Source organism: Salmo salar, chromosome ssa02, assembly GCF_905237065.1.
Source record: "Salmo salar chromosome ssa02, Ssal_v3.1, whole genome shotgun sequence".
NCBI lineage: Eukaryota > Metazoa > Chordata > Actinopteri > Salmoniformes > Salmonidae > Salmo > Salmo salar.
Genome location: NC_059443.1, coordinates 70,951,841 through 71,095,325, shown reverse-complemented (window position 1 = coordinate 71,095,325; position 143,485 = coordinate 70,951,841). Strand labels below are relative to the sequence as shown.

The 143,485-nt window shown below is 44.4% G+C and overlaps 7 protein-coding genes and 2 pseudogenes across 17 annotated transcripts in view; 4 read left to right on the top strand and 5 right to left on the bottom strand.

Moving 5' to 3' along the window:
- LOC106591705 (sodium-independent sulfate anion transporter-like) overlaps positions 1 to 4,566 on the bottom strand; it is a 12,288-nt pseudogene extending 7,722 nt beyond the window's left edge.
- A 1,487-nt stretch (positions 4,567 to 6,053) lies between these two features.
- LOC123730896 (N-sulphoglucosamine sulphohydrolase) lies at positions 6,054 to 17,316 on the top strand. 2 transcript variants are annotated; one of them, XR_006762328.1, is made up of 11 exons: positions 6,054 to 6,431; positions 6,647 to 6,807; positions 7,119 to 7,224; positions 7,446 to 7,531; positions 9,683 to 9,916; positions 10,063 to 10,144; positions 11,370 to 11,638; positions 12,596 to 12,752; positions 13,171 to 13,377; positions 16,215 to 16,316; positions 16,609 to 17,316. XR_006762328.1 is itself a non-coding variant. In XM_045709217.1 (11 exons), exons 1-11 carry the CDS (start codon positions 6,341 to 6,343, stop codon positions 16,715 to 16,717), a joined length of 1,539 nt encoding a protein of 512 aa, XP_045565173.1. In that variant the 5' UTR covers positions 6,056 to 6,340; the 3' UTR covers positions 16,718 to 17,316. The 2 variants fall into 2 exon arrangements, 1 of the variants encoding a protein (XP_045565173.1); XM_045709217.1 differs by having other exon boundaries at positions 6,056 to 6,431; positions 11,370 to 11,573.
- A 1,247-nt stretch (positions 17,317 to 18,563) lies between these two features.
- On the top strand, positions 18,564 to 20,691 carry LOC106591890 (neuropeptide B). The gene is made up of 2 exons (XM_014183163.2): positions 18,564 to 19,430; positions 20,112 to 20,691. The coding sequence occupies exons 1-2, from the start codon at positions 19,161 to 19,163 to the stop codon at positions 20,238 to 20,240; spliced, it is 399 nt and encodes a 132-aa protein (XP_014038638.1). The 5' UTR covers positions 18,564 to 19,160; the 3' UTR covers positions 20,241 to 20,691.
- Positions 20,692 to 21,645: 954 nt separating this feature from the next.
- LOC106591843 (guanine nucleotide-binding protein G(o) subunit alpha) lies at positions 21,646 to 55,276 on the bottom strand. 2 transcript variants are annotated; one of them, XM_045709236.1, is made up of 9 exons: positions 54,190 to 55,276; positions 51,159 to 51,250; positions 40,852 to 40,944; positions 39,724 to 39,884; positions 36,439 to 36,567; positions 25,651 to 25,780; positions 25,465 to 25,536; positions 23,563 to 23,650; positions 21,646 to 23,244 (listed from the first exon to the last, which is right to left on the bottom strand). In XM_045709236.1, the coding sequence occupies exons 1-9, from the start codon at positions 54,323 to 54,325 to the stop codon at positions 23,054 to 23,056; spliced, it is 1,092 nt and encodes a 363-aa protein (XP_045565192.1). In that variant the 5' UTR covers positions 54,326 to 55,276; the 3' UTR covers positions 21,646 to 23,053. The 2 variants fall into 2 exon arrangements, with proteins under 2 accessions (XP_045565192.1, XP_045565193.1); XM_045709237.1 differs by having other exon boundaries at positions 54,905 to 55,276.
- A 1,493-nt stretch (positions 55,277 to 56,769) lies between these two features.
- Positions 56,770 to 75,711, bottom strand: LOC123723798 (ethanolamine-phosphate cytidylyltransferase). Its single transcript, XM_045709233.1, has 13 exons — positions 75,406 to 75,711; positions 68,901 to 68,989; positions 68,651 to 68,699; positions 68,349 to 68,461; positions 67,664 to 67,815; positions 67,380 to 67,421; positions 66,784 to 66,922; positions 66,236 to 66,318; positions 63,131 to 63,208; positions 62,138 to 62,203; positions 59,950 to 60,015; positions 59,743 to 59,831; positions 56,770 to 59,503 (listed from the first exon to the last, which is right to left on the bottom strand). The coding sequence occupies exons 1-13, from the start codon at positions 75,525 to 75,527 to the stop codon at positions 59,386 to 59,388; spliced, it is 1,206 nt and encodes a 401-aa protein (XP_045565189.1). The 5' UTR covers positions 75,528 to 75,711; the 3' UTR covers positions 56,770 to 59,385.
- Positions 75,712 to 83,361: 7,650 nt separating this feature from the next.
- LOC123730899 (zinc finger protein 501-like) lies at positions 83,362 to 95,187 on the top strand. 3 transcript variants are annotated; one of them, XM_045709227.1, is made up of 4 exons: positions 83,362 to 83,647; positions 90,202 to 90,373; positions 91,572 to 91,705; positions 91,790 to 95,187. In XM_045709227.1, the coding sequence occupies exons 1-4, from the start codon at positions 83,639 to 83,641 to the stop codon at positions 92,876 to 92,878; spliced, it is 1,404 nt and encodes a 467-aa protein (XP_045565183.1). In that variant the 5' UTR covers positions 83,362 to 83,638; the 3' UTR covers positions 92,879 to 95,187. The 3 variants fall into 3 exon arrangements, with proteins under 3 accessions (XP_045565183.1, XP_045565182.1, XP_045565179.1); XM_045709226.1 differs by having other exon boundaries at positions 90,202 to 90,361; positions 91,572 to 95,187; XM_045709223.1 differs by having other exon boundaries at positions 91,572 to 95,186.
- Positions 95,188 to 102,701: 7,514 nt separating this feature from the next.
- LOC106591734 (zinc finger protein 2 homolog) lies at positions 102,702 to 128,214 on the top strand (annotated as a pseudogene). Its single transcript, XR_006762325.1, has 3 exons — positions 102,702 to 102,851; positions 115,059 to 115,230; positions 116,429 to 128,214. The product of XR_006762325.1 is annotated as a zinc finger protein 2 homolog (transcript).
- A 3,888-nt stretch (positions 128,215 to 132,102) lies between these two features.
- On the bottom strand, positions 132,103 to 138,196 carry LOC106571917 (NAD-dependent protein deacetylase sirtuin-7). 2 transcript variants are annotated; one of them, XM_014145474.2, is made up of 10 exons: positions 138,031 to 138,196; positions 137,433 to 137,570; positions 137,037 to 137,141; positions 136,437 to 136,507; positions 135,733 to 135,805; positions 135,521 to 135,619; positions 135,189 to 135,425; positions 134,474 to 134,554; positions 134,070 to 134,176; positions 132,103 to 133,347 (listed from the first exon to the last, which is right to left on the bottom strand). In XM_014145474.2, the coding sequence occupies exons 1-10, from the start codon at positions 138,133 to 138,135 to the stop codon at positions 133,143 to 133,145; spliced, it is 1,221 nt and encodes a 406-aa protein (XP_014000949.1). In that variant the 5' UTR covers positions 138,136 to 138,196; the 3' UTR covers positions 132,103 to 133,142. The 2 variants fall into 2 exon arrangements, with proteins under 2 accessions (XP_014000949.1, XP_045565149.1); XM_045709193.1 differs by having other exon boundaries at positions 137,800 to 138,181.
- Positions 138,197 to 138,993: 797 nt separating this feature from the next.
- Positions 138,994 to 143,485, bottom strand: part of LOC106592221 (uncharacterized) — a 16,160-nt gene continuing 11,668 nt past the window's right edge. For all 5 annotated transcript variants that reach the window (XR_006762323.1, XM_045709180.1, XM_045709179.1 and 2 more), the window contains 2 exons: positions 140,199 to 140,284; positions 138,994 to 139,905 (listed from right to left, as the gene is read on the bottom strand). Coding sequence is in view for 4 of the 5 variants with exons in the window: in XM_045709180.1 (XP_045565136.1) it covers positions 139,764 to 139,905; positions 140,199 to 140,284 (228 nt within the window). In the remaining variant the exon portion in view is untranslated. The remainder of the gene's footprint in view (positions 139,906 to 140,198; positions 140,285 to 143,485) is intronic.

Sequence of the window (143,485 nt, the reverse complement as noted above, 5' to 3'; positions counted from 1 at the left end):
CCCTGGTGAGGGGGGTGTCTTGTTCTGACGGGGGTTCTAGGGTACTCTTCATCCACTGCAACATCACCAGCAGATACAGACACAGCAGACCTAGAACCACATCTCCTATCCTACACACACACACACACACTACGATATCACACACACTCTACAACGATATTACACACACCTACGTTACAACGCTGTTACACACACACACGTTACAACGATGTTACACAAACACACGTTACAACGATATTACACACATCTACGTTACAACGCTGTTACACACACACACGTTACAACGATGTTACACAAACACACGTTACAACGCTGTTACACACATCTACGTTACAACGCTGTTACACACACACACATTACAACGATGTTACACAAACACACGTTACAACATTACACACACACACACACACACACACACACACACACACACACACACACACACACACACTACAACAATATTACACACACACACACGTTACAACGATGTTACACAAACAGACAACTGTACAACATTACACACACACGTTACAACAATATTACACACACACAAAAGTGTAGCCTACTGTAGGCCTACTCTACCTGGTCTCCGGTTTCCTGTAGAAGGTGTAGACCAGTCCTCTACTCTACCTGGTCTCAGGTTTCCTGTAGAAGGTGTAGACCAGTCCTCTACTCTACCTGGTCTCAGGTTTCCTGTAGAAGGTGTAGACCTGTCCTCTACTCTACCTGGTCTCAGGTTTCCTGTAGAAGGTGTAGACCAGTCCTCTACTCTACCTGGTCTCAGGTTTCCTGTAGAAGGTGTAGACCTGTCCTCTACTCTACCTGGTCTCAGGTTTCCTGTAGAAGGTGTAGACCAGTCCTCTACTCTACCTGGTCTCAGGTTTCCTGTAGAAGGTGTAGACCTGTCCTCTACTCTACCTGGTCTCAGGTTTCCTGTAGAAGGTGTAGACCTGTCCTCTACTCTACCTGGTCTCAGGTTTCCTGTAGAAGGTGTAGACCTGTCCTCTACTCTACCTGGTCTCAGGTATCCTGTAGAAGGTGTAGACCTGTCCTCTACTCTACCTGGTCTCAGGTTGATCTAGAACCAGAACTATGAGGGTGATCTAGAACCAGAACTATGAGGGTGATCTAGAACCAGAACTATGAGGGTGATCTAGAAGCAGAAGTGATCTAGAACCAGAACTATGAAGACATTCTCCCCTACCCAGACGCAGTAGAGCCATGGCGGTCTGTATGGTTCCACAGAGCAGGGTGAGGAGGACGGCTCGGACCGGGTCTCCCCCCACGTAGGAGGCACACAGCAGGGACATGATGGCAGTAGGACCCAGGGTTACATCCTTGGAGGTCCCCAGAAACGTATAGCTGAACCCACCCATGAAGGCTGAGTACAAGCCATACTGTAGAGAGGGGGATAATTTGACTTAAAGGAAGTAGAGAGAGTGAGCACTTCCTAACCTCCTGCCAAATGTATAACCATATGAGAGACACATATTTCCTTCAGATTACACAGACCCACAAAGAATGTGAAAACAAATCCAATTTTGATTAACTCCCATATCTATTGGGTGAAATACCACAGTGGGCCATCACAGCAGCAAGATTTGATTCTTTGATTCCACAAGAAAAGGGCAACCAGTGAAGAACAAACATCATTGTAAATACAACCCATATTTATTTATTTTCGATTTTGTACTTGAACTATTTGCACATCGCTTCAACACTGAAAATAGACATAACATGACATTTGAAATGTCTTTATTATTTTGGAAAATGTGTGAGTGTAATGTTTACTGTTAGTTTTTAGTGTTTATTTCACGTATGTTTATCCATTTCACTTGCTTCGGCAATGTAAACATATGATTCCCATGCCAATAAAACCAATTGAATTGAGACAGAGAGACAGAGAGAGTGAGAGACAGAGAGAGACAGAGGGAGACAGAGAGAGAGCTGGGTAGGAAACAAAAAGAAAGAGTAGAGGAGAAGTGAGGGGGATTGTAGGAGAAAATGGAGGGAGAAGAGTGCCATGTCAGGTAACAGGTAAAAGAATCCCCAAGGTAAAGCTGTTCTGTGCTAAAACATGAGAGGACTTGATGACTATGGTCTATAGACACTCAGGCCTATGAACTATGTCCCAACTGTGTCCCTATTCATTCCCCCATAGGGCTCCGGTCAAAAGTAGTGCACTATATAGGGAATAGGGTGCCATTTGGGATGCAAACTGAGGTCTATAAAGCTATATGATCCAATAACATGTTCAACATTACACTCAACTATGCTTACAGTGAGGGGTTGGAAAATGTAACAACACAGGTGTGCCAAACGTTTAGCAATACAACACTAGAAACAGCATGTGATCCTTCTGGCGTGAGAGGCCTTGTCCCAGAGATATAGCAAGTACTTCTACTACCACTCACCAGTACAGGTAGGCCTAACTATTTAACCCTGGCTCCTCCCTCTCACCTGTACAGATAAACCCTGCCCCTGGCTCCTCCCTCTCACCTGTACAGATAAACCCTGCCCCCAGCCCCTCCCTCTCACCTGTACAGATAAACCCTGCCCCCAGCCCCTCCCTCTCACCTGTACAGATAAACCCTGCCCCCAGCCCCTCCCTCTCACCTGTACAGATAAACCCTGCCCCCAGCCCCTCCCTCTCAACTGTACAGATAAACCCTGCCCCCAGCCCCTCCCTCTCACCTGTACAGATAAACCCTGCCACCAGCCCCTCCCTCTCAACTGTACAGATAAATCCCGCCCCTGGCCCCTCCCTCTCAAATGTACAGATAAACCCCGCCCCTGGCCCCTCCCTCTCAACTGTATAGACTATGGTCTATAGACACTCAGGCCTATGAACTGTGATTTATCGGATCTCTCACCTGTACAGGTAGGCCGGCCACCTCAGCATAAGCCAGGGCCTGTGGTACGGTGGTTACACCCACGGTGAGACCTGCTATCAGGTCCATCTGGAGCCAGCTCAGCCTGTACCTGGAAGTGGAGAAAACACAGAAAGACTTGTGTTAGCATCCCAAGGATTTAGATTGAAAGAGAGAGAGAGACAGAGACCAAGACATATTTGAAAGTAAATAACGTTCGGAGAACATGCTTCAATAAGACTTTTAATAACCCTGCTAGCTTAGTTTGGGTTAACTGTTCTGAACTCCCAGCACAGATAAGCATATGAATTTCCATGTGTCCTAAGTATCAATTATGCAAATACATTTATTTTTTATGGTGGCAAGGCGTCAGTGAGATTCAAATCTATGATCTTCTGTTCTCTATCCATGGAATTAGTCCACTGCACCACCAGGATGCAGCTAGCATGCCATGTTTTATTAACCCTTACAAAGCTGTTCATTTAGACCCCATATCAAAGTAATCAACCACTCATTAAGATCAGGTTTGGCCAATTAGTGGGCGTGGCCAACAACTGAACATACGTAAAAAGATAAAGGAGAGAGTTTTGTTGACGCTGAGAACGGAATGTATATGTTTTTAAAAAACATTCTTAAAAGGTTCTTGGAACTTTACTAATGTTTTCTTGTGGTTTTTATGGAAGGTTTTCTTAATGTTCTGAGAACATGACTTTAAATAGAACCATGAGGAAACCTGTAGAAAACGTAATGCTGAAGTACTGACGTTTCCACCTAAGAAACACATGGTTCTCAGAACATTATGTGCTAGCTGGGCAGCCTTTGTCTCTCATCGCCAGAGAAAGAGATGAGGGTGGGACACCTACTTGGGTAACCAGGTGAGGATGGGGAGCCAGGCCTGGAGGGTTCTGTAGGAGCAGCAGGAAGCCATTCTCTCCCCCAGAGAGGACCTTCCAATCTGAGGCCCGGGCCGGTCCACCAGGGGCTCCATCATGTTGCCTGGAACCAGAACGGAACAGGACAGAGGAGGGTCTGTAGTTGGTGAAGCGGCGAACATGAGATGGAGAGGAGGCGGAGAGATGTTAATGCAGACAGAGAGCAGAGTCACAGACAGGCAGACACACACAAAGTGCTGACAAGCAGACTTTGAGACTACAGTACACACACACACACACACACACACACACACACACACACACACACACACACACACACACACACACACACACGAAAACCAATCCAATGTCACCATTCCATAGACACACAAACAGGCAAAACCAGGAAGGTACTGTAGGTGGCAGCAGTAGGCCAGGTAGGTTGTGTTTGCTTACCTCAGTCCTCAGGGTGGGTGAGGTTCAAACTAGACTATAATATGACATCCACGTCTTCACACTCCAACTAGGCAGGTAAAAGACAAAACACCAAGAGAGCAGAGAATCACCAACGTTCCCAGAACCGTCAGATCTCAAATCATTCTAGGATCCAGAAAGGCAAGATCCTCCCAGTGTGTCTTCCATTCCATTTTTGGAATTACTGGTGTACTCACTGTGATTAAAGAACAGAAAGAAAGTAGAAAAGTGGTCAATTAAATCCAGCAATAAAAGCCCATAAAGAACGAAGACAAAGATGGTAAAATAGAGGACATACTGTAGACTTTAATCTCCTGACAGACTTAAAGGAAAATGGTTTTGCTTGTCAGCAATCGAGTTTTCAAGATAAGCAACTTTCAAAATACAGAAATCATCCCCATATGACGTATTCGGCATCATATGGTGATGTCTGTATTTTGAAAGTTGCTTATCTTAAAAATTGGATTGCTGACTAGCAAAACATGTTGGGACTACGTCAACAATGGACTAATGAAACAAATACTGTGCCAAAGGGTAGTTTTTGGGTGGAGTTTTCCTTTAACTATTAAAATCCTACCCACAAGTGTGAGATTTATATCAGGGCGCCAACCAAGATGAACTAGACTGTAGGCTACGTGCATTTATCAGTCAGTATACTGTACTCTACTTTCATGAGTTCTACTGTACTGCCAACAGAGCATGAGCAAAATATTTTTGGCTCACTTATTTATTGAATATATAGTTTCTAAATTCAGTGGAGGCAAAAGAACATACACAGCCTAACATACGCAGATTGATTTAACTATCACCATGCCAACCAACTCCATTTAAAATCTATGGCTATGGTATCACCAACCCACCCCATCCCATTTAGAATATATGGCTATGGTATCACCATGCCAACCCACCCCATCCCATTTAGAATATATGGCTATGCCAACCCACCCCATCCCATTTAGAATATATGGCTATGGTATCACCATGCCAACCCACCCCATCCCATTTAGAATATATGGTTATGGTATCACCATGCCAACCCACCCCATCCCATTTATAATATATGGTTATGGTATCACCATGCCAACCCACCCCATCCCATTTAGAATATATGGCTATGGTATCACCATGCCAACCCACCCCATTTAGAATATATGGCTATGGTATCACCATGCCAACCCACCCCATTTAGAATATATGGTTATGTTATCACCATGCCAGCCCACCACATCCCATTTAGAATGTATGGCTATGGCGCTGGCTGGCAAATTTAACTTGACACTGGCTAGCCACAATCACATGACAATTTGGTTGATCTACTTTACAATTTGCATTCTGGTTTCATACAGTTTAAAATTTTTCACTGGGTCCACAGTCATTTTCATAGCTGCTCAGGCCTCAGGCACACACACACACACACACACACACACACACACACAAAATGGTATGTACGGCCTGCACCAGGAAGTCCATCACTTCAACTCGTTTGACAGAGTACAAAGCCTACCTCTACTGCTGGGCCAAGCTAACATACGCACAGGTAGGTAACACACATTCACCCTTCACACTCATCATCATATGCACACACACATACCCTTAGCATTGCCAAGACCTTACACACACACACACACACACACACACACACACACACACACACACACACACACACACACACACACACACACACACAGACTGGACAGGCAAATACTGACTGGCAATAAAATTATCCAGTGGAATGGACACAGAATGAATGAGCAAGAAAAAAAAGCGACTTCTGTTGCGTCCACTCTTCTCCGGCAAAACTTAAACACTCCGCCTCATGTGACCACGATCATGTGACCAAAGTGGGCGGGGTTTGAAAAGCTGTGTTCCGGGAGAAGATCAAATTGATTTTCATACTGCAGTTTCTTTGATCAAGAGAAAACAAAATATAGATTTTTGCGAGAGTAATCAGTATGTAGAGGATAGGCTTACTTCAATGTAGAATATGTCAATAATGTCAAACAAACACTTTGACAGGAGTGTGAGATAAGCTTTATAGAGCTGATGCTATATTTTCTTAAAAAGTGGACTGCAATTTACTGCAACTGAAAAGATTGTGTTTATGATTTGGAACTTTATGAGACGGATATGGCCGTTGGTCATAAGGTGTTAGTTTTGTTACTGACGGTAATATGCTGTGTTGGAGAGTGCAAGAAGAGAAATGTTCTTCTTATTATCGGTAAGTCTCTTTATGCTTTGGGTTATATTAACTGCAGTTGCTTTCATCAAATATCCGTGTTGTCACTGCGTGTCACTTATCAATGAGTTCGATCAGATATATTTGTGAGTTTTTGACTTCAGTTGATCTACTTAGCTACTAGGTCTACACACTTCATCTCTCCCCCCTTCACTCTCTCTCCACTCCCCCACTCCCTTCCTCCCTCGCTCTCTCAGCGGACGACGCAGGCTTCGAGACGTCGGTCTATAACAACACCGTGGTCCGTACGCCTCACCTAGCCGCCCTGGGTCGACGTAGCCTGGTGTTCCAGAATGCCTTCACCTCCGTTAGTAGCTGTTCTCCCAGCCGATCCACCATACTGACAGGCCTGCCGCAGGTAGGTGTGTGTGTGTTTCCTGTGTGTGTATAGAGAGAGAACGCAAGAGCGAGAGTGGTGTGTGTTCACCTCCTCCTTATGGGTCCTGGTCAAAAGTAGTGTACTAAATAACAGGGTGCCCTTTGGTACACACTCCTATTGTAATTTTTCTTCATGATGCATACAGCAACATAAAGTGCGTACATCCCAGATGGAACACTATACCCTATACAGTGCACTACTTTTGACCAGAGCCATATAGGGAATAGGTTGCCTTCCAGGGCAGGTCTAATATTCATCCATTTTGTTTTCCCGTGTTCCTCTGTCCTCAGCATCAGAATGGTATGTACGGCCTGCACCAGGGAGTCCATCACTTCAACTCGTTTGACGGAGTACAAAGCCTACCTCTACTGCTGGGCCAAGCTAACATACGCACAGGTAGGTAACACACATTCACCCGTCACACTCATCATCACACGAACACACACATACCCTTAGCATTGTCAAGACCTTACACACACACACACACACACACACAGGTAGATAACACATACTCATCATCACACGTACGCACACACACGCATGACACGTGCGTGCGTACATGTGTGTTTTGATGGAGTGTACCAGAGTAGCAGTTTCTCTATTCCTCCTCCATACAGGGATAATTGGGAAGAAACACGTAGGCCCTGGCCCTGTCTATCCCTTTGACTTCGCCTACACAGAGGAAAACAACTCTGTACTTCAGGTAGAATTATTAAAGCATTATTTTATATATTGTTTGTTTAGCGTTATTATGCTATTTTAGGATCTTATTATTTTATGACAATCTATGATTGTAAATTGGTGTATAATTAATAAACAGTTAATCAGCTAAAACAAATTGTACTACTGCTACTTCTACTACTACTGCTGCTACTACTACTACTATTACTACTACTAATACTGCTACTACTGCTGCTACTACTACTATTACTACTACTGCTACTACTACTACTACTGCTGCTACTACTACTACTATTACTACTACTAATACTTCTACTACTACTGCTGCTACTACTACTACTATTACTACCACCAATACTCCACCACTACCGCCGCTACCACTACCACCATTACCACTACTAACACCGCTACCACTGCTGCCACTACCACCATTACTACCACCGCTACCACCACTACCACCGCTGCTACCACTACCACCATTACTACCACTGCCACTTCACTACCACTGCCGCCACCACTACCACTATTACTACCACTAACACCGCTACCACCGCCGCCACTACCACTATTACTACCACCGCCACTACCACTACTACCGCCGCTACTACCACTATTACTACTACTAATACCGCTACCACCACCATTACCACTACCGCCACTTCACCACCACCGCCGCCACTACACTACTATTACCACTACCAATACCGCTACCACCACTATTACCACTACCGCTACTCTACCACCACTGCCGCCACTACCACCACTACTACCACCACTACCGCTGCCACTACCACCACTACCACCACTACCACTTCTACTACCACTGCTGCCACCACCACCACCACCACCCGCCGCACCACCACCACCACCGCCGCCACCACCCACCACCACCACCACCACTGCTACTCCACCACCACCGCTGCCACCACCACCACCACTACCACCACTGCTACTCACTACCACCGCCGCCACCACCACCACTACCACTACCACCACACCACCGCCGCCACCACCACCACCACCACCACCACGCACCACCACCACCGCCGCCACCACACCACCACCACCACCGCTACTCACCACCACTGCCGCTACCACTACCATTACTACCAATAATACCGCTACCACCGCCGCCGCTACCACTACTACCATTACTACCACTAATACCGCTACCACTGCCGCTGCTACTACCACTACCATTACTACTACTAATACTGCTACCACCGCTGCTGCTACCACTACCACTATTACTACCACTAATACCGCTACTACCGCTGCCGCTACCACTACTACCATTACCACCGCTACTCCACCACCACTGCTGCTACCACTACCATTACTACTACTAATACCGCTACTACCACTGCCGCCACTACCACTATTACCACTACTAATACCGCTACCACCGCCGCCGCTACTACCACCATTACTACTACTGCTACTGCCGCCACCACCACCACTATTACTACCACCAATACTGCTACCACTGCTGCTGCCACCACTACTACCATTACTACTACTAATACCGCTACCACTGCTGCCGCCACTACTACTACCATTACTACTGCCACTCTCACCACTACTGCTGCTACCACTACTACTATTACTACCACTAATACCGCTACTACCGCCGCTGCTACTACTACCACCATTACTACTACCAATACTGCTACCACCGCTGCTGCTACTACTACCACCATTACCACTGCCACTTCACTACTACTGCTGCTACTACCACCACCATTACTACTACTAATACCGCTACCACCGCTGCTGCTACCACTACTACTATTACCACTACCAACACTGCTACCACCGCTGCTGCCACTACCACTACCATTACTACTGCTACTTCTACTACTACTGCTGCTACTACTACTACTATTACTACTACTAATACTGCTACTACTGCTGCTGCTACTACTACTACTATTACTACTACTAATACTGCTACTACTGCTGCTGCTACTACTACTACTATTACTACTACTAATACTGCTACTACTGCTGCTGCTACTACTACTACTATTACTACTACTAATACTGCTACTACTGCTGCTGCTACTACTACTATTACTACTACTGCTACTACTACTACTACTACTACTACTATTACTACTACTGCTGCTACTACTACTACTACTACTGCTGATACTACTACTACTACTACTAGGTGGGTCGGAATATCACCCGGATCAAACTACTGGTCAGGAAGTTCTTCCAGACCCAGAGAAAGGAAGAGGAAGAGAGACCGTTCTTCTTGTATGTAGCGTTCCATGACACCCACCGCTGTGGACATTCCCAACCGCAGTACGGATCATTCTGTGAGAAGTTTGGGAACGGCCAGAGTGGAATGGGGAGGATTCCAGATTGGAAGCCAGAATACTACACCCCAGACCAAGTCAAGGTAAGGATTTGGTGCTGGTTCTGTTGTACTCTGTTCTACTCAAATCTATTCTAAGACAGTATATCACTTTCCACCTGCTATTTGAGAGTACTATCATTAATTATTTCATTGAATATAATATCATATGTAATATAACACTTACCCAGGTGCCCCACTTCATCCCAGACACCCCTGTAGCGAGAGCTGATTTGGCTGCCCAGTACACTACAGTTAGCAGACTGGACCAGGGTAAGAGGAGGAAGAACACACACACCGACATGAATAGAGAGAGGAACACACACACACACACACACACACACACACACCGATATGAATAGAGAGAGGAACACACACCGACATGAATAGAGAGAGGAACACACACACACACACACACACACCGATATGAATAGAGAGAGGAACACACACACACACACACACCGACATGAATAGAGAGAGGAACACACACACACACACACACCGATATGAATAGAGAGAGGAACACACACACACACACACACCGATATGAATAGAGAGATGAAACACACACACACACACACACACACACACACACACCGATATGAATAGAGAGAGGACACACACACACACACACACACACACCGATATGAATAGAGAGAGGAACACACACACACACACACACACCGATATGAATAGAGAGAGGAACACACACCGACACACACATGCATGCAAGAACACACACACACACCGACATGAATAGAGAGGAACAAACACACACACCGACATGAATAGAGAGAGGAACACACACATGCATGCTAGAACACACACAGACGTATATTAGATATCTATTTATTACATAGCTAATACATGACAAGTAAACTTCTCCGCTGTAGGTATTAGTCTGGTTCTACACCATTAATCCATCCATGGCTATGTCCGAATACCCACACTAGCGTACTACATACTTAAACTGCATACTCATTTCGGCGTTTGATCTAGTAGAATTCACTCGTCTTTTCCCGACTCACGTGTTTGACAACAGCTGATAATCAGATAAATTGACACACTGTACCAAAATGATCTAATGGCGGGAGTCAACGCAATCGCTCATCACATGACCCATTCAGAGTTCTGTTTTCTACATTTCACAAACTATACTGAACAAATGATATAAACGCAACATGCAACAATTTCAACGATTTTGTCTGAGTTACAGTTCATATAAGGAAACCAGTCGGTTGATATAAATTCATTAGGCCCTAATCTATGGAATACACATGACTGGGAATACAGATATGCATCTGTTGGTCACATTACCTTAAAAAAATGGGCCTCACAATGGGCCTCAGGATCTTGTCACAGTATCTCTGTGCATTCAAATTGCCATCGATAAAATACAATTGTGTTCGCTGTCCGTAGCTTATCCCTGCCCATACCATAACCCCACCGCCACCATGGGGCACTCTGTTCACCACATATCCTCTACTGTCTTCCATAGGTATTGGTCTGGTGCTGGCTGAGTTGAGGGAGGCTGGTTATGAGAACGACACCTTGGTGATCTACAGCTCTGATAACGGTATCCCTTTCCCCAACGGACGCACCAACCTGTACGGATCAGGCACCGCAGAACCCATGTTGGTGTCATCACCTGAACACAGGGAGAGATGGGGAGGGACCAGCCAGGCCTACGTCAGTCTACTGGGTGAGAGGGAGGGAGAGAGGGGGAGCAAGAGGGAGGGACCAGCCAGGCCTACGTCAGTCTACTGGGTGAGAGGGAGGGAGAGAGAATGATGGTTGGAGGGAGGAAGGGAGAGAGAATGATGGTTGGAGGGAGGGAGAGAGAGAGAATGATGGTTGGAGGGAGGGAGAGAGAGAATGATGGTTGGAGGGAGGGAGAGAGAGAATGATGGTTGGAGGGAGGGAGAGAGAGAGAATGATGGTTGGAGGGAGAGAGAGAGAATGATGGTTGGAGGGAGGGAGAGAGAGAATGATGGTTGGAGGGAGGGAGAGAGAGAATGATGGTTGGAGGGAGGGAGAGAGAGAATGATGGTTGGAGGGAGGGAGAGAGAGAGAATGATGGTTGGAGGGAGGGAGAGAGAGAGAATGATGGTTGGAGGGAGGGAGAGAGAGAATGATGGTTGGAGGGAGGGAGAGAGAGAGAGAATGATGGTTGGAGGGAGGGAGAGAGAGAATGATGGTTGGAGGGAGGGAGAGAGAGAATGATGGTTGGAGGGAGGGAGAGAGAGAATGATGGTTGGAGGGAGGGAGAGAGAGAATGATGGTTGGAGGGAGGGAGAGAGAAGAAAAGGGAGGAGGGAAGGAGGTATTGGTGGATTGACTGATAATAGCTGGGGAGAATGAATTAATGGATGTGTGGATGTATTTCTTGATGCATGTGTGTAATTCCACTATGTTACCATTAAGGGGAGACATAACTACCCTTCTACAGTATATGTTAGGGAGTCACCAAGGAAAGGAGGAAGGAAGGATTTTAAAAGTAATTTAACCACTATGTTTAAATCTCAATTTGCCTTTCCACGATTCCTCACATCCTCTCTCTCCTCGCCTCTTTCTCAAAGCCCATTGGTGGAGAAGGTCAGAGGGGGAAAATCTTGGATGTTCTCCTCCAATGTGCTTTAAGGAGGCAAGGATATTGGATATGAGGAGTTACAGGAAGACAAATTGTGATAGAACCTAACCATCGCTCTCCCTCCCTCCCTCCAGACATCACCCCCACCTTACTGGACTGGTTCTCCATACCGTACCCCTCATACTGCCTCCCGGGCACCCCTACCACCCCTGTCAGCCTCACAGGCCGCTCCCTCCTCCCTGCCCTCATCGCTGAACCCTCACCCGCCGCCTGGCACACCGTCTACGCCAGGTAAAACCCACCCCCTCCGCCAAGCACACCGTCTACGCCAGGTACAAAGGAAGGAAGGCACGGTGTGTTAGATGTTGGTGTTATAACCAGTAAACCACTGAGACTATATATTGGGTGGTTTCCCAGACACTGTGATTATACCTACTGTTGTCCTGGACTGAACAGCATGTTCCATGCAGATTCTCCATTGAGAATGATTTTTAGTTCAGGACTAGTTAGAATCTGTGTCTGGGAAACTGGCCCATAGTGTGACTTTCTTTATTTGTGTGTATTAGGTAACACTTTACATTACAGGGTCCTTATTACTGTTTAATTATTATTTCAGTCTAACAAGTATTGTAATTACTCATTACTACACTGTACTTTGGATTATTGCTTTATTTATGTCTTCTTTGTTCTTCCACACTGTCTACGGCAGCCAGTCCCTCCATGAGGTGACCATGTACTACCCTATCCGCTCCATCCACCAGGGAGCGTACCGCCTGCTCCACAACCTCCACTACCGCATGCCCTTCCCCATAGACCAGGACTTCTATGTCTCTCCCACCTTCCAGGACCTGCTGAATAACACCCTGGCCGGACGGCCCACAGGCTGGTTCAAGACCCTGCAACAATACTACTACAGGTACTGTTATAATACACTATTATATACTATATTATACACTATTATATTATACACTATTATACGCTATTATATTATACACTATTATACGCTATTATATTATACACTATTACACGCTATATTATACACTATTACACACTATTATATTATACACTATTATACGCTATTATATTATACACTATTACGCACTATTATATTATACGCTATTATATTATACACTATTATACGCTATTATATTATACACTATTACACACTATTATATTATACACTATTACACACTATTATATTATACACTATTATACGCTATTATATTATACACTATTATATTATACACTATACGCTATTATATTATACACTATTACACACTATTATACGCTATTATATTATACACTATTACACACTATTATATTATACACTATTATACGCTATTATATTATACACTATTACACACTATTATATTATACACTATTACACACTATTATATTATACACTATTATACGCTATTATATTATACACTATTATACGCTATTATATTATACACTATTATACTATACACTATTATATTATACACTATTATATTATATTTTACACTATTATATTATACACTATTATACTATATTTTACACTAGTATATATCTGATTAACACCCTGGCCGGGCGGCCCTCACGCTGGTTTAAGGCTCTGCGACAATACTACTACAGGTACTGTTATAATACTATTATATACACTATTATACACTACTACACACTTATATTATACACTATTATACACTATTACACACTTATATTACACACTAGTATACTATATTATATTATACACTTATATTACACTATATTATACACTATTATATTATACACTATTATACTATATTATTCACTATTACATTAAACACTATTATACTATATTATACACTATTTTACTATATTACACACTTGTTTTTTTATTATTTTTAACCTTTATTTAACTAGGCAAGTCAGTTAATAACAAATTCTTATTTACAATGACGGCCTACCAAAAGGCTTCCTGCGGGGACGGGTGCCTGTGATTACAAGAGAGACAACACTACTACATAAAGAGAGACCTAAGACAACAACATAACAAGGCAGCAACTCATGACAACACAGCATGATAGTTATATTATACATTAGTATATATCTGAATAACACCCTGGCCAGGCGGCCCACAGGCTGGTTCAAGACCCTGCAACAATACTACTACAGGTACTGTTATAATATTATTATATACACTATTATACTATATATCTGAATAACACCCTGGCCAGGCGGCCCACAGGCTGGTTCAAGACCCTGCAACAATACTACTACAGGTACTTTTTGAAGGAGATCCCTTTATGTATCTGAGTTGAGAGGACAGATGTAATTACAGATAGGGAGATAGACATAGAGAGGTGTGTAGAAACCCCAGAGAACCCCCGTCGCTGAGGTGGCGTGTGTGGTTCGGAGTCAGGAGCTTAGACCGATACAACGAACACTATAATACTAGACTAGAAACCAGGAACTTTGGGTCCTGGATGCTGATTGGCTGAAACAACATTTCAGCCGTATGTAGTGCATTTGGAAAGTATTCAGATCCCTTGACTTTTTCCACATTTTGTTACGTTACAGCCTTATTCTAACATTTATGAAATTGTTGTTTTTTTCTCATCAATCTACACACAATATCATAATGATAAAGCAAAAACAGGTTTTTAGAAATGTTTGTGAATAAAAAAAACTGAAATATTACATATATAGAAGTATTCAGACCTTTTACTCATAAAGGCCTGATTGGTGGAGTGCTGCAGAGATGGTTGTCCTTCTGGAAGTTTCTCCCATCTCCACAGAGGAACTCTGAAGCTCTGTCAGAGTGACCATTGGGTTCTTGGTCACCTCCCTAACTTAGCTCTAGGAAGAGTCTTGGTGGTTCCAAACTTCTTCCATTTAAGAATGATGGATGCCACTGTTCTTGGGGACCATCAATGCTGAAAAAATGTTTTGGTACCCTTCCCCAGATCTGTGCCCTGACACAATCCTGTCTTGAAACTCTACGGACAATTCCTTCAACCTCATGGCTTGGTTTTTGCTATGACATGCACTGTCAACTGTTGGACCTTATATAGACAGGGGTGTGTGTGCCTTTCCAAATCATGTCCAATCAATTTAATTTACCACAGGTGGACACCAATCAAGTTGTAGAAACATCTCAAGGATGATCAATGGAAACAGAATGGACTGGAGCTCAATTTTGAGTCTCATAGCAAAGGTTCTGAATAATTATGTAAGTAAGGTGTCTGTTTTTTATTTGTAATAAATTTGCAAACATTTCTAAAAACCTGTTTTTGCTTTGTCATTACGGGTATTGTGTGTAGATTGATGATTTTTATTTATGCGTCGTGCATAAGAACAGCCGTTAGCCGTGGTATATTGGCCATATACCACACCTCCTCGTGCCTTATTGCTTAAATATACCACGGTTGGGCAAAAATACTTGTTTACTTTTCTATTTATGTTGGTAACCAGTTTATAATAGCAATAAGGCACCTCAAGGGGGTTGTGGGATATGTCAATAGACAACACACCTTTGGGCCTTTTATAGTATTTGCTTAATTATTCTCTTATGTAGCGGTACTACTGTTGTTATACTATCTTCATTACCATAGAAATTAAACTATACAATATAAAAACTATACAATATAAAGCATCGGAGTCTATAAACAATATAAAAGCTATACAATATAAAATAAAGGGTTCTATATCTATGATACTACCATAGATATATAATTGATAGAATAGGCTTGGAACCTCTAACCCTGGGAAAACATCTTTCTATGACTACTACAGGGACCGCTGGGAGCTTTTTGACTTGCGGTCGGACCCAGAGGAGACTGTGAACCTGGCTGGGGACCCGGCTCTCGCCCCGGTCCTGGAGAGCCTCAGACACAGGTTAGTATTACTGTTCTTTATATTATGGATCGATTATTGTATATCGATATGGATATTATGCAGGGTTGCAAAATTCCGGTAACTTTCCCAAAATTCCCAGGTTTTCCAGAAATCGGGGTTGGAAGATTCCCAAAATCAGGATGGAATAAGCAAGAAATATGGAATCCTTCAAACATTTCAGGAAAACCTGGGAATTTCGAGAAAGCCAAACCATTTTCCCCTTGGGGGAATTTCTTATGTTATATCTTATGTTATTTGTTATCTTATTTATTTCCTAATGTTATGTTGGCAGGCTGCTGAAGTGGCAGTGGGAAACTGGGGATCCTTGGGTCTGTGGACCAGACGCTGTGCTGGAGGACAAACTGGAACCACACTGTCGACCACTCTACAACGGAGTCTGACCGCAACTAGACCACAACTGGACCATGATTGATCCACAATCAATCATATTTATTTTATAAAGCCCTTTTAACATCAGCAGTAGTCACAATGTGCTTCACAGTTAGCTGGCCTGAACCTCCACAGAGCAATCAATGCAGAAGAAGAATCACAGTGTCCAGGAACATCTCCCTAGAAAGAAGGAATCTAGGAAGTAAGATGGAGAGGAATCCGGCTCCTGCGATGGCCCATCCTTTTGTGGCTGTAACAGGTAGAGGTTAAGAGTACATGTGGCCATTAAGAGTACATGTGGCCATTAAAGAGGTACTTGGGGATTTTGTGTAGCCACAACTGTCTTTATTTTAATGTGAGTTATAACCCATGAGTTATGACTATAGGGCCAGGAGTTTTGACCAGAAACCACCTCGTGACCTGAACAGGAAGAACTATGGGTTATGATTATGATGACCATTTATGGCTGAAAAACAAAAAACAAATGTGGTATAGCTTCAGTGCAAATGTACTGGGTTTCATACAATGTATGTTTTGTATGATTTCAGTTTGACAACATCTAGATGTTGAGATTTTATGTATTTTGTAAAATAAAGTATTTTCTTGCTTCTCCTGTTTATAATTTTTTTCATAATAATGTCATCAGTATTTAAGTTCTTAAAAGCTGATATAGTTATATGAACTAGTTGGAGCATCACAGTTTAAAGTCTATTTCTCTTTGGTGTCAAACTTATATTTGGGGATGGGATGAACGGAAATGTAAGAAGGAAACAGAAATGTTCTGTTTTATTTACAGACCTTTTTATTCCAAGCAGCTGGCTTGCTAGGATTGTTTCTAGACTATATTATATCAGCCTGTTGCATGTAGAGCACACAACAAGTCGACTACCATCAGATCTGGCTGAATCACAAGAACCACAGACAATTTGATTCATCGATTCGTTTTAAATCATAGACTACTCAGTTCCATTAGCGTTATATAGTCAGATTATTGATGATCTGCTCTCCGATATTGGAGATGGCCTTTGATCAGCACTTTTAAGTTAACTTTTTTTATCTAGGTTAATGGAGCCTATGCGTAATTATTATTTTCCCATTTGGTCATGTATGGGCGGGCGACAAGGTGATATTTGGTATTTTATTAGGATCCCCATTAGCTGTTGCGATAGCTTCAGCTACTCTTCCTGGGGTCCACACAGAACATGAAACATGACATAATACAGAACAGTAATAGACAAGAACAGAACTACATCAATTAAAAAGAAAATGGCACATGTAGCCTACATATCAATACATACACCCAAACTATCAAATAGGGGAGAGGCGTTGTGCCTTGTGTTGCTTTATCTGGTTTTTGAAACCAGGTTTACTGTTCATTTAAGCAATAAGAGATGGGAGTTCCATTCAATAATGGCTCTATATAATACTGAACGCTTTCTTGAATTTGTTCTGGATTTGGGGACTGTAAAACCAAAGACCCCTGGTGACATGTCTAGTGGGTTAAGTGTGTGTGTAAATTGAGGCCCCCTGATTACAATGAAGAGCAAGACCTGCCGCTCTGTTCTGGGCCAGCTGCAGCTTGACCACAGGACTGGGCAATAATCAAGACTAAACTAGAGCCTACACTTGCTTTTTGAGTGAGGTGTCATAAAAGCAGAGCATTCTTTATTACGGCCAGACCTCTCCCCATCTTTACAACCATTGAATCTATATGTTTTGACCATGACAGTTTAGAATCAAAGGTAACACCAAGTCATTTAGTCTCCTCAACTTGTTCAGCAGCCACACCATTCATTGGTTATATAGGCTGTTATCTAAACATGGGGATCTTATTTACACTGTTGTGGAGGTATGGAGTTCTACCGAAGGATAAACTAACAAGCTAACTGAAAACGTGTGCTTTTTAGGATAGCCTATAATTTACGAGCATTTGAACACATTCACTAATCCACTCAGTGGACTGTCTCTCTCTTTCTCTCCCAGTTCTGTAAAGTTAAAGCATCTGAAGTTGGACCATTTATGACGAAATTCCAGCCATATGCCAATAAACGTAATTTACTTTGTAGTTTTCTCAAGAAACAGATTATGAGGATCGGTGTGATGTCACTATGTCAACCTCCCCCTACCTCACCAAACACAGGGGGAAAGAGAAAACGCATAAATCCGGATTGGATTGTTCATCTGCGTGCGTAAAGATGAATCATTCAATCTTTCTGATCCAGTCGACAGGTCACGATCGTGCCGCGCGCCTATATAAACGGCCACAACATTCGAGAACACACAACCAACGGAAGAACCTGCCAACAAGAACGTCAGTTGATATTGGTAACCTAGGCTACAGCTCACCAGAGAAGAAGACAAGAACAGAAGAACCAAAAACATCCCGACGAAAACCGAACCACAACCAACCGTCAAACCAACATTCCATCCAGCTGCGTAAAAAAGCGTCCCGAGATGGATAGGTCTGTTAGATTCGCCGTGGTGTGCGTCGGTATCTCCATGCTTATCTCGTGCCATCCTATCGAGGCGTGGTACAAGCAGTCCACCGGACCGAGCTACCACTCGGTCGGCCGAGCCTCGGGTCTGCTGTCCGGGATCCGGAGGTCCCCGTACATCCGGAGGTCTGAGTCAGAAGAAACGGTGATGGACAGCGGGGAGAACACCGGCACCGAGAACAACTTGGTGACTGACGGTAACCGACAGACCCCCGTGCTCAAAAACATGGTAAGTGTGATTTGGGAGGTAAAATCGTTGAATTAAAAAGTCTAAGGTAGATGGTACCCAAAGAGAATATGTTAGGCCCATATATGGTAAAATACAGTACATTTCTTCCTAGATTCTACCTGCACGCAAATTAATGAAGTGAATTGATTGCCATTGTCAAATTTTGCCATTGTTATAATGTATATATTTTTTTTGGGGGGGGGGAGTGCCGTAGTCACATTTAAAAGTTTAAACATCTTTTAAAAGTGAGATTATATAAATTGGAATCGACTAGGAAGTAGCGCGCCAGATAGACTACTGCGTAAAAGGCGCTGTCCTTTTAGCATCAAAGAGACGCGCAACTTGCCTACTGTCACAAAGAAATTAAAACGTTTTAGCAGTATTTATGCACGATAAAAATACATTGTAGACTATAGGCTAGACCTACTTGAATAATAGCCTATAAATAGCAACCTGGATGTGACAAAAACAAAACTGAACTAAAACCAACCTTTGACAAGACAACATGTCTCAGTAGTCGGTCTATATTTCAATGTGACAATAAGCATAAATTATTTTCATTTCTTGAAAATTTGTATCCATTTTTCTACATTTCAGCACATTTCCCCCAAACAGGCCTACTTTAATTTGCCACAATTAATGACTGAACATCATTTAACTCGCCGTTTCTCTCGCTCTCAGGCCATCTGTGTGACAGACATCTCTCCCAACCTGAAGAGCTGCGAGCTGCTGCGGGACGGGACGAGTACGTTCCAGTGCAAGGCTGACGTGTTCCTCTCGCTCGACTCGCTGGACTGCCTGGCCGCGTGAGACCAACAAATCTCCCGCCGGCGCCAACAACAACAGTTGACTTTCCGCGAGGCAGATGGGCAAGGACGCAGGCAGCGTGAGCGAAAAAGAAGGACCGTTGATTGATGATGACATTGAATGTTTTCTCATCATTTATATATATACAAAAACGGATATGAATAATGTTTGTTTAATACTAGCGGTGTAAAACAAAACAAAAAAGACAAAACGAAAAACCCAAAGTGCAATGTGTGTTTGTGTGTGAGAGAAAGTTGTTACTAGGCTACAAAGCTATCTTTTGTCAACCCCCCCACACTCCCCTATATTCCTATGCCAACCCTCACCCTTGTAGGTTACCTGCGTTGCCTAATGTAGGCCATTATTAAATGTTCATAAATCGTTGCCTGCTGAGCAGAACCTGTCAAAGTACTTTTATTTATTTTATTAAAATGAACAAATATTGCTAATTTGATTGGTGTACATTTGTATTTATGCTTGACTGATAGTAGCCTAGGCTACATATTCATTGTGGAAACAAATGAAGATGTTCTTTTGTGCAGTAGCACCTAGCCTATTTCGATGCCTCAGCAACAGAAATCACTTATATTTAAGTATTTTCATCCTGACAGTGTTTTTCATTGAAGCTAATTTTTCTGGTCAGTTGCACTATATAGCCTATTCTAAACTGGGTAGTTAGAGCCCTGAATGCTGATTGGCTGAAAGCCATGGTATATCAGACCATATACCATGAGTATGACAAAAAGTACAATTCTAATTGCGTTGGTAACCAGTTTATAATAGCAATAAGGCACCTCAGGGGTTTGTGGCCAATATACTATGTCTAAGGGCTGTATCAAGACACTCCGCAGTGCGTCGTGATTAAGAACAGCCCTTAGCCGTGGTATATTGCACATATACCACACCGCCCTCTGGCCTTATTGGTCCCGTGTGGCTCAGTTGGTAGAGCATGGTGTTTGCAACGCCAGGTTTGTGGGTTCGATTCCCACGGGGGACCAGTACGAAATTATGAAAACGTATGCATTCACTACTGTAAGTCGCTCTGGATAAGAGCGTCTGCTAAATGACTACAGTGAAAATGTTATTGCTTAAATCTGATTTATTTTCTTTCTAAAAATGAAAACACGGCCAGTAAACAAACGACTCCGAAACATTCAAATAATTATTCAATTGGCATAGACAACTGATCTGAAGACACCAAGGTCAAGTTATTTCACAAGATGGACTGAATTATAATCCAATTCTGTGTCCAAATCTCAACCCAAAAACTCAAGATTAAAATGTTAATAGATGACAGAAATCATATAAAACAGAATTTAAATACTACATAGGTCTACATAAAAAGGCATCCCCCCCCCCCCAAGACCCCCATAAATGGGCACAATTAGGAATGATTCTTATAAATACATAATGGTAAGAAGATTTTATTTCTCATAAATGCTTAGAAAATAGTTTGATAGCAATAGTCAGATACTTGTCTGTTGGGCAACTTAGACAAAAATCCCCAAACATGTAAATTAAGAAAAAGAGGAGAGAGAAAGGAAGAGGTGTTTGAGAGAGGAAGAGAGAGCAAGAGGGAGGAAAAGAGAGAGAGCAGGACACAAAAGAGTGATGAGATTTACTGCAGTTAAATAAAGCCAGTTGTTTTCTGTGATCTCTGTCCCATTAAGGAGTGATCGGCATTGATGAATGGGAGGAAAACACACACAGTCTATATGCATAACACACACACACACAGTCTGTATGCATGAGTTAACCCCTTAACACACACACAATTTGGATGAGTGAACCCCTTACCTCACACACACACACACAGTCTGTATGGATGAGTGACCCATAACTCCACACCTCAACACGCAGTACCACACTGCCCGCGCATCTAACGGACAAACGGTAAATCCTCACGCCTGCCTGCCCACACACACACTAAGACATGCACTAAGCTGAGTGAGCATTTAGCCGGATGACTGTAACCGAGCAACCAAAGCTGAGAGGAAGCCTATCATTACCATCTACAGGGTGCCTCCAATGAGCTGCTGAGGGAGCTCTGGTATGAATAAGAAATATAACAAGTATGTTAAGAATTAAAATGTTGTTGTATTATTCATATTCTGATTAGGGTTGCATAACAACAACACAAATAAATATTACCATAGTCCATGATTGTTCACAAAAACAAGGAGAGGGAAGTGAAATGTTCTCCAATGGACCTTCTCCTCGTTCCAAAAAGTTACGTACAGAGGGGTCTTTCACTATGAAGTCCACTTAAAAATGCTTTTCTTCCGGAACCGGAAAACAGAGTAGGGTGACGTAGCCCCTAGTCACTGATCTTGGGTCGGTTTTCCATTTCCCTCGCTAACGGTTAAAGCGGCAATCAGCAGTTGAAACAATACCAAAGCACACTCCCCGCCCGTTTTGGTTAAAAGCTGAGGGACGGGGCTGGAGAATTGTAACCTCTCTCAAATGCATAGCAAGAGCTATGGATGCAAAGACTGTCAATCCATGATATCAACATTCTAGTTAACCATGTTGAGGCTATTTGTTTACATTTACGTTGTTTACAAGCGTTGGAGTAAAACAAGCTTATATTTTGAGTTAAACTCACGAGGCATTTATAAGTTACATTCTTCAAGAATCAATGGGCCAGTTGTTAATTCCAAAAATGGACGTAGCAACTGCTGATTGACCCTTTAAGGTTATGATTTGGTGATGGGGAGCTGAGCCTAGCTCTGTACCGAGGGAAACTTCACCCCAGAGTCCAGAAGCCAACCAGCACCATCGGAACTGTTAGAACTCATAGGAACTCTTAGAACCAATCACAGCAGAGAGACGGCCTCTAGGTTCTCTTTGATGATGGTGTCCATGACGACCTGGAAGACAATCTGTACGTTGGAGGTGTCCGTTGCCGTGGTGAAGTGGTGGTAGATGAGTTTACTGGGCGTGGCGTTGAGAGAGACAAACATTCCGGCGATGTATCGGGCCGCAGCGTCCACGTCACAGTCTGCACCTGAGGAGGGAGACAGACAGACAGACAGACAGAGACAGAGACGAGGGGGAGACGGAAAGAAAGGGAGATGGAAAGAAAGAGAAGGCAATACCGTTTTCAGAGTTAGTTACATTTCATGATAATACACCATTTTATCAAAATGGCTTCATCCGATCTCAAGCCTGTATATTGTTATTTTATCAATGACAACATTAAAGGCCATTTCATGTCATACACCAATGGCTTGCAATAGCATTATCAGTCTGGTCACATATGTTTTACCTATTGCGTGTGGTGCACGTGTCGTGTGTATATTAGGGTGTGGTCAGCGTGACTGACCTTTGAACTGCGGCACATACAGCCGTAGATGCCGCCCCGAATGTAAAATCTTCTCTTGAAAAAGATCGATCTTGTTCATAAATAAGATCTGCAATAAATAAACAAATAAATCAAAAATATCCGACATCCCTGGTCGGCAATTATACGCAAATAAAGTAGTAAACAAATATACAGATGAACAATAGGGGGGATGTTCAATCAATATTCAAACAGAAATAGTATTGTGGTTACTGGTGACAAATCATTTACTGTAAATACCACTTCCATGTGATACGGATATAACTGCAGAATTATACTTTTCATCAATCAACTGTGAATGCCAGTTGATGAATGGTCAAATCTGTACATGTGATTGGGAGAGCGATCACTGGCGAATTCAGATCAATTACCTAGTGAAGCCTTGGCTACAGGAGGATTGATTGATCTAGCTCTCGCAAGTATTATGGTGTGAGTCAACACGCACACTGTCCCTGACTGACTGTCCCTTTCACAGTACACAACACTCTGACTCAGTGGCTTGCATCTCAAATGGCGTGCTATTCCCTATATAGTGCACTACTTTTGACCAGAGCCCATATGAAGGGACATAAAGAGAACAGGGTGACATTTGGGACACAACTTGGTTCACTGTAGTGGTTCACTAGTTGACCAATTAAAAGTCTATGAGGAGTTCTCATTCTACCTGGCTTTGGTTCATTTGGTTAAAAGAACAACAACTGGCTAGATAATGATGGATGAACTGATTCGAATGAAGAGAATAATGAGAGTGTGTGTGTGAGGTGTGTAATTAACACAGGGGAACAGTGGGTGGAGGGTTATAGGTTAGCAGACTCAGGACACGCCCTGATAGATGAATTACTCGGTCTCACACGCGTACGCATGCACACACCAAGTGACGTGAAAAACATACTAAAGGAGGTCCCATTAAACAAGCTCGTAACACTGTCTTTCATTTGATGAGGGCGGGTGTGTGTGTTGGTGTGTGTGTTGGTGTGTGTGTGTGGGCTGGAAGCAAGCAGAATGAACACCTAAATTACTGTTCGCTGTTTAATTACAAGTGACAAGGGACCTATTAGAACGACGGCTGTGGTCGGTCGTGTGTGTGTGTGTGTGTGTGTGTGTGTGTGTGTGTGTGTGTGTGTGTGTGTGTGTGTGTGTGTGTGTGTGTACGCATGTGTGTAGGCGTGTGGTGACAAAGACATTGCAGAGGCATGTCCACTCAGAAGCCACGAGTGACATAAATGACAAGTGAGAAAGAGGGAGAACGAGATGGAGAAAGACTTCCTCCATGTTTGCTTCACTCATCCGTTCCCACTCTGTCCTCCCCATGGACTCTCTATGCGTAACAGTGAGTGTGTAGTGTGTGTAGCGTGTGTGTGTGTAGCGTCTTCTCCATCCTGTCCATTAGCAAAAGGACAACCATGTCAACCAAACTCTATTTAGACTTGGCCAAGTAGCTGTAACTATCAATGGAAGAGTTTCTGTACAGATGGGACCTTTCTAGCCACAATAATAAAAATAAAAAAATCATGTCAAAATCTGTGCACTGCAATATTAGAAAAAATATATATTAACAAAAAAAAATTAAATAAAAAAAAATTGCATGCTGGGCTAGTTTGGCATATTTTCTTCTAGCCCAGTCTGGGCTTAATTCTCATTGCTGGTTACATTATCTCTTACCAAATACCAGACTTTTGATGTCGTTGACGATCGCAGCCCATCTGTTCTCTCTCATTCACTTCTGTGCATTCTAATTCCAGCGTGTACACTGTTGTTTACAAGCGTAAAAAAATAGCTTTTCGTTTGAATTGGGCTTTAGACTAGGGCCTTACCACTAAGGTACCCCGGTATAGAGACTGTCTCTTACCATTGAGGCCCTACAGTATCTAGACTGTCTCTTACCATTGAGGTACTCTTGAAGAAGATGTTGTTGCAGATGGAAGAGAAGAGTTTCAGACTCTCCTGTAGGCGGTTCTGAAAGAGGGGAAATCATTAGATATAACAGTAACATTAGTAATATAGTAATAGTGTTCTGTTCATCAGGAAAATGACGTGTACAGATGTAGGGTTAACAATAGAGTGTCTCACCATACATGGATCCTCTACTAGAGTCATGTCGTATCCACTGAGAGAAACAACAAATACCACGGCCCTGACGTCCTCGAAACAACCAATCCACTTCCTCCTCTCTGTCCTCTGACCCCCCACATCATACATCCTGGAGAGGGGGAAGGGGGAGAGAATGAGTTTTTAAAGAGGGAGAAATCTGTACATTAGATGGAACACAGAGTCATTGATTTTGTGGAGTAGAGAAAATGGGCAGCGGGTGAAACAGGTTATTAGTGTGGTCGTGGTTTGGCCAATGTGTTTAGAGTGTTTTAGATCCATGTGATAATGACAGCTGTCAGCAGGGTCACAGCATAGGTTCAAATAGGACACCTGCTACTATTTTGATTGTGTGTGTGTGTGTGTCTGTTTATCAATTAGCTAAAAGACAATTAGTAAGTTAATTAATTTACTCAGATTGAGGGAACCGTCTGTTGGGTCCTTCAGGAACACCTGGGTCCTCCGTGAAGCCCCTCGAGGTCCACAGAGAGCTTGCGTCCCAATTGGCACACTATTCCCGATTTAGAGCAGTCTTTTTGATCAGGGCCCACGGGGCTCTGGTTGAAGTAGTGCACTACATGGGGAATAGAGTGTCATTTGGGACACGACTAGAGGGCTTAGAATAAGCCAGAGATGATGGAAACCTCTGTAGTATTTTAGCGTAAGCCAACGTCATTAAAACAAAAAGGGATCTCATTTGGGATTTAGTGATGCCAGTCTCTTTTCTTCTCCCCTCCTAAAAAGGCCCAGGGGCTAACAGTTGAACACCGTCACACTCAACTGCAATGAAAACGGTTAAAATATCATTTTTTACTCACAATAAACCGTAACAATTATTAATTTGCAATTAAGTTGATATGCTACAGTCCATGTTGAGTATTAGAGAGTTTGTCTCTGCTCTCTGAAGATTCTACACTAAAACCCCAACACCTTGGAGGTCTGGTGCTGGCTAATATGGTGTGAAATCAGCTGATAAATCAGATAAATTGACACGCTGTACCAAAATGAGCGAATGGCAGGGGTTAACGCAATGGCGCACTAGATGATGCATTCAGAGTACAATTTACAAAATGTCACATACTAAAACTTTTGTTTTTCGGCATACTATTTATTTGGGGGTATTATTCGTGCACAACCTTGCCTATCAACTTGCTCCATCTGTTCAGCTAGTGTTATCACAGCTAACTGGACTTAATAGTTTATTTCTCTTGATGTGTTTTGAGGGTTTTATCTGAAGTAAATAAGTCCAAGGCAATAGACCGATACAGTGAGATGCATTCTGCATCCCAAATGACACCCCCATTTCCTATACAGTGCACTACGTTTGACCAGGGCCAATAGGGCCCCGTGTATGGGATGCCAACAGGGCCCCGTGTATGGAATGCCAACAGGGCCCCGTGTATGGAATGCCAACAGGGCCCCGTGTATGGAATGCCAACAGGGCCCCGTGTATGGAATGCCAACAGGGCCCCGTGTATGGAATGCCAACAGGGCCCCGTGTATGGAATGCCAACAGGGCCCCGTGTATGGAATGCCAACAGGGCCCCGTGTATGGAATGCCAACAGGGCCCCGTGTATGGCAGTGATCTGAAAGGTAAGATATATCATACAGTCCTGTCCCTATTATATTGGATTCTTTATTTATGTCCTTCCTGTCATTTGTTCTTTCGCTCGTTCTTTTAGTTCTTTCATTCCCTGTTTTGATCTTTAAATTCAAAATTACAAAATGTCCCTTTTTTTCTTACAAATTTCAACCACATCTCAAAATCACAATCACAAAATGAACTAATGACGGTAGCCGATACCCTCTTTTCTCTTTCCCCTCTCCCCCACCCTCTTTTCTCTTTTCCCTCTCCCCCCACCCCCCACCCTCTTTTCTCTTTCCCCTTTCCCCCCCACCCTCTTTCCCCTCTCCCCCCACCCTCTTTTCTCTTTTCCCTCTCCCCCCACCCTCTTTTCTCTTTCCCCTCTCCCCCCACCCTCTTTTCTCTTTTCCCTCTCCCCCCCCCCCACCCTCTTTTCTCTTTCCCCCCACCCTCTTTCCCCTCTCCCCCACCCTCTTTTCTCTTTCTCCCCCACCCTCTTTCCCCTCTCCCCCCACCCTCTTTTCTCTTTTCCCTCTCCCCCACCCTCTTTCCCCCCACCCTCTTTCCCCCCCACCCTCTTTCCCCTCTCCCCCACCCTCTTTCCCTCTCCCCCACCCTCTTTCCCCCCACCCTCTTTTCTCTTTCCCCTCTCCCCCCACCCTATTTTCTTTCCCCTCTCCCCCCCACTTAACTTGTAAATTCCTTGTTCATTCATCAGTATTGGTTAATTATCTGATGCTCTGATGAAGACGAGGTGAAATGGAGAGGCCGCGTCCCCATAGCGCCCTATTCCCTATATAGTACACTACTTTTCACCAAAGCCCTATGGGACCTGAATAGGGTGCCACTTGGGATGGTGTCTCATCTCTCTAGAGGCGGAATGAGGGGGTCACAGGTCAATGGGAAGCAGGCTGTGTGTGTGTGTGTGTGTGTGTGTGTGCACATGCACTAAACTGGCCCGTGACATCTGGGTGGCGAGGGCTGGTAGACGGAGACGATGTGATTGGAGGATTAAACGAGTGTTCCATTCGGTCTTTCATTACATAGTTAATTAGGGGTTAGCTAACGAACTGCGACCTACGTTGACCTTGACTGAGGAAGTGTGTGTGTGTGTGTGTGTGAGGTTCAGGAATAAATCTCTCCATCCCCATCTTTCTCTGGGTCCCTCACCACATACTTTAGGGAGAATGAAAGAGAGAATAGAGAATGACAGATATTATAATGAAGCCTCCCTCTCCTCCTTTTACCTAATCAGGTACTACAGCTCCGCCCACAACGCAAACACCCCGTCAACAACTATGGGTCATAAAAAGCCTGTGATAAACTGTTGTCTTTTCGATAGAGAGGCAGACAATGGGTGACAACAAAGGCCTTACACACCCATTCATCCACTGGTCCTTTTAGTGCTCTACCATTTAACCTACCCCCTCAGTGCACACAAACACACGATGGCTGTGGGATTTAGCAGTAGTCAACGTGACAGAAAAACAACAAAAGCAAACCATGTGTGTAAGAAGAGAAGAGGAGTGGAGGAGGAGAGACCAGAAAGGAGGAAAACGAGAGCTCAAGAAAGAGACTGACCCTCCGACCAAACAGAAGCCACTTCCTGTCATCCAGCAATCATTCAAAAGACTTTTTATTTGACATCTAGATGACGCACACACACCTATGGGGCTGACACGTAGACTACTACAGAGACTAGTATGTACCGAGACGTCTAAAGACTGTGGAACATTACAAAGCACACTATATAAAGATCAGGATGAGCCTCTGCCCAGAGACGAGGTGCAACATCCCTGGTCCAATGTTTACGTTTCAATTATTCAAATAATGAACATTTGGCGTGATTCATAATTTAGTGTGTTTGAAAACATAAATCGAAGTGAAATTGGGTGTGAAACACACACAAGAAAAGTCTCATCTCATGAACGTTACAAGATATTCCAGAGAACTGTTTATGTTTTTTCTGCCATTCTCTCTCCCCTCTCTCAGTAAGTGTATAACAGATACCGCCACTTCAGTATCTATCTTGTTTAGAAAAGGTGAAACGGACAAAAAAAATCATTTTCTTTGGAGAGATTTGACCTTTTCCCCCGTCTGTCCGTCCTGCCGTGTTGTGTTGTGCTGAGGGCTATTGTCTTTGAGGAAATTGAAAACGGGGGACTCGGTCCCCATACCCCCATCCACAGAGATTTACGACTAGAGTGGGGTGCGTGTGTGTGTGAGAGAGAGAGTGTGTGTTTTATGTGATGGGTAATTTTTGTCAATAAAAGCATCTATAGTGCAGTTTGATTGACAGCTTTCAATTTCATGTGTCCATGACCCTACATGCTGATTGTATGTGCGTGTGTGTGGTGTGGTGTTGATTCTGGTAACCCAAATCAACTATTGTATTGCTCCTAGACAAAGGCCATCACACAGATATTCTGCCAATTTGTGAAGACACACACACACACACACACACACACACACACACACAGAGGTAAAAGGGTCTGTCTTTGTCATATTGACATGCAGTTCCCACAACGCAGTGTGACAATGTTTAGATGCAAAACAGAGGCACCTTATGAAAAGCCTCTCGCCACAGCCCAGGTAATATGGTTTATCATTTTAATTCATTTTAAATACAGAGGTAATATTGTTACGTTTTCATAATTCATATGAAATGCAGAGGTAATATTGTTAGTTATTATAATTCATAGAAAGTGAATTTTACAGAGCAGGTGTAGAATACTAGAGTGTGGGTTACATCCCAAATGACGCCCTATTCCCTATAGGGTATACTACTCTGGTCTAAAGTAGTGTACTACTAGAGTCCCATTTGGGATGCAGATTGTGTTTGGAACAGTTGTTTAGAGAGAGAGGGGAGCTCCATTGGAACAGTTGTTTAGAGAGAGAGAGGGGAGCTCCATTGGAACAGTTGTTTAGAGAGAGAGAGAGAGGGGAGCTCCATTGGAACAGTTGTTTAGAGAGAGGGGAGCTCCATTGGAACAGTTGTTTAGAGAGAGAGAGAGAGGGGAGCTCCATTGGAACAGTTGTTTAGAGAGAGAGAGGGGAGCTCCATTGGAACAGTTGTTTAGAGAGAGAGAGGGGAGCTCCATTGGAACAGTTGTTTAGAGAGAGAGGGGAGCTCCATTGGAACAGTTGTTTAGAGAGAGAGAGAGAGGGGAGCTCCATTGGAACAGTTGTTTAGAGCAGGTAAGGGTGCTCTCAAGCGGCTAGATGTTCTTTACCATTCGGCGATCAGATTTGCCACCAATGCTCCTTATAGGATACATCACTGCACTCTATACTCCTCTGTAAACTGGCCGTATCTGTATACCCGTCGCAAGACCCACTGGTTGATGCTTATTTATAAAACCCTCTTAGGCCTCACTCCCCCCTATCTGAGATATCTACTGCAGCCCGCATCCTCCCCATACAACACCCGTCCTGCCAGTCACATTCTGTTAAAGGTCTCCAAAGCACACACATCCCTGGGTCGCTCGTCTTTTCAGTTCGCTGCAGCTAGCAACTGGAATGAGCTGCAACTATCTCTCAAACTGGACAGTTTTATCTCAATCTCTTACTTCAAAGACTCAATCATGGACACTCTTACTGACAGTTGTGGCTGCTTCGCATGATGTGTTGTTGTCGTCTCTACCTTCTTGCTGTTATCTGTGCCCAATAAATGTTTGTACCATGTTTTGTGCTGCTGCCATGTTGTATTGCTGCCATGTTGTTATGTGGTGTTGCTACCATAATGTGTTGTCGTGTTGCTGCCATGCAGGTCTCTCTTTATGTAGCGTTGTCTCTTGTCATGATGTGTGTTTTGTCCTATATTTTTAATCCCAGTCCCCAGGAGGCATTTTGTCTTTTGGTAGGCTGTCATTGTAAATAAGAAGTTGTTCTTCACTGACTAGTTAAATAAAGGTTAAATCAAATACAAATGTATTGAGAGAGAGAGGAGCTCCATTGGAAGAGTTGTTCAGAGAGAGAGAGAGAGAGGAGCTCCATTGGAAGAGTTGTTCAGAGAGAGAGAGAGAGAGAGGAGCTCCATTGGAAGAGTTGTTCAGAGAGAGAGGAGCTCCATTGGAAGAGTTGTTCAGAGAGAGAGGAGCTCCATTGGAAGAGTTGTTCAGAGAGACAGGAGCTCCATTGGAAGAGTTGTTCAGAGAGAGAGGAGCTCCATTGGAAGAGTTGTTCAGAGAGAGAGGAGCTCCATTGGAAGAGTTGTTTATTTTGACCTTTATTTAACCAGGTAAGACCCATTGAGGTTAGAAACCTCTTTTGCGAGGGCGACCTGGCTAGAAGGCAAAACAGGGAAATAGCAGCGTGTACATACAAAGGTACAAAAAACAATACACACAAAAGACAGTGTCACAAGTTCCAAACACATCTGATGATTAAAAACAACTGCAGCTCTCAAAAACATTGTTGTCAATCAGTCTTAAAAACCAGCAAGGACACCAACTCCCCTAACTTTAAGATCTTCTGAAGCATGTTCCAGGATGAAGGGGCATTATGGGAAAATATTGTTTCCCCATCTTAGTTCTGGCCTTAGGAACAGACAAGGACAGCCGCGACTGAACGAAGACTGTATTGAGTGACTGATCTGGTCAGTAAGGAACAGAGATACAAAGGGAGTTGGCCTATCAAACACAAAAGGTGTCCCAGTGCTTTAGCCTCCTGATGGAGAGGTCCATTGCACCATGACATATAAATAACAGTGATGGAGGAGTGATCTAGCATTGGTGATTAACCCTAAAGCACCATGATACACTGTGTCCAGAACTAAGGTACTTGTATATGGACAATATCACCATAAACAGCACAGAACTAAGGTACTTGTATATAGACAATATCACCATAAACAGCACAGAACTAAGGTACTTGTATATAGACAATATCACCATAAACAGCACAGAACTAAGGTACTTGTATATAGACAATATCACCATAAACAGCACAGAACTAAGGTACTTGTATATGGACAATATCACCATAAACAGCACAGAACTAAGGTACTTGTATATAGACAATATCACCATAAACAGCACAAATTTAAAAAGTGCTTTGAACAAGATCCTTTGAGTGATATTGAAAAACATTTTGTTCCTAAAATAAAAGCCCAACCTCAACATCAGTTTCTTGGTCAAGTTATCAATGTGCCGTTTTAAATTCTGATTTTCATCTAACCAAATCCCAAAATAAATATAGGAGGTAACTAGGGCTGTTGCGGTGACCTTATTACCACCACACCCGGTGGTCACGAGTCATGAAGACAGTCAAATTCCACCTGACCGTTTAGTCACGGTAACTGGGCTTCTCCAAGCTCTGATGCTGCTGATGGTCATTAGTAACCTACCAAACTTGCTAACTGCCTGGTACTCAGCACTCTATTGTCCCTCTAAATACTCTGACATCAATGTAAATGTGATCGAAAATCTAATCAAACACTTCATGAGAGCCCATGAGCTCTAGTTGCGCGACATTTCTATAGGCTATGCAACTGCGTGAGAAATCAGTGATGGCCTCTACTAAAAAGAGGATCCCATCAGCTTTCTATAGGCTAGGCTTACTATATTTATTTGTCAACTTTTCTAATATTAAGCACATTGCTTATATTTACAACAGGAGTATATCCTACATGGCTGGCATAATAAACCACGGGGAAAAGCGTCCTCCATTCGCTATTTCAGTGCATAGATGACATGTATGTATTTTTTCCCACTGTCCGTTTCAATACAGGTGCATGATAATGGTCCATTCTAAATAAATAAAAAATGTCACACATATTATTTAGTATATGTAAAGACAAGATGAAATCAAGAATAGTCTGATGGGTGACAATATTAGCATATCACTTGTGAATGATGCCCAGCACAAGAAATAATTACTTTTTTAAAACTCGAATCATAGTTGCACACCTCATGTAGCCTCGCCCATGGCCCTATATGTTTTGATAAGGTTTGTATCACAACTAAAGTGGCCAAATATCTTCTTAAAACAAAGCACATTAATCAGGTGTAGAGCCTAACTGGCATACATAAGCAGCGCGTGAGTTTCAAGTTTGGGGAAGATCATTTTCACCATAAAAATGCACCTTTATAATAAAAGCATTAAATGCATAATTGCATTTGCGGTCACTTTTGATAATGGTGTTTTCCACTAATGGAACATTTGCGCTTATAGCCTACTACCATGTGCACATTGCTGCACTTATCATTGGAAGAAATAGCCTAATAGTTTATCAACATTTTAAGCTAAACGTTCTGATCTGTTGCGTCAGCCTCATTGCGTAAAAAAGTGTTTTTTTGATGCTAACGGTTGTATTCATTTGGGATCTATCGCATCCCACAACTATGTTTGGAATATTTATTTCTTGCACAGGATAGATCAACTTTTGTACTATGGGAGGTAGTAGATTAATGTAGGCTAATGCTTTTGCTGTTCGTTAGGCCTACTCATCTTGTCTGCTGCCGAAAATAAATGTGGACAGTTCTTCCAATATCTTCAATATGTACCTTTGAATTGGATAAGGACGCACGCAGTTGCGTCCACGATGTGTCTGTCTTCACTTTTTTATAGGGAGCATTCCGGCCAAACGAAGGGGATGCGGCTGTGAAATTGTAGGCATTATCGAGTGCTTGTCAACTTGTGACTGAATGACTGATGTAGTGTGTACAGCCTGGGGAAAACACTAAGCAGAACTCAGACCGTTCAAGATACTTTTTACAATCATCATTAGAGTCGCATCAACGCATTCGAATGTATTAAACATCTAAACATACAGCCCAACGTTTATAGAGCAACTAAAGTTACATGAATAACTCTAAATTAAGCATATAGGAGTATACCCATTTCTTTGTTAACTGCTCAACACAGAATAGCCGCATGTGCGCACTCCCTCAAATCATTTGGAGAAAATATCCTTTCTATTTTATTCAGCTTTGTTCAATTGTATTCTTCACACAATAAAATAATGCCACGGAATTGTAAGCAAATGTTGTCTGCTAAATGAACTAGTGTCGCCTACAGCCATTTGACATAGATCAGGGCCTGCTAAATGAACTAGTGTCGCCCACAGCCATTTGACATAGATCAGGGCCTGCTAAATGAACTAGTGTAGCCCACAGCCATTTGACATAGTCAGATCAGGGCCTGCTAAATGAACTAGTGTAGCCCACAGCTATATGACATAGTCAGATCAGGGCCTAACATAAGGACAAATCAGAGTAGCTATTCTGTTCTTCTGAAATAGACTACATTTTCTTCACCTGTCTAAAATAAATAGATTTATTGTGAAGGTGTAGGCTATATTACATGGATTTATTAGACTTTTTAAAAATGTAGATTTTCCAAAGATCAGCATCAGTGGCTTGTGTGGAAGCCAAGAGATGCTAACTGTGTTTATGTTAATTAACGGTCAATTACCGTGAGATGAACAGTTATCTGGTTGACAATCACCGGCTGATGAAATTTCGTGACCGCCACAGCCCTAGAGGTGACCCTATAGATTTCCTGTCTTTTTAGAGTTCAAATCTGGAAGTGTCTCCATCTGTCTACTTTCAGAAAAGAGAAAACCGACTCAGAAATCCGAGTCGACGTGCTAGGAGTCGAGTAATCAATTATTTTTGGAGTCGACTCTCCACCACTTCGTCGTTTCAGTTAACAGTTGGAAAAATGGCAGAGAAAGGCAAGCGACAGCAGTGAAGTCCTGTATCTCTAAACTTTGAGAAGTGAAATGCACATTTAGTAAAGTGGGATTGAGGTACAGTAATGGTAGTACCGCTGCACTACCATCTGAAAGGGACGCACCATGAGACCCAACCTGCAGCTGGCAGCAGTGCAGCTGCATTGTGAATTCACATGGAATTTTATAAATTGTTCTTATTGTTTTAATGGAAGCCGATAAAAAAAAGTGGCAGTTTAAACGTTAAGATTTTTTTCTCCATTTGTCACATCCCTACTATGTTCGTTTGTGTGTGTGTCCGTCCGTATGTATACGCGTGCCCGGCTATCAGACTCTAGTCCACTGTGTGTTGATAAGGCCTGTTAGGGTATTGACATATTGACTTCCTGCTGACTCAATCACAGACCAATCAGATATAAGTTTGTCTGATTGGCACTAGCCAAATTGGCGGTTAGAGATAAGTCTCTATGACAAAATGAGTGTGTGTGTGTGTGATAACGTGACATGGTCCCAAAGATGAAAAGATACAAGCACCTGTCATAGGTATTTTTGATCACTTTTAAGTTAAAACCTCGTACTTAAAGTTCACCTGAAAACTATAGTCGGCGGGGCTCTAAAGATCAATTTGGTTGCATATGCGACTAAATATTTTGCTGCGTGACCACAAGTTTTATTTTGGGAGCATTGTGTCGTGGGCCGTTCTAAAACTACTTGTGCGTCGTTAACCACTTGTTTACACTTTGTTAAGTCATGTTACCTCATTGGCTAGCTAGCTAACAACCTGGTAACTTGACCAGTATTATCCAACAGTGGAGGCTGGTGGGAGGAACTATAGGAGAACAGGCTCGTTGTAATGGAATAAATGGAACGGTATCAAACACATCAAGCATATGGAAACCACGTTTGACTCTGTTCCATTCCAGCCATTGCAATGAGCCCATCCTCCTATAGCGCCTCCCACCAGCCTCCACTGATATCCACCGTTGGGGGCGCAAAAAGAAAGGAAAAGGGATAGCTTCAATAACCATAGCAATTAATTAATGAATAAATGACAGATCTCTTGCATGTGGTCAACGCACAACATTTTTAAAGAGACAGTGTACAATTTTCAATGTAATATATCTCAATAGGACAATGGAGCTTTTACACAATGTAAAAACCTAATATTACACTAATGACTCTATAATTTCAATGACAGGTATTCATATTAACATTTTAGCTTTTATAATAAACGCATGTCTTTGAAGTGTTACATGTTAGTTTCTAGGGCACAACATGTGCTTCAAACGAAACTAGAATTCATACAGGCCCAATATAGGCTGAATCAATTGAAAAACATTTTCTGGTGCACCTAAATTTAATGTGGTGCTCTTAACATTTTTAAGTTGGGAGCACCAGTGCTACCAATTCATTTCTTTAACATTTAGAGCCCTGATAGTAGGCCTTCGTGTTTTGGGAAAGTTATATTTTCAACAACAACAAGAGAAGACACACAAGAGTATTATTTACCTGAAGAGCAGGTGTTTGACTTTGAACTGTGTCTCTATGACCCCGGTGGTCCTCAGTCTGACCCTCAGGACATCCGTTTCCGTGGGAACAAGGTCTGGAGAGATGATACGACCCATGTTCTCAAAGAAACTACAGGAGGAGGATGAGAAAGACAAAGATGAGATTATTTGATCTAAACATTGTATATCTGAAAAGGTCATTTCAAAAGTTCGAGAAAGAGAGAGAGAGAGACACAGACAGAGAGACATACAGTATGCCTGTCAGGCTGTGCTTCATTTAAGGGCACCTCTCTTTGGACTGTTTGATTCCGGTACCTCTCGAAGCATGAAAAATAATTATTTAAAAATGATAATAAAAGCGATCAAAGTTCATTCGAGTTGCCTCTTCGTTAATTCTCCTACCCCCACAAAAAAACGTAATGTGAAAAAGTAGATTTTCAGCCCGGGCCTAATATTTCTAAGAGTTGATTCGGGCCGGCCCGGGTTTATGGTTTGTGCAACATTGTAACCCATGTTTGAGACCAACGCGTGGCCGTGGCTGTGTGAGAAGCGCGTATGTTCTCTCTCCCTCGCTCTGCTCTGATAGACATGAGCCTGCAACTCATCTCTCCAGCGTTGCACGTCATCACTTATTTCCTTATAGAATCATAAGGTTCTGGAAGGGCTGCAGCACCCTTGATAAATGTAAAGTACATTTGCCAAAATTACAGAATTACTGCTGTCTGTTCAGAAAGAAATGAAACCATTCAGAATGTCCTACTACACCATGAGAAGGCCTATCATTTAGCCACAGAGGATCAATAGCTTCTTTTAAAAACTGCCTGGCTGTGGATTGTAGCCCAATAACAAGACCTACAGTCAGGAATGTTCTGCAAATCTGTCAGTGAACGACAGCATGCAGACAAAACAGGCCTTTCACAATATTTCAAATACAAATCGCAGGAAAACACAGGTAGGAAAGCAAATGTCTCCTGCAGAAAACAGAAGACCTAATCTGTCTGCTGTAGGCTGACAAAATATTTCATCAACTTCCAAATACTGTTTTACAAAAGAGAGAGAGAGAGAGGCTTTTGGCACAAGCGCAAGGTGAGTCAGTGAAGCTGGAAAGCAGTTTTAGGACTATAATTTCCTCCTCACATTGTGTCTCCACACACCTAGGCCTGGACTATTGATGGATTCAAGACAAGGTACATTTTTATTGATTTTTGATTCTCAGTTTGTCAGTGTCAAAGTAGCCTGCCATTTCAATTATTTGCGTGGTGTTAAAAAAATTATAATAAAAATATTCTACCAAGTCTACAGTCATGTAAAATGACGTATAATTGCATGAAATGCGTTTATAAAAAGCAAAACTTTTCCAGGACCCTAGGCTGCTAAACATGTTTCCAGTGTGTGCAACTTCTGTTAAGTGCCTCTACTCTACTGCTCTATGCAAATATGATGATATGCATGCAAGGATTTATTGTAAAAGGGCCTTTCTTCCTCATGCGTTCTGGTACCTAAGAACTCCCCAGCTCACCCCCCTCTCACGCTCACTTTTTGTTCCGTCACCTCCCAATTTACAAATGAAGCACTGCTGTCAGGTGTGGAATGCAGTGATAAGCTAACCCCCAGGAGATGCTACAATACTAATCTCCATACTGAATATTCATACTAGTGGATTAATGGGTTTTAGATCGAGTTATAGCTTTACATAATACTGGTACTCTGAGGCTATGGTTTATGTAACAGATGGATTATACTGGTGTGTGTGTGTGTGTGTGTGTGTGTGTGTGTGTGTGTGTGTGTGTGTCTGTCAGATGGTTGCAGGGTGTGTTACAGCCCAAGTAGCTGATAGGGAATGACTGGGCTAGAATGTCACCATCACTTTGATGCGGCAAAGCCTCCATTCTGTGTGTGTGTGCGTTTCTGTGTCTGCAAGCATTTGTGTATGTGTGTCTGCGTGACTTTGTGCGAGGTGTATTTCCCAGGCTGTGGTGTCCGGCTGGTGCTCAGTGGGTCTCCAGGGGACCTGTCGCTGTAGATAAAGCCAGAGCAGAGGCCTCATGCTGGGGGAGAGGAGGAGAGATGACAGCCTCCTGCTGGGCTGGTTGGTTCAGCCTTCTCTCTGTTCATTTTCCCTCTTTCTCCCTCTATACTTCAGACTCACCTCCGTCACATAGATTTGTCCATAATGACCACCTCTTCTCTCTCTTAATAGGTCTTTTCTCCTTTGTCTCGCTCTGAGGGTGATCATGGTTGATTCTTTGTGACAGTGTGTGTGTGTGTGTGTGTGTGTGGGGATTGTCAGTGACACACACCACAAGGCTAATCACAGGACAGCAGGCCTCCACACTCAGATAATTAGACCCCTGGATCTCTCTTTAACATATGCTGATTCAACCACAGTCAAGTGTGTGAGAATAGGAGAGAGACAGAGAGAAAGATTGAAAATATAGGCGAGTTGTACAGGTGTACAGTGCAGGTGTTTTAACAGGTGAGACGTGGGTCAGGTCAGTGTTCACCCTGGCAGTGTGTTTTAACAGGTGAGACGTGGGTCAGGTCAGTATTCACCCTGGCAGTGTGTTTTAACAGGTAAGACGTGGGTCAGGTCAGTATTCACCCTGGCAGTGTGTTTTAACAGGTAAGACGTGGGTCAGGTCAGTATTCACCCTGACAGTGTGTTTTAACAGGTAAGACGTGGGTCAGGTCAGTATTCACCCTGGCAGTGTGTTTTAACAGGTAAGACGTGGGTCAGGTCAGTATTCACCCTGGCAGTGTGTTTTAACAGGTAAGTCGTGTGTCAGGTCAGTATTCACCCTGACAGTGTGTTTTAACAGGTAAGACGTGTGTCAGGTCAGTGTTCACCCTGGCAGTGTGTTTTAACAGGTGAGACGTGGGTCAGGTCAGTATTCACCCTGGCAGTGTGTTTTAACTGGTGAGACGTGGGTCAGGTCAGTGTTCACCCTGACAGTGTGTTTTAACAGGTGAGACGTGGGTCAGGTCAGTATTCACCCTGACAGTGTGTTTTAACAGGTGAGACGTGGGTCAGGTCAGTATTCACCCTGACAGTGTGTTTTAACTGGTGAGACGTGGGTCAGGTCAGTATTCACCCTGGCAGTGTGTTTTAACTGGTGAGACGTGGGTCAGGTCAGTATTCACCCTGGCAGTGTGTTTTAACAGGTGAGACGTGGGTCAGGTCAGTATTCACCCTGACAGTATGTTTTAACTGGTGAGACGTGGGTCAGGTCAGTATTCACCCTAGCAGTGTGTTTTAACAGGTAAGACGTGTTATTAGTTTACTCACTACAGGGCAGAGTCGTTGAGTTCAAACTCGTAACCCCTGGCTGCGGCCTCTCGGACCCCCTGGTCAGCCCACAGACAGGAAAGGGCGTGGCCAATGAAAGGAAACAGCACCTGATCCTCATCAAAACACCTCCCACAGGACAACACAGAGTGGGCGTGCACCTGGGGGGGGGGTGAGAACAAAGATGGTATCATGTACATACAGCTTACATGACACAGTACTGAGTGGACATGAAGCTACACACACTGCAGACGCCAAACTCTCTCCCACAGCACGAATAACGAGGAAAGGTTAGCAGTAGAAACGAGTGACCTCGGCCATAAAAGCAGAATTCATCACAGTTTCACAGCTCTAGTTATGAGCCGTCAGACTCAGTGTGGGTGGTGATGCTTTGAGCTCTGTTACCTTTGGCAATAAAGTTTTTCAAATTGAATGGAACCTGACAATAACACCTCCCACCCAATCTCTCACGCACGCACGCACACACCTTCTCCCGATCAGACCCCTGTACCATGTCATTACAAAGCAATTACACTACAACTCATCCACTTAACTGGTTATTATTGATGCCTATTTGAACTATGACATTCTAACATAAAATAAAACTAGAGAGAGTGCGTTTGTGCATGTGTATCTGCGTCCGTATCTCCGTGTGTGTGTGTGTGTGTGTGTGTGTGTGTGTGTGTCTGTGCAAGTATCTGTGTCTGTGTCTGTGCAAGCATCTCTGTGTGTGTGTGTGTGTGTGTGTGTGCGCGCACGCGGGGAATGTCCTGAGCTGCCAGCAGACTAATGGGTCAGGGCTGAGTAAACATGGAGAGCAGCAGCAGCCAATCAGACCACCGAGACCCACCAGCCTCCTCTGTGTGTGACAGACACTGCTGTAGGCATGCTGCCCTCTAGTGTCCGTCTGGACAAATCACACACACAGACACACTAAAGCCATCAAGTGAAGTAGTGTTCCTATGAGGTGGAGGCAAAGAGAGCAAGAGAGAGAAACAGACAGAGAAAGTAAGTCATATGGACAGACGGACACAGACAGACAGATACAGTGAGAGAGTCAGTGAGCGCAATAGACAAGAGAGAGACGGACAGACAGACAGACAGAGACACTCCATCTCCCTCTCTAACCTTGTTCTTGCTGTTAGTCAGGTTGATCCGGAGAATGCCCATCCCGTGGAGGACAAACTTCATAGAGGTCAGAAGATTGTCCAGCACCGCCGGCTGTACGGGGTCAACCGGGCAGGGGTCAGAGGTAAAAAAAGAAGAAAAGAAAAAACAGTTACCATGGCAACGGTGTTCACATCACACAGGAAAAGTACATATAGAATGCATCTGAAAACCCTGTGTATGAAACTACTTTAGTCAAATTAGTGCACTATGGGTAACGGTGCCATTTCAGACAACTCTAGCCTTTATAACCAAAAAGATCAGACATGAATTACATGGCAACAGTGACAACACCATACAGACAGCCTTTATATAACCTCTTCAAATAAAAAATGGTGTTCATTGACATCAGACTTCAGGTTAAAGAGGAGATCTCAGACCTGTGTGAAGACTGATGTCTGAAGATGACGAACACAAAAGTCATAGAAGTCAACACAAAACCAAAAACTCAACTGTATCCAAGGTTGGGGTCAATTCCATTTAAAATTCCAGTCAATTCAGGAAGTACACTGACATTCTAATTCCAATTCTCCTCAATGCTTTTTAATGAGGAACATTTGGAATTTGGTTTACTTTCTGAATGAACTGGAATTGAAATGGAATTGACCCCAACCCTGACAGTAACTAAACTCAAAACTCAACTGTTTGAATCTCTGAGTGACTCTATGGGATTAGGGGGATCTATGTTAGTCTCCAACCCCCCTCCCTCTCTTCCTCCCCTTCTCTTCTCTTTTTCCCCCTCTCCCTCCCTCCCTCCCTCTCCCCTGCCAGAAAGAGATAAGCATTCCATTCCGATTTTATCAGTCTAGACCTCCTTTCTTCCTCTGTCGTTCTGTCTGTATCTTTTCTGAAGTTTATTGGAGGTGTTTGACTTTCTCCGTGGGGCGTACCTACAGTGTGATAAGAGATACTGTAACTAACTATGAGAGTGACACATAACTTCAGTATCAGTAATGTGTTAAGCCGGGCCGGGCTGAGGACAGTCAGCTGTCAGGGAGTAATGATTCTTTATTAACACATTCTCCAATATTAATCTTTGCTGACACCTGCATATTGATTTGTGTCAGAAAAATAAGCAGCTCAGAGAGACTCTCATCCCTTCTCTCCTACCCATCTCACTCTCTTCTTCGCCCCCACGAGGATGTAAGGGAAGACAGAAAGAAAATAAGGGAGGGAGGGATAAAATATGTTTTTCTAAAGTATGAGAAGAGGCTCCAAATCAGACTTTAAATCTCCTCAGTACCTTTCCCTGGTCCTAACATGCAGCATGTGGCTAGGCTTAGTGACCTCTAACCCCAGTCTGCTGCTGTCCCACTGGCACCCTGCTCTAAATTCTCACCTCAAAGAAAGGGCATCTACACATTACTCACTGTCTCTGTTGGTCAAGACCTCCCCCCTGTACCCTCACTGTCTGTGTTGGTCAAGACCTGCCCCCTGTACCCTCACTGTCTGTGTTGGTCAAGACCTGCCCCCTGTACCCTCACTGTCTGTGTTGGTCAAGACCTGCCCCCTGTACCCTCACTGTCTGTGTTGGTCAAGACCTCCCCCTGTACCCTCACTGTCTGTGTTGGTCAAGACCTGCCCCCTGTACCCTCACTGTCTGTGTTGGTCAAGACCTCCCCCTGTACCCTCACTGTCTGTGTTGGTCAAGACCTGCCCCCTGTACCCTCACTGTCTGTGTTGGTCAAAACCTCCCCCCCGTACCCTCACTGTCTGTGTTGGTCAAGACCTCCCCCCTGTACCCTCACTGTCTGTGTTGGTCAAAACCTGCCCCCTGTACCCTCACTGTCTGTGTTGGTCAAGACCTCCCCACTGTACCCTCACTGTCTGTGTTGGTCAAGACCTCCCCCCTGTACCCTCACTGTCTGTGTTGGTCAAGACCTCCCCCACTGTACCCGCACTGTCTGTGTTGGTCAAGACCTCCCCCCTGTACCCTCACTGTCTGTGTTGGTCAAGACCTCCCCCCTGTACCCGCACTGTCTGTGTTGGTCAAAACCTCCCCCCTTCAAAAGTGTCACAGTGTGCAGGCCAAAAAAGGCCCCTTTACACAGTGTTGAGATCTGTCCTGTTGTATTCAGATTATAAACACCCACAACCCACCTGATGGTCAGATGCTTCCTCTACCCTCCCGTCTCCCCGTTCAAAACAAAACACATTCCTGGCCTTGTTTCCCGGCCGCTTTATTTGAAGTGTGTGATGTCAGATCAGACGTACCAGAGCTTCCCAGAAAAGTTGTATTAAAAAATGGCTTTTCTCCATCCCACTTCCTCTCTCCCCCTCTCAATTTTTCTGCCCTGCACCCTCCAAATCAAAATCAAATCAAATTTATTTACCCTCCCTCTTCAAAGAAAAATTCTCCATTGACTGGAAACTTTAACAGAGGAGTCTATTAACAGAGGAGGCTAATGGACACAGACTCTCTCTCCCCCCCTCCTCCCCAGGTGTTTGTAAAGTAATCTGATCTCAATATCTGAGGGCTACGTCACCCCTTTATATAGTCTATGTGTGTGTAGGAAGGGGGATACAATTCCAGATACCCCCATTCACCTCTGCAGCTATTGTCTGCTATGCTGTCAGCATAGCTAATGTTCCAGTCACTACTCACCCCGAGGCGAGATACGGGAACACACACACACACACACACACACAGACAGGAGGGTGAGCCAGAGAGAAAGGGAGGTAGAGAAACAGAAGGAGAGAGGGAAGAGGGGAAAGAGGGGAAAGGGAGGTAGAGAAACAGAAGGAGAGAGGGAAGAGGGGAAAGGGAGGTAGAGAAACAGAAGGAGAGAGGGAAGAGGGGAAAGGGAGGTAGAGAAACAGAAGGAGAGAGGGAAGAGGGGAAAGGGAGGTAGAGAAACAGAAGGAGAGAGGGAAGAGGGGAAAGGGAGGTAGAGAAACAGAAGGAGAGAGGGAAGAGGGGAAAGGGAGGTAGAGAAACAGAAGGAGAGAGGGAAGAGGGGAAAGGGAGGTAGAGAAACAGAAGGAGAGAGGGAAGAGGGGAAAGGGAGGTAGAGAAACAGAAGGAGAGAGGGAAGAGGGGAAAGGGAGGTAGAGAAACAGAAGGAGAGAGGGAAGAGGGGAAAGGGAGGTAGAGAAACAGAAGGAGAGAGGGAAGAGGGGAAAGGGAGGTAGAGAAACAGAAGGAGAGAGGGAAGAGGGGAAAGGGAGGTAGAGAAACAGAAGGAGAGAGGGAAGAGGGGAAAGGGAGGTAGAGAAACAGAAGGAGAGAGGGAAGAGGGGAAAGGGAGGTAGAGAAACAGAAGGAGAGAGGGAAGAGGGGAAAGGGAGGTAGAGAAACAGAAGGAGAGAGGGAAGAGGGGAAAGGGAGGTAGAGAAACAGAAGGAGAGAGGGAAGAGGGGAAAGGGAGGTAGAGAAACAGAAGGAGAGAGGGAAGAGGGGAAAGGGAGGTAGAGAAACAGAAGGAGAGAGGGAAGAGGGGAAAGGGAGGTAGAGAAACAGAAGGAGAGAGGGAAGAGGGGAAAGGGAGGTAGAGAAACAGAAGGAGAGAGGGAAGAGGGGAAAGGGAGGTAGAGAAACAGAAGGAGAGAGGGAAGAGGGGAAAGGGAGGTAGAGAAACAGAAGGAGAGAGGGAAGAGGGGAAAGGGAGGTAGAGAAACAGAAGGAGAGAGGGAAGAGGGGAAAGGGAGGTAGAGAAACAGAAGGAGAGAGGGAAGAGGGGAAAGGGAGGTAGAGAAACAGAAGGAGAGAGGGAAGAGGGGAAAGGGAGGTAGAGAAACAGAAGGAGAGAGGGAAGAGGGGAAAGGGAGGTAGAGAAACAGAAGGAGAGAGGGAAGAGGGGAAAGGGAGGTAGAGAAACAGAAGGAGAGAGGGAAGAGGGGAAAGGGAGGTAGAGAAACAGAAGGAGAGAGGGAAGAGGGGAAAGGGAGGTAGAGAAACAGAAGGAGAGAGGGAAGAGGGGAAAGGGAGGTAGAGAAACAGAAGGAGAGAGGGAAGAGGGGAAAGGGAGGTAGAGAAACAGAAGGAGAGAGGGAAGAGGGGAAAGGGAGGTAGAGAAACAGAAGGAGAGGGAAGAGGGGAAAGGGAGGTAGAGAAACAGAAGGAGAGAGGGAAGAGGGGAAAGGGAGGTAGAGAAACAGAAGGAGAGAGGGAAGAGGGGAAAGGGAGGTAGAGAAACAGAAGGAGAGGGAAGAGGGGAAAGGGAGGTAGAGAAACAGAAGGAGAGGGAAGAGGGGAAAGGGAGGTAGAGAAACAGAAGGAGAGGGAAGAGGGGAAAGGGAGGTAGAGAAACAGAAGGAGAGGGAAGAGGGGAAAGGGAGGTAGAGAAACAGAAGGAGAGGGAAGAGGGGAAAGGGAGGTAGAGAAACAGAAGGAGAGGGAAGAGGAAGGGAGGGTAGAGAAACAGAAGGAGAGAGGGAAGAGGGGAAAGGGAGGTAGAGAAACAGAAGGAGAGGGAAGAGGGGAAAGGGAGGTAGAGAAACAGAAGAGAGAGGGAAGAGGGGAAAGGGAGGTAGAGAAACAGAAGGAGAGAGGGAAGAGGGGAAAGGGAGGTAGAGAAACAGAAGGAGAGAGGGAAAAGTGAGAGAACAATGAAGACTGAAGAGGGGAAAAAAAGCAACACCTCCGAAAAGACTGAGGGCCTCAGTTTGCATCCCAAATGGCACCCTACTCCCTAAATAGTCCACTATTTCTGACCAGGGCCCATAGTGCACTATAGAGGGAATAGGGAGCCATTGGGACACAGCCTCAGTCTTCACTACTCCTAACTCCTACAGCAGCCTCAGGTCTAGACAGGTTTTAAGGACTAATCCCAAGGTAGTGTGTGTGTGTGTGAGAGATTTTCCACCAAACCCCTCATTCAACCACACCTTACTGAGCAGGTCAATAGGACGCATGTATGGCAGTTGTGTGTACAATGTTTATTGGGGCGGTATGCGCACGTCCATGAAAGAAAACGTACCCCGGGCGTTATCAGACAGGATCAAGTAGAACTAAAAGTGAATCGGTACACTGGTATAATAATGGTCCCAAAGGACGACGTCTGGACCACAAACGGGATGTTGTTCAGCGGTACATTCATATTGTATGGATGAGCAGGTTCAAACTGCCACTAAAACAACCCTACCCTGTGATCACGAAGGACACAGACATGCAAAACCACCTACTAACCTGCCGAGGGACTTGGAGGGGTGTCATAATGGTTGTCCAACTTCCTTCCTTTTTAGGGCTGGGGGTATGTTTTGTATTGTTGTGGTAGCTAGAGGTTACTATGTACTGCCTGGAAGTGAGGTTTCAACATTCAACTATTGTTCTATCCAACATACACCTTTCTATCATCCTCAAACACAAAAGAAGAACAAAAATGTTTCACGCTCTTAGTATTTCTGGACCATGTTACAAAAACAATATGTGGAATGTAGCTGAACTGGCTGAGATCTGGCGTTCAATCATTAACTACTGCAGTGTTGTGTTAAAGCTGAGAGCTTTTCTGCTCAACGGAATTCTCTACACTGTTCTGGAATTGGACCCAGTTCAAGAATCTTCAGTGTTCTAGAATCGTCAACACGGTTCTAGAATTTTCAACACTGTTCACAATCTTCAGTGTTCTAGAATTTTCAACACTGTTCTAGAATCCTCATACAATAAAATGACACCCCCAGAGTTCTGAGTGCCCCCCTCCTTGTTGACATAGCTGGAGGAATGAGAGAAAAATCTCTCTGCTGAATAAAACCACTACACAGCCCCAGGACTGGGATCTGAGGCAAATAAAGGAGGGATGAGACAGAGGAAGGGCCTTCTTTGTGTCTCTCTAGCTCAAATTAAATAACATTTTATTGGTTGCGTTCACATATTTTGCAGATGTTAATGCAGGTGCAGCAAAAAGGTTATTTTTCTAGCTCCAACAGTGCAGTAATACCTAACAATACAAAACTATACACACTAATCCAACAAATGAAAATAAAGGAATTAAGAAATATCAGAACGAGCAATGTCAGAGTCCGGAATATAAAAATACACTGAGTGTACAAAACATTAGGAACACCTTCCTAATATTGAGTTGCACCTCCTTTTGCCCTGAGAACAGCCTCGTTGGGGAATGGACTATAAGGTGTTGAAAGCGTTCCACAGGGATGCTGGTCCATGTTGACTCCAATGCTTCCCACAGTTGTGTCAAGTTGGCTGGATGTTCTTTGAGTGGTGACCATTCTTGATACACACGGGAAACTTGAGTGTGAAAAACCCAGCAGCGTTGCAATCCTTGACACAAACCGGTGTGCCTGGCACCTACTACCATACCCTGTTCAAACCACTTAAATATGTTGTCTTGTCCATTCACTCTCTGAATGACACAAATACACAATCCATGTCTCAATTGTCTCAAGACTTAGAAATCCTTCTATAACCCGTCTCCTCCCCTTCATCTACACGGATTTAAGTGGATTTAACAGGTGACATCAATAAGGGATCATAGCTTTCATCGGGATTCACCTGGTCAGTCTGTCATGGAAAGAGTGGGTGTTCCTAATGTTTTGTACACTCAGTGTATATGATAGAAAAGGTGTGTACAGCAGTAGTTATATATAGATGAGCCATGACTAGAGTACAGTATATACAGGACGTAAACATTATTAAAGTGACCAGTGTTCAATGACTATGTACATAGGGCGGCAGTCTCTAAGGTGCAGGGTAGAGTAACCGGGTGGTAGCCGGGTAGTAACAGTGACTAAGTTCAGGGCAGGGTACTGGGCGGACGTCGGTTAGTGGTGACTATTTAACAGTCTGATGGCCTGGAGATAGAAGCTGTTTATCAGCCTCTTGGACCCAGCTTTGATGCACCTGTACTGATCGTGTGGCTGAGGTCCTTGACGATCTTCTTGGCCTTCCTGTGACACGGGGTGCTGTAGACCAGGGTCTCACAAACTGGGTCCCCACCCCTCCCCCTGGGTGCATGTTTTAGTTTTTGCCCTAGCACTACACAGCTGATTCAAATAACCATCTCACCATCAAGCTTTGATTATTTGAATCAGCTGTGTAGCACTAGGGGACCAAGTGGAAACCCTGCTGAGAGTCCAAGATGCTATACAGCCCGACAGAATGCTCTCAATGGTGCATCTGGGTCTTAGGGGCCAAGCTGAATTTCTTCAGCCTCACTGTTGCACCTTCTTCATCACACTATCTGTGTGGATGGACCATTTCAGGTTGTCAGTGATGTGCACGCTGAGGGAACTTGGAAGATGTTCATCTCCACTGGAGTTCAAGATGGCACCAACAGACATGGTCGCCCTGTTCCTAGCTCCTAGCCAACTTTGCAGTATTGTTTTTTTGTGTGGTATTTCTTACATTATTTCCACAGAACGTTTCTTGTATTGTTCCCTACAGGACTCAGGAGGCGTGCATTACCACCCACCACTTCCGAGTATATTACTCACTAATGTTCAGTCCCTGGACAATAAAGTAGACAAGCTCAGGGCGAGGATCTCATTCGAGACATCAAAGACTATAACTTACTCTGTTTCGCGGAATTATGGCTCTCTCCGGGTATACTGTCCCCGTCCATACAGCCAGCGGGGTTCTCCGTACATCACGGACAGAAAGAAAGAACTCTTCGGCAAAAAGTAAGGGGGAGGTGTATGTTTCATGATTAACTACTCATGGTGTGATTAAGGTAACGTACAGGAAATCAAGTCCTTTTGTTCTCCCGATTTGGAATACCTCTCCATCAAATGCCAGCCGCATTACCTCCCGAGAGAATTCTCTTCGGTCATCGTCACGGCCGTGTAGATTCCCCCTCAAGCAGACACTGCGACGGCTTTCAAGAAAATACACTGGACTTTGTGTAAACTGGAAACCGCATATCCTGAGGCCACATTTATTTACGGAAGTTTAATCAACATCTCCTGCGCTACTCGCTCACTGAGAACTCTTGACCATTGCTACTCCCCCTTCCGGGACAGCTACAAGGCCCTCGGCAAATCAGAACATTCTGTTCCTCCCCTCCTATAGGCAGAAACTTAAATAGGAAGAACCCGTGATAAGGACTGTTTAACATTGGTCTGACCAATCAGAATCTATGCTTCAAGATTGTTTTGGTCATGTGGACAGCGATATGTTCCGGGTTGCCTCTGAGAATAGCAGCGACGTATACACTAACTCAGTGACCGAGTTCATCAGGGAAGTGCATAGATGATGTTCCCACTGTGACGATTAGAGTTTATCCAAACCACAAACCGTGGATAGATGGCAGCATCCACACAAAACTGAAAGCGCCAACCACCACATTTAGTGGTGCCAGGGAAATAACCTCTCCCTCAATGTCAACAAAACGAAGCAGCTGATCGTGGACTCCAGGAGACAGCAGAGAGAGCACGCCCCCATCCACATCGCTCTATCTTGTTACAGTGCTACAACACAAGCCAACGGTGGGACAGAGAAAGGAGTGCGTCCCAAATGGCACCCTATTTCCTATATAGCCCTATGGGATCTGGTATAAAGTATGCACTATATAGGGAATAGGGTGCCCTGTGGGATCTGGTCTAAAGTTGTGCACTATGTAGGGAATAGGGTGCCATTTGGGATGCTTCCTGCTACAGAATGTATGTGGTTCATCAAAGAGTCTCTACCAGTCTGCAGCAGGCCTAGAGCAGAGATCAGCTGTACAGGGCATGGTCAGGACAGGACAGGACAGGGGAAGGCGGGGTGTGTGTGTGTGTGCATAAGAGAGAAAGCAGGGTGTGTCTCTGTTTTTGATGATTCAGGGAAGGGAAAGGCATAGATAGGGCAGTGAGGCAGCGTGTGATTTATTCCACTGGAAGAGAGAGTGTTAAAGTTACCATTGTGTTCATGATACCAAATGTGTCTCTTTAGATGAAAGGGGGACTGATGGGGCAGTGATGGTGGAGTGAGTCTTGGATAATCTGACTTTTATGAGAAAGAGGAGGGAAAGGCCATAACCTTCACATATCACCAGCCAGGACCTTCATCTGGCATATCAGAGTCTATCCGGTGTGTGTGTGTGTTCCGGTGTGACATGACAGCAGACAGCTGCCAAGGACCGATTCAGAGCAAGAATACTTCCCAAGTCTAGAAAATAATATTTGCACACACAGAAACGTGTATGACGCACTAATACCTCATACCAAATTTCTCTCATAATTGAACATTCTTGCTGCTGCACACCTGTTAGCAAACTGGTAGCCATCAAAGCGCTCACCCTTTAAAAAACAGGTCTTTCCTCTCAACACTTGTTCATTATGTTGCTACATTATATAGAAGTCAGAGTGAGGGAAGGAGAGGGGGAGGGAGTGAAGGAAGGAGAGGAGAGAGAGGGAAGGAGAGGAGAGAGAGGGAAGGAGAGGAGAGAGAGGGAAGGAGAGGAGAGAGAGGGAAGGAAGGAAAGGAGGAAAGAGGGGGGAGGGGAGAGCGGAAAGGAGAGGAAAGGGAGGGGGAGGGGAGAGAGGGAGGGAAGGAGAGGAGAGGCGAGGGGGGGGAGGGAGGGAAGGAGAGGAGAGGAGAGAGGGGGAGGGAGGGAAGGAGAGGAGAGCGAGGAGGAGTGAGAGAGGGAGCAATGAAGAGAGGAGTAAAAACCTAAGTGAGAAGGAGAATAAAGAGGGATGGAAGAAAGGGAAAGTTGGTGGGAAAAGAGGGGGAGAGAGAGAGAGACAGAGAGTAGGTGGTTCACCCAGTCAGTGAGGGAGTGTGTCTCAGTATTGTCCACATTCCTCTATTTAACCCCAGACCTTAGGACAAACACATAGGAAGTGTTTATGCAGATGTTTGTCCCCAGAAGACGACAGGCCCCACATATAGGATGTGTCCCAAATAGCAGCCTATTCCATATTCTCCTTAGAGGAATGGTGAGAATCAAACCACTGCATTCCTGAATGGGTTTACCCCTGAAACACACACTTCATGTCTCCCAGCTCTTCATTTCCCCCCTCTACAACCCATATCACTGAACCCCCTTCTCTCAGTCTCTGTTTCTCTCCGTTGCTTCCTCTTTTAGTGCTATGCCCTCACTCAGCTTATCTCTCCCTCACCCCCCCCTCTTTCTGACCCCCCTCTTATTCCACTTCTTATCAGATGAGTGATATGATCTATCTATCTATCTATCTCACCTGGCCAGTTCCATTACAGTGAGGAGCAACCAGCACCTGGTCTGTGTAGATAGGACAATTGAGACGTCCATACAATGACTGGCAAGCAATTTGATCAGGCTTCTACTGTATTTAGATTACCTGTGGGGGGTTCTCTCTCTCTGTGTGTGTGTGTGTGTGTGTGTGTGTGTGTGTGTGTGTGTGTGTGCACACACCTTGAAGCTGGTCAACTCTTGCCTGGTAAAGCCATGGCTGTGGATGATCTTCATCTGTTTGACCAGAGTACTCTTCCCACTCTCTGCTGCTCCTGAATCAGATGGAGGGATGGAGAGAGACACATGATAAAATAACACTTGAAATGTCTGTCTTTTTGAAACCTTGAGTGTAATATTTACTGATAAATTCAAATTGTTTTTTGTTCATGTTGTTTTGTGTCTTCTCACTTTGTTTATTTCACTTGCTTTGGCAATGTAAACATGTTTCACATGCCAATAAACCCCTTTGAATTGACTTGAGAAAGAAATAGACTTTCTTACATTGTATTACAACAAGTTCAAGGACAATAGCTTTATCTTGTAGCCTGGGTCCCAGATCAGTTTGTGCTGTGATTGGACAATGACCGTAGATAGGAGAGTTGACAAGACAGCATAAAACATCTTAAGTGTATCCCTTAAGGAATCATTTTCCTATACCTAAGGGAATTGTTTAAGGGTGTTGCATAGTGCCCCTCAGACATTTCCTTAGGTGAGGGCATCATTTAAGGGTTTTACGGTAGTTTGAAGACATGTAAAACAGAAAGACTCTCTGGTTACCATGGAAATTACTTAGTTAAATCTTAGTTAAAGTCTTAGTTAAATAAAAGGTTAAAAAAAAAAGATTCAAAGACATCGCATTTATTTTTGGAGATCTCAAAATAGAACTTCTACATTCAAGACTAGAGAAACAAATGGATTTACTAGATAATAAAACATGTTTCTTTTAGTTACTTTTTACTCAACTTGTTTCTATTCATTTCTAGCACATCAAGCGAAGTACAGAGCAGCGGAGGCTGCAGAGGGGAGGGCGGCTCATAATGGCTGGAACGGAGTGAATGGAATGGCATCAAACACATAGAAACCATGAGTTTTTCTCAGGAGCAAGCAAGGGTCGGAGTACAAGTCCATATCAAAGTATGCGAAACAGAGCACGGAGGGCACTTCTCTAATGCGTACTCCGTTTGTACATATTTTGAAGCATGCGTCGATGCAAGCTTCAACAGAAAGTATGCAAAGAAATATGACTCAATCATGTAAAAAATTACGGAAAATGTATTGAAATCATTGGCGGCCGTTATTTGAGCTGAAGCGAGAGAAGACACACTGAATATGGAATGAAATTTACATTACATTTTAGTCATTTAGCAGACGCTCTTATCCAGAGCGACTTACAGTAGTGAATGCATACATTTCATACATTTTTTTTTCGTACTGTTGCCTATTCATATCTTGTATGTTCCCCGACTACAATATTTGACCTTGATACGTTAATTTTGGCATGTTAATCTGCCTACGTACTGTAGATCGCATGCCCATAATAAGTCAATAGGGCTAACTGGCTAGCTACTAGTAGTTACTTTTTCTCAACAGGTTTCTAGTAGTTACTAGCACATCAAGATAACGTATTACTGTTGACTAGCCACGAAAAATGGACATATACTTTGCATAACATTAGTTGGTCATTTCTGCCTGTTAAACTATCTGGTTAGCTACATTATTACGAGTCACATATAGCTAGCTTATAGTTATGAAGTAAAACGTTTGCTTTGTGTATATCTTGTTTCATCTCTATTGTCATTGTCCTGGCTGGTAGAAGGTTCAGTGAATGGGTAAGTCCATAGTCAAGTCAATAGCTAGCTAGCTATCCATGAATAATGTTAGCTAGCTGCCCACTAAACATTTACATCTACCTTGCATATCATTAGTTTTAGGCCATTTTTGCCTGTTTAACTAGCTGGCTAGCTAGATTACTATGGCTCACATATATCTAGCTGATAATTATGAAGTAAAACATTTGCTTTGTGGTGCAGTGTGAGATAAGCATTACTCGCACTCCCCCTACTGTGTTAAATGTTATGTTTTATGATTTCTCCACACACTCGTCCCCACAAGAATGTACTCAAGAGAACGTCCTCGGAGAATGCACTCAGAGCATGAGTGTGGAGCACGGTAGTATGCATATAACACCACGTGTTTGATACCATTCCACTTATTCCGCTTCAGCCATTACCACGAGCACGTCCTCCCGAATTAATGTGCCACCAACCTCCTGTGGTACAGAGTATGTAGCCAGCTAGCTGTGTAGGACATGGATTGTGCACCTTCCCTTGTTCAGCTACCTAGCTAGCTGGTGGAAGTTTTTCTTTTGAAACCAGGGCAGAGGAAAGCAACATTCACTTCCACAAGTGCTGTTTACATTGATATCCATACTGAATGCTATTTACATTGATATCCATACTGAATGAAGCACTTAAGGAACCTCAAGGGCAACTAACTTTTTTCACTTACTTTAAGGGGGAAATTTGCCTTAAAATGTTTTGTGCAAATAAAAATGAAGGGAAAAGATAAGGGGAAAAGCTACTTAAAATGTTTTATGCAACCGGGCTCAGGGTATTTATCTAGTTCTGGTTAATCTCAACACAAACCACATTGGCCTCTATCTGCACTGTGATTCATTCACTGTGACTGACCAGGAAGAATGTTAGACCATTGTGTGGAAACGCCTGCCCTGCACCCTTTGAACTCCTCACTGTGTTTCTGTTAAACCAATCATTTGATCTAGTATGGGTCTTTTTAGCTCTTTGCTGTTGTTCCAATAGCCTCGTTTGAGCTAGAAGTGTGTGGGGCTTTTTAGTTCATTAATGAACATAGGCTAAACTTGCAAAGGTGTTGTGCAGGCCTAGTGTCTTAACTTGGGGTCAGGAGTTTGACCAGTTGATCTGACCAGAGAACACTCAGCTGCACAATACAGAACATCAAAATACTCTTCTGCCGGAGGGGAAATATTGTCCACTAACTATTATTATTACTACCACCACAGAGAGAGAGTAGAGAGTGACATTTGAAATGTGTCTATTCCATTGAAACATGCGACTGTAATGTTTACTGTTCATTTTCGATTGATTATTTTCGCTTTGGCAATGTAAACATATGCTTCCCATGCCAATAAATCCCTTTGAATTGAATGTAATTAAGAGAAAGAGAGACATACCGAGCATTAGTATTTTAACCACGTTCATCTCCCTCTTGGCGTATTCATACAGGTCCCTGTCTATCTTGGCGCTCTGAAGCTTCGCCTTCTTCCCCTCCTCCGTTAGGTCTTGTTCTGAACTGAGACACTGTCCCATCTCGCCTTGCTCATCTCCTCGTTCACCGGACACGCACGAGCTACAATAATACCGGGGAAGGGGGACCAGTCACCGTGGGTTGACGGTGATAGTTGACTCGAACATGTTTATCCAATTGGGTTTTGATTATTGCGTTTTCCTCTTGATGTGTCACATTTTGGGTTGGTTTTCTATGCCAAATGTCTGGGAAAATATAGCCAAATGTTCTGTCCTATTCCTTTTTATGACAAAATTCAGATAATGAAGGAAAAAAAGTCATTGAATAGGTTAGAAGTTATTCCTTCGGTTCGCATAGGAAGCGCATGTCCATCCGTTGTTACGTGATGCGGAATCGCCCGCAAATATATCTAATCGAAAAAGGTGAAAACGTTTAGCTACTCCGTAGCCAAAAAAAGTGGCTCGTTACCCAACCTTCCCAAACAACCACCAAATCAGCAAGGCTATTGTGAATACTTTCTTGTTGTCTTAGACTCGAGAGACAAACATTTTCAAAAAATAGAATACCTTCAAATGGCCAATGAGACTGTGAGCGCTGCTATAGTAGCCTACAGAATCCTTACTCCCAGAAAGTTTCCCCACCTAGTTGATTTGGGACGGGAGATCCCTCCCAAGCAGCTTGGTCTCGTAGACTCCCACGGTATTGCAGAATTGGAAAAGTTTCAGATATCCCGTGGAAGTGACGTTTCGGGAGGAGAAATGAACGCCTGAGTGAGTGCTGCCATGTCCACTGTATCCACAAGGTGCGTTAGTATGAAACTAACAAACATAATAATCACTGTTTTGAATGTCAGCGCTTTCACGCTCACCAACGCCTCAAATCCTGCCAAGCGCGTGGGTCAAGGATTAGTTTCCCTTTGTGTTCCTAATGAGGTGAACTTTTTACCGGCTTTTCATTCAAGAGACTCGAGCCGTGTCCTCATTTCGACAGCTCAGCGTAATCTGTGACCACACAGCCGCAACCACCGGTCCAGTTTACCGGTTTTCCGCGCGACATGCTGACCTAAACGGTTGTTAATCAGTTGGGTTTGGGGTGGTGTGATTTGAGTGGATGTAGACATGTAGTTGACCCCGTCAGAGCTTTCTTTTTCAAAAACTTTCTCTAAATAGTTTCGTTTAAAGCCCCCATGTAGTCGTTTAACGTGTATTTTAAAATCATCACTTGTATGGCCAATAAATCCCTTTTATTTTTTATGAAAATCCAATATCTCTTAATCATTTATTTCCGAGCCTCCTTTTGCCATTGGAATGCTCTCTGGTCATGAGGGGGTTGTCTGGCGGCAGGGGTCCAGGTGGGTCACCCGATGACTTTCTTTGTGCATTGCAACAATTTCTTTATTTCTAAACTCCAGGGCAGGGCTCTCCAACCCTGTTCCTGGAGAGATACAGTCCTGTAGGTTTTCACTCCAACCCTATTCCTGGAGAGATACAGTCCTGTAGGTTTTCACTCCAACCCTGTTCCTGGAGAGATACAGTCCTGTAGGTTTTCACTCCAACCCTGTTCCTGGAGAGCTACAGTCCTGTAGGTTTTCACTCCAACCCTATTCCTGGAGAGCTACAGTCCTGTAGGTTTTCACTCCAACCCTGTTCCTGGAGAGCTACAGTCCTGTAGGTTTTCACTCCAACCCTGTTCCTGGAGAGCTACAGTCCTGTAGGTTTTCACTCCAACCCTGTTCCTGGAGAGCTACAGTCCTGTAGGTTTTCACTCCAACCCTGTTCCTGGAGAGCTACAGTCCTGTAGGTTTTCACTCCAACCCTAATCTAGCGAACCTGAATCTAATAATTAGCTGTTGAGTCACTAAATCATGTTGGTTACAACTGATGTTGGAGTTAAAACCTGCAGGAGGGTAGGTCTCCAGGAACAAGTTTGGAGAGCTCTGTTCTCGAGCTTTCCACCTCAAAGGAGGAGGATACATATGCAAATAAAAGATGACTGGTCATTGATCAGAATAATTAGATCAGATTGTGATGTCATGCTTTTTTCCCCCTTCGTTTATTTTAGTAAATATTTTAACACTTATTTTTCTTAACTGCATTGTTGGTTAAGGGCTTGTAAGCATTTCACTGTAAGATCTACTCCTGTTGTATTCGGCACATGTGACAAATAAAATGTGATTTGCTGTAGGCCAAAAACTCCATCCCACCTGAACAGGCTGACATTTCCATCACTTTTTCACTAAAAAGGGCATTATCATAATTTCAGTGTCATTTCAACCTCAGTGTGGAAATATACGTTTGTAAGATGGGTGAAGACCATTATAGGAAAAATGACTCTTCTGAAACTATCATTACAGACATTAGTGGTAAGCAAATGTGTGCTTACACAATTTTACTAATCGGACAATTTTTTCCAGCTTAGTAGGTAAATAATGTTAACCTTTTCAGGTTTCCACTTCATGTCAGATATATTACGGACTATTGAACAACTACAAAGAGGCTCAACCTCATAATGGGTACAGTATTTTGTATTTTCTTATCACCGGACAATTAATTGACAGATATACAGAGCAACTTTATAGAGGGGTAGAGCCATACAATATACATGCCCATTTGTTTTATTTTTCATTTGCACACACTCCCTTTAAAACAGTCTCTCTCACACATACACACACTTGACTCCCCCATTCATTGTCCATACCTCTCTAAGAAATGTTTTAAATTAATTATCCACATACCAACACATTAAAAACAAGAAAAGAAAACGTTGACAGAGTCCTGAATCATCATGTTACATACAAGACAGAGGGGTGCATCTGAAATGGCACCCTATTCCCTGTACAGTACACTGTTTTTATTTATTGATGAGATAGTGGGCTGGATTTAAACCCATAGTGATGTAAAGGAGGTCATGCTTAAAGAGCACCACCTTCCTCCTGAGTCGGCTCCTAGCGAGGCGCGAACCCAAGACCTCTGCCTCAAACCCGTGTGACCGGTCACGCCACAGAACAGCCAGTTATTCCATGGCGCAAGTGGGGACACTTCAGGCTAAGCAGCTACGTCCACTCTGGCATGTATGTGTGCTAGGGCCAGCGGCTGTAACCGCAGGGCTGGGGCCAGCGGCTGTAACCGCAGGGCTGGGGCCAGCGGCTGTAACCGCAGGGCTGGGGTCAGCTGCCTTTTGACCAGGGTCCATAGGGAATAGTGTGCCATTTGGTAGATCAGACTAGAAGGCACTACTAAATATACAGTACACACACAACTACATAGACTTTTCTCTCTTCTTCACAAGTCTCTCAATGTTCTCTTTTTCTTCACAGTCACACTTTGGATTCTTTTCTCGATCTTCCTTTCCTCTCTCTCTCTTTTCCTCTCCTCCTTTCTTTCTGCCTGGAAGAGTGATCAGATTTAACACACTCCATTCCAGATATTCCACTCCAGACATTATTATTTTACATTTACATTTTAGTCATTTAGCAGACGCTCTTATCCAGAGCGACTTACAAATTGGTGCATTCACCTATAATATCCAGTGGAACAACCACTTTACAATAGTGCATCTAAATCTTTTAAGGGGGGGGGTTAGAAGGATTACTTTATCCTATCCCAGGTATTCCTTGAAGAGGTGGGGTTTCAGGTGTCTCCGGAAGGTGGTGATTGACTCCGCTGTCCTGGCGTCGTGAGGGAGCTTGTTCCACCATTGGGGTGCCAGAGCAGCGAACAGTTTTGACTGGGCTGAGCGGGAACTGTGCTTCCTCAGAGGTAGGGAGGCGAGCAGGCCAGAGGTGGATGAACGGAGTGCCCTTGTTTGGGTGTAGGGCCTGATCAGAGCCTGAAGGTACGGAGGTGCCGTTCCCCTCACAGCTCCGTAGGCAAGCACCATGGTCTTGTAGCGGATGCGAGCTTCGACTGGAAGCCAGTGGAGAGAGCGGAGGAGCGGGGTGACGTGAGAGAACTTGGGAAGGTTGAACACCAGACGGGCTGCGGCGTTCTGGATGAGTTGTAGGGGTTTAATGGCACAGGCAGGGAGCCCAGCCAACAGCGAGTTGCAGTAATCCAGACGGGAGATGACAAGTGCCTGGATTATGGGCCATCCTCCCCTCAGCAGCCTCCACTGACAGGGGGAGAGGGTGATTTTTGTGTTCTCCTTAGCTGGTGAAGGAGAGGAGGCGTCTTGGTTTGAGTCTTGGTTAAAGTCTGGTTCTGCAGTTTGATCTGGTCTGATCCGGTTTGGGTGAGGTGGAAACTCATTCTATGGAGGGCCTAGTGTCTGCTGGTTTTTCCTTTCAGTTAAGATCTAGACAACCAGGTGAGGGGAGTTCCTTACTAATTACTGACCTTAATTCATCAATCAAGTACAAGGGAGTGAAAACCCGCAGCCACTCGGCCGTCGGTGGAATGAGTTTGGCCCGTTGTGGACTGGGGGGGGTAAAGCAGGTCTAGGACGGGCTAGCAGGCAATGCTTCACTAAAGGATGTGCATACAGTATAAGTAGTAGGACTAGACTGGTTTGGGCTGGCTCGGTTCAGTCTGACCCTGTTTGGGTCGTGTTTGAACCATTTTGAACAGGGGTTCCCAAACTTTTTTGTTCCGCGACCCCATTTTGTTATTTTAAAAAATGGTGATGAAATCAACAGCCAATGTTTGGTTCTTAAACTGGGACTATGACCGTCTATTACAAATCAGTCGACAGTACATTTGACAGTGTTCCAATATGAAGGATTGTTTGAAGTGACAAATGCATCAGAAAGGTATTGGGAAGTTCAGAAGATCATCAGGCAATCATTTAGTTTGATCTTCTGTGTAGAAAATAACACCATTGATTGTTATTTTTCCTCCAGTCTGATTTTAGTGCCTGGTCTTGTCCACTCTGTTCTGAGGCTTCTGGGTATTGTAGAGGGAAACAGTAGATTAAACCATTCAAAAGATAGGAAGGAAGAAAACCAAAACTGCTCTCATTATTACAACGCCATCTAGCAGCTACCGGAGGTTACTGACATAACCCCAGTTCTATGAACCAAACGCAATTTAAAAAAAAGTTATTTCAGAGTTTCTCTAGTTTGGGAAACGCTGGGTTAGGATCAGTTTTGGGACAGCTGGGTCTGGTTTGAACTAGTTTGATCTGGTTACTGGGCTGCTTGGGCCGTGTCCCCGGCCCTCTCTCCCTCTGCCTGGCGTTTCATCGCCTCAAACACCGCAATCTCCTTGGCCTCCTTCTTCTGGTTCCTTGCCTCAAACTGCAGCCTGGAGAGAGAATCAAACAAACTTCATTTGTATAGTGCATTTTGTACAAGGAAACAATACAATAACATCAAATAAGGAGGGAGAGAGGTGGGGAGAGAGGTGTGGAGGACGTTGGGAGAGAGGGATGGAAAAATAACCAAATGAGTGAGAAAAAGATGAGGGACAAGGGGAGACAGAAGGTAGACGGTGATAGATGGGTGAGAGACACTTCAAGGCTACTGTGTGAGAGAGGCCCTTACCGGTTCTTGATGATTCTCTGTACGATGTCATCGGTGGTCAAACCGTTACCACTGTCTACTGTACGGAAGATACCTCTCTTCTTAGGCTCCTGGGACACACACACACACACACACAATAACATGTAATCACACAAAAAGACAGATAATCACACACGAATACTGCAAAACAGACAAACACACACAGACACACACACAGTCAGTACTCACAGCATAAGGGTCTGCAGTGTCCCTGTCAGGAAACACCTCTGTCTTCCCATGACACACCAGGTCCACCTACAACAAGTGACATCATAATAGGATCAATAATATAACCTACATGATTGATCATACATATCTATGGTATAACAGGAAGTGACATGGGTCAATTAAAATATGATCAATAAAGGGCCTCCCGGGTGGCGCAGTGGTCTAAGGCAGTGCATCGCAGTGCTAGCTGTGCCACCAGAGACTCTGGGTTCGAGTCCAGGCTCTGTCGCAGCCGGCCACGACCGGGAGGTCTATGGGGCAGCGCACAATTGGCCTAGCATCGTCCGGGTTAGGGAGGGTTTGGCCGGCAGGGATATCCTTGTCTCATCGCGCACTAGCGACTCCTGTGGCGGGCCGGACGCAGTGCACGCTGACCAGGTCGCCAGGTGTACGGTGTTTCCTCCGACACATGGGTGCGGCCAACCATCCGGGTTGGATGGGCATTGTGTTTCGGAGGACGCATGGCTCTCGACTCGGGAGAGGCGAGTTGCAGCGATGAGACAAGATCGTAACTATTACCAATTGGATGCCACGAAATTGGGGACAAAAAAAGGGGGTACATTTTTTTTTTTAAAATAAAATATGATCAATAATATCTATGGTATAACAGGAAGTGACATGGGTCATTTAAAATATGATCAATAATATCTATGGTATAACCTAATCATACATATCTATAGTATAACCTAATCATACATATCTATAGTATAACCTAATCATACATATCTATAGTATAACCTAATCATACATATCTATAGTATAACCTAATCATACATATCTATAGTATAATATCTACGGTATAACAGATCAATAATATCTATGGTATAACAGATCAGCAGAGAGCGCGAGAAGGGGAGAAAAAGAGCGCGAGAGGGGGGAGGGGGAGAGATCTAGAGGGGGAGAGATCTAGAGAGAGAGCTAGAGAGAGAGCTAGAGGGGGAGAGATCTAGAGAGACAGCTAGAGAGAGAGCTAGAGGGGGAGAGATCTAGAGAGACAGCTAGAGAGAGAGAGATCTAGAGAGAGAGCTAGAGGGGGAGAGATCTAGAGAGACAGCTAGAGGGGGAGAGATCTAGAGAGACAGCTAGAGGGGGAGAGATCTAGAGAGACAGCTAGAGGGGGAGAGATCTAGAGAGACAGCTAGAGGGGGAGAGATCTAGAGAGAGAGCTAGAGGGGGAGAGATCTAGAGAGAGAGCTAGAGGGGGAGAGATCTAGAGAGAGAGCTAGAGGGGGAGAGATCTAGAGAGACAGCTAGAGGGGGAGAGATCTAGAGAGAGAGCTAGAGGGGGAGAGATCTAGAGAGAGAGCTAGAGGGGGAGAGATCTAGAGAGACAGCTAGAGGGGGAGAGATCTAGAGAGAGAGCTAGAGGGGGAGAGATCTAGAGAGACAGCTAGAGGGGGAGAGATCTAGAGAGACAGCTAGAGGGGGGAGAGATCTAGAGAGAGAGCTAGAGGGGGAGAGATCTAGAGAGACAGCTAGAGGGGGAGAGATCTAGAGAGACAGCTAGAGGGGGAGAGATCTAGAGAGACAGCTAGAGGGGGAGAGATCTAGAGAGACAGCTAGAGGGGGAGAGATCTAGAGAGAGAGCTAGAGGGGGAGAGAGACAGCTAGAGGGGGAGAGATCTAGAGAGAGAGCTAGAGGGGGAGAGATCTAGAGAGACAGCTAGAGGGGGAGAGATCTAGAGGGGGAGAGATCTAGAGAGAGAGCTAGAGGGGGAGAGATCTAGAGAGACAGCTAGAGGGGGAGAGATCTAGAGAGACAGCTAGAGGGGGAGAGAGGGACATCTGTAGTATGTCTGCTATACAGTAACAGCTTGACATTACTACAGCACCCCCAGTCTGGAACAATGCCCAGTCCCATACACACAGGAGAAAGGTCCGTTTACACACACACACACACACACACACACACACACACACACACACACACACACACACACACACACACACACACACACACACACACACACACACACACACACACACACTAGGTCATTGTACATGTTTCTCCCTAAGAGAGGCTATGCATGTTAGGAAAGACGTCTCTTCTCCCAGTCAAACAATCCCACTGTTTCAATCCCACCGTCTTTGTGTTTGTCTCTCTGTGTGTGTGTGTGTGTGTGTGTGTGTGTGTGTGTGTGTGTCTCACCTTGAAGTGGTCCAGCAGATCTTTACCCACAGCATAGGGAGCCCCAATCACCACCTCTGATACATACTGGGAGGGAGGGAGGGAATAAATAATTAATAAAAAATAAGAGTGAGTTGTGAGTGTTGTGTAATGTTGTGGAATGGTTGAATTTAGGTCAACAGACATTGAGTAATAGCTCTGTCACAGGACAGGGAGACAGTTTCAGGCTTTGTGTTAACGCTGAATGGTTATGGAATTGCGTAATCCGGTGTGTGTGTGTGTATAGATACCCTTTGTGTGGTTTGAGTAATCGAGTGCCGTTTAGGATTCGGATAATGACTTCATAAAACACATTCAAGACAAGTCAACACACATTAAAAGATGCAAGATACACAAAGAAATGGTTTGATGTGAACACACACACCAGGAGGACAGAGGATCATTGTTCTGTAGCTGGTCTGATAAGAGCTGAATGGAGGAGAGAGCCTACCGTCCTTCAGTGTGTGTGTGTGTGTGTAAGGAGAACATTTCTGTCTAGGCAGAGCAGACAGCTTTAACTGTCTGTGACTATTGGGCCCAAGGGGTTACAAAGAACAGTTGTTGGTGTGTGTGTGTCTTGGTGTTGGTGTGTGTGTTGGTGTTGGTTGGTGTTGGTGGGTGTGTGTGCGGTCGGTTTGTGTGTGTACGTTGGTGTGTACATTGGTGTGTGTGTGTGTCAGTGTGTGTGCGTGCACCGGTTGTGTGTCTGTGTCGGGGAGTGTGTGTGTCTGTCTGTGTCGGGGAGTGTGTGTGTGTGTCTGTCTGTGTCGGGGAGTGTGTGTGTGTGTGTGTCTGTCTGTGTCGGGGAGTGTGTGTGTGTGTGTCTGTCTGTGTCGGGGAGTGTGTGTGTGTGTGTCTGTCTGTGTCGGGGAGTGTGTGTGTGTCTGTCTGTGTCGGGGAGTGTGTGTCCGGGAGTGTCGGTGGGCGCCTGTGTGTTGGTGTGTGTGTGTGTGTTTAATGTGTGTATGTTCTCACCCTGCAGGCCAGGACACTCAGGGTTCTCTCGTGGATGTTCATGATTGGGTAGTTCTTCCCTTTGTAGCGATTCACTTCCTGGTTGACAGAAAAACACAACCAATGACAGGATATTTACTAGCTTTCGACCAATGTCAGGATATTTTACTAGCTCTCGACCAATGGCATGAGGCTTTATTGCAATGTGAAACAGGGGTATTTGTCTAATTAATTGGCTGATCCCTCCTGATGTCCTGGATGGAACAATGTGAGCCCAGTTGACTACTTCGAAATGGTGAAAGTCCTCAATGCCCATGCTTTTGGCCACTACTGTTGTCTATCTAAGTCTATGGGAGGTTACAAAGAGAAGTAGTTTAATGTTGTCTCTAGACACTGATCTTAGGTCAGTTTTGTCATCCCCACTAATGGTGAAGGTTAAGATTTGGCCCTTTTAAAATGTATTTTTTTAATCCGTTTTTGGTTCCAACCACTGACTTCTTTCCCCCCCATGAAGATCGGGTTGAGAAAAGTCTCCTCCTGCTAGCATTGATCCTTCAGCATTCCATCACAACTGACCTTAGAACAGCGTCTAAAAGGAATAGGACGACCCACACAGTCGAGGACCAATGACAGAGTATTTATACTGGCTCTCAACCAATGGCAGCATGTTTCATTGGAATGTGAAACAGATTTGGGGAACACGAGCAGCGAGGCCCTCTGAAGCTTTATTAGACATGTACATCAATCCTTCATATAATGTGGTCAACTAGATCCACATGTTTCTCTTTAACAGTGTGTGTGTTTGTGCGTACCACGGGCCTGTGTGTGTGTGAGAGGGCCAGTGAAACAGTCTGCCCCCCCCATCATGTCTACAGGGTTATAAAACCACATTCTCAGAGAATCTGATGGGGTCAGCGTATCAAATCAAAGTTTATTTGTCATGTGCGCCGATTACAACAGGTGTAGACCTTACAGTGAAATGTTTACTTACAGGCCCCTAACCAACAGTTCAACTTTTAAGTAAAAATAGGTATTAGGTGAACAATAGATAGGTAAGGAAATAAAAAATAAAAAACAACAGTAAAAAGACAGTGAATAATAACAGTAGCAGGCTATATACAGTAGCAGGCTATATACAGTAGCGAGGCTATATACAGTAGCGAGGCTATATACAGTAGCGAGGCTATATACAGTAGCGAGGCTATATACAGTAGCGAGGCTATATACAGGCACTGGTTAGTCGGGCTAATTGAGGTAATATGTACATGAATGTATAGTTAAAGTGACTATGCATATATGATAAACAGAGTAGCAGCAGTGTAAAAGAGGGGTTGGGGGGACGGGGACGGGGGGGCACAATGCAGATCGTCCGGGTAGCCATTTGATTACCTGTTCAGGAGTCTTATTGCTTGGGGATAAAAACTGCCTTTTGGTCCTAGACTTGCCATGCGGTAGTAGAGAGAACAGTCTATGACTGGGGTGGCTGGGGTCTTTGACAATTTTTAGGGCCTTACTCTGACACCGCCTGGTGTAGAGGTCCTGGATGGCAGGCAGCTTAGCCCCAGTGACGTACTGGGCCATACGCACTACCCTCTATAGTGCCTTGCGGTCAGAGGCCGAGCAGTTGCCGTACCAGGCAGTGATGCAACCGGTCAGGATGCTCTCGATGTTGCAGCTGTAGAATCATTTGAGGATCTCAGGACCCATGCCAAATCTTTTTAGTTTCCTGAGGGGGAATAGGCTTTGTCGTGCCCTCTTCACAACTTTCTTGGTGTGTTTGGACCATTCTAGTTTGTTGGTGATGTGGACACCAAGGAACTTGAAGCTCTCAACCTGCTCCACTACAGCCCCGTTGATGAGAATGGGGGCGTGCTCAGTCCTCCTTTTCCTGTAGTCCACAATAATCTCCTTTGTCTTGATCACGTTGAGGGATAGGTTGTTATTCTGGCACCACCCGGTCAGGCCGTCTTGTCGTTGTCTGTGATCAGGCCTACCACTGTTGTGTCGTCTGCAAACTTAATGATGGTGTTGGAGTCGTACCTGGCCACGCAGTTGTGAGTGAACAGGGAGTACAGGAGGGGACTGAGCACGCACCCCTGAGGGGCTCCAGTGTTGAAGATCAGCGTGGCAGATGTGTTGCTACCTACCCTCACCACCTGGGGTGCGGCCCATCAGGAAGTCCAGGATCCAGTTGCAGAGGGAGGTGTTCAGTCCCATGGTCTTTAGCTTAGTGATGAGCTTAGAGGGAACTATGGTGTTGAACGCTAAAGCTGTAGTCAATGAACAGCATTCTCACATGTGTTCCTCTTGTCCAAGTGAAAAAGGGCAGTGTGGAGTGCAATAGAGATTGCATCATCTGTGGATCTGTTTGAGCGGTATGGAAATTAGTGGCTCTAGGGTTTCTGGGATAATGGTGTTGATGTGAGCCATTACCAGCCTTTCAAAGCACTTCATGGCTACGGACGTGAGTGCTACGAGTCTGTAGTCATTTAGGCAGGTTGCCTTAGTGTTCTTGGGCACAGGGACTATGGTGGTCTGCTTGAAACATGTTGGTATTATAGACTCAATCAGGGACATGTTGAAAATGTCTTTGAAGACACCTGCCAGTTGGTCAGCACATGCCCGGAGCACACGTCCTGGTAATCCGTCTGGCCCCGTGGCCTTGTGTATGTTGACCTGTTTAAAGGTCTTACTCACGTCGGCTACGGAGAGCGTGATCACACAGTCATCCGGAACAGCTGATGCTCTCATGCATGCCTCAGTGTTGCTTGCCTCGAAGCGAGCATAGAAGTGATTTAGCTCGTCTGGTAGGCTCGTATCACTGGGCAGCTCGCCGCTGTGCTTCCCTTTGTAGTCTGTAATATTTTGCAAGCCCTGCCACATAAGACGAGCGTCGGAGCCGGTGATTCAGTCTTAGCCCTGTATTGGCGCTTGGCCTGTTTGATGGTTCGTCGGAGGGCATAGCAGGATTTCTTATAAGCTTCCGGGTTAGAGTCCCGCAACTTGAAAGCGGCAGCTCTACCCTTTAGCTCAGTGCAAATGTTGCCTGTGCAAATGTTGCCTGAATCTGATGGGGTCAGCGTTTTCTGAACATGTGTGTGTGTTTGTTTAATTGTGTGTACATACCTGGTCAAAGTGCAGTCCCACAATGACGTAAGGCCTCTCAGCCTGTTTGTAGACCGTCTCCAGGAAGTCAACATGACCAATGTCTGATGGGGAGGAGTGGTCAAGGTAATCACACACAGACACACACAGAGAGAGACAACCACCCTTTGTCTCGGTCTCTCTCACAGACACACAACCACCATTTGTCTCGGTCTCTCTCACAGACACACAACCACCCTTTGTCTCGGTCTCTCTCACAGACACACAACCACCCATTGTCTCGGTCTCTCTCACAGACACACAACCACCCTTTGTCTCGGTCTCTCTCACAGACACACAACCACCCATTGTCTCGGTCTCTCTCACAGACACACAACCACCCTTTGTCTCGGTCTCTCTCACAGACACACAACCACCCTTTGTCTCGGTCTCTCTCACAGACACACAACCACCCTTTGTCTCGGTCTCTCCACAGACACACAACCACCCTTTGTCTCGGTCTCTCTCACAGACACACACCCACCCTTTGTCTCGGTCTCTCTCACAGACACAGCGGTACATAAGGATACGGAAGAGGTCGAAGGCCCCGGCTACGTAGATGATGGTGTCCCCAGGTTGGGCCTCCTGTCCTGAGGCAAACTGGATGATCTTCTGGGAAGTCTGGAGGAACTGGGACACTCCTGTCCATGGACTGTGGCCCTTAGGACCCTGGGGAGACAAAACACTATTATAGTCATAACCCCTAATCCTAATCCAAACCTAACCTAATATAAACCTATCCCAACTCCTGTCCATGGACTGTGGCCCTTAGGACCCTGGGGAGAACATGGAGGGGAGGAGAGAGAGGGGAAGGGCCCGTTCTAAACCCTAGCCTCAGAAACCCAGCCATCTCATAGTAGTTGGAAAGCCTGGGGAAGTAACTCCTCAGAAAGCAGGCTCACGTGGGTGTTCCAAAGAGACCTTTTGTTAAACAAATACAAAATAACTTATCTTTCTGATCATTACATTTGAATACACTATGGTACTATTTTCACTGAGATGTACAGCACACCATGGTTGTACTGAGCAGTGGAATTGCACCCCCTTGTGTTCAGAATAATCTACAACAACAGAATGTTGTCATCTCCACTTCCTCTTCAGAATATATTTGAATAGTAATATTTACCTTCCCAAAGTTGTCCGTGTGCTGTTGGTAGTCTGAGTTGTCCTGTAAACCGACAGACGAAGAGAGAGGTTTGCTTGAGGTCAGTCCTGTGTGATTTCTGCGATTATAACAGTGTAAGCCACAGGAGGTTGGTGGCACCTTATTTGGGGAGGATGGGCTGGAGCAGAATCAATGGAATGTGTTTAATACCATTCCCTCCGTTCCAACCTTTACTATGAGCCGTCCTGTAAGCACACACACTACGGTACTGTAGGAACAGTGTGCTCTCTGTGTGTGCTACTCACAATGTTACTGTGGTGGGTTTTAGTCATGAGCAGCATGCGGCCCACCAGGTCTGTGGTGGAGACCCCCTGGGTCCGTCTACACTCCCGGTACCGGCCCTCTCTCTTCACCTCCGCATACGTGTCCTTACCGTCCACCGTCAGAGTGATGTCATCTAAGGTACACAAGGACAACGTTGTTGCCTGGGATGTACATTCAACTGTCTAAATAAACACAGAAATATGGGAGGAGGATGAGTCCCTGTTCTCCTTTAAAAAAGTAACAAATCGGTCTCAGTCAGGCCCCCCCACCCCTTGCTCCCCTTACCTCCCGCCCCCCCTTCTCCCCCGCTCCCCCTTACCTCCCGCTCCCTCTACCAGCCGCCCCCACTCCCCCTACCACCCGACCCCCCCCGCTCCCTCTACCAGCCGCTCCCCCTACCAGCCGCCCCCCCCCCCCGCTACCAGCCGCTCCCTCTACCAGCCGCTCCCCCCCTCTACCAGCCGCTCCCCACCCCGCTCCCTCTACCACCCGCCCCCCCGCTCCCTCTACCAGCCGCCCCCCACCCGACCCCCCCGCTCCCTCTACCCCCCGCTCCCTCTACCCGCCGCTCCCCTACCAGCCGCCCCCGCTACCAGCCGCTCCCCCGCTCCCTCTACCAGCCGCTCCCACTCCCCCCCCACTCCCCCTACCTCCCGCTCCCCTTACCTCCGTGGACGCAGAAGTCACTGTTGTATTTGTCCAGTGTGTCCAGTGTGGTGACATAGGGGGCACCCTCTACGATCTCATCCACCCACTTGATAGCCTGCACCATCTTATACCTACAACACCATTCCACAACTTTATTGTCCATTTACATACCATACCAAAACTTTATTGTCCATTTACATACCATACCAAAACTTTATTGTCCATTTACATACCATACCAAAACTTTATTGTCCATTTACATACCATACCAAAACTTTATTGTCCATTTACATGAAAATGAAATGCAGTGATTTTCTTACCTCTCTGCCTGGGTGAAGACAGGAGGACCCTTGTGCTTCGAGATCTCTTCTGGAGGGAGAGAGAGAAGGGAAGTGACTGTATATTACTGTACTGTTGTCGAGAGGGGAACAGAGAGACAAGTGAAGAAACAGAGCAGAGAATGAGATACTTATGATTAATACGCGTGTGTCCGTCCGTGTGTCTCCGTGTGTGCCTGTGTGTGCCCGTGTGTGTGTGTCCGTGTGTGTGTCTCCGTGTCCGTGTGTGTACCATCTGTATGTACTCCAACGATGAGGTAATCTCCCATGGCCTTAGCCTGTCTCAGCTGGTTGGAGTGGCCGTAGTGCACCATGTCATAACTACAGGACAGGGAGAGAGAGCCTGATGTCATTAACATGGGACAGACAGTGTGTATAACAGCTGGTCTCAGGGAGGGGATAGTGACTACAGGACAGGGAGAGAGAGCAGACCTGCCTGCCTGCCTGCCGACACCTCTAATGGAATAGATATGGAGGAAGCTCTCCCCTTCCACACAGCAGACCCATCACCCCACACAACCCTACAGCCTGCTCCGTCCTCCTCCTGTCCTACCGTCACATGATTACCAGCCATGGTAGGATTTACACTAAACCCAACAAGTTACGTTTCTCAAGTTAGGATTCAGCCTGAGGAAAGTACAATGTGTGGATCTCGCAGTATGTGTGTCATCCTCTCTCTGTAATGTGTGTACCACAGGCCTGTGTGTGTGTGTGTGTGTGTGTGTGTGTGTGTGTGTGTGTGTGTACCACAGGCCTGTGTGTGTGTGTGTGTGTGTGTGTGTACCACGGGCCTGTGTGTGTGTGTGTGTGTGTGTGTGTGTGTACCACGGGCCTGTGTGTGTGTGTGTGTGTGTGTGTGTGTGTACCACGGGCCTGTGTGTGTGTGTGTGTGTGTGTGTGTGTGTGTGTGTGTGTGTGTGTGTGTGTGTGTGTGTGTGTGTGTGTGTACCACGGGCCTGTGTGTGTGTGTGTGTGTGTGTGTGTGTGTGTGTGTGTGTGTGTGTGTGTGTGTACACCACGGGCCTGTGTGTGTGTGTGTGTGTGTGTGTGTGTGTGTGTGTGTGTGTGTGTGTGTGTGTACCACGGGCCTGTGTGTGTGTGTGTGTACCACAGGCCTGTGTGTGTGTGTGTGTACCACGGGCCTGTGTGTGTGTGTACCACGGGCCTGTGTGTGTGTGTACCACGGGCCTGTGTGTGTGTGTACCACGGGCCTGTGTGTGTGTGTGTGTGTGTGTGTGTGTGTGTACCACAGGCCTGTGTGTGTACCACGGGCCTGTGTGTGTGTACCACGGGCCTGTGTGTGTGTACCACGGGCCTGTGTGTGTGTACCACGGGCCTGTGTGTGTGTGTGTGTGTGTGTGTGTGTACCACGGGCCTGTGTGTGTGTGTGTGTGTGTGTGTGTACCACGGGCCTGTGTGTGTGTGTGTGTGTGTGTGTGTGTGTACCACGGGCGTGTGTGTGTGTGTGTGTGTGTGTGTGTGTGTGTGTGTGTGTGTGTGTGTGTACCACGGGCCTGTGTGTGTGTGTGTGTGTGTGTGTGTGTGTGTACCACGGGCCTGTGTGTGTGTGTGTGTACCACGGGCCTGTGTGTGTGTGTGTGTGTACCACGGGCCTGTGTGTGTGTGTGTGTACCACGGGCCTGTGTGTGTGTGTACCACGGGCCTGTGTGTGTGTGTACCACGGGCCTGTGTGTGTGTGTGTGTGTGTGTGTGTGTGTGTGTACCACAGGCCTGTGTGTGTACCACGGGCCTGTGTGTGTGTACCACGGGCCTGTGTGTGTGTGTGTGTACCACGGGCCTGTGTGTGTGTGTGTGTGTGTGTGTGTGTGTGTGTGTGTACCACGGGCCTGTGTGTGTGTGTGTGTGTGTGTACCACGGGCCTGTGTGTGTGTGTGTACCGCGGGCCTGTGTGTGTGTGTGTGTGTGTGTACCACGGGCCTGTGTGTGTGTGTGTGTGTGTGTGTGTGTGTGTGTGTGTGTGTGTGTGTGTGTGTGTGTGTGTGTGTGTGTGTGTGTGTGTGTGTGTGTACCACGGGCCTGTGTGTGTGTGTGTGTACCACGGGCCTGTGTGTGTGTGTGTGTGTACCACGGGCCTGTGTGTGTGTGTGTGTGTGTGTGTGTGTGTGTGTGTACCACGGGCCTGTGTGTGTGTGTGTGTGTGTACCACGGGCCTGTGTGTGTGTGTGTGTGTGTGTGTGTACCACGGGCCTGTGTGTGTGTGTGTGTGTGTGTGTGTGTGTGTGTGTGTGCCACGGTCCTGTGTGTGTGTGTGCCACGGGCCTGTGTGTGTGTGTGCCACGGGCCGTGTTGTGTGTGTGTGTGTGTGTGTGTGTGTGTGTGTGTGTGTGTGTGTGTGTGTGTGTGTGTGTGTGTGTGTGTGTGTGTGTGTGTGTAAGTACTGATTCCTCTCTGTAATTAACCCCAGGATTACCATGGGAATTATCCCTGAGGTGTAACCAAGACGACAGACAGTATCTCTAGGCTAAGACCAGGAGACAGGCAGATCAACTGGAGACTCCCAACAACTCTCCTTTATACTGCCACGATAGTACAGAGAGCCTGCGTCTGATAGGCCACTATAGTACAGAGAGCCTGCCTCTGATAGGTCAGTATAGTATAGTACAGAGAGCCTGCGTCTGATAGGCCACTATAGTACAGAGAGCCTGCCTCTGATAGGCCACTATAGTACAGAGAGCCTGCCTCTGATAGGCCACTATAGTACAGAGAGCCTGCCTCTGATAGGTCAGTATAGTATAGTACAGAGAGCCTGCGTCTGATAGGCCACTATAGTACAGAGAGCCTGCCTCTGATAGGCCACTATAGTACAGAGAGCCTGCCTCTGATAGGCCACTATAGTACAGAGAGCCTGCCTCTGATAGGTCAGTATAGTATAGTACAGAGAGCCTGCGTCTGATAGGCCAGTATAGTAGAGCGAGCCTGCCTCTGATAGGCCAGTATAGTAGAGCGAGCCTGCCTCTGATAGGCCAGTATAGTAGAGCGAGCCTGCCTCTGATAGGCCAGTATAGTAGAGCGAGCCTGCCTCTGATAGGTCTGTCCTGTCCACATAACTTGCTGGGTTTTGGCCAAACAGCCACTCTCTCTAATTCATTCCACTATGTAAAGAAATCATTCTGAGTGCACGCTGTAGGAAATAGGGTGCCATTTGGGACATAGTACGCTGTAACAAATTACACTGAGTGCTTCTGTTTTATTTTGATGTACTCTATCACACATCTCTCGCTCTCTCCCACTTTCTTTCCCTCTCCCCCTCTCTCTGCTCCCCTAAAAGACCCCTCTGCTACCCCCTAAAAGACCCCCCTGCTACCCCCTAAAAGACCCCAACAAGACCCCTCTGCTACCCCCTAAAAGACCCCCCTGCTACCCCCTAAAAGACCCCCCTGCTACCCCCTAAAAGACCCCAACAAGACCCCTCTGCTACCCCCTAAAAGACCCCAACAAGACCCCCCTGCTACCCCCTAAAAGACCCCAACAAGACCCCTCTGCTACCCCCTAAAAGACCCCCCTGCTACCCCCTAAAAGACCCCAACAAGACCCCTCTGCCACCCCCATGCTGTACCTGTCACTGGACGACATGTTCACTATGTCGGTTAGCTATTTATACCTAATCTCTATGTACACAGACAGACAGTTGGTTAGTTATTTATACCCACTATTCTGGACTGCCATGTCAAAACAAGCTATCACAAACTAGCCGTCTGCCTGGGTACTATGAGGGCAGAGTATCTGTGTCTGTGTGAGAGCAGTGTTTATAGCTATGCCACCACCAGTCACAAGGTGAGAACGGGGAGGTGGGAGTCAGCCGGCTCTCGCCTCAAGTAAACTCAGCAAGACCATGTCAGCATCCCAAATGGTACTCTGTACCCTACATGGTGCACTACATTTTACCAGAACCTTATGGGTCCTGGGCAAAAGTAGTGCACGATAAAGGGAATAGGGTTCCGTTTGGGACACTGCCCATATAAGGCTATATAGTATTACAGTAAGTTCACTATAGGGCTCTGATCAAAAGAGGTGCCCCTTGGTCAAAAGAAGTGCACAATATAGGCTGCCATTTTGGACACATCCCATGATGAGCACAATGCAGGCTGTAGCTACTAGGTGGTGTGGATGGGCGGGAGTGAGAGACGAGCCCTGTTTGAGTACTCTCAGAATGCATCTTTCCTTCCTCCTCCCCCTTCTTCTTCTTCTTCTTCTTCTTCTTCTTTGAAAGAGCCTAATCACTGATCTGGTGTCTGTTAATAGGTGAAAGCTAAGCAGTAGAATCCTTTACTTTACCCTATCCAGCCGTGTTGAATCAGTGATAGTAAGCCAGGGTGGTATTTCCTATTGATTTAGTGCACACCGTAGCGGTTTGCAACAAAGCAAGCGCATTTCTTTATGGGACAAGTTGAGTTAATGAATATAGCCCAGGTAAAGTATGAACCAAGCCAGAGCAAGGGCATCAGAGCGTGTTATTGGCCTTGGCTAATGACTTACTCTCCTGACTCCTCTCTAATCCACAGCGAGACAAAGGTTACTGCAGGTCATTCTCCACCTGGCAGACAGCAGCATCGATCACAGAGCTTCTACCTCATCCTTATCAAGGGAGGAAGGAAGAAGGTGCCCCTAGAGTAGACGTTGATCTTGGGTCATTTTGACATTTCCCCCATTAATGGTTAAGGTTAGGATTGGGGAGATGATCCTACATGTGTAGCGAGGGGAAACATCACCCAGGAAGTAGCCTTATCAGGTATTAATGTATTCTACAAACTTGAATAAAGGCCTATTAGCTACTAATCAAATCAAATGTTATTTATCACATGCACCGAATAAAACAGGTGTTGACTTTACCTAATACCAAGCTACTGCTGAAAGTAAACAACGGTTTTTGTTTGGGAAACAAACACCAATGTGATAAGATCGTCTGCTAAATGACCAAAATGTTAACAAACATGTCGCACACTAGGAGATGTGACGCTATGGTCAGCTGATAAGGGTGGACTTTGTACTTCCTTGCCAACTGGGTTGGGTGGCTAGCTATGTCACTCTGCACATTGTCAGAGGACAACAAAACAAGCGTTGCAACATACAGTAGTGCTGCCATACATAGCCTTGGCACCACTGGACTCGTCATCATGTTTACAGTTAGTAAAATACAGTTGGGTAATAACAGTAAAATACAGTTGGGTAATAACAGTAAAATACAGTTGGGTAATAACAGTAAAATACCGTTATTATTATTATAATAATAATAATAATAATAAGAGGTATTAGTTAGGGCTAGTCTGTATACCTTTCTATAGCATGGAATTGATATCAAGTAGCTAAAATAGTGACTTTCAGATCAATCAACAAATGAATGACCGTTCTTCTGGCCTACCAACCGTTGCCAGCCAACTACTGTACAGGCCAACTGTATATGAGAAAGGCTATAGCCGTACACATAGCTAGAACTGATATTGTCTATGGCCGTAGAAAACTAGACTGGTGCCAGTCTGTTTCTGCTCCATTGCCAACTCCTCAAGGAATTGTCATGTTTAGCTTGACAATAGCAATGCAATTCCTCAGGCAAAAGCACAAACCGATTTGGGACCAGGCTAATTGTTAGCTAGCAGCAAGTCAGCAACTGCACTTTACCAAGCTATTTCCAATATTTTAAAAAAATGTTAGTTTTTTCCGTAAGCTTTATTTAACTAGGCAAGTCAGTTAAGAACAAATTCTTATTTACAATGACGGCCTTTTTATTTAATTGTTTTATTTCACAAGGTAGGCTAGTTGAGAACAAGCAGTTCGACACAAACAACAACAGAGTTACACATGGAGTAAACAAACATACAGTTAATAATACAGTAGAAAAATAAGTCTATATACAATGTGAGCAAATGAGGTAAGATAAGGGAGGTAAGGCAATAAATAGGCCATAGTGGCGAAGTAATTACAATACAGCAATTAAACACTGGAGTGATAGATGAGCAGAAGATGAATGTGTCGAGTAGAGATACTGGGGTGCAAAGGAGAACCGGGGAACAGTGGGTTAATAACCTTGTTCAGAGGCAGAACGACAGATGTTTACCTTGTCAGCTCAGGGATTTTCGATCCAACAACCTTACCACTAGGCTACCTGCCGCCCCAATATCCATACATCACAGTGACAGTTAAGGTTACGTAACATCCTACCTAAACCACATATAGCAAACCATGTGCACAGAAACCTAAGTCTAGCTGAGATCATTCCGTTCCTACTGGCTGTTGGTCGACACTGGCAGGCTGTGATCACATTCACAGCCCCTCTCTCAGAAAGGTAGCCACTGAAACAGTATAGCTAGCTAGTAGGTACTGTAGTTATCTGACTTTAGGGGTATTTGAAATCACAAAATAATCACATTAGTAGCCACTTTTGTTTGGCCAGGCAGCAACACTCAAGTTCATGTTTACAAAGTAGCAAAAATACCTAGTTAGCCAGTTTGTGTGAAGCTGAATGTAACGATGTGCCGTTATATCTAGCTTAGTGGTTATAATCAACAGTTGATCAACCAAAACGTTACATTGTTGGTAGAGCTACGCTAACAGTTAGTTACTAGCCTAACTAACGTTACTTAGCTACTTAAATTACCGAGGTTACTATGCACACAACAGACCACCAAAAATGATATAAACCCTTTACGCAGCTAGGAAACGTTGTACATGTAGCTAATGTAACTAGCTAGCTGGATAGTAGGCGAAGCTACACGACTTACCACCCATCACACCACACCCGGACAGAGCGCTTCCTCTTCTCTGGGCTGCAAGCCAAGTCTCCCTGCTTAGCACCGCTCTCTATCTCCTGCTCATTCGATGTGTGGTGACCGTTCTTGATCATGTTGATAAAATAATATTACAACTCTGAGCTAAAAACCCCACAAGAATGAAAGAATGCCGTCAAAGTAAAGTTAAAAGGACGGGTTGTGCGATCTCATTCCCCGGTTTAATGAAAGAATGAACCCGGCGGTAGGACAACGCCTCCTTTGGCGTGGATATCGCGTCATGGTCGAACCATGACTACTCTTAGGTGGCGGCCATGGTGGTTGCGTGAAAACTCATATCACGTGATTACGGAAATCCGCACAACGTAGATTTTTGGTGTGTTCGTGAATTCAATCTCGAGCGCCGGGGTGCTCTTAGGGCGTTCTTAAACACAGAGCGTTTCGCGGAGTAGGGTTGATCCGAGCGTTTTGACTCCACAACGGCAGTCAAGCGCCCAAGCTAACTGGCTAGCTACTTCCAGACACAAATGAGAGAACCTCACTCTGACCATTTTACTCGCCCTAGCAGAGCTGGTTAGGCTTATTTCATTTAACCAGATGGTTGGTGATTGTAACTGTGCTGCTGGCAACAATTGAATTACCCATTTTTTGCCGAGGTTTACTGACACCGGTCATATTCAACGGGTGTTGATCTTTAGTAAATTCATCAGTTCTTCTGCGCTCTGGCACACTCAGACGAGAGTGCTCTGAAATCGGAGTAAATAGCCAGAGCGAATTTACGAACGCATCCTATACATTTCCGACAAATCTACGTGATTAGCGTGTAAACAAAGTACCAGAACACTTCCCTGACAACCAATTTGTTTGAGACACAAAAAAATACAGCATGCAAAGTTTCAATAGATTCAATGGAACTTTAAATTATAGTAACAGTACAAAAACAGTCAAGGGGTGGACAATGTATACTTCACAGTAGCCCAAAGGCCTGCAAATGGCGATATTGAGTCGTTTTACTCATATCTAATCAAACGTTTTGGGCCAATACAACATGTGTAGACTACAGTGAAATGCTTATATCTTCGCTATACACTAATATCCCCATGGACCGGTTCGTAGATAAAACATTCTCCATTCAGGCTTCCAAGTTGTAAACTTCCCCTTTATATGGAGGAAATCTATCTAAAATCCCAAACTTCCTAAGTGATTCCATACATTGAAAGTAGTTAGGTGGAATGTGCCTTCTTCCTCTCTCTCCCTGTTGTTGCAGTCGGCCACATGAAATATTAAATAATCGCAATTGTTTTAGGTGGAAAGTACACATTTCCTGACTTAAAACCGATAGTATTTTTGATTAAAATAGCTAATTTGGCCAGACCATTTAAATTAAAAAAGTAATTTGTCTACAATTCACGGTTTTCTTAATTGCTCTTTGACTGACAATGGAGCCGCGCACAAAGACACGTCACATGACTTATTTCAGCAGCTCTCCAGTTCTACACTGTAGGGAGAGAGAGGAAGAGAACTCCACCTAACTAGTTTCAATGTATGGAATCACTTGTGAAATGTGGGATTTTAGGTTAACTTCCCCTTTAACTTGATTTAATGGCGAGAAGGCAGAAGAAACCCACAGGGAAACTGTGTACTTTCTTTCTGAAACACCATTTTCCACCACCATGCTAGAGTAGCCAATGCTAGTCCCGGATGCTGTGTATCACATTCAGTCAATCAGATATTTTATTTAGAAAACTATCAGACTAGAGGGGAAACAAACAGACTGGTGCTGTAGTGGAACAGTGGTGAGGTTTTAATGGGTGTAGGGTTAGTTGGTATAGTGGTGAGGTTTTAATGGGTGTAGGGTTAGTCAGTATAGTGGTAAGGTTTTAATGGGTGTAGGGTTAGTTGGAATAGTGGTGAGGTTTTAATGGGTGTAGGGTTAGTTGGTATAGTGGTGAGGTTTTAATGGGTGTAGGGTTAGTTGGTATAGTGGTGAGGTTTTAATGGGTGTAGGGTTAGTTGGTATAGTGGTGAGGTTTTAATGGGTGTAGGGTTAGTTGGTATAGTGGTGAGGTTTTAATGGGTGTAGGGGTTAGTTGGTATAGTGGTGAGGTTTTAATGGGTGTAGGGTTAGTTGGTATAGTGGTGAGGTTTTAATGAGTGTAGGGTTAGTTGGTATAGTGGTGAGGTTTTAATGGGTGTAGGGTTAGTTGGTATAGTGGTGAGGTTTTAATGGGTGTAGGGTTAGTTGGTATAGTGGTGAGGTTTTAATGGTTGTAGGGGTTAGTTGGTATAGTGGTGAGGTTTTAATGGGTGTAGGGTTAGTTGGTATAGTGGTGAGCTTTTAATGGGTGTAGGGTTAGTTGGTATAGTGGTGAGCTTTTAATGGCTGTAGGGTTAGCTGGTATAGTGGTGAGGTTTTAATGGGTGTAGGGGTTAGTTGGTATAGTGGTGAGGTTTTAATGGGTGTAGGGTTAGTTGGTATAGTGGTGAGGTTTTAATGGGTGTAGGGTTAGTTGGTATAGTGGTGAGGTTTTAATGGGTGTAGGGGTTAGTTGGTATAGTGGTGAGGTTTTAATGGGTGTAGGGTTAGTTGGTATAGTGGTGAGGTTTTAATGGGTGTAGGGTTAGTTGGTATAGTGGTGAGGTTTTAATGGGTGTAGGGGTTAGTTGGTATAGTGGTGAGGTTTTAATGGGTGTAGGGTTAGTTGGTATAGTGGTGAGGTTTTAATGGGTGTAGGGTTAGTTGGTATAGTGGTGAGGTTTTAATGGGTGTAGGGTTAGTTGGTATAGTGGTGAGGTTTTAATGGTTGTAGGGGTTAGTTGGTATAGTGGTGAGGTTTTAATGGGTGTAGGGTTAGTTGGTATAGTGGTGAGCTTTTAATGGGTGTAGGGTTAGTTGGTATAGTGGTGAGCTTTTAATGGGTGTAGGGTTAGCTGGTATAGTGGTGAGGTTTTAATGGGTGTAGGGTTAGTTGGTATAGTGGTGAGGTTTTAATGGGTGTAGGGTTAGTTGGTATAGTGGTGAGGTTTTAATGGGTGTAGGGTTAGTTGCTAGTGCAATCCCCCCCACCCACCATCTTAAGTCTCTCTTTTTGTATCAATGTGTCAAGGGAGTACAGTAGGTTGTGGTGTATGCACCTCAGTTGGATGCAATCAGCCAATACAATAAAAAAGAACAGACTGCTGCAACCTGATTGGCTAAACGCAATACATAACATCCAGGACTAGCATTTACTACTCTACGATGGTGGAGGAAAGTTTTGTTTCATAAATAAAGTATGCATATTTTCCAAATGTTTTTCCTCCTTCTCGCCATTAAATCCAGTTGAGGAGGAAATTGACACGTTTGCAGCCTGAATGGAGAATGTTTTATGTACGAACCGGTCCACGGGGACACGGCTGCATACATTTCCTTTGGACGGCAAGATAAAACTACTCAATATCGCCATCTGCTGGCCTTTGGGCTGACTTCACAGTAACTCTGAAACAAAAGGGCTATACATATTGCAAAGTGGAGACTTGCCACAAGGCTTCACATTGTAAAACTGCAGCATTCTAATGATGGTAGTAATCATGATCACTCAGTGCTCATCCTTGCCTTCCTAGGTGTAGGGAGAAGTTGCTCCTAAACGCTGATCCCGGGTCATTCACGGCCTCCCTGTGAAGTTATTTTATCTGTAGCCTAATAAACTGCATGGTTTCCCAACGAGTCTTAGTTGGAGGACCACACAACATGTCATCGCGTGACTAAGTTTACTTCCATATGAATGCTATTATATCAATATTTGTGCATAAAAGCGTTTCCACTGACATTTCTTGCGCAATTCATTTTACAGACACAAAAAGATCCCACCTTGTCTAGGTTGGATGGAAACCTGGTTTATGAAAACAAATAACGTTTTTTTTAAAAAAGTGTTTACATAGTGGCGCAGCACCTCTTTTATTTGGGGAGAACACTGATGTCTAGCACCAAGAAAACACAACATTTAACACTGAGATTCCATCCCAAATATACCCTCTTCAGCATGTAGTGCTCTACTTTTGACCAGGACCCAGAGAGAATAGGTTGCCATTTGGGACATACCCTAAATTCACACTTCCATTATTGTAAAACCAAATACCTGACAATAACACCATCCAATGACAGCTACTAATAACATGACTGTACTGTACTGTAATAGGACGGCATCGACGACAGCAAACCTGAGGAAAGTTAGTAAGGTGCTGTGCATGTAACAAACACAAAACACCACTCCTATGAAACTCCTAAAAAGCACCATTCAATTGAAAAACCAAACTCTGTATTAGGTGGGTTAACATCTTTCTAGAAGTTACACAGGATTGACAGAAGGACCTAAATGTTGCATTGTGCCACTTTACCAAGTCTTTATTCATATTAAACATCTGATTAATCTAATTCTCCATGTGTTCTGTATTAAAGGGAACTTTATTAAATATAACAGATTTAAAATTGAATATTGGGGCACAATTTCTACAGAAAAAATATCAAAGGGACACAAAAGGCATTCATTTCGTGGAACAACCCATCTGTTTATGGACCCATATTTGTAAAACCTAGTTATTGAATTGCTTTGTTTCCCAGGGGACAGCCCTAATCGTTGCTCTCTCAGTGGGAGGGGCTTATCATCTGGGAGCCTCAACAACATCATGATGCCTGCAAGACAGAGAAGAGTCTATCCAGATCAGGACATCTCAAGAAACACCAGCAGAGAGGTATAGGGAAGAAACCTCACCGCTGCTGCTCTGACTATGGGAAGAATTTTACTAAACAGAGGAATTCAAACCAGAGAGAAACCCTACCACTGCTCTCAGTGTGGGAAGGGTTTCGCTGCAACTAAAACCTTAAAATCTCATCAGAGAAATCATATAAATGCTTCAAACAATCAGGAGCCCTGACTACACACCTAACGCATACACACAGGAGAGAAGCCTTTTATCTGTGATCAGTGTGGAAAGAGTTTCAGGAAGGCAGGACTCAGGACACCTGATTACACACCAGCACATAAACACAGGAGCGAAGCCGGATACCGGTGATCAGTGTGGGAAGAGTTTTGCTCAAGATTTCACTCTGACTATACACCAGCTTACACACACTGGAGAGAAACCTTACTCCTGTCTATGTGGAAAGAGCTTTGCTCATTCAGGGTCACTGATAAAACACCAGAAAGCACAAACATGTTTTCTTTCATCTCCCTCCTCTCTGGCACTGGTTCCAGATCCCTAAATAAAGTTTAATAGAAAACATCTTGTAAAGAGTCATCTATCTCCCATTCTCTAACAGTTTACTAAGTCTGATTACCATGGTAACCTGTGTAGCATAATATGCAGCTCTGGATCCATATGTATCAAGCGTATTGGAGTAGGAGTGCTGTGTGTGTGTGGTGGGGTGGGGGTGTTCAGAGCTGTATCTTATTTAACTCCTATTATCCATTGAATAATTGTATAATGTAGAATAATGTTTCAACAATACTAGGTGTGTATTGTTAAGTTCTGAACAAACAGAGTAAAAACTCACAGACAACTAGAAAAAGCTCAAATCAACTTTATTCACCCACCGGGTCATACAGCTGCAAAGACAAAGACATGATTATAGAAGCACATATATTTATACCTTCCTACTAGGCCGGGTGTCAACTCCTTGCACATCTAGACAGCCAATAAAACTCTGTTGCTAGGCAGGAACTGAATTGGTTCCTCACTGATGTAGTCATGGCCCTGCCTGATGCTCGAACCTTCATGGGCGTATTAAAATCTATAATAATAAAAAATAAAAAAAATGACAAGGAGCATAGACGTCTTGTATTATTTGTTTGCTCCTAAAAGATTGTTGTGGAAATTCACCAGTAAGGAGTCAAACTCAATGTAACTCAAACACAAGATAGAGGGAGAGGAGATGCCGTGTACAATTCAAGGCTATCTTCAAACATAACATTTTCCGTCAAAAGATGTTCACATATTTATTGTAAATCCCTTGACCAGGTTTTAGTGTAACAAATGGGACATATGGAAGTACAGAAGCCACAGGCCTATTACTGTGGTTAAATGTTGTTGCGATGATTTTAATATGGATATCTTTAAACTTTCCTTATTGTATATTAAGTGTGCTCCAGAAAGATGTTCACACATTTTTATTGTGAAGCAAATGATGTGTTGGTTGTTAGGAAGAGGCATCATGGGGGCAGGAAGCCAGCTCTGTCCATCAGCACTCCTAGGTCATGTCAATCACACACTCTTCTGTTTTCTCACAGCCAGTAAGGTCTCCTACTAAACTTCTCTCTCTTCACTCTGGAAATACACTTTTATTTATTTATTTATCCATTATTTTACCAGGTAAGTTGACTGAGAACACGTTCTCATTTGCAGCAATGACCTGGGGGGATAGTTACAGGGGAGAGGAGGGGGATGAATGAGCCAATTGGAAACTACTTGATAATATCTTATACCTTACCATTCTACTTTTTACGCAGAATGAATGCTTGCATGTAAATGTCATAGTAAAACATACATCTGGAATGTGGTTTCATGTTTTTTTGTTTTACATTGCTGATTGCATATTCATTAAAAAATATATATTTTATGTAGTATTATGTAGAAGAGACCAGGATATGTTGTTGGCCTGGGTCCCAATACTCAGTGTTATAGTCATGGTCCTGAGAATAGAGACCAGGATATGTTGTTGGCCTGGGTCCCAATACTCAGTGTTATAGTCATGGTCCTGAGAATAGAGACCAGGATATGTTGTTGGCCTGGGTCCCAATACTCAGTGTTATAGTCATGGTCCTGAGAATAGAGACCAGGATATGTTGTTGGCCTGGGTCCCAATACTCAGTGTTATAGTCCTGGTCCTGAGAATAGAGACCAGGATATGTTGTTGGCCTGGGTCCCAATACTCAGTGTTATGGTCCTGAGAATAGAGACCAGGATATGTTGGCCTGGGTCCCAATACTCAGTGTTATAGTCATGGTCCTGAGAATAGAGACCAGGATATGTTGTTGGCCTGGGTCCCAATACTCAGTGTTATAGTCCTGGTCCTGAGAATAGAGACCAGGATATGTTGTTGGCCTGGGTCCCAATACTCAGTGTTATAGTCATGGTCCTGAGAATAGAGACCAGGATATGTTGGCCTGGGTCCCAATACTCAGTGTTATAGTCATGGTCCTGAGAATAGAGACCAGGATATGTTGTTGGCCTGGGTCCCAATACTCAATGTTATAGTCCTGGTCCTGAGAATAGAGACCCGGATATGTTGTTGGCCTGGGTCCCAATACTCAGTGTTATAGTCCTGGTCCTGAGATTAGAGACCAGGATATGCTGTTGGCCTGGGTCCCAATACTCAGTGTTATAGTCATGGCCCTGAGAATAAAACAGGTTTAAACAGTCAACTGAGAAACATGTGTCTTACACATCTGTTATAATTCCTGCTTAATTGAAGTATCAGGTGTAGTTATTAGCCAGTTATGAAGTGTGTTTGTTGACTCTCTTTATGTTTCTATGGCTGCAGGGAGGGAGATGAAACAACAGCCTCAGTGGTGGTTCTAGACCATTTCAACTGGGGGGGCAAGCTGGGGCCAGTTGTACTGTTAGAGGGGCCAGTTACATTAGAAGTTATTGTTGTCATATCGTTTTCTTCACTTTCTTCACATTAGCAGGCAAAAGACCACGTTCATAAGCATCATCGTTGCCACGGTCTAATAATGGATGTAAAAAAAGAATGATAGCAAAAATTAGTTATGTAAAAATTACTTCATTTAGGGGGGCTACAAGGGGTCCAAAATTGCCCCCTGCCCCCAGAACCGCAAGTGAACAGCCTTGAGAACATCAGGACTCAAATGAAACTCGGTTCCAAATTGCTGCCAGGTAAAAGTAGACGATAGCAGAAAAAAGGATTCTTTGTGAAAGGGGTGTTGTTGATCGTTTCTTGACTTTACTCGACTTTTATAGATGGGGTAAAATATTATCCAAGAACTTTCTGAAGTAAGTTTAGCCTACATGAGATGTGAGACGTTATGTTGTCATAAAGTAATTGAGCTTGGATATTTAAATAGATGTTTGATTGCTCTGGTCTATGGGTGCATCAGTTACAACATCGAGACTGGAATTCTCTTCCGGCCGGAAACCCCCCAATCCTTATCTGAACACTGTGACAACATAGTAACCGCGCTGTAGCCTACACATTTATTTTCTTTAGTAAGAAACAATAGCTTCCACGATGAATCCGGTAAGTCTGGTTTCCTTTAAACATTGTAGGTCTGCTGTGTTGTATAAAATGTCTAGGAGTAGTTTTCATCATCTTTGATCCTCCACATTGCTGTGTTCAGTTTAAACGGCTGGACAAAAAACATGACGGTAAAATTTATTGGGATTTTTTTTTCTTTGGCAAAGTAGCGTAATACTTTATCATGCGTAGGAATCTACGCATATTACTTAAGCATCTCTCCTTCCTCCCAAAGTGTATGTAACCGATGTGAAATGGCTAGCTAGTTAGCTGTGGTGCGCGCTAATAGCTTTCTATCGGTGACGTCACTCGCTCTGAGACCTGAAGTAGTAGTTCCCCTTGTACGACAAGAGCCGCGGCTTTTGTGGCGCGATGGGTAACGCTGCTTCGTGGGGTGTCAGTTGTTGATGTGTGCAAGGGTCCCTGGTTCGAGCCCGGGTTGGGGCGAAGAGAGGGACGGAACCTACACTGTTACATGTACACTTGTTCACTTCCACTTATTTGAAGGTCAGATTATTCATTATATGAAGAAAAAAAAAAGATACATATTTGCGACTGTATCTAACGATGTTCAACTCAGTATGCTTATCAAACTCAATTCCTGTACCCCTTTCTACCTCATACTGGATCAGTCTCTCTCTTTCCCTATCATACTGCCCACACTGTATCAGTACATTCTCCACTGTCTCTGTTTCCTGGCAGTAATCACATCTTCCTGTTGAATGATTTCCTATCACATTTCATAACTTATTCAGCTGGCTGTGCCCCACTCTTATCCTTGATTGGATAGCCTCCTCTCTTCTGTCCATTCCTACCATCCTCCCCTACTTTACTCTGTACCTGGAATAGGGGCAGCAGGTAGCCTAGCGGTTTAGAGCATTGGGCCAGTAACCCGAGCCGACTAGGTGACAAATCTGTCTGCCTCTGAGCAACTTAACTCTAATTGTTTGTGTAAGTCGCTCTAGATAAGTGCCTGCTAAATGACTAAAATGTCAACAATGAGTAGATGCCTGCCCTTAGTGTCACTGTTCCACTGCTCCTGCCATCTCTGCACCACCACTGTCCATATCGTTCCCTGAGCCTCTGACTTACTCATTGGCACCTCCACTTCCTGTCTCCTAATGGCCTGTTTAGCTAGCGCATCTACTTTCTCATTCCCTTCTACCCTCACATGGCCCGGGACCAAAGCAAACCTTCTTTGGACACCTATCTCTCTCACCCGGGCATAGAGCAGGCCTTGTCTGCTATGTGAGCTAAATGATTGCAGACTCATCAACACTGCACACGAGTCAGAACATATAACTACTCTGTCTGGCTTGACTTCCTCCACCCACTGCAGGGCCAACAGTACGACCATCAGCTCTGCCATGTACACAGCGAGGTGGTCTGTAATACGTCTCCTGACAGCCACCCCACTTTCCTGTTCAACAAAGGCTGATCCAGGCTGACCTGTCCTTGGGTCTTTTGATCCATCTGTATATATGGGTAAAAAAATACTGAGTTACAGTTTCCAGACACCTTGTAAAGAAGTTGCATGGATCAACCCCTCCCTGTCTTTCCGTACTCTCTTCAACACTTGTAAATCAACTACTGGAGGTGGGAGTAGCCATGGTGGACTCACAGGGATCAACCCCTCCCTGTCTTTCCGTACTCTCTCCACCACTTGTAAATTAACTACTGGAGGTGGGAGTAGCCATGGTGGACTCACAGGGATCAACCCCTCCCTGTCTTTCCGTACTCTCTCCACCACTTGTAAATTAACTACTGGAGGTGGGAGTAGCCATGGTGGACTCACAGGGATCAACCCCTCCCTGTCTTTCTATACTCTCTCCACCACTTGTAAATTAACTACTGGAGGTGGGAGTAGCCATGGTGGACTCACAGGGATCAACCCCTCCCTGTCTTTCCGTACTCTCTCCACCACTTGTAAATTAACTACTGGAGGTGGGAGTAGCCATGGTGGACTCACAGGGATCAACCCCTCCCTGTCTTTCCGTACTCTCTCCACCACTTGTAAATTAACTACTGGAGGTGGGAGTAGCCATGGTGGACTCACAGGGATCAACCCCTCCCTGTCTTTCCGTACTCTCTCCACCACTTGTAAATTAACTACTGGAGGTGGGAGTAGCCATGGTGGACTCACAGGGATCAACCCCTCCCTGTCTTTCCGTACTCTCTCCACCACTTGTAAATTAACTACTGGAGGTGGGAGTAGCCATGGTGGACTCACAGGGATAGGTACCGTGGGGCTGAAGTCCCTACAATACAATCCCATCTGTCTCTCCTGGTTATCACCCACCCATCCAAAGCTTTTATTCTGTCCACGTTCAGGCTCCCAACTTCTCTGTAGCACCTCTTTTGTGGGGTGAGACACCCCACGTTCCTGTAAATTAACCCAATAATGAATTGCCAGCGATTGTCTTCTAATATGTAATGGCAATGAAAAGAAGTGTCTTAAAGAATGGAAGGCAGTCGTTATCGTTTACATTTACGTCATTTAGCAGACGCTCTTATCCAGAGCGACTTACAAATTGGTGCATTCACCTTATGATATCCAGTAGAACAACCACTTTACAATAGTACATCTATATATTTTTTTTTTGGGGGGGGGGAGTTAGAAGGATTGCTTTATCCTATCCCAGGTATCCCTTAAAGAGGTGGGGTTTCAGGTGTCTACGGAAGGTGGTGATTGACTCCGCTGTCCTGGCGTCGTGAGGGAGCTTGTTCCACCATTGGGGTGCCAGAGCAGCGAACACTTTTGACTGTGCTGAGCGGGAACTGTGCTTCCGCAGAGGTAGGGAGGCGAGCAGGCCAGAGGTGGATGAACGCAGTGCCCTTCTTTGGGTGTAGGGACTGATCAGAGCCTGAAGGTACGGAGGTGCCGTTCCCCTCACAGCTCCGTAGGCAAGCACCATGGTCTTGTAGCAGATGCGAGCTTCAACTGGAAGCCAGTGGACTGTGCGGAGGAGCGGGGTGACGTAAGAGAACTTGGGAAGGTTGAACACCAGACGGGCTGCGGCGTTCTGGATGAATTGTAGGGGTTTGATGGCACAGGCAGGGAGCCCCGCCAACAGCGAGTTGCAGTAATCCAGACGGGAGATGACAAGTGCCTGGATTAGGACATGCGCCGCTTCCTGTGTGAGGCAGGGTCGTACTCTGCGAATGTTGTAGAGTGTGAACCTACAGGATCGGGTCACCGCCTTGATGTTAGCAGAGAACGACAGGGTGTTGTCCAGGGTCACGCCAAGGCTCTTAGCACTCTGGGAGGAGGACACAATGGAGTTGTCAACCGTGATGGCGAGATCATGGAACGGGCAGTCCTTCCCCGGGAGGAAGAGCAGCTCCGTCTTGCCGAGGTTCAGCTTGAGGTGGTGATCCGTCATCCACACTGATATGTCTGCCAGACATGCAGAGATGCGATTCGCCACCTGGTTATCAGAAGGGGGAAAGGAGAAGATTGTGTGTCGTCTGCGTAGCAATGATAGGAGAGACCATGTGAGGATATGACAGAGCCAAGTGACTTGATGTATAGCGAGAATAGGAGAGGGCCTAGAACTGAGCCCTGAGGGACACCAGTGGTGAGAGCACGTGGTGCGGAGACGGATTCTCGCCATGCCACCTGGTAGGAGCAACCTGTCAGGTAGGACGCAATCCAAGAGTGAGCCGCGCCGGAGATGCCCAACTCGGAGAGGGTGGAGAGGAGGATCTGATGGTTCACAGTATCAAAGGCAGCAGATAGGTCTAAAAGGATGAGAGCAGAGGAGAGAGAGTTAGCTTTAGCAGTGCGGAGAGCCTCCGTGACACAGAGAAGAGCAGTCTCAGTTGAATGACCAGTCTTGAAACCTGACTGATTTGGATCAAAAAGGTCATTCTGAAAGAGATAGCAAGAGAGCTGGCCAAGGACGGCACGCTGAAGAGTTTTGGAGAGGAAAGAAAGAAGGGATACTGGTATGTAGTTGTTGACATCGGAGGGATCGAGTGTAGGTTTTTTGAGAAGGGGTGCAACTCTCGCTCTCTTGAAGACGGAAGGGACGTAGCCAGTGGTCAAGGATGAGTTGATGAGTGAGGTGAGGTAAGGAAGAAGGTCTCCGGAAATGGTCTGGAGAAGAGAGGAGGGGATAGGGTCAAGCGGGCAGGTTGTTGGGCGGCTGGACGTCAAAAGTAGCAAGATTTCATCTGGAGAGAGAGAGGGGAGAAAGAGGTCAAAGCATAGGGTAGGGCAATGTGAGCAGGACCAGCGGTGTCGTTTGACTTAACAAATGAGGATCGGATGTCGTCAACCTTCTTTTCAAAATGGTTGACAAAGTCGTCCGCAGAGAGGGAGGGGGGGAGATTCAGGATGGAGGAGAAGGTGGCAAAGAGCTTCCTAGGGTTAGAGGCAGATGCTTGGAATTTAGAGTGGTAGAAAGTGGCTTTAGCAGCAGAAACAGAGGAAGAAAATGTGGAGAGGAGGGAGTGAAAAGATGCCAGGTCCGCAGGGAGGCTAGTTTTCCGCCATTTCCGCTCGGCTGCCCGGAGCCCTGTTCTGTGAGCTCGCAATGAGTCGTCAAGCCACGGAGCTGGAGGGGAGGACCGAGCAGGCCTGGAGGATAGGGGACATAGAGTGTCAAAGGATGCAGAAAGGGAGGAGAGGAGGGTTGAGGAGGCAGAATTAGGAGATAGGTTGGAGAAGGTTTGAGCAGAGGGAAGAGATGATAGGATGGAAGAGGAGAGACTAGCAGGAGAGAGAGGGTGAAGGTTGCGACGGCGCAATACCATCTGAGTAGGGGCAGAGTGAGTAGTGCTGGAGGAGAGCGAGAGGGAAAAGGATACAAGGAAATGGTCGGAGACTTGGAGGGGAGTTGCAGTGAGATTGGTAGAAGAACAGCATCTAGTAAAGATGAGGTCAAGCGTATTGCCTGCCTTGTGAGTAGGGGGGGAAGGTGAGAGGGTGAGGTCAAAAGAGGAGAGGAGTGGAAAGAAGGAGGCAGAGAGGAATGAGTCAAAGGTAGATGTAGGGAGGTTAAAGTCACCCAGAATTGTGAGGGGTGAGCCATCCTCAGGAAAGGAACTTATCAAGGCGTCAAGCTCATTGATGAACTCTCCAAGGGAACCTGGAGGGCGATAAATGATAAGGATGTTAAGCTTGAATGGGCTAGTGATTGTGACAGCATGGAATTCAAAGGAGGAGATAGACAGATGGGTCATGGGAGAAAGAGAGAATGTCCACTTGGGAGAGATGAGGATTCCAGTCCCGCCACCCCGCTGACCAGATGCTCTCGGGGTGTGCGAGAACACGTGGTCAGACGAGGAGAGAGCAGTAGGAGTAGCAGTGTTTTCTGTGGTAATCCATGTTTCTGTCAGCGCCAAGAAGTCGAGGGACTGGAGGGTAGCATAGGCTGAGATGAACTCTGCCTTGTTGGCCGCAGACCGGCAGTTCCAGAGGCTGCCGGAGACCTGGAACTCCACGTGGGTCGTGCACGTTGGGACCACCAGGTTAGAGTGGCAGCGGCCATGCGGTGTGAAGCGTTTGTGTGGCCTGTGCAGAGAGGAGAGAACAGGGATAGACAGACACATAGTTGACAGGCTACAGGAGAGGCTACGCTAATGCAAAGGAGATTGGAATGAAAATTAACTAAACAACTGGGGAAGCGAGAGAGCAGGGCCTCCCTCACTAACCATTCACTGAAACACTCAAATATCACAGCCACAAAGTAAAACATTTATATCGTAGAAATTCATGGAAACAAAAATGTGCTTTTGTGAGTTTAAGGTTAGGGTCAGGCATAAGGTTAGCAGTGTGGTTAAGGTTAGGTATAATATTATATTTTAAGACGATACATTGTTTAAATAGGCGTGGTTTTTCAATCGATCAATCAATCGTGTTTATGTATTTATAGCCCGTTTTACATCAGCAGATGTCACAAAGTGCTGTACAGAATCCCAGCCTAAAACCCCAAAAAGCAAGTAAAGCAGATGTAGAAGCACGTGGCTAGGAAAAACTCCCTAGAAAGGCAGGAACCTAGGAAGAAACCTAGAGAGGAACCAGGCTCTGAGGGGTGGCCAGTCTTCTTCTGGGTGTGATGGGTGGAGATTATAAGAGTACATGGCCATTAAGGCCAGATTGTTCCTCAAGATATTCAAACGTTCATAGATGACCAGTGGGGTAAAATAATAAAGTTCATGACTTTGTGGCTATGGTAACTAATGTCGGCCTGGCACTAGTGTTTTTTTTTCTCTCAAAGTTGCTGACATGTCACGTGTCCTACTTTTATCAGTACACTCGTAACAACTTAATCATTACGAAACGTATATTCGATCAAATAAGCCACAAGTCGCCTCTTCCTCTCTGTTTTGAAAGGAAATGACTGGTATAGTAAATATGGTGGAAACACTGACTAGCCCATTCCTCCACCAACCCAATGCTATTAGATTAGTGGGAAGTAGTGAACGATTGAACATTTGAGGAAAAATGAGATATTCGAGGGATGCTCCCAAATCAATCAGAGGTGTAGACTATTATAATACAATGTTTGGTTAAATGATAAACTATGTTTGATATTTCTTGTGTCCAACAGGACAAAATTAGCCCATTCCCCTCTACCCTCACGGAGTCCCCGGATCAAACGTCTCCCGATACCGTTTTACTGCTGCGTCTGGTCGACTGCAGGAAAACACCGGGGCAGAGTGGAACTGAGAGAGGAGAAGAGAAGGAAGATGGAGATTTGATTTCATTAAGTAAGAACCATGGTGTGTATATTAGACTACAGTCTGCTTCTAAAACGATAGCGGAGGTGCATAAAGATGGCGGCATTCATGTACTTACAACAACTTCCTGGTTTTGCTACGTTCACTGTTTTTCACATTGCTCTCTTTTGTTGTGTTTTGGTATGGTCATTAGCACAGTAAACATGATCTCACTTTTAGTTTCAAGACGCTGGCAATTTGAAAACTCGTAAAAGTAGATTGTGTTGATTTATTGCAACATTGAACAATGTCGAGCACCGTAGTTTCAAAACCGTGGGTAGGTCTAAAACAATAACATCATATCAGACTTCTGCCATCTTTATGCACTTTAGTCATGAATTGATGAAAATATCTGGGTAGTTCCGCCCATTTTTAAAAGTGTAACTTGGTCCAAAATATATATTTCACCTAATGTTAACATTCTGTCATGAAGAGCACATGTTCAACTTAATAAAAAACATGTTTTCCCATCTCAAGAGATTTTGAATACAAATATTACTATACTAAGTGCCTATGTGCCAAATAAAGTGACATGGTTGAATGTAACAGGGGAGTACTGAAAACAACAAAACCACTGGATTACATGTGTAAAATAGTCCTTTAAATCAGCCATAAAACCGCTTGTGACTGGGAATGGAAGCTTGTTTTGTGCAACAGGGAGCGGCAATTGAATGCAATCTTCACAACAACAAAAACATTTCTAGCATGTCTATGTGTGGGTAAAAGGGTTTACTTGCATAGTTTTCCACCACAAAACAGCAGTAAATTGACAAAAAGAGTTGAACCAGCTCACCTGCTTTTACTCTGATTTGACTATTAGATGTTCAATGTTTCTTTTGGATTTTTATTTTTTGAGGAATAGTTTCACCATATTAAAACGAGAGTTGAGTTTATCTAACAGGGATGACCTTAAAATGAGGGACAGACGTAAATGAATCACTATTCACATTCATAATAATCTTCAGAAAGGACTTTGGTCAAGGCAACAAACTAGTTATGGCAGTAGTAAAAATGCACCAAATGACTTGTGACAGATGATCTAGTCACCCATGATTCACCAAACAATATTTTGAAAGAGGAAGCAAAGTACTTTAAGCACGTGTTTTCATTTCAGTCTCCTCCATCTCCACTAACCAAAGATAACTATGGATTTGTTTCTATTAATAATGCAAAATTGCTATTCAATATCTTTGTTTCACAGGGGACAGCCCAAACCGTTGCTCTCTCAGTGGGAGGGGCTTATCATCTGGGGAGCCTAAACAACAACGTGATGCTGACAAGACGTCTCTCCAGAAGAGTCTCTCCAGATCAGAACGTCTCAATAGCTGTGATCAGTGTGGGAAGAGCTTCAAACAATCACAACACCTGATTACACACCAGCGAATACACAAAGGAGAGAAGCCTTATAGCTGTGATCATTGTGGGAAGAGCTTCAAACAATCACAACACCTGACTAGACACCAGCGCATACACACAGGAGAGAAGCCTTATAGCTGTGATCAGTGTGGGAAGAGATTTGCTGTATCAGGAGCCCTGACTAGACACCAGCGCATACACACAGGAGAGAAGCCTTATAGCTGTGATCTTTGTGGGAAGAGCTTCAATCACTCAGGAGCCCTGACTAGACACCAACGCATACACACAGGAGAGAAGCCTTATAGCTGTGATCAGTGTGGGAAGAGTTTCAGTCAATCAGGAATCCTGACTACACACCAGCGCATACACACAGGAGAGAAGCCTTATAGCTGTGATCAGTGTGGGAAGAGCTTCAGGACGTCAGAACACCTGATTACACACCAGCGAATACACACAGGAGAGAAGCCTTATAGCTGTGGTCATTGTGGGAAGAGCTTCAATCAATCAGGAGACCTGACTACACACCAGCGCATACACACAGGAGAGAAGCCTTATAGCTGTGATCATTGTGGGAAGAGCTTCAAACAATCAGGAGACCTGATTACACACCAACACATACACACAGGAGAGAAGCCTTATAGCTGTGATCAGTGTGGGAAGAGATTTGCTGTATCAGGAATCCTGACTACACACCAGCGCATACACACAGGAGAGAAGCCTTATAGCTGTGATCAGTGTGGGAAGAGCTTCAATCAATCACAACACCTGATTACACACCAGCGCATACACACAGGAGAGAAGCCTTATAGCTGTGGTCATTGTGGGAAGAGCTTCAATCTCTCAGGAGCACTGACTAGACACCAACGCATACACACAGGAGAGAAGCCTTATAGCTGTGGTCATTGTGGGAAGAGCTTCAATCACTCAGGAGCCCTGACTACACACCAATGTATGCACACAGGAGAGAAGCCTTATAGCTGTGATCAGTGTGGGAAGGGTTTTGCTCGAAATTTCAACCTGACTAAACACCAGCTCACACACACTGGAGAGAAACCTTACTCTTGTCTATGTGGAAAGAGCTTTGCTCATTCAGAGTCACTGATAAAACACCAGAAAGCCCTTTCCTCTCTGGCACTGGTTCCAGATCCCTAAATAAAGTTTCAATAGAAAACATCTTGTAAAGAGTCATCTATCTCCCATTCTCTAACAGTTTGCTAAGTCTGATTACCATGGTAACCTGTGTCGCATAATGACATCAGACGGTATCTTAATGCATGGAAGAGATAATTGGACCGAAAAGTGTGTGTACCTCAAACCCCCCTCTAATTGGCTGAAGAAGGAGTGACGAAGGCGTTGAATATGGCCCTGTCCGAACCATTTCTACTGAGAGGAATGGCCGAGCCAGCAACCGGTGTACAGTATCCGATCTAAGCTATCAACTGCTTTTCTCTCATGTTTCTCTCAGGAGTGTGAGAGGAGTCCACGTGGAGTGAGCATGGGGAAAGGTGCTGTTCTAAACTTTTCTTATGTTGCTGGTATATTGGTTGACGAATGGACAAGACATAATGGGCATCTAAGGTGAAACATTGACATTGGGACATTATAATGGGTCATTCACTTTGAACTTTAAAGCTATCTGAAGAGGAACGAAGAGGACACCAGAAGAATCAGTGTCTGGAGAGAGGGGTTGGGTCAACTGTACCCATAACTGTTTAGACTTTTGGGGTATCAGGTTGATTGTAGAGGTCTACACCACGTAAAATGATAGTCATTTAGATTAAGAATGCATTGAGATACTGATCTGTAGAATAATCATGATAAAATTGTTAATAGTAGAAATTATGGGATAATTATACTGGATGTTAAAATGAATGGACATTCTGCTAATATTGATGTGTGTTTAAATTGAGTTGTTACTTTGAGTGATAAGACAAATTTCAATCACTGAGCAATGTCATTTTGAAATTTTGGTTGGATAATTAACTGAGTTCTAATTATGATTTTATTTGGAAATTGAATGAATTTTAAAACTGAAGGATTGATTTGAGTTGAATATGTTAATATCTAAATGAGTGAAGAAATGAATGTACTAGGGATTGATTGTTGTTATGAACTAAAGATGTTGACGCTATTATAAGCATGCCATGGTGAATGACATGGGTGAACTCTGATCAGGAGAGTGTAAATGATCATAATCTATTTGGATCTATAGGCATTACCTTATAAATAGTGGAATCATGATGTTTGTCTTGGGTCATGTTCATTAGGCACCAAGGATATACATTTTATTTTAACTAGGAGTCACTACCTGGATTTGTACAACAAAATATGCTAATTAGAGTTTCTGGGATGGAAATAGTCATTTCCAACACACTATGCTGATCCATTGGAGTGTGATAGATAGCTAAAGATTATTTTATTAAACTCCATTGGTGCATGCACTGCATTATGCATTCATTATGTGCTTTTCACTGTCTATGGAAAATATAGCTTTGAATCTCATAAACTGTATGCATTTTTAGTTTTTCTTCGTGGGTTCGTGCAGGTGACTGTGTATCATAACCTTCCCAGACAAGTTGCTAGAGTGTTTAGTAAATGTTGGGGGATGGTAATAAGAGACAGTGCTGAGTTTCTTGGGATGTTATGTGCAGGAACCCCATGCAATGAGTTATTGTTTTGTGATTTTTGGTTTATGTAGAATATATGTATGTTCTATGTGAATGAATGTTCTTAAATCTGGTGATTTTCTTTTAAGTTGAGAGGGGACACAGAGGGATGACTGTCTTTTCTGTTGTGATGAAGCCTGTGTTTAGACACTGGTTCTGCTGTAACGTTACTGTTCTGATTCTCTAGAAGGGACGGAGTCCCTTGAGAGGGGAATGTCGTGGACGAATCAGAATTAGTTGGGTAACATAGATAATTAAGATGTTTTATTAGTATAATATGCTTATTTGAGGTACTTGTCATTAGAAATTGTCCATTGGACTCTGGTGTCTTTTCAGTTGCACGTCTACCTTAGCTGGGGCTCAGACACTTGGGGCCCAGCAAGGGGAGAGGTCAGACTTGTCGTCATGGGAATGTATCTTTACCTATTTCTTAAACCATGTGAAGGGATGGCGTGATTACTGGGGAACCAATGACTTGTCTCCACAATGTCTGTGAGCAAGTCACTCCCTCCTTTTGTTTATTGTGGGGAGGTTAATGGCAGTATCTGGACCCTTGTATGTCCTCTCTTAGATCTCACACTTATCCTGTGATAATATATGGCCTAGAGGCTCACTCCCTCCAGTGAGCCTGTCCAGGAGTAGGGTCAAGAGGGGGTTTGCTTGAGATGGGAGTATCTAGAGTTGACAATTGATATATGCCATTGGATGAAATAGTTCTGTTCAATACCGTACCAGGGAGGGACGGTTCTAAGGAGACCAGATACTGGGCTATACCATTAATCCTGTTGACATAGCAGTTACTGTCTGATGTGTTTTATTGATATCTGTCATACAAAATGTAACCTTTGTGAACTGTTACTAAGTATCTGTGGTTTGTCAATGTACGTTGAAGGGGGTATCGTTGCTATAAAAGATCCCTGTAGCAATTCTGTAATCACCTTCCTGGTTCTTCGAGAGAATGCATTAGTGGGGTCAAGAACTTTTGCAAAAGTATCTTAAGTATTAAAGATGTAGTTTAACTCGGACTGGTGTGTTTGTAAATCCTCATTTGGTAATGCGGAAATTAGCCACCACAGTGTTCAGAGCTGTATCTTATTTAACTCCTATTATCCATTGAATAATTGTATAATGTAGAATAATGTTTCAACAATACTAGGTGTGTATTGTTAAGTTCTGAACAAACAGAGTAAAAACTCACAGACAACTGGAAAAATCTCAAACCAACTTTATTCACCCACCGGGTCATACAGCTGCAAAGACAAAGACATGATTATACAGTTGTGGCCAAAAGTTTTGAGAATGACACAAATATTAATTTTCACAAAGTCTGCTGCCTCAGTTTGTATGATGGCAATTTGCATATACTCCAGAATGTTATGAAGAGTGTGATCAGATGAATTTCAATTAATTGCAAAGTCCCTCTTTGCCATGCAAATGAACTGAATCCCCCAAAAATATTTCCACTGCATTTCAGCCCTGCCACAAAAGGACCAGTTGACATCATGTCAGTGATTCTCTCGTTAACACAGGTGTGAGTGTTGACGAGGACAAGGCTGGAGATCACTCTGTCATGCTGATAGAGTTCAAATAACAGACTGGAAGCTTCAAAAGGAGGGTGGTGCTTGGAATCATTGTTCTTCCTCTGTCAATCATGGTTACCGCAAGGAAACACGTGCCATCATCATTGCTTTGCACAAAAAGGGCTTCACAGGCAAGGATATTGCTGCCAGTAAGATTGCACCTAAATCAACCATTTATCGGATCATCAAGAACTTCAAGGAGAGTGGTTCAATTGTTGTGAAGAAGGCTTCAAGAAAGTCCAGCAAGCGCCAGGACTGTCTCCTAAAGTTGATTCAGCTACGGGATCGGGGCACCACGAGTACAGAGCTTGCTCAGGAATGGCAGCAGGCAGGTGTGAGTGCATCTGCACGCACAGTGAGGCGAAGACTTTTGGAGGATGGCCTGGTGTCAAGAAGGGCAGCAAAGAAGCCACTTCTCTCCAGGAAAAACATCAGGGACAGACTGATATTCTGGAAAAGGTATAGGGATTGGACTGCAGAATATATATATATATATATATATATATATATATATATATATATATATATATATATAGTAGGGTTGATCCGAGCATTTTGACCTCACAACAGCAATTAAGCAGCCAAGCTAACTGGCTAGCTACTTCCAGACACAAATGAGAGAAACCCTCACTCTGACCATTTTACTCGCCCTAGCAGAGCTGGTTAGGCAGTTTTCATGTTAACCAGATGGTTGGTGATTGTAACTGTGCTGCTGGCAACAATTGAATTACCCTTGTTTGCCGACGTTTATTGACACCGGTCATATTCAACGGGTGTTGATCTTTAGTAAATTCATCAGTTCTTCTGCGCTCTGGCACTCAGACGAGAGTGCTCTGAAATCGGAGTAGATAGCCAGAGCGGATTTACGAACGCGCCCTATACATTTCCGATAAATCTACGCTATTCGTGTGTAAACAAAGTACCAAAACACTTTCCTGTCAACCAATGTGTTTGAGAGAGAAAACAATACAACAGGTGTATACTTTACAGTGAAATGCTTATCCCCGCTATACACTCATATCCCCATGGACCGTTGTAGATTTCCTCCATATAAAAGGGGAAGTTTAACTAATATCACCAACTTGTGATTCCATACATTCAAATTAGTTAGGTGGAATTTCCCTATATATATTTTTTTACCCCTTTTTCTCCCCAATTGGTAGTCATCGCTGCAACTCCCGTATGGACTCGGGAGAGGCGAAGGTCGAGAGCTGTGCGTCCTCCGAAACACGACCCAGCCAAGCCGCACTGCTTCTTAACACAATGCCCGCTTAACCCGAAAGCCAGCTGCACCAATGTGTCGGAGGAAACACCTTACACCTGGCGACCTTGTCAGCGTGCACTGCGCCCGGCCCGCCACAGGAGTCGCTAGTGCGCGATTGGACAAGAACATCGCTGCCGGCCAAACCTTCCCCTAACCCGGACGACGCTGGGCCAATTGTGCGCCGCCTCATGGGTCTCCCGGTCACGGCCGGCTGCGACAGAGCCTGGACTCAAACCAGGATCTCTAGTGGCACAGCTAGCACTGCGACGCAGTGCCTTAGACCACTGCACCACTCAGGAGGCCAATAAAATAAGTAACTTGTCCACAATTCACAGTTTTCTCAATTGCTCTTTGACTGACAATGGAGCCGCGCACAAAGACACGTCACATGACTCACTTTAGCAGCTCTCCAGTTCTACACTGTAGGGAGAGAGAGGAAGAGAACTCCACCTAACTAGTTTCAATGTATGGAATCACTTGTAAAATGTGGGATTTTAGGTTAACTTCCCCTTTAACTTGATTTAATGGTGAGAAGGCAGAAGAAACCCACAGGGAAACTGTGTACTTTCTTTCTGAAACACCATTTTCCACCACCATGCTAGAGTAGCCAATGCTAGTCCCGGATGCTGTGTATCACGTTCAGTCAATCAGATATTTTATTTTGAAAACGATCAGACTAGAGGGGAAACAAACAGACTGGTGCTGTAGTGGAACAGTGGTGAGGTTTTAATGGGTGTAGGGTTAGTTGGTATAGTGGTGAGGTTTTAATGGGTGTAGGGTTAGTTGGTATAGTGGTGAGGTTTTAATGGGTGTAGGGTTAGTTGGTATAGTGGTGAGCTTTTAATGGGTGTAGGGTTAGTCAGTATAGTGGTAAGGTTTTAATGGGTGTAGGGTTAGTCGGAATAGTGGTGAGGTTTAGGTTTTAATGGGTGTAGGGTTAGTCGGAATAGTGGTGAGGTTTTAATGGGTGCAGGGTTAGTTGGAATAGTGGTGAGGTTTTAATGGGTGTAGGGTTAGTTGGTATAGTGGTGAGGTTTTAATGTGTGTCGGGTTAGTTGGTATAGTGGTGAGGTTTAATTGGGTTTAGGGTTAGTTGGTATAGTGGTGAGGTTTTAATGGGTTTAGGGTTAGTTTGTATAGTGGTGATGATATAATGGGTGTAGGCTTAGTTGGTATAGTGGTGAGGTTTTAATGGGTGTAGGGTTAGTTGGTATAGTGGTGAGGTTTTAATGGGTGTAGGGTTAGTTGGTATAGTGGTGAGGTTTTAATGGGTGTAGGGTTAGTTGGTATAGTGGTGAGGTTTTAATGGGTGTAGGGTTAGTTGGTATAGTGGTGAGGTCTTAATGGGTGTAGGGTTAGTTGGTATAGTGGTGAGGTTTTAATGGGTGTAGGGTTAGTTGGTATAGTGGTGAGGTTTTAATGGGTGTAGGGTTAGTTGGTATAGTGGTGAGGTTTTAATGGGTGTAGGGTTAGTTGGTATAGTGGTGAGGTTTTAATGGGTGTAGGGTTAGTTGGTATAGTGGTGAGGTTTTAATGGGTGTAGGGTTAGTTGGTATAGTGGTGAGGTTTTAAAGGGTGTAGGGTTAGTTGGTATAGTGGTGAGGTTTAATTGGGTTTAGGGTTAGCTGCTAGTGCAATCCCCCCCACCCACCATCTTAAGTCTCTCTTTTTGTATCAATGTGTCAAGGGAGTACAGTAGGTTGTGGTGTATGCACCTCAGTTGGATGCAATCAGCCAATACAATAAAAAAGAACAGACTGCTGCAACCTGATTGGCTAAACGCAATACATAACATCCAGGACTAGCATTTACTACTCCACAAAGGTGGAGGAAAATGTTGTCTCATAAATAAAGTATGCATATTTTCCAAATGTTTTCCCTCCTTCTCGCCATTACATCCAGTTGAGGAGGAAATTGAAACGTTTGCAGCCTGAATGGAGAATGTTTTATGTACGAACCGGTCCACGGGGACACGGCTGCATACATTTCCTTTGGACGGCAAGATAAAACTACTCAATATCGCCATCTGCTGGCCTTTGGGCTGACTTTACAGTAACTCTGAAACAAAAGGGTTATAAATATTGTAATGGAGACTTGCCACAAGGCTTCACATTGTAAAACTGCAATGATGGTAGTATCCATGATCACTCAGTGCTCATCATTGCCTTCCTAGGTGTAGGGAGAAGTTGCTCCTAAACGCTGATCCCGGGTCATTTCCCCCCCCACTAACTGTTAAGGTTATGATTGTGGTGTTGAGGCTGATCCCAGATCTGTACCTATGAGAAACTTCCCCATCAGCGTCTTTCTATAATTTTTTTTTTTTAAAAGACAGGAACAACAGAAGTTAGTAACATTTAGTAAACATTATGTAAACGTGATACAGGGTTCTCCCCAGGATTTTTTAACAAGGTGGTGCTGCTGAGTGTTTTTGAACACCTTTAACTGCCATTTCCTGCAATCTAGAGCAACAAAATGTAGCGCACCTAAAAAGACCTTTTATGGTTGAATTCCCATGTACCAAATAAAAAATACAAGTTACATGGGTTCCCATCGCATGTGTGCTCACTCTGGTATTGGTACGTGTGCTCTAGCCAACAGCTCTCAGATACAGTGCTGGTATAGTCTACATGAGATTATGTTAAACGGCAGCCAAGCATCGAATATCACGTCAACACAATAAGACCCTCGATATTTATTGAAAGGAGCATCAAGCTGATCACCGTGCACTTTCCCCACCCTGTGAAGTTCATCGTAACTTATTTCATCTGTAGCCTGATAAACGGCATGATTTCCTAACGAGTCTCAGTCACGCGATGACAGGAGTGGTCTTCTCACTAAGTTTACTTTAATATGACGGCTATTATATCCATATTTGCTCATAAAAGCGTTTACACCGACATTTCCTGCATAATACATTTTACAGACAAAAAGATCCCACCTTGTCTACCATATTGTGAATTGTAATAACAGATAAAACGGTTGAATGGAAACCTGGTTTATGCTTAAAAAAAGACAAAAAAGAGTAGCGTAGCCAGTCCACAAGGTGGCGCAGCACCTCTTATTTGGGGAGAACACTGATGTCTAGCACCAAGAAAACACAACATTTAACACCGAGATTCCATCCCAAATATACCCTCTTCAGCATGTAGTGCTCTACTTTTGACCAGGACCCAGAGAGAATAGGTTGCCATTTGGGACATACCCTAAATTCACACTCCCATTATTGTAAAACCAAATACCTGACAATAACACCATCCAATGACAGCTACTAATAACATGACTGTACTGTACTGTAATAGGACGGCATCGACGACAGCAAACCTGAGGAAAGTTAGTAAGGTGCTGTGCATGTAACAAACACAAAACACCACTCCTATGAAACTCCTAAAAAGCACCATTCAATTGAAACAAACTCTTAGGTTACAGCCCAATAATCTCTCTCCTCCTGAAGTGTTCACTACTCCCCACAAATTTAACAGCATTGGATTAGTGTAGGCATGGATCAGAGGGAGTTTCCATATACCACTCATTTTCTTTTAAATCCATGACGGGAAGTGAACAAGTGCACACTTCAGGAGAAAGGGTTTCCACTAGATAGCACGACCACTAAGTCAAAATTGGCTATATGGTGTATATTTCTTTTGGGGGGGGGCTTTTTGGTCTTAATTTAAGGTTAGGAATAAGGTTAGCAGTGTGGTTAGGGTTAAAATCACATTTGAAATTGTAGAAATAGGCAGGGTTTATGACTTTATGGCTGTGGTAACTAGTGAGGACCAGAAAGGAGAGATTATTAGGATGCTCCCTCAGGTTTAAAGAGGTAGTATCTGAAACCATAATAATACTTCATAATACTCTGCATCACAAATAGCTCTGTCTTAGTGAGGTTTTTCCCCCTCACTTCTTTTTGCTGGTACGTCTTCCTTACTATCAAGGTCCATTTCAAAAACAACCAATCAGAACAAAAAGGAGATGGAGAATCGTGTGCGTCAAATTTCTACTATGATTAACATTCTGCTACGAGGAGGGGGATGAATGAGCCAATTGGAAACTACTTGATAATATCTTATACCTTACCATTCTACTTTTTATGCAGAATGAATGCTTGCATGTAAATGTCATAGTAAAACATACATCTGGAATGTGGTTTCATGTTTTTTTGTTTTACATTGCTGATTGCATATTCATTAAAAAAAAATGTGTTTATGTAGTATTATGTAGAAGAGACCAGGATATGTTGTTGGCCTGGGTCCCAATACTCAGTGTTATAGTCATGGTCCTGAGAATAGAGACCAGGATATCTTGTTGGCCTGGGTCCCAATACTCAGTGTTATAGTCATGGTCCTGAGAATAGAGACCAGGATATGTTGTTGGCCTGGGTCCCAATACTGATGTTATAGTCATGGTCCTGAGAATAGAGACCAGGATATGTTGTTGGCCTGGGTCCCAATACTCAGTGTTATAGTCATGGTCCTGAGAATAGAGATCAGGATATGTTGTTGGCCTGGGTCCCAATACTCAGTGTTATGGTCCTGAGAATAGAGACCAGGATATGTTGTTGGCCTGGGTCCCAATACTCAGTGTTATAGTCATGGTCCTGAGAATAGAGACCAGGATATGTTGTTGGCCTGGGTCCCAATACTCAGTGTTATAGTCATGGTCCTGAGAATAGAGACCAGGATATGCTGTTGGCCTGGGTCCCAATACTCAGTGTTATAGTCATGGCCCTGAGAATAAAACAGGTTTAAACAGTCAACTGAGAAACAGGTGTCTTACACATCTGTTATAATTCCTGCTTAATTGAAGTATCAGGTGTAGTTATTAGCCAGTTATGAAGTGTGTTTGTTGACTCTCTTTATGTTTCTACGGCTGCAGGGAGGGAGATGAAACAACAGCCTCAGTGGTGGTTCTAGACCATTTCAACTGGGGGGGCAAGCTGGGGCCAGTTGTACTGTTAGAGGGGCCAGTTACATTAGACGTTATTGTTGTCATATCGTTTTCTTCACTTTCTTCACATTAGCAGGCAAAAGACCACGTTCATAAGCATCATCGTTGCCACGGTCTAATAATGGATGTAAAAAAAGAATGATAGCAAAAATTAGTTATGTAAAAATTACTTCATACTCCACATTTAGGGGGGCTACAAGGGGTCCACAATTGTTGTCACAGGGGTACTGCCCCCCCCCCCCAGAACCGCAAGTGAACAGCCTTGAGAACATCAGGACTCAAATGACACTCGGTTCCAAATTGCTGCCAGGTAAAAGTAGACGATAGCAGAAAAAAGGATTCTTTGTGAAAGGGGTGTTGTTGATCGTTTCTTGACTTTACTCGACTTTTATAGATGGGGTAAAATATTATCCAAGAACTTTCTGAAGTAAGTTTAGCCTACATGAGATGTGAGACGTTATGTTGTCATAAAGTAATTGAGTTTGGATATTTAAATAGATGTTTGATTGCTCTGGTCTATGGGTGCATCAGTTACAACATCGAGACTGGAATTCTCTTGCGGCCGGAAACCCCCCAATCCTTATCTGAACACTGTGACAACATAGTAACCGCGCTGTAGCCTACACATTTATTTTCTTTAGTAAGAAACAATAGCTTCCACGATGAATCCGGTAAGTCTGGTTTCCTTTAAACATTGTAGGTCTGCTGTGTTGTATAAAATGTCTAGGAGTAGTTTTCATCATCTTTGATCCTCCACATTGCTGTGTTCAGTTTAAACGCCTGGACAAAAAACATGACGGTAAAACTTGTTGGGATTTTTTTTTCTTTGGCAAAGTAGCGTAATACTTTATCATGCGTAGGAATCTACGCCTATTACTTAAGCATCTCTCCTTCCTCCCAAAGTGTACACTTGTTCACTTCCACTTATTTGAAGGTCAGATTATTCATTATATGAAGAAAAACAAAAGATACATATTTGCGACTGTATCTAACGATGTTCAACTCAGTATGCTTAGCAAACTCAATTCCTGTACCCCTTTCTACCTCATACTGGATCAGTCTCTCTCTTTCCCTATCATACTGCCCACACTGTATCAGTACATTCTCCACTGTCTCTGTTTCCTGGCAGTAATCACATCTTCCTGTTGAATGATTTCCTATCACATTTCATAACTTATTCAGCTGGCTGTGCCCCACTCTTATCCTTGTAAGGATAGCCTCCTCTCTTCTGTCCATTCCTACCATCCTCCCCTACTTTACTCTGTACCTGGAATAGGGGCAGCAGGTAGCCTAGCGGTTTAGAGCATTGGGCCAGTAACCCGAGCCGACTAGGTGACAAATCTGTCTGCCTCTGAGCAACTTAACTCTAATTGTTTGTGTAAGTCGCTCTAGATAAGTGCCTGCTAAATGACTAAAATGTCAACAATGAGTAGATGCCTGCCCTTAGTGTCACTGTTCCACTGCTCCTGCCATCTCTGCACCACCACTGTCCATATCGTTCCCTGAGCCTCTGACTTGCTCATTGGCACCTCCACTTCCTGTCTCCTAATGGCCTGTTTAGCTAGCGCATCTACTTTCTCATTCCCTTCTACCCTCACATGGCCCGGGACCAAAGCAAACCTTCTTTGGCCACCTATCTGTTTCACCCGGGCATAGAGCAGGCCTTGTCTGCTATGTGAGTGTTGTGGAAAATTGTCTTCAGAGTAACACTTCTTACAAGAACTTGTAAATTCAATATAGACTTTAATACAGAGTAGTAAAGCCGAGCCGGTCCACGGAACAACAACTCCCTTCCTTAGGCCCCGGCTCTGCTTTTATGCACATACAATACATAGATCCATCCTTTATGTAAATGAAGTAAAACCCCCTATGCGTTCTGCCACCTTTTTCTTTCAACCCAATGGAGCTTTTAGCTCTAACATAGTAGGGGCTAGACTCCTCATATGGATATGAAAATAATGCATGCATCAGTTATCTAGAGTATAGATAGAATATAGAAAATAATAAAAAGAATATAACAAGAATTTAAAAGAATAATAAACATAATAGACCTAATTAAAGTTAATATTCTTACTATGAATCTGAACAAGGCCTAAGTGAGCAAAAATAAAAGTTGCAGACAACATTCCAAATTGAGACACTCATTACTGCTAGAAGATTAAGGGCATGGTTCGTAGACACTTGTAACCGGAATACCTTCTGTTACCTAGCGTGTAATAAATGATCCTCATTTTAGGAAGGCAAAACTAGCTTGAATTTCAAAGAAAATGCATTCATTTATATATGTATGAAAACCATAAAACAAACATAAAATACAACATACACTTGAGGTTTGTTCAAAGTCATACCAGAATTTACATCATAGGGGCACATTCCTCATTTCCACATATAGGGCAATCCTCTCTTTGGCACATTGCACAGAATAATGGTTCAGGATGATGGTAATGTCCATCATTGTCCTCTTTGGAGCTCCACTTGCAACGCCTGGGTTGCAGACATTTTTTGTGTACATGGACAAGCACTATCTCATCCGAATCGGGGTCTTTGGCATACACAGGAAACCCACCAGGACGCCAATCATGGCACTCATAACCTCCCCCAAGAATTACCCCATGACGACAGTTAGGATTACCAAAAGGTCAATCAAGGGGTCCTCCAACAGCATTGCAAGGTTTTCCATACTTGTCCGTATAATGTCCAGGGTTACCAGGGACAGCATTGATTATGAGAGGTGGATCCAGTATATGTTCCTTAAACTTCTTTCTTGACCCCCTCTTATGTCTAGGGTCTGCTCCATGTACTGACATTTGTTTAACAGTGGTTTTGACCACAAGTGATTTAATCAAAGGCACCACACAGCAAAATAAAATGCCCAATGCCACTAGACCTCCACCCATCATAATGGCCAGCCTAGTAAACATAGCACCCCATTTTCCCAAAGCCAGGTCCAACCAATCCCAGGCATGAGAATCAAACCCAGCATTCGCCTTTACTTCTGCTCTTAACCCTTTAAGTTTATTCATAGCTAGGGAAAATGTTCCATTAGGTGCAGTGTTGTTGGGAATAAAAGTACAACAAGCATCTCCATACATTACACAAACTCCCCCCTTCTCTGCTAAGAGCCAGTTGAGAGCTTCCCTGTTTTGCCATGTCATCTGGCTTGTGGCCTTTACCTGTTCTCCTAAGGCTGTCAAGGCAGAGTCAGTATAATTAATAAATCTTTGTTGGTTATAGTATATATAATTAATCCACTCTAAATTCTTATTGGGTGTTACCCACAAAAATATAGATTCAAATCCAGATTTAATCTAATCTCTGGCCTTAAACTCGTTGGGCACACCTCTGGGTTGTCCAATTGAATAAGGGTACACTCTAGGATCTGATTCATACTCCCTCCTAGTTCTAGTTTTAACATGCTCCTCCAGTGGTGTTTTGATGATGGTAACCTGTTGGACTGCTCTGACTAAAGCACATAATCCAGTCCATTCTTCAGGAAGAACATTCAGAAGTTTGTTTTTTCCACACATCCAAAAGCTATCAGCAATACCTCTATCTTGGGTTTTTAACATAGTAAGAGATGGTGCAACCTGAGTGATGTGGCCACGAACCCCTCCTATTGGTAATTAATCCTTTCTCATCAAATTTGCGAATCCCCGCAATCTCTAACACCCAGATAGTGTCACATTTAACAGTTGTATTTCCTAAGTTAATCCCACCAATACCATAGTTATAGAAACATTCATATTTTCCCTTAACCACAGTACTTTTGTCTATCTGAGGTCTAGTTAAATCAGTTTTAATGTTGTATGCAGCACATTCCTTATTAGCCAGTACAGTGTCATTTAACATAGTTTTACCCCTAGTACTACCCAAGGCCATTCTGCATTCAATGTCACACAAAGGAATATGGTACTTTCCCGGTTTACAATTAGCATTTTTTCAATTAGCACAACTGTCAAATGATGCAGGTTCAGGTACTATTAACACTTCAGACAAAGGTGATGTGCTGCACAAGATACAATCGTCCATTCTATGTCTGTCCGCCGTATACCTAGCCCATTTATACCAATCATTCTTTACCGCCTCTTCCAATGTTTTGTCCTTGAGCGGTTCTGGTTCTAACATACTTGCTGTTTCATCCACGTCGTCCTCTTGAGGTGGACTGTTGGGTTTTGTCAACAAGTTCCAAATGTCAGTAAAGAACCCTCCTGTTTCTGATGCTTTTGGTGTCGTTGTAGGTATAGTGGATTTCTCACCCAGAGTAGTAGTTGGTACTCTGGTGGTGACCACTGTGGTGCTTACAGCAGCTGCCACAGTCGTCGTGGTTCTAGTCGTTGTAAGCACCTCTAGATTGGGTGCCGGTGTGAATTCGATTTTCATGGTGGTTGTACTGCTTCCTCCAACCAGTCCTGTACGTGTCAGTTCAACTATAAATTCTTCTCCTTCAACGGGTTCAATGTTATTTATGCTGAGCACTCATTCATTTTCTTCTTTGATTATTGTTAAGTCACATCCTTTTGGATCCCAAATCACTTCTCCCTTCGTCTGATGATGAGTCCATCCACAGTATGCGACTTCAGGTAGGGGTTTTACCCTGTATAATGCGACCGATTTTTGTTCTCCTGTTTCCGTTATGATCTGAGGTGGGACTGAAATGCTAACCTTGTTTGTCCTACCTGGTTGTTTGGCAGGTTCCTCTCTTTTTATTTTGTATTTTTTATTTTTCTATTCAATTGTTCATCAAGGGGACCGGGTGAGTGTAAAAGTCCCTTGCCCTTCGGCCCTTGGAACGTCTCCCTCTTCTCTCCTTTGGGAAGTTTCTCCTCCTGCTGTTTGAGTAGTTTCTCCTTCGGCAGCTCCTGTTGGGCTCGTCTCTCCTTGGTTGATCTCACTTTCTCCGGAACACCCGAATGTAGACCAGGTCCCCTGGTATCACCTGGCGTGGCCCCTCTGGTCTCTGCTCCGGTTCCTTCTTTTTTTCCTGTGAATATATAACTTCATGTATCTTGGTTAGGTGCTTTACATATGATTTTAGTTCTGTTTCTAGTATGTCTAAAGAGGGACGTTTGTACAGTCCCCCTAGTGATGGCACAGGCATGGGTCGACCCGTAAGCATTTTATGCGGTGACAAGTGCGTGTTTCTGTTAGTTTCCATGCGACTGCTCATTAGTGCAGGCGGCAAAGCATCTACCCAGTTAAGCCCTGTGGATAGGCAAATCTTTTTGTATAAACGCTGCGCCATCGTCTGAGCTGATTTCTGATGGAATACCAAACCTAGGTATTACTTCTTTTGATAAGAATTTTATCACGGTGCTTGCTCCTTGATCAGCCGACGGTATTGCTTCTATCCATCTGCTAAACCTGTCTATGATGACTAACATGTATCTTTTACCATAAGCAGGTTTTATCATATCTACGTAGTCCATCACAATGTGTCGGAATGGACCTTCTGGGACCGGTATGTGACCTATGGGCGTGGTTATGCCTTTACGTATGTTGTTTTTCGCGCATATTTCACATTTTGACAGGACGTCATCTACTGTTGCCTGTAGATAAGGAGACCAAAAACCTTGTTTTTTTATTTGTCTTTCCACCTCCCCCCTTGCACAATGATCTAGATCATGTGCATCATTAATAAGCAAACCCAATGAGGTGGTGGTGGCAAGTATGTTTTTTTCCATTTCTTCTCTAAGCTCATTAATTAGCCCTATCCCTTCACCTATCACTACTTGTTGGCCTGTACTGACCTCTATCTCCCTGGGATCGCCAATCATCATTTACTATCTTGATAAATGCTTTATCTTTGGAATGGAAAATCAATGGATTGTCTGTTCTGTCCCATATTTTTCCTTTATCTTTCCTCATCATGGGTCCTAGATCTTTTGATGTGAAACCTTGATTCACCAGCAATGTAATGTGAGGGACAGAGTCAGAAACATTAAACCATTTCTGTACAAATTCAGATCCATCTCCGTCCATCACATCCATGGCTGCTCCCTGTTTTCCAACGATTATACATTGGGACATAATTGGTGCTTTTCTACCATTTGCCCCCATAACCCAGAGCTGTTCTAATAATGGGTCCTGATGAGGGTCGAATTGCATTGTGCAGTGATATTCAGATTTTGCTCTAACGGCTTTAGGTATTTGGGCCTGAATAAATTTACCCCATCTCCTCGCTGTTCTGTCTACATCTGTCTCAATTCCTCCTAACCAATATACGTTGGCCATGACTCCTGTGCTTACCACTGGCAATTGTAGTCCTATTTTTTCTATTATCACCCCGTCGGGGGAACATTTAATTTGTATACCCATTTTGCATGGGGCATCTCTTCCTAAAAGATTAACCGGTGTTTGATCTGATACCAGTATTGGAATTGTGGTTGACTTGCCATCAGCGGTAAGACGAACTGGAGCTGTCATTGGAATCAGCTGCGTATTTCCCGAGAATCCTATTGTTTTGGCATATTTACCAGACATGGGGAGATGAGAGGCATAATTTGAACTCACACGTGTAAGTGGCTCCAGTATCTATCATCATGGGTACGCCTCTATTCTCTATTTGAACCTGCAGCATAGGTTCTTGGTCAGCTCTCGTGGTTACTATTGGGAACTGACCCTCCCCTTTAGGATTCTCTGGGCATCCCTAGTACGTCTGATTGGGTCCTGACCATGGGTTCACAGGGCCCGGGGGTGGGTTTTGGTTGCCCTGCCATCCACCAGTAGGGCCCCAGCCATTCTGGTTTCCACTAGTAGGTGGCTGCCAGCCACCGGAGCTGTTGTTTGTTGGTGGACGCCTATTGTAGGTGTTATCCCCAGTCCGATCCTGCCACGGGTTTGCGGGACATTCACGTCTGGTGTGTCCTGGTTGGTAGCAACCCTAACACACATCAGGCGGCCCCCGTGGGGTCCTGGGTTGTCTCCTTTGATCCCCCTGTATGTTTTTCTGTTGTCTATTCCCACCATTCCAATTCGGGGGCTGTGCATACACATTTGCTACTGGCAATGGGGCAGGCACTTGGGTCCGGCCGGGGGTTAACGGTTGCGGCCCTCCTGGGGAAACAGCAGCCATTGTTCCTATCTCGGGCACAGGAGTGGTTACTGAGGCCTGGATCTTCTTCTTTTTCCCTTTGGTCAGTTCATCCAGCTGCAACTGGGCCAGCCTTCTCTGGATGTCCTTTCCTTGTTCAGTTTGTTTTTGTTCTTCCTTTCTATGTTTCTCCACAGCGTGAATTACATAGTCACAGAATTCTTTGTAAGGTTTTGAAGTAAGTCCCACTACGTCCTCCAGTCGGTTCCCTTCCGGCTGGGGCATGGCTTCCACCACTGAGGTCCGGAACATTGTTGTCATCAGTTCATTTTCCTCCGGATCCTGTTCTGTTTCCATTCTCCATCTTTTCAATTGTCCATGCAGGTATGCAGCCGGGTTTTCTGTAGCTCCAATGGCCTCTCCCCTTATTGCCTTGGGGTCCACTTTTGTTGGGTATGCTGCCCTTAGGGCCCTCCAGACGGCAGGCCTATACCTGTCAAACATCAGTCCATCCTTTGACACCTCCCACTCTGTGCCGTTGATTCCTCCCTCCTGCATGATTTCTCCCATTCTCTGCACGCTCGTTACCCTTGCCAACAATGCCCTTATGTCGCCCATCGCCAGCAATTTCCCCATTGTAAATTCTTCAAAGGTTCTGATCCACTTTCCAGCTCCCTCATGGAGGTCCGGCAACCGGGCAACCAACCCTTCCAGGTCCTGCGTAGCCCATGGTATGTAGCGTCCTTGATTTCCTTTAATCAGGATTGGACATTGTTTATTCGGAACTAGACTATAGTGTCCTGCTTTCTTCTTTTGTCGTTTGGTTTATAGTTCTTTATTAAAATTTCCATTTCCTCACACACAGAGACATCCAATGTCCCCACTGCAGGCCACTTAGTGTTCAATTCCCTGGTGCGTTTTTCCCATTTTTCAGACAATTTCTTTATTTCATCTTTACTTGACCTCTTATGGCTGGGGGCAGTATTTTCACGGCTGGATAAAAAACGTACCCGATTTAATCTGGTTACTAATCCTACCCAGTAACTAGAATATGCATATACTTATTATATATGGATAGAAAACACCCTAAAGTTTCTAAAACTGTTTGAATGGTGTCTGTGAGTATAACAGAACTGAAATGGCAGGTCAAAACCTGAGAGATTCCTTTACAGGAAGTGGCCTGTCTGACCATTTCTGGAACTTCTTTGCCATCTCTATCTTTTACTAAGGATCTCTGCTCTAACGTGACACTTCCTACGTCGTCCATAGGCGCTCAGAGCCCGGGAAAAACCTGAATGTCGTCATCCCAGCCCCAGGCTGAAACACATTATCGCCTTTCTCAAGTGGCCGATCAAGGGACTCTGGGCTTAGGCGCATGACCTGGCCGCCCCGTCTTTGTGATTTTTTCCTCTGTTTGCCGTACAGTCTTGTATGAATGTCAGTGAATGTACCACTTGTTTTTTTAGTTATTTTTAGTTTTTTTTAGTTTAGGTAAACAGACGAAAGAAAATAAAGCATGGGGTCGACTCGGGCACACGCCTAAGCCCATAGTACTCTGATCGGCCACTTGCCAAACGCGATAGTGTGTTTCAGCCTGGGCCTTGAATTACGTCATTCAGCTTTTTCCCGGGTTCTGAGAGCCTATGGGAGCCGTAGGAAGTGTCACGTTATAGCAAAGATCCTCAGTCTTCAATAAAAAGAGCCAAGATGAACAACAACTTGTCAGACAGGCCACTTCCTGCATGGAATCTTCTCAGGTTTTGCCTGCCATATGAGTTCTGTTATACTCACAGACACCATTCAAACAGTTTTAGAAACTTTAAGGTGTTTTCTATCCAAAGCCAATAATTATATGCATATTCTAGTTACTGGGCAGGAGTAGTAACCAGATTAAATCGGGTACGTTTTTTATCCGGCCGTGTCAATACTGCCCCCTAGCCCTAACAGGTTAAAGAGGTGGGGTTTCAGGTGTCTACGGAAGGTGGTGATTGACTCCGCTGTCCTGTCGTCGTGAGGGAGCTTATTCCACCATTGGGGTGCCAGAGCAGCGAACAGTTTTGACTGGGCTGAGCGGGAGCTGTGCTTACCTCAGAGGTAGGGAGGCGAGCAGGCCAGAGGTGGATGAACGCAGTGCCCTTCTTTGGGTGTAGGGACTGATCAGAGCCTGAAGGTACGGAGGTGCCGTTCCCCTCACAGCTCCGTAGGCAAGCACCATGGTCTTGTAGCAGATGCGAGCTTCAACTGGAAGCCAGTGGACTGTGCGGAGGAGCGGGGTGACGTGAGAGAACTTGGGAAGGTTGAACACCAGACGGGCGGCTGCGTTCTGGATGAGTTGTAGGGGTTTGATGGCACAGGCAGGGAGCCCCGCCAACAGCGAGTTGCAGTAATCCAGACGGGAGATGACAAGTGCCTGGATTAGGACATGCGCCGCTTCCTGTGTGAGGCAGGGTCGTACTCTGCGAATGTTGTAGAGCGTGAACCTACAGGATCGGGTCACTGCCTTGATGTTAGCAGAGAACGACAGGGTGTTGTCCAGGGTCACGCCAAGGCTCTTAGCACTCTGGGAGGAGGACACAATGGAGTTGTCAACCGTGATGGCGAGATCATGGAACGGGCAGTCCTTCCCCGGGAGGAAGAGCAGCTCCGTCTTGCCGAGGTTCAGCTTGAGGTGGTGATCCGTCATCCACACTGATATGTCTGCCAGACATGCAGAGATGCGATTCGCCACCTGGTTATCAGAAGGGGGAAAGGAGAAGATTGTGTGTCGTCTGCGTAGCAATGATAGGAGAGACCATGTGAGGATATGACAGAGCCAAGTGACTTGATGTATAGCGACAATAGGAGAGGGCCTAGAACTGAGCCCTGGGGGACACCAGTGGTGAGAGCACGTGGTGCGGAGACGGATTCTCGCCATGCCACCTGGTAGGAGCAACCTGTCAGGTAGGACGCAATCCAAGAGTGAGCCGCGCCGGAGATGCCCAACTCGGAGAGGGTGGAGAGGAGGATCTGATGGTTCACAGTATCAAAGGCAGCAGATAGGTCTAGAAGGATGAGAGCAGAGGAGAGGGAGTTAGCTTTAGCAGTGCGGAGAGCCTCCGTGACACAGAGAAGAGCAGTCTCAGTTGAATGACCAGTCTTGAAACCTGACTGATTTGGATCAAAAAGGTAATTCTGAGAGAGATAGCAAGAGAGCTGGCCAAGGACGGCACGCTGAAGAGTTTTGGAGAGGAAAGAAAGAAGGGATACTGGTATGTAGTTGTTGACATCAGAGGGATCGAGTGTAGGTTTTTTGAGAAGGGGTGCAACTCTCGCTCTCTTGAAGACGGAAGGGACGTAGCCAGTGGTCAAGGATGAGTTGATTAGTGAGGTGAGGTAAGGAAGGTCTCCGTAAATGGTCTGGAGAAGAGAAGAGGGGATAGGGTCAAGCGGGCAGGTTGTTGGGCGGCTGGACGTCAGAAGTAGCAAGATTTCATCTGGAGAGAGAGGGGAGAAAGAGGTCAAAGCATAGGGTAGGGCAATGTGAGGAGGACCAGCGGTGTCGTTTGACTTAACAAACGAGGATCGGATGTCGTCAACCTTCTTTTCAAAATGGTTGACAAAGTCTTCCGCAGAGAGGGAGGGGGGGGATTCAGGATGGAGAAGAAGGTGGCAAAGAGCTTCCTAGGGTTAGAGGCAGATGCTTGGAATTTAGAGTGGTAGAAAGTGGCTTTAGCAGCAGAAACAGAGGAAGAAAATGTGGAGAGGAGGGAGTGAAAAGATGCCAGGTCCGCAGGGAGGCTAGTTTTCCTCCATTTCCGCTCGGCTGCCCGGAGCCCTGTTCTGTGAGCTCGCAATGAGTCGTCAGGCCACAGAGCAGGAGGGGAGGACCGAGCCGGCCTGGAGGATAGGGGACATAGAGTGTCAAAGGATGCAGAAAGGGAGGAGAGGAGGGTTGAGGAGGCAGAATCAGGAGATTGGTTGGAGAAGGATTGAGCAGAGGGAAGAGATGATAGGATGGAAGAGGAGAGACTAGCAGGAGAGAGAGAGTGAAGGTTGCGACGGCGCAATACCATCTGAGTAGGGGCAGAGTGAGTAGTGCTGGAGGAGAGCGAGAGGGAAAAGGATACAAGGTAGTGGTCGGAGACTTGGAGGGGAGTTGCAGTGAGATTGGTAGAAGAACAGCATCTAGTAAAGATGAGGTCAAGCGTATTGCCTGCCTTGTGAGTAGGGGGGGACGGTGAGAGGGTGAGGCCAAAAGAGGAGAGGAGTGGAAAGAAGGAGGCACAGAGAAATGAGTCAAAGGTAGATGTAGGGAGGTTAAAGTCACCCAGAATTGTGTGGGGTGAGCCATCCTCAGGAAAGGAACTTATCAAGGCGTCAAGCTCATTGATGAACTCTCCAAGGGAACCTGGAGGGCGATAAATGATAAGGATGTTAAGCTTGAATAGGCTAGTGATTGTGACAGCATGGAATTCAAATGAGGAGATAGACAGATGGGTCAGGGGAGAAAGAGAGAATGTCCACTTGGGAGAGATGAGGATTCCAGTCCCGCCACCCCGCTGACCAGATGCTCTGTGTGTGCGAGAACACGTGGTCAGACGAGGAGAGAGCAGTAGGAGTAGCAGTGTTTTCTGTGGTAATCCATGTTTCTGTCAGCGCCAAGAAGTCGAGGGACTGGAGGGTAGCATAGGCTGAGATGAACTCTGCCTTGTTGGCCGCAGACCGGCAGTTCCAGAGGCTGCCGGAGACCTGGAACTCCACGTGGGTCGTGCGCGCTGGGACCACCAGGTTAGAGTGGCAGCGGCCATGCGGTGTGAAGCGTTTGTGTGGCCTGTGCAGAGAGGAGAGAACAGGGATAGACAGACACATAGTTGACAGGCTACAGGAGAGGCTACGCTAATGCAAAGGAGATTGGAATGAAAATGAACGAAACAACTGGGGAAGCGAGAGAGCAGGGCCTCCCTCACTAACCATTCACTGAAACACTCAAATATCACAGCCACAAAGTAAAACATTTATATCGTAGAAATTCATGGAAACAAAAATGTGCTTTTGTGAGTTTAAGGTTAGGGTCAGGCATAAGGTTAGCAGTGTGGTTAAGGTTAGGTATAATATTACATTTTAAGACGATACATTGTTTAAATAGGCGTGGTTTTTCAATCGATCAATCAATCGTGTTTATGTATTTATAGCCCGTTTTACATCAGCAGATGTCACAAAGTGCTGTACAGAATCCCAGCCTAAAACCCCAAAAAGCAAGTAAAGCAGATGTAGAAGCACGTGGCTAGGAAAAACTCCCTAGAAAGGCAGGAACCTAGGAAGAAACCTAGAGAGGAACCAGGCTCTGAGGGGTGGCCAGTCTTCTTCTGGGTGTGCTGGGTGGAGATTATAAGAGTACATGGCCATTAAGGCCAGATTGTTCCTCAAGATATTCAAACGTTCATAGATGACCAGTGGGGTAAAATAATAAAGTTCATGACTTTGTGGCTATGGTAACTAATGTTGGCCTGGCACTAGTGTTTTTTTTCTCTCCAAGTTGCTGACATGTCACGTGTCCTACTTTTATCAGTACACTCGTAACAACTTAATCATTACGAAACGTATATTCGATCAAATAAGCCACAAGTCGCCTCTTCCTCTCTGTTTTGAAAGGAAATGACTGGTATAGTAAATATGGTGGAAACACTGACTAGCCCATTCCTCCACCAACCCAATGCTATTAGATTAGTGGGAAGTAGTGAACGATTGAACATTTGAGGAAAAATGAGATATTCTAGGGATGCTCCCAAATCAATCAGAGGTGTAGACTAAAATAATACAATATTTGGTTTAATGATAAACTATGTTTGATATTTCTTGTGTCCTACAGGACAAAATTAGCCCATTCCCCTCTACCCTCACGGAGTCCCCGGATCAAACGTCTCCCGGTACCGTTTTACTGCTGCGTCTGGTCGACTGCAGGAAAACACCGGGGCAGAGTGGAACTGAGAGAGGAGAAGAGAAGGAAGATGGAGATTTGATTTCATTATGCAAGAACCATGGTGTGTATATTAGACTACAGTCTGCTTCTAAAATGATAGCGGAGGTGCATAAAGATGGCGGCCTGCATGTACTTACAACAACTTCCTGGTTTTGCTACGTTCACTGTTTTTCACATTGCTCTCTTTTGTTGTGTTTTGGTATGGTCATTAGCACAGTAAACATGATCTCACTTTTAGTTTCAAGACGCTGGCAATTTGAAAACTCGTAAAAGTAGATTGTGTTGATTTATTGCAACATTGAACAATGTCGAGCACCGTAGTTTCAAAACCGTGGGTAGGTCTAAAACATTAACATCATATCAGACTTCTGCCATCTTTATGCACTTTAGTCATGAATTGATGAAAATATCTGGGTAGTTCCGCCCATTTTTAAAAGTGTAACTTGGTCCAAAATATATATTTCACCTAATGTTAACATTCTGTCATGAAGAGCACATGTTCAACTTAATAAAAAACATGTTTTCCCATCTCAAGAGATTTTGAATACAAATATTACTATACTAAGTGCCTATGTGCCAAATAAAGTGACATGGTTGAATGTAACAGGGGAGTACTGAAAACAACAAAACCACTGGATTACATGTGTAAAATAGTCCTTTAAATCAGCCATAAAACCGCTTGTGACTGGGAATGGAAGCTTGTTTTGTGCAACAGGGAGCGGCAATTGAATGCAATCTTCACAACAACAAAAACATTTCTAGCATGTCTATGTGTGGGTAAAAGGGTTTACTTGCATAGTTTTCCACCACAAAACAGCAGTAAATTGACAAAAAGAGTTGAACCAGCTCACCTGCTTTTACTCTGATTTGACTATTAGATGTTCAATGTTTCTTTTGGATTTTTATTTTTTGAGGAATAGTTTCACCATATTAAAACGAGAGTTGAGTTTATCTAACAGGGATGACCTTAAAATGAGGGACAGACGTAAATTAATCACTATTCACATTCATAATAATCTTCAGAAAGGACTTTGGTCAAGGCAACAAACTAGTTATGGCAGTAGTAAAAATGCACCAAATGACTTGTGACAGATGATCTAGTCACCCATGATTCACCAAACAAGATTTTGAAAGAGGAAGCAAAGTACTTTAAGCACGTGTTTTCATTTCAGTCTCCTCCATCTCCACTAACCAAAGATAACTATGGATTTGTTTCTATTAATAATGCAAAATTGCTATTCAATATCTTTGTTTCACAGGGGACAGCCCAAACCGTTGCTCTCTCAGTGGGAGGGGCTTATCATCTGGGGAGCCTAAACAACAACGTGATGCTGACAAGACGTCTCTCCAGAAGAGTCTCTCCAGATCAGAACGTCTCAATAGCTGTGATCAGTGTGGGAAGAGCTTCAAACAATCAGGAGACCTGACTACACACCAGCGAATACACAAAGGAGAGAAGCCTTATAGCTGTGATCAGTGTGGGAAGAGCTTCAAACAATCAGGAGACCTGACTAGACACCAACGAATACACAAAGGAGAGAAGCCTTATAGCTGTGATCAGTGTGGGAAGAGCTTTGCTGTATCAGGAGACCTGACTACACACCAGCGCATACACACAGGAGAGAAGCCTTATAGCTGTGATCAGTGTGGGAAGAGCTTCAAACAATCAGGAGCCCTGACTAGACACCAACGCATACACACAGGAGAGAAGCCTTATAGCTGTGATCAGTGTGGGAAGAGCTTCAGGACGTCAGAACACCTGACTACACACCAACGCATACACACAGGAGAGAAGCCTTATAGCTGTGATCAGTGTGGGAAGAGCTTCAATCACTCAGGAGCCCTGACTAGACACCAACACATACACACAGGAGAGAAGCCTTATAGCTGTGGTCATTGTGGGAAGAGCTTCAATCAATCAGGGACCCTAACTATACACCAACGCATACACACAGGAGAGAAGCCTTATAGCTGTGATCATTGTGGGAAGAGCTTCAATGAGTCAGGGACCCTAACTATACACCAACGCATACACACAGGAGAGAAGCCTTATAGCTGTGATCAGTGTGGGAAGAGCTTCAATCACCCATTAGCCCTGACTAAACACCAACGCATACACACAGGAGAGAAGCCTTATAGCTGTGATCAGTGTGGGAAGAGCTTCAATGAGTCAGGGACCCTAACTAAACACCAACGCATACACACAGGAGAGAAGCCTTATAGCTGTGATCAGTGTGGGAAGAGCTTCAGGGCGTCAGGAGACCTGACCATACACCAACGCATACACACAGGAGAGAAACCTTGTAGCTGTGATCAGTGTGGGAAGAGCTTCAATGACTCAGGGACCCTAACTAAACACCAACGCATACACACAGGAGAGAAGCCTTATAGCTGTGATCAGTGTGGGAAGAGCTTCAGTCGATCAGGAGACCTAACTATACACCAACGCATACACACAGGAGAGAAGCCTTATAGCTGTGATCAGTGTGGGAAGAGCTTCAGTCGAGCAGGAGACCTAACTATACACCAACGTATACACACAGGAGAGAAGCCTTATAGCTGTGATCAGTGTGGGAAGAGCTTCAATCAATCAGGGACCCTAACTAGACACCAATGTATGCACACAGGAGAGAAGCCTTATAGCTGTGATCAGTGTGGGAAGGGTTTTGCTCGAAATTTCAACCTGACTAAACACCAGCTCACACACACTGGAGAGAAACCTTACTCTTGTCTATGTGGAAAGAGCTTTCCTCATTCAGAGTCACTGAAAAAACACCAGAAAGTGTGGGAGAAAGGTAGACTTGCTGAGGGAAAGAAAGATAGAAATACATTAGCTAGCGAAAGAGGAGACTGACAGCAGGCCCTGAGTGGAAATAACAGATGGCTATACATCCCCAAGCAGGAACCACGTAAAGGCCAAGCAAGCTGTATGTATGACCATGACTAAATATATGCCAAGCGTAAGCCTGCAATGCAGGCATTATTTTCATATCCATATGAGGAGAGTCTAGCCATCAATATGCTAGAGCTAAAAGCAGATATGGGCGTTATCCATTGGGTTGAAAGAAAATGGTGGCAGAAAGCATAGGAGGTTTTACTTCATTTACATAAAGGATGGATCTATGTATTGTATGTGCATAAAAGCAGAGCCGGGGCCTAAGGAAGGCAGTTGTTGTTCCGCGGTCCGGCTCGGCTTTATTACTCTGTATTAAAGTCTATATTGAATTTACAAGTTCTTGTAAGAAGTGTTATTCTTAAGACAATTTTCCACGACATACTTTGGCGAGCTTGCCAGGAGACTGTAGGGATCTCAGATAACGGCGTTTTTGGTTGGTGACGGTTTCTCTGGACAGTCTCACAAACAGGTGGCCACCCAAACTATAATAAGGTAAGCTTGTTCTTACAATAGTTGAAATGTTTGTGTAGATTGATTCAGGAATTCAGTCTCAACGAAGGGGACGCCACATAGGTCTCTCTATTTAAAGAACTCCTAAAAACCCAGTAGTACTGGAAGAACTTGTGAATTCAATAAAACTGCATGCATGCATAAATTGGGGGATTGTTAAATATAATATGTGTACATTTTGTTAGGATTACATGCGTAGTAAATTCTGAACCTGCTGGAGTAGGATGTTTAGCGGGGAAGGCTTGTGCTTGCGCTGATCGGACCGTTCTAACGAACCCACATGTGTGGTTTGGTTGGGTGGGGTTGTCCCGTCTGATTCTACTTGGCCGAGTTCGACTGTTTCAGGACCTGTTTTGGGATGTGCGTGAACACAGCCCAATCAACCTGATCAGGCAAAACGTGTTGGGTGTGTGATTCGGGTTGCTCCTCTCGCGAGACCACTCATCTGGGGACCTTGTGTGGCCCGGGAAGTGTGTGCGTTTGCTCTCTTTTGACTGAACTGCCTGACCTAGTGTGGGGCTACTGCTGCTGCTTGCACGTGTGGTCAGAACAAATAAATAAATAGATAGAAATCCTACACCATCGCGCCTAGGAGAAAAGTAGAAGGCTTGATTAGGTGGGCTGCTCACGATATCACTCGAGGAACGAGGATCTGTATGCAGTGAACAATTAGGACGCAGGAGAGATTGACTTGACAGGTTTTAATGGTAACTGCAAAACCTTATTTAGGACGCAGGAGAGATTGACTTGACAAGTTGTAATGGTAACTGCAAAACCTTATTTAGAACGCAGGAGAGATTCGACTTGATAGCAAATGGTAACTGCTAAAATTAGATAGGGTGCAGGAGAGATTCGACTTGATAGCGAATGGTAACTGCTAAAATTAGATAGGGTGCAGGAGAGATTCGACTTGATAGCGAATGGTAACTGCAAAAATGTAGTTCTACAGATAATAACACTCCGCTTAGCTAACGGCGTCGGAAGATCAGTAGGGCGCACCGCGTAGCTGCTCTAAGGGATAGAGGATAGTACGGGTGGGCAAACAGAGTGTGAAAGGAAGCTGACTCGATTAAGCAGAGGTGTATAGGTCGCTTTAGGTAAAGCGAGGTGTGAATGAACGAATGTGAATAAAGATTGTATGAATGCAAATAAAGAAGTTTGAATGAGTGAAAGTTTCTCTAGGTTGAGGAAGTATATCAGAGCAGGCCAGAAGCGTGGAGCAAGGAGGAGAGATATTGGGTGTGTGTGTGTGCGCTATTTTGGGACATAGGAGGAACTGTGAGGCTCCGCTGTGGCAGCCGCTTGATATATGATATAGGAGGGAGAGTCGGATTAAACTCTCGTTGGGAAAAAGGGGACAAAGCCAATAGATAACGGATAAGGAAAGCTATATGTAAAAGTAGAACATTGATATAATAAAGTATGTTAAACTGATAAAACTGGAAAATACATAGGATACAATAAAAAGCAGTAAACACATACACATAGTGTGTAGGCAGGAAAGGAAAAACATATGAATAAAATGTAAACTACAGTGAGTGGTTAAAATAAAGTCAGGTCAGCTAGAATAAAATAAGATAAAATACCAAACCGCGATATAAAGTTATAGCATTCACGAATCGGATAGCATAGCGCAGTAGAAACACGAGTAAAGAATAAAATGCCATAGAGCTGCTGGATCCCTAGGAGGCCGCAGTTTAGGGAAAAAAGGATCAGATTACGATAACTAGGAGAGACAGAGAGGGTCTGGGGAAACCCTGAAAAATAGGAACCAGGACTAAAATAGACAGAATAAAATAGTAACAACAAATACATAAAGAACCATACCATGGTATAGTCTGTAGTATATACTAGAGATATTACAGCACCGTGAAGGACGGTAGGAGGAAAACGGGGGGTAACACTGTAGTTGCAGGACCCCTAAGAAGTTACACCATTTAGGAGAGAGAGTGGGTCTGGAGAGACTCTACAAGTATAGAGAATAGATAGGATAAATTAGGAATATAAGTAACAGTAGGATAGAATATCATAAGTGAATAAATATAAAGAGATAAGAAAGTGTAGATATAAACAACAGCTGAATTAGACGGGAAAGTGTGATAAATAGGATGTAATAAAGTTAAAGTAATGGAATTTAGTAAAGCCATGGAGTCGCTGAGAGAAGCGCACAATAATTCCACCAATTTGGTTTGAATGTGAAAGAGCAAACTGGATAATGTAGGGCAACATTACCCGGTAAACTGGATAAATAGAATCAAATAAAACCAGAATAAGAAGCTCGATTTACCAGTGTTTTGAAATCAACATTCTATCATCAGAAAATACATTACGATGGGGACCAGATGTGACTCTGCTCGCCTCGCAGACGTGCGAGGGATGAGTAGAGCCATAAAAAACATAAAATATCAAAACGTAAGAAGATAGCTCCCTGTTTTAGATATGGGAAGAATGTGGGAAGAATGTGAGTAGGGAGACACTGGAGCCTGGTGCAGTGGCAGGAAATGCAGCTTACAAGAGTTTGCATCCTTTTCAATAGAGCAACAACTAATCGTTTTGAGGTTAGTAAGAATGGAACTTTCACATAGCGGTGTATGTATGATCTCTGTTCGATCAATGAGGGGTTCGTAGAGATTACAGTTTCTATGTGATGGAAGACGTATTAGATCACGTTTTACCTAACTGTTATTAGAGCACCGATGGGATTTACAAATAGTCCCACTTGGTATCATTTTGCATTGAAACAATAGTTTCGGTGGTGATAAAATACGAGGATGATTTGTTATTGGCGTCGAACGACGGAAAATAAACTTATATGAGAGATCACCACCTTACTAAATTAGTTGGAGGAACAGGCAAAGCAAAGTTTAACATATTTGAGGTTTTCAATTTCTGAAGGCAAGACTTAACCCGGGATCAGATAGAAACTATGCGTTCTGAGGCATGGCTGAACTCTCCGCGCATGCTCAGGAAAACGTAAGGGGTTTTCAATATTGTTAGACACTTTATGCCGACATTCTCTGAAACTGCTAAAACACTTGTGGAATGGAATCAAGAGCGTGAGGAAATGTTTGTCGGTTTAAAGAATTAATTGGGTTAAACGCCAGCATTGGGATTGCCAAATTTAAATTACAACTATTAAAATGTTTTAGTTAGTTTATGAACATAGTGGAGGATTGAAACAAACATTTAATGATTGAAGTAAGGATAGTGGAATTATAAATGTTCAGTATAAAAGTAATACTATTGGCTTGCTGACTAAAAGGTAACATTGTGAATACTAACGAAATGTACACTTTCTTTTCCAGAAGGGTTTTTCATTTTCTCTTGTTGGAAATGTCCTTGGAGAATGCGATACTGGGGAAAGCAGTTAGTGATAGTCGGCTGTTTTAAGAGTAAAAGTATCTGGATTAGGCTATAAATGGAGTTCTGAATAAAAGAGTCCAGTTCCTGTGTTCTTGACCTACCAGCAAGTACACACCATATAACGGGAAAGAACATGCGTTAGTGGATTTATTTAGAGAAGGGATAGTGTAAAATGGGGTGCTTGGTAATGTTTTTCAGGCTATTTTGGTGGGATGTCAAAAGCACTAGTATGGATATACCAAAGTGCAGAAGAATGGATTAGTTTACAAACGTCTGATTGAATATTGCTGGTGTCAGTAAACGTCAGGGAGGAAACATAATTAGAATTATTGCAAGCAGCACAGTTAAACGTTAGCTTGGGTGTTTGACTGTCATAGGGAAAAATAGTAGGAACTAATGATTCAGAAAGTTTGGTTCAACTCTGTTCATTACAACATATTTGGGGTTTTGAGAACCATGTGACTCAAGAAAAACGTAGTCTTTGTTTCGGTATTCGAAATAAATGTATTGAAGTGACATAAGAATTGGCTGATGTATTTTCTACATTTGGTGCTTTACAGGTTCATCTTAAACTAATGGATGTTTAATGAGTGTTGACAGTATGTAAATGGTAATATATTATTAATGTCTTTATAGCACTCTAATGATGCGATATTTTAGTAAATAGAAAAACTAAGGTTTCAATACAAGGTTATATGATGAATAAATTGAGCCTTGAGATTGTAAAAATAAAAAAGAATAAAATAATTTGCGGTTGGAAGCAAACAAGCAACTAGTGCGATGTTTGAAATAAAGATATGAACAAACATCACTATTGTTTGGTTTTATAGTTAGATAACACTAGTAAATTTGAGCAGGAAAGTTATGTATTCTGGACATTGTAATCTGTTTGAATTACGTCTTGACTAACAAGATGATAAGACGGCATCAACTTTTTGAAGGTTCTACAGTGGTTAACCAATAGTTTTGTATACTATACTAAACTAATGACACAGGTTAAAATGATTAGATTACTGGAAAGGCCTATGGGATTTAATTTGGATGGACCTTTTTCAATTCAGTTTTAAACTGGGTATACAGGAAGATGGAAATGTTTTGAAATGTATCCAAATGGGTTCTGAAGGACAGGGACAGAGAAGGGAGAGGAAACATTTAATGGTGTCAAATGCCCTGAATCCTAAGAATTTCCCGTGAAGACTGATCAACTTCACTAGAAATTATTGGAACAGGTGGGATTTAAATATAAAATGACTAAGAAACACCAGTCTCTATTCAGAGTGTACAATTACTTTGAAATTCTATTATTTCCATATGAAAATGATGAAGAGTTGTAATCTTAAATTGACTAGTTACTCAAATAATTGTATTTTTTGATTTAACATGTTGTTGTTGTTGAATCATGTGTTCAGAGGGAAAATGAGCAGTTCCATGGGGTTATTGTCTTTGGGTAAATATACACATGTGCTTTGTTCAGTCTGCATATAGAAAGGAAATATCTGTTAACAAGGGATGACAGTCACTCCAAATGGATTATGATATAAGTAAAGATGATTTCATTGTGTGTTTTTGTTTCAATACAACATTTGCAACATTGGGATATTGAGGTTTGCAAGAGGTTATGTTCTTAAATTATCTGTAACTTGTCTGAGGGATCACCAGCATGGAAGGTGATGTCAGAATGCATGGGAGAGATATTTTTACAACAAGTGTGTGTGAAGCTCTAACTCTCCCGAACCAGCGGAAGAGTGAGGGACAACTGCGTCTGATGACCTGTGAACTGTATCTGAAATAGACATGCTGGAATGATATGTGCTGGAGGAGGAAGACTAAAAGGGGAATAGGTTACTGACCTTTCATTACCAGGCCGCTCATGACAGAAAAACAGAGGCAAATGGGGGCTGTAATATGAATAGATAGTACTGGAATTACAAGTTTAGTATTAATGTACATTTTTAAGGGAATGAAGAACTAAGGACTGAATTCTGATTTGGGTTGGACAATTTATAAAACGTTTTAGTTATGATTTGGACATAGAACTGTTTAAATGTACTAGGCCTAGGGAAGCTCTGGAAACTAAATCCTGAGACAGGGAGGTTGACAGAACTTACAGAAGATTAAAGGTTTTTGTTTCTTTTGTTTTATTATGTCATTACAAATTTAATGTTAAATGGTATTGATATAATTGATTGCATAAAAAGTTTATAGTCTGTTTTGCGATACACACAAGGATGAAGGTGGAGACCAACATTATGAGTAGTGATTTAGATACATTATGAGTAGTGGTCACTTATTACAAATATGCAGTTATTGTAATTTATTTTGTTCTTTTCTTGTCTGGTCAATTTATTTTAATTTTAAGGAACATAAGTGTGTTTATTGTTCCTGAGGAGGGAATGATATAAATTGACTAAAATTGATTTGAGAATGTTTAAGTATGTATCAAACTGTGGAAGGAAATTAGTAGTAAATTATGTATTATGGGTTAGAAAAACTATGACTGCATTGGGGATCTGAGGGGGCTCATAAATGAAGGTAATGGTAGTAGAGGGGTGTTATTTCTAGAGACTATGTATATTAATAGAAGAGAGAACTCACAGAAGAGAAAGGACAGCTGGCTGTGAAAAATATTTAGAAAAAAAAATATATATATATAGGAATGCACAACATAGGGACAATTCTGAGTAAATTGAACATTACACATACCTAGAGTATGGGAAGAATAAAAGTGATAGTGGTGACATTTAACACTATGGTAAAAGTTTAAGAGAGTTATGACTTGGAGTTTTAAGAGGTTGGATAGTCTTCCAACTGGAAGACACTTGACTGATTACATGTTATTCCAACAGCAGTTGCTGTAGGGACCATAATTTGGCTATCATTATGTATAAGAATACTCGTGGTAGGAGGCGAGGTAATTGAGACACTGTTTAAATAGGGCTGTTATTTAAATATTACAAGGTAGTGATCTTGACATGTGAAAGCATATATCTGTTGTCAGGAAATAACCCATGTGGTAGTGTGTATGTCCTCAGGATTGAGTGTACATCAAGATACACCAGGCTGGGGGTATACTTCTTACAGCACCTGCAGTGGTAAAGATCATCATGTCTCTCTTCGGTGGGCGCATAATTCTCACAAGAAGTAAGGTCCAGCTGAATAATGGGTGAGCTTGAAAGCACCATGACAGAGGACGCGGAGAGAGAGAGACTAGATTCCACTGTAGACATACAGTTGTTGGGTTTGGGAGCTACTTAATTTATTGGTTAATGCATCATATGAAAAAGGACAGATGTTAGGGTAATTGTGCTCTAAACAACATGTTGAAGGCATTAATGTGAAAGCATATACAGTATTGAATTACTTCAAGAAGATATAATGTTTATTAGGGATATGCCTATCAGTTGAAATGGAGCAGATGGGAAACAAAGTGAAAATGACATGATTTGGGAACACCTCTCAGAACCTGTGGCCGAAAGGGGAAGACTGGGTGGAAGCACGAGGAAGATTTTTAGTGCTTTTATTTTTGTGGATCCCAGCAGAAAAGTATCCTGGAGGCATAGAGTCAGGTGAAGAGAGAGTGGGAATTGTCATGGTCTCAGATTTCAGTTTCCATGAATATATTTATGCATGACATATCACATTGTCAATACTGTTGTGTTTTTGCTTTTCACTTTCCAAGTCTTATGCTTAGGAACCAGAAGGAGAGGGGTCGCCAGCTTCAGCTGGAATATGATGAGTGATGGAAATAAGTGGATGTATGGTGTGATCATAAAACAGAGGCCATAAGCCTCTAAGTTTGAATGCCTCACAGAAAGAAGGCAGAAACCTGAACCAGGACCAGAGGTTCCACGGCTGGTGATCCAAGAGACCAGGTCCGAGTGTTCCGGAAGAAAGGAATGAGCCAAGGAGGGAGGGTCCCTACAAGGTGGCTCGAACAATGTTAACTGCTGTCCAGGTGAAAGGAAGCAACACGTGGTACCATCTAAACCACTGTACCAAAGTCCCGTCGGAAAGGAGGGGACAACCACCAAGCCAGGCAGGAGCCAGGCAGGAGCCAGGCAGGAGCCAGGCAGGAGCCAGGCAGGAGCCAGGCAGGAGACGAAGAGGAGGTGTATCGAGGAGCAACTTTCAACAGCCAACAGACACTCTCTCCTGAATATCCAGAGTCCAGGGATGAGGAGGAGTGACATGCCTGTTGCTCCTGATGACATACCTACTCTGGCAGATACCCCTGATAGAGGTGTTGTTCAAGGGGACGGAGAAACAACGACAGGAGAATGGAAAGGAGACTTTCTTATCAACTTCTCTGTCCTCACATGGTCTTTTTAACAGACAGTGGAACAGGATAGATGAAGAATGGTAGAATGGTCTTGACAGCAACAGCAACAAACCTAGAAGAAATTGTAAAATTAACTCCCACTAGAGACTAGTACACCAACTAAGACAATAGAAAAACCATAAGAAGGTGGGTTGATGCAGAAAATCTGGACATCTGTTACCAACTGGGGTAGCTACAATGAAGAAACTACCCAAGAATCAAACATTGATCAAAAATTTAGAAAAGCAATAACAAATGGCTTGTATAGGTGGGCTCAGTAAGAGGCAACTAAACATAGGATGGACAATTGCATTTTGTCTAGCAAATCACATTTGTCTGACATTTTAATAATACCTGAACTTGTATCTGTTGAAGAATGTGTTAAATGGAAAATGTTCAATGTATTCAGAATCAATACTACATACCTTTGTGTAACATAGAATGCAGATTGGCATTAGGTAGCACTAAAGGTAGAAGTGAATTAAACCAAAATATGTTGAAAAAACATGAATGTGCAACATATGACATGAGAACTGAATTAAATGGTCCTCATAATGATAGGTTTACTATGGTAAAAAGTAGATATGAATGTTTCTACAGCTATGGGGATAATGGGATAGATGTGAGAAACACTACAGTTAATTGTTAAACTATTGGGTGTTAGAAACTGCAGAAGTTAGTAAATTTGATGATAAAGGAATGATTATGGATTACAAAGGTACATGTGGTAATATAACTCAAGTAACACTATCTTTTGCAGTGTTAAAGATGTATAACCTGGTAATCATTTACTATGGAGTGTATTGTCTATTACCTTTCTACTTTTGACAAGGGATAAATTAAGTTAGAACTTCTGAATTTTGTATACTTAAACTTGTGGGTAGAATGGGGAAATTCCGGTTACAAGTGTCCATGGACCATGTCCTTAGTTCTTTAGCAGGTGTTTTCATTTGTGATTTCACTGTTGTTACAGAGGTGTCTGTAAGGAAGGATCTTGTTTAAGTGTCAAATTTAGAATGACATTATAAGGATTTTCTTATTCTCTTTATGTTTTAAATAACTGAGATAAACTCAGGCAAGGCTATGTACTACATGTTCATACTTCTTCATAGTATACTGATTTGTTATATGTATCCTCGTTCACTATTTGATAAGTGTGATCTGGGATCTTTTACTCCTATCCATGTTATCGTTTTGGAGATGTTTGGTCCAGCATATGACTATGTTTTATCTTCTCACATTGCGTTCTACACACTTACTATTTGATGGATTATTATTATTATTATTATTGTTATTATCCATTCCCATCTTTAAATTCTCTAGGGTTATCATGTTTTGTGTGGGACTAATTAGTCCCAGAGGAGGGATTTATGTGGGAGAAAGGAAGACGTGCTGAAGGAAGGAAAGACATAGATACATTAACTAGGGGAAGAGGAGATTAATATCTAACCTTAAGTAAAGGTAACAAGGACGTTGGGGATCACGTAAGGGCCAGGCAGCCTAACTACAGAGCCATGGCAAAGTGCAGTCAGGTGAATGAACCTATGTTAAGTACACACGGCCTAGGGTACACTTAGAAGAGTACATGAAAGTAGGTAACAAGTTAAGTACATATGGACTGGGTGCACTTAGAAAGAAACACACGTGAAAGGAAAATGGGACAAACACCAAGACTAAGCATGCGATGCATGCATTATTTTTATATCCACGTGAGGAAAGTTTGGCCACCATTATGTTAGAAATAAGAGCAGATATGGGCGTTATCCTCAGATGTGGGCGTTATCCATAGGATTGAAAGATAATGGTGGCAGAAAGCACAAAGGGTTTTTCTTCATTTACATAAAGGATGGACCTATGTATTGTATGTGCATAAAAGCAGAGCTTGGGCCTGAGAAAGTCAGTTGTTCCGCGGACCAGCTCGGCTTTGCTACTTTGTATTAAAGTCTATATTGAATTTACAAGTTCTTGTAAGAGTGATACTTTTAAGACAATTTTCCACGACAAGACCATATGCTGGTGCGGTTGGCCCTGGGTTCCTCCTAATGCAAGACAATGCTAGACCTCATGTGGCTGGAGTGTGTCAGCAGTTCCTGCAAGAGGAAGGCATTGATGCTATGGACTGGCCCGCCCGTTCCCCAGACCTGAATCCAATTGAGCACATCTGGGACATCATGTCTCGCTCCATCCACCAACGCCACGTTGCACCACAGACTGTCCAGGAGTTGGCGGATGCTTTAGTCCAGGTCTGGGAGGAGATCCCTCAGGAGACCATCTGCCACCTCATCAGGAGCATGCCCAGGTGTTGTAGGGAGGTCATACAGGCACATGGAGGCCACACACACTACTGAGCCTCATTTTGACTTGTTTTAAGGACATTACATCAAAGTTGGATCAGCCTGTAGTGTGGTTTTCCACTTTAATTTTGAGTAGGACTCCAAATCCAGACCTCCATGGGTTGATAAATTGGATTTCCATTGATTATTTTTGTGTGATTTTGTTGTCAGCACATTCAACTATGTAAAGAAAAAAGTATTTAATAAGATTATTTCTTTCATTCAGATCTATAATGTGTTGTTTAAGTGTTCCCTTTATTTTTTTGAGCAGTGTATATATGTATATATATATATATATATATATATAGTAGGGTTGATCCGAGCATTTTGACCTCACAACAGCAATTAAGCAGCCAAGCTAACTGGCTAGCTACTTCCAGACACAAATGAGAGAAACCCTCACTCTGACCATTTTACTCGCCCTAGCAGAGCTGGTTAGGCAGTTTTCATGTTAACCAGATGGTTGGTGATTGTAACTGTGCTGCTGGCAACAATTGAATTACCCTTGTTTGCCGACGTTTATTGACACCGGTCATATTCAACGGGTGTTGATCTTTAGTAAATTCATCAGTTCTTCTGCGCTCTGGCACTCAGACGAGAGTGCTCTGAAATCGGAGTAGATAGCCAGAGCGGATTTACGAACGCGCCCTATACATTTCCGATAAATCTACGCTATTCGTGTGTAAACAAAGTACCAAAACACTTTCCTGTCAACCAATGTGTTTGAGAGAGAAAACAATACAACAGGTGTATACTTTACAGTGAAATGCTTATCCCCGCTATACACTCATATCCCCATGGACCGTTGTAGATTTCCTCCATATAAAAGGGGAAGTTTAACTAATATCACCAACTTGTGATTCCATACATTCAAATTAGTTAGGTGGAATTTCCCTTCTTCCCCAGTTGTTGCTGTCGGCCACATTAAATAATAATATAAAATAATCACAATTGTTTTAGGTGGAAAAATCTCCTGACTTTTGACCCTTTCAGTATTTAAAAAAAATTATATATATTTTTGTACCCCTTTTTCTCCCCAATTGGTAGTCATCGCTGCAACTCCCGTATGGACTCGGGAGAGGCGAAGGTCGAGAGCTGTGCGTCCTCCGAAACACGACCCAGCCAAGCCGCACTGCTTCTTAACACAATGCCCGCTTAACCCGAAAGCCAGCTGCACCAATGTGTCGGAGGAAACACCTTACACCTGGCGACCTTGTCAGCGTGCACTGCGCCCGGCCCGCCACAGGAGTCGCTAGTGCGCGATTGGACAAGACCATCGCTGCCGGCCAAACCTTCCCCTAACCCGGACGACGCTGGGCCAATTGTGCGCCGCCTCATGGGTCTCCCGGTCACGGACAGCTGCGACAGAGCCTGGACTCAAACCAGGATCTCTAGTGGCACAGCTAGCACTGCGATGCAGTGCCTTAGACCACTGCACCACTCAGGAGGCCAATAAAATAAATAATTTGTCCACAATTCACGGTTTTCTCAATTGCTCTTTGACTGACAATGGAGCCGCGCACAAAGACACGTCACATGACTCACTTTAGCAGCTCTCCAGTTCTACACTGTAGGGAGAGAGAGGAAGAGAACTCCACCTAACTAGTTTCAATGTATGGAATCACTTGTGAAATGTGGGATTTTAGGTTAACTTCCCCTTTAACTTGATTTAATGGCGAGAAGGCAGAAGAAACCCACAGGGAAACTGTGTACTTTCTTTCTGAAACACCATTTTCCACCACCATGCTAGAGTAGCCAATGCTAGTCTCGGATGCTGTGTATCACGTTCAGTCAATCAGATATTTTATTTTGAAAACTATCAGACTAGAGGGGAAACAAACAGACTGGTGCTGTAGTGGAACAGTGGTGAGGTTTTAATGGGTGTAGGGTTAGTTGGTATAGTGGTGAGGTTTTAATGGGTGTAGGGTTAGTTGGTATAGTGGTGAGGTTTTAATGGGTGTAGGGTTAGTTGGTATAGTGGTGAGCTTTTAATGGGTGTAGGGTTAGTTGGTATAGTGGTGAGGTTTTAATGGGTGTAGGGTTAGTTGGTATAGTGGTGAGGTTTTAATGGGTGTAGGGTTAGTTGGTATAGTGGTGAGGTTTTAATGGGTGTAGGGTTAGTTGGTATAGTGGTGAGGTTTTAATGGGTGTAGGGTTAGTTGCTAGTGCAATCCCCCCCACCCACCATCTTAAGTCTCTCTTTTTGTATCAATGTGTCAAGGGAGTACAGTTGGTTGTGGTGTATGCACCTCAGTTGGATGCAATCAGCCAATACAATAAAAAAGAACAGACTGCTGCAACCTGATTGGCTAAACGCAATACATAACATCCAGGACTAGCATTTACTACTCCACGAAGGTGGAGGAAAATGTTGTCTCATAAATAAAGTATGCATATTTTCCAAATGTTTTCCCTCCTTCTCGCCATTAAATCCAGTTAAGGAGGAAATTGACACGTTTGCAGCCTGAATGGAGAATGTTTTATGTACGAACCGGTCCACGGCTGCATACATTTCCTTTGGACGGCAAGATAAAACTACTCAATATCACCATCTGCTGGCCTTTTGGCTGACTTCACAGTAACTCTGAAACAAAAGGGTTATAAATATTGTAATGGAGACTTGCCACAAGGCTTCACATTGTAAAACTGCAATGATGGTAGTAATCATGATCACTCAGTGCTCATCATTGCCTTCCTAGGTGTAGGGAGAAGTTGCTCCTAAACGCTGATCCCGGGTCATTTCCCCCCCCCACTAACTGTTAAGGTTATGATTGTGGCGGGGAAGCTGATCCCAGATCTGTACCTATGAGAAACTTCCCCATCAGCGTCTTTCTATTAAAAAAAGAAAGAAAAAAAGCCAGGAACAACAGAAGTTAGTAACATTTAGTAAACATTATGTAAACGTGATACAGGGTTCTCCCCAGGATTTTTTAACACGGTGGTGCTGCTGAGTGTTTTTGAACACCGTTAACTGCCATTTCCTGCAATCTAGAGCAACAAAATGTAGCGCACCTAAAAAGACCTTTTACGGCTGAATTCCCATGTACCAAATAAAAAATACAAGTTACATGGGTTCCCATCGCATGTGTGCTCACTCTGGTATTGGTACGTGTGCTCTAGCCAACAGCTCTCAGATACAGTGCTGGTATAGTCTACATGAGATTATGTCAAACGGCAGCCAAGCATCGAATATCACGTCAACACAATAAGACCCTCGATATTTATTGAAAGGGGCATCAAGCTGATCACCGTGCACTTTCCCCACCCTGTGAAGTTCATCGTAACTTATTTCATCTGTAGCCTGATAAACGGCATGATTTCCTAAGGAGTCTCAGTCACGCGATGCGATGACAGGAGTGGTCTTCTCACTAAGTTTACTTTAATATGACGGCTATTATATCCATATATGCTCATAAAAGCGTTTACACCGACATTTCCTGCATAATACATTTTACAGACAAAAAGATCCCACCTTGTCTACCATATTGTGAATTGTAATAACAGATAAAACGGTTGAATGGAAACCTGGTTTATGCTTAAAAAAAGACAACAAAAAAAAGAGTAGCGTAGCCAGTCCACAAGGTGGCGCAGCACCTCTTATTTGGGGAGAACACTGATGTCTAGCACCAAGAAAACACAACATTTAACACCGAGATTCCATCCCAAATATACCCTCTTCAGCATGTAGTGCTCTACTTTTGACCAGGACCCAGAGAGAATAGGTTGCCATTTGGGACATACCCTAAATTCACACTCCCATTATTGTAAAACCAAATACCTGACAATAACACCATCCAATGACAGCTACTAATAACATGACTGTACTGTACTGTAATAGGACGGCATCGACGACAGCAAACCTGAGGAAAGTTAGTAAGGTGCTGTGCATGTAACAAACACAAAACACCACTCCTATGAAACTCCTAAAAAGCACCATTCAATTGAAACAAACTCTTAGGTTACAGCCCAATAATCTCTCTCCTCCTGAAGTGTTCACTACTCCCCACAAATTTAACAGCATTGGATTAGTGTAGGCATGGATCAGAGGGAGTTTCCATATACCACTCATTTTCTTTTAAATCCATGACGGGAAGTGAACAAGTGCACACTTCAGGAGATAGGGTTTCCACTAGATAGCACGACCACTAAGTCAAAATTGGCTATATGGTGTATATTTCTTTTGGGGGGGGGCTTTTTGGTCTTAATTTAAGGTTAGGAATAAGGTTAGCAGTGTGGTTAGGGTTAAAATCACATTTGAAATTGTAGAAATAGGCAGGGTTTATGACTTTATGGCTGTGGTAACTAGTGAGGACCAGAAAGGAGAGATTATTAGGATGCTCCCTCAGGTTTAAAGAGGTAGTATCTGAAACCATAATAATACTTCATAATACTCTGCATCACAAATAGCTCTGTCTTAGTGAGGTTTTTCCCCCTCACTTCTTTTTGCTGGTACGTCTTCCTTACTATCAAGGTCCATTTCAAAAACAACCAATCAGAACAAAAAGGAGATGCAGAATCGTGTGCGTCAAATTTCTACTATGATTAACATTCTGCTACGCCACCTTCTTCCTCCTCTTCCTCCCTTTGGAGTATCCTCGTCCGAACCAGCCTCCTTGTACTGCTGTTCCTCCACCCTGTCCCGGGGAGCCTGGTGAGCAGTCCTTTCCACCAGCGGGCGGAGCTATGAGTTTACGAGTGTAACTGTCCTCCTCGTCTGGTCTCAGCGGCGTGGCCAAGCTGAGTACAGGGTCCTCTGTCCTGATGAAGGAAGGGCAGTTAGGAATGAGTCAGTCAGGGTGTTCCAGGTAGGGTGTATTCATTAGTGCACACCATAGCATAACTAATAGCATTCAACTCTGGAACACAGGCTTTCTTGGTTCAAGTCAGTGGTTTCCAATCCTGGTCCTGGGGACCCAAAACGGTGCAATTAAAAAATGGTTGTCCTAGCACTAACGCACCCGATTCAACACCATAACATTCAACTAATCATGACTTGCCTAGTTAAATAATGGTTAAATAAATTAAAAAAATAGCTATTTGCAACAGAAAACTTTTAGCAATAAGTTCAGGTATGACCCTCCCCGTTCCAACCAGTTTGCTTCCGAGGTGTGTGTGTGTTTAGAGACAGGTCTTACCGGTTGTAGGCCGAGGTGTGTGTGTGTTTAGAGACAGGTCTTACCGGTTGTAGGCCGAGGTGTGTGTGTGTGTTTAGAGACAGGTCTTACCGGTTGTAGGCCGAGGTGTGTGTGTGTTTAGAGACAGGTCTTACCGGTTGTAGGCCGAGGTGTGTGTGTGTGTTTAGAGACAGGTCTTACCGGTTGTAGGCAATGTGTGTGTGTTAGAGACCGGTTGTAGGCCGAGGTGTGTGTGTGTGTTTAGAGACAGGTCTTACCGGTTGTAGGCCGAGGTGTGTGTGTGTTTAGAGACAGGTCTTACCGGTTGTAGGCCGAGGTGTGTGTGTGTTTAGAGACAGGTCTTACCGGTTGTAGGCAGGGATCTGAATGTTCAGCTCCTCCATAAGGAGACGCATCACGTCGTCACATTTCCCATGGATCTTCAGTGTGGCCAGGTCATCTTTAGGTGTCCACTAGAACAAGGCAGAGGTCATCATCAATCAGGCACCCTATTCCCTTTATAGTGCACTACTTTTGACCAGGGCCCCATCTCTGTGGGAAGTGAAACTACATTGAACAATCAAGATTGAACTCTGTAACAACACAGGCTTTATTCAAGCCAGTGTTTTCCAAGCCTGGTCCTGGGGACCCAAAGGGGTGCGATTAAAAAATAATTGTCCTAGCACTAATCATGAATATGTTAATGTTAGGGCAATGCCAGGGACCAGGATTGGGAGACGCTGGTTCATGGTAAGTACTAGCAAGATGACCTGGAGATTGACGATATAGAGTTTGGGTCTCCTGATAGCAGGTCTATTCATGCTCCATAGACAGGCATACTTCTTCAGCACCTGGTAAAGACAGATGGAAAGATCAGTCTGAGCACACTGATGACATACAAACCACAGATGACATACAAACGGAGTAGGAGGTCAGTCAAGTTTCTACAACTAAAAACCACTCAATTCTATTCAATATTCACAGAACTCCAATTTCATTTTGCATTCAATGTCATTGTCCTGTGAGGTGGCAGCACTCTGTTTTAGTCTATTAATCCTGGTTAGACAGAACTTCAGGCTTTATTGATGCTGTGTGTTAGTACATGTTGTGGTCCTGTCCTTACCTTCAGGCTTTATTGATGCTGTGTGTTAGTACATGTTGTGGTCCTGTCCTTACCTTCAGGCTTTATTGATGCTGTGTGTTAGTACATGTTGTGGTCCTGTCCTTACCTTCAGGCTTTATTGATGCTGTGTGTTAGTACATGTTGTGGTCCTGTCCTTACCTTCAGGCTTTATTGATGCTGTGTTGGTGCATGTTGTGGTCCTGTCCTTACCTTCAGGCTTTATTGATGCTGTGTGTTAGTACATGTTGTGGTCCTGTCCTTACCTTCAGGCTTTATTGATGCTGTGTGTTAGTACATGTTGTGGTCCTGTCCTTACCTTCAGGCTTTATTGATGCTGTGTTGGTGCATGTTGTGGTCCTTACCTTCAGACTGGAGCCCAGACAGAGGATAACGTCAGCCCTCTCAGCAGCGTTCAATGCCCCCCTCCAGTTGAGAGGCTGCTCCAGGGTGCCCCTCTCCCCGAAATGTACGATGGTGTCCCTGAGCTCCCCCCCGCAGTGAGTGCACCGCCGCCCCGTCCCGTGCCTGTGCCTCGCCGTGCGCTCTGTCACGTCAAAGAGTCGCACAAACTCCCTCACCGGGGAACAGGAAGTACACACCTGTAAACCAGGAAATGTCACAATAATACAGTGAGTTCTTTAGGTGGAACATACTGTATGTAGTATATACTGTATGGAGTGTGAGTGTGACCTACCTCGATGAACATGTTGCCGTGCAGCTCAGAGAGGGTGTGTCTGGGAAGACCGCTACGCAGGTGGAGCCCATCACAGTTCTGAGACACTATGTGCTGCACCTGCACACACACACACTGGAAATCATCATACAGACACCTCAAAACCTTTCCAGTATCGGACGAAGCTACAAGCACAAGGTCCATGACGACACACACACAACCAGCTCACTGACCATGTTCTCCTCATGCAGCATCCTGATACACATGTGTGTAAGAGTAGGTTCTGCTTCACTCAGGTCTGACAAGCTGTTGAGAGAGAGATTACTTAATTACATGCAGTATGATGAAGTTGCCCTCTTGTTGACTTAATTACATGCAGTATGATGAAGTTGCCCTATTGTTGACTTGATTACATGCAGTATGACGAAGTGGCCCTATTGTTGACTTGATTGCATGCAGTATGATGAAGTTGCCCTATTGTTGACTTGATTACATGCAGTATGACGAAGTGGCCCTATTGTTGACTTAATTACATGCAGTATGACGAAGTTGCCCTATTGTTGACTTAATTACATGCAGTATGACGAAGTGGCCCTATTGTTGACTTAATTACATGCAGTATGACGAAGTTGCCCTATTGTTGACTTAATTACATGCAGTATGACGAAGTGGCCCTATTGTTGACTTAATTACATGCAGTATGACGAAGTTGCCCTATTGTTGACTTAATGACATGCAGTATGACGAAGTTGCCCTATTGTTGACTTAATGACATGCAGTATGACGAAGTTGCCCTATTGTTGACTTAATTACATGCAGTATGATGAAGTTGCCATCTTGTTGACTTAATTACATGCAGTATGACAAAGTTGCCATCTTGTTGACTTAATTACATGCAGTATGAAGTTGCCATCTTGTGTACTCCAGCCTGTCTCACCTGACAGCTCTGCCCTTCTGTAGCTGTGTCCAAACCCCATTTGGTCCCCTGTAGTCTGGGATGGACGCTGCCTGCAAAACATGACACAGAAACATGTCACTCTTGTCATGATGGGTGACAGGTAGCCTAGCTGATTGGGCCAGTAACCGGAAAGGTTGAAGGTCGCTGGTTCGAAACGCCGCGCAGGCTAGGTGAAAACTCTGCCAATGTGCCATTGAGCAAGGCCCTTAGCCCTAATAACTCCTGTAAGTTGAATAAGGTGTGCTGGAAGAGTTCAAAGTTCAAGAACGCCTGGGGGTCCCCGAGGAGAGGTTTGAAAAAGGCTGTATGAGTGCACACCGTAGAAAACGTTTTGCAATGAAAACAAGCATTTCATTTTGGTTCAGGTTAGTCCCTCCCCGTTCTAGCCATTTGGTTCCTGTGAATACACCCCAGAACAAAGTTATACCCTGAACCCAGATCTGTTTGTGCTCTTGCCAACTCCACTGCTGTCAAATATTTGGTTGGCATGACAATGAGTTGACATGATAGCATAAATAAACTGGCACTTAGACTAGTGGAGCACAGCCATAGTGGGAAATACAGAGCCCCAGTATTTACCGTGCTGATCCCAGCTCCAGTGTAGATAACCAGGTGTTTAGCCTGTCTGACTGCCTCAGCCAACTGTCCCACTTTACACCTCAGGTCCTCTGTATCATCAAATACCTACAACAGCACAGAGAGAGACATATAAAGCAAATTCCACGCTAATAGTCATCCTCCACATTGCATCTCCTAGTCTGGTGTTTCAGGTCAGTAAAGACTAAAGACATGAGACAAGGAGAGAGTGCGCCACTTAGACCATGTTATTGGTAGCCTGGGTGCCAGTCTGTTTGTGCCAACTTCTTATGGAATTGTCATGCCATGTTTGAAGTGACAAGCAGTTGGGAAGATAGCCTGGTTCCAGATCTGTTTGGGCCATGTTATTGGGCAGTTCTAAAGACACGTCAAGCAGACCTCTTCTTGCTTCCTCTTTAGAACGTTCCTGCGGACCTGCCGCGAACACAGCTCCTGTACTGTGTCCTGGTGCAGAAGTAGATCCGCAGACTCCTCCTGTGTCCTCTCACTCTCCTGCTTCTTCAGGATCTTAGCTACCTGGAAAGGAGGTGAAGATAGATAATTACATGTAAAAAATTGTATAAAGCGTAGGAGTGCTGATCTAGGATCAGGTGCCCACTGTCCATGTGATCTAATAGGGAAAACTGATCCTAAATCAGCACTCCTACTCGGAGAAGCTTTATATGAGCCCTGAACATTTCGGTAGTCATTGTCAGCTGCTTATTTTACATTGAGAATGACGCAAAGGAATGCAATAGTTACTAACTTTGGAATACATGAATGGGCAATATATACTCTTGACAATGTCACTCGGTACGAACACTGTCAGAGTTTTAGTCCAAAGTTCTCAACATTGTTAAACGTTGCATTGCATTGCATTACATTGCAATAAGTGTTATTTTGCAAGCCACCGGTGTAGTTTGCTAGCCGGCTAGCATAACATCTAGCTAGCTTGTAAACAGTGGACTACACAAATCTCCAGTCTCTCCTCTCTGACCAGTTTGAAACGCTTCCGCTGGATTTCCTTTTGCAGTATTTCAGCCTTCTCTTTAGCTTTTCTCTCGTCCCGAGAAGACGCGCCTGTGTCTGGTCCCTCTTCCATTCTCACGGACGTGGAATCACACTGACAGACAAACCAACGACAGCTATGGACGGATGTAGTCGAATAGGCCAAATGTAGCTTTCGAAAAAACTGCGCCCACTGGCGTTCTCACAATATAAACGTTTACTAGAACTCAGACATTAATTTAAAAACTATAGCGAACAGAAATATAAATGCAACATGTAAAGTGTTGGTCTCATGAGCTGAAATAAAAGAGCCTAGACATTTTACATACATTTGTTTACATCCCTGTTAGTGAGCATTTCTCCTCTGCCTAGATAATACATCTATCTACCTGTCAGGTGTGGCATATCAAGAAGCTGATTAAGTTTTGTCCCACATCACAGATGTCTCAAGTTTCAAAGGAGCATTCAATTGGCATGTGACTGCAGGGATGTCCATCAGAGCTGTTGCCAGAAAATTGAATGTTCATTTCTCTACCATAAGCTGCCTCACATCGTTTAAGAGAATTTGGCAGTACATCCAACTGGCCTCACAACCGTAGAGCACGTGTAACCACGCCAACCCAGGTCCTCCACATCCGGCTTCTTCACCTGCAGGATCGTCTGAGATCAGCCACACGGACAGCTGACAAAACTGAGTATTTCTTTGTATTAAAGCCCTTTTGTGGGGAAAAACTAATTCCGATTGGGTGGGCCTATGCCCTCCAGGCCCACCCATGGCTGTGCCCCTGCCCAGTCATGTGAAATCCATAGATTAAGACCTCATGAATTAATTTCAATTGACTGATTTCCTTATATGAACTAACTCAGTAATATCGTTAATTGTTGAACATAACATTGTTGAATGTTGTGTTTATATTTTTGTTCAGTTTACATTCAAACAACCTGACAAGTACATTTTTTATAAAAACATTTAATAATTTAGAACAAAAACAGTAGGAAAGAAGAACACTCAGAACAGACCTTAAAAATAGACTTGGGTTTTCTGGGCTTTGGTTGCATTGCCATCCCAATACTGTACCACAAACAGGTATAGGAAATATAAATAGTATAAAATGTGTAAAACTAACATATTACGAATAGTGTGTCCAAAAACAAGTCCTGAGGTCTTGTGGTAAGAATAGATTGTCACATACAGTATGTAGTAGCTAAGATGCATTTGAATGCAGTGAGTTGTGCCTTTGTAGAATACAATCAAGTTAAAATACAATACTTTCCAGATGTACACTGGTTAGCAAGAAACACTATGGATGCATCCCAAATGGCAGCCTATTCCCTTTATAGTGCACTACTTTTGACCAGGGCCCATAGGGGCGTATTGTTTTAGGGTTAAGTGAGATGGATGGTGTGTGTGTGTGTATATCTTTTTAGGTATCAACAGTATTCATTACCTGGGTCAAGGGAGGGACTACCTGAACTTGTCCAATAAGAAACACTTCGTTTTCATTTTCCAAAACATTTTCACTAATGAATATGACCCTGAATTTGTCCAATAACAAACGCTTGTTTTCATTTTCCAAAACATTTCCACTAATGAATATGACCCTGAACTTGTCCAATAAGAAACGCTCGTTTTTGTTCTCCTGTGCAAAATGTTTTGCTACACTGTGCCAAAATGAACACGATTCGGTTTCGGTCCAGTCTAGCCCGATAAGTAGACCATCTTCACCGAGATCTGCGGGACTGGGTGGTCTTGGGGACCCTTTGAGGGTTGGGTCGAAAAGACCCACGTGTCTGCTTCACGACGTTCCCCTCTGCCCCAGCAACCACAGCTCCAGTCCCCCTCTGCCCCTCTGCCGCTTTCCTCCTGATGGGAGAAGAGAGGGGAACAATAGGTTGATTAGTGAGACAGTAGGACTCTTTTATTAGTATCATAATATCACTATGCTGGGCAGTAGTCACTGCCGGGGCTGTACTAGCTTGGGTAGAAGTATGGCTCTTCTATAACCAAACATGTTATTAACACAACTCTAACCTTGTACTGATAACCCTGAAACTCAGAACATACAAGTCATACACTCGCTGTCTTGCTCTGACAATGTCTGTTTTATATACAATAACTATCTAGTCTAGTGACACATTTTCTATGACAGGACTCACATCATGACTCCTCTCTTCCTCTCCAAGGCTTTCTGTGTAGCAGCTGACAGAGAACTCTTCCCCCTGGTCGACCCCGTTTCCCCAGTCTGTGGACCCAAACACACACAGTTTGATACACACTCCTTAAATTTGTGTATGCTGATGTATATTTGTTGTACATTCAATCCTAATCTTTCTATCCAGACCCCAAAGCATCTCATGTTGGAGGCTTTATTGTGCACTAGGAAGTAACCAACTGCTCTCCAAAATATCTCAAATGTCATCATGATACCTGAATGCTATTTGTCGGATTTATTCTGCTGATCTGTGTACTTCTGTATGTATGTATGTATGTATGTATGTATGTATGTATGTATGTATATATTGTAACATGTTTTGATTACCACTATGCACTGCCCTTGTAGTTAACTTAGAGATACTTGGGGATTTTGGCTATGAGGCCCTTTATCTACTTCCCCAGAGTCCGATGAGGTCATGTCTCTGTGTGCAGTTTGAAAGATGTTGCTAACTAATGCTACAGCAATTTCTAACTAGCATTAGCATAATGACTGGAAGTCTATGGTATCTGCTAGCAAAACCACCTCTAACTTCCTTCCTAATGGACACAGAGACATAAAAATGGTATCCACAAGTTTACTTGCATAAAAAACAATGTCTTTGGCACATGTCTTGATGCTCTGATGAAGGTTTAACTGCCAAAAAATTTAAAACTACATAAAAACCAATGTTCTTGAAATGTTTGTCTGCCCCCCCCCGGTGGTTACCTTGCGTTTCACCTCCCTGTCACCCCCCCCGGTGGTTACCTTGCGTTTCACCTCCCTGTCACCCCCCCGGTGGTTACCTTGCATTTCATCTCCCTGTCACCCCCCCGGTGGTTACCTTGCGTTTCATCTCCCTGTCCCCCCCCGGTGGTTACCTTGCGTTTCATCTCCCTGTCACCCCCCCGGTGGTTACCTTGCATTTCACCTCCCTGTCACCCCCCTGGTGGTTACCTTGTGTTTCATCTCCCTGTCACCCCCCCCGGTGGTTACCTTGCATTTCATCTCCCTGTCCCCCCCCCCGGTGGTTACCTTGTGTTTCATCTCCCTGTCCCCCCCCGGTGGTTACCTTGCGTTTCATCTCCCTGTCACCCCCCCCGGTGGTTACCTTGCATTTCATCTCCCTGTCACCCCCCGGTGGTTACCTTGCATTTCACCTCCCTGTCACCCCCCGGTGGTTACCTTGCGTTTCATCTCCCTGTCCCCCCCCCGGTGGTTACCTTGCATTTCATCTCCCTGTCCCCCCCCCGGTGGTTACCTTGTGTTTCATCTCCCTGTCCCCCCCGGTGGTTACCTTGCATTTCATCTCCCTGTCCCCCCCCGGTGGTTACCTTGCATTTCATCTCCCTGTCCCCCCCCCCCGGTGGTTACCTTGCATTTCATCTCCCTGTCCCCCCCGGTGGTTACCTTGTGTTTCATCTCCCTGTCCCCCCCCGGTGGTTACCTTGCATTTCATCTCCCTGTCCCCCCCCGGTGGTTACCTTGCATTTCATCTCCCTGTCCCCCCCCCCTGGTGGTTACCTTGCATTTCATCTCCCTGTCCCCCCCGGTGGTTACCTTGCATTTCATCTCCCTGTCCCCCCCCCGGTGGTTACCTTGCGTTTCATCTCCCTGTCCCCCCCCCCCGGTGGTTACCTTGCATTTCATCTCCCTGTCCCCCCCCCCGGTGGTTACCTTGCATTTCATCTCCCTGTCCCCCCCCGGTGGTTACCTTGCATTTCATCTCCCTGTCCCCCCTCCCCCGGTGGTTACCTTGTGTTTCATCTCCCTGCCCCCCCCCCACCCCCCTCCCCGGTGGTTACCTTGTGTTTCATCTCCCTGCCCCCCGCCCCCCCCCGGTGGTTACCTTGCATTTCATCTCCCTGTCCCCCCCCCCCCCCGGTGGTTACCTTGCATTTCATCTCCCTGTCCCCCCCCTGGTGGTTACCTTGTGTTTCATCTCCCTGTCCCCCCCCCGGTGGTTACCTTGTGTTTCATCTCCCTGTCCCCCCTCCCCGGTGGTTACCTTGTGTTTCATCTCCCTGTCCCCCCCCCGGTGGTTACCTTGTGTTTCATCTCCCTGTCCCCCCTCCCCGGTGGTTACCTTGTGTTTCATCTCCCTGTCCCCCCTCCCCGGTGGTTACCTTGTGTTTCATCTCCCTGTCCCCCTTCCCCGGTGGTTACCTTGTGTTTCATCTCCCTGTCCCCCTCCCCGGTGGTTACCTTGTGTTTCATCTCCCTGTCCCCCCCCGGTGGTTACCTTGTGTTTCATCTCCCTGTCCCCCCTCCCCTGGTGGTTACCTTGTGTTTCATCTCCCTGTCCCCCCTCCCCCGGTGGTTACCTTGTGTTTCATCTCCCTGTCCCCCCCCCCGGTGGTTACCTTGCATTTCATCTCCCTGTCCCCCCTCCCCCGGTGGTTACCTTGTGTTTCATCTCCCTGTCCCCCCCCCGGTGGTTACCTTGCGTTTCATCTCCCTGTCCCCCCCCCCTGGTGGTTACCTTGCATTTCATCTCCCTGTCCCCCCCGGTGGTTACCTTGCATTTCATCTCCCTGTCCCCCCCCGGTGGTTACCTTGCATTTCATCTCCCTGTCCCCCCCCCGGTGGTTACCTTGCATTTCATCTCCCTGTCCCCCCCTGGTGGTTACCTTGCATTTCATCTCCCTGTCCCCCCTCCCCGGTGGTTACCTTGCATTTCATCTCCCTGCCCCCCCCCCCCCTCCCCGGTGGTTACCTTGTGTTTCATCTCCCTGTCCCCCCCCCCCGGTGGTTACCTTGCATTTCATCTCCCTGTCCCCCGCCCCCCCGGTGGTTACCTTGCATTTCATCTCCCTGTCCCCCCCCTGGTGGTTACCTTGTGTTTCATCTCCCTGTCCCCCCCCCGGTGGTTACCTTGCGTTTCATCTCCCTGTCCCCCCCTCCCCGGTGGTTACCTTGTGTTTCATCTCCCTGTCCCCCCCCCGGTGGTTACCTTGTGTTTCATCTCCCTGTCCCCCCTCCCCGGTGGTTACCTTGTGTTTCATCTCCCTGTCCCCCTCCCCGGTGGTTACCTTGTGTTTCATCTCCCTGTCCCCCTCCCCGGTGGTTACCTTGTGTTTCATCTCCCTGTCCCCCCCCCCGGTGGTTACCTTGTGTTTCATCTCCCTGTCCCCCCCGGTGGTTACCTTGTGTTTCATCTCCCTGTCCCCCCCCCTGGTGGTTACCTTGTGTTTCATCTCCCTGTCCCCCCCCCGGTGGTTACCTTGTGTTTCATCTCCCTGTCCCCCCCCT

Coding starts and splice junctions, on each gene's coding strand:
- LOC123730896 (XM_045709217.1), top strand. CDS start 6,341: ATGGCCGTTGGTCATAAGGTGTTAGTTTTGTTACTGACGGTAATATGC. Junction 9,917..10,062: donor ACACCCCAGACCAAGTCAAG/GTAAGGATTTGG, acceptor ACACTTACCCAG/GTGCCCCACTTCATCCCAGA. Junction 10,145..11,369: donor AGTTAGCAGACTGGACCAGG/GTAAGAGGAGGA, acceptor TGTCTTCCATAG/GTATTGGTCTGGTGCTGGCT.
- LOC106571917 (XM_014145474.2), bottom strand. CDS start 138,135: ATGGAAGAGGGACCAGACACAGGCGCGTCTTCTCGGGACGAGAGAAAA. Junction 137,142..137,432: donor TAAAGAGGAAGCAAGAAGAG/GTCTGCTTGACG, acceptor GTGCTGTTGTAG/GTATTTGATGATACAGAGGA. Junction 136,508..137,036: donor CTGGAGCTGGGATCAGCACG/GTAAATACTGGG, acceptor CATGTTTTGCAG/GCAGCGTCCATCCCAGACTA.
- LOC123730899 (XM_045709223.1), top strand. Junction 90,374..91,571: donor TTCATTAAGTAAGAACCATG/GTGTGTATATTA, acceptor TTTGTTTCACAG/GGGACAGCCCAAACCGTTGC.
- LOC106591890 (XM_014183163.2), top strand. CDS start 19,161: ATGGATAGGTCTGTTAGATTCGCCGTGGTGTGCGTCGGTATCTCCATG. Junction 19,431..20,111: donor CCCCCGTGCTCAAAAACATG/GTAAGTGTGATT, acceptor TCTCGCTCTCAG/GCCATCTGTGTGACAGACAT.
- LOC106591843 (XM_045709236.1), bottom strand. CDS start 54,325: ATGGGACAGTGTCTCAGTTCAGAACAAGACCTAACGGAGGAGGGGAAG. Junction 25,781..36,438: donor GTCAAACACCTGCTCTTCAG/GTAAATAATACT, acceptor CCCCCTCTCCAG/GATGTATGATGTGGGGGGTC. Junction 23,245..23,562: donor GTATGTGCCGCAGTTCAAAG/GTCAGTCACGCT, acceptor CTCCCTCCTCAG/GTGCAGACTGTGACGTGGAC.
- LOC123723798 (XM_045709233.1), bottom strand. CDS start 75,527: ATGATCAAGAACGGTCACCACACATCGAATGAGCAGGAGATAGAGAGC. Junction 67,816..68,348: donor TGACTTCTGCGTCCACGGAG/GTAAGGGGAGCG, acceptor TGTGTACCTTAG/ATGACATCACTCTGACGGTG. Junction 59,504..59,742: donor CAGAGAATCATCAAGAACCG/GTAAGGGCCTCT, acceptor TTCTCTCTCCAG/GCTGCAGTTTGAGGCAAGGA.